Source organism: Lycium barbarum, chromosome 3, assembly GCF_019175385.1.
Source record: "Lycium barbarum isolate Lr01 chromosome 3, ASM1917538v2, whole genome shotgun sequence".
Taxonomy (NCBI): domain Eukaryota; kingdom Viridiplantae; phylum Streptophyta; class Magnoliopsida; order Solanales; family Solanaceae; genus Lycium; species Lycium barbarum.
The window spans coordinates 23,110,508-23,254,686 of NC_083339.1; the positions used below are offsets into that span (position 1 = coordinate 23,110,508).

Below are 144,179 nucleotides of genomic sequence, written 5' to 3' on the forward strand. Positions count from 1 at the left end.
TGTGTAAAATGATTTTTCCCATTTATTATTGTAGAAAACAAAATTTCGACCACATGCAGTCGAAATTATATTTTCCCATTAAAAAATCAACCTGTGTGGTCGAAATCCTAAAAAAAATAAAAAAATAAAAATTGGAAATTTTGACCACACGCGGTTGATTTTTTTCGGACGAAAAGTGAGGTCGAAATTTCCGGATCAAAAATACATGTTTTTTTAGTGGTGTATATTTTGTGTGGTTGTCCCATTACTTTATTAAAAATGGAAAATTAGATGTGCGCAACATTACAGGTGATCATCATCAACTACTGCGGTATACCCAGCCAAAATACTTTTAATTTATCCTCGATTCTTCCTTTCAACTCCCCATCAACCAAAAAATCATCAACTAGGCATGTTTTGGTGAGTTGAACAACTAATCAACTAAGAACAATTAAAATGGGGTTAAAATACTACTATCAAAATATAGCTCAAATATCAGATTTATGTGAAATAAAAACTAAGTTGGCTTCTTACTTGTGTCATTAATCTTGCGGAAAACACGTGTTATTCACATTTTCTTTGGTATTTATTTCAAGTAAAGTAAAGAGAAACGCCTAGCATAATCTACTTCTCTACGCCTAGCCCAACTAGAATGAAAGTTAAAAAGTTGATCAATTTTCTGTTGCAATACACGGATTTCACTTACAAAGGTAGAGTGGAAGAATGGTAAAAAAGATTCCCGCATTTTGGGTTCACGCGAAACCGGTATGACACGTGTTTACACATAAACTCCTATCATTTAACCATATTAAGTATACATTATCTCCTCATTAAATAAATTACCATGACTAATTATTTCAATTTGGTATAAACATAATAAGTATTTATCATAGAAAATTTGGAGGTGAATAGCATTAAAGTGTGAGATTTCGAACAAAGCAACAATCCTTGACAAGTAGACTTCTAATTGTTGTCTAGGGGGTGTCAAATGGGTCTGAATTTGGAATGGTCAAAATGAAGTGAGTTCTTAAATAAGCGAATCAAAAGTTACATGAGCTGAAATGCTCTAAAAACGAGTCACAATCCAATCAGCTTAACTCTTATTAAGTTTTAATTTCTTTGTTTGTTTCTTTCATAATATTTTAAGTACCTAATAAATAATCTTTTTCCTTCACTAGTATTCGTATCGGCGCGATGTAAGGCCGATATCTATAAAAAATATTAAATTATTTGTTTGATATAATAAATATTCCGTCATATCACATGGACATATTTAAAATCAATAAACTTGAAATAATAGATGTGCGTATCCATAATAGTAATAAAAAGATTGTAACATATTAATATTTATATCTTATTTGTAATACTACATAAAATATAATTTCTTTAATATTTTAACTATTTTTTTGCTTAAGTCATTTATTTTATTTTTATAAGTCAATTTCTAATACTTCTACACATGAAAAATAAATTAAATTTGCTAAAGTGATAAACAACTGGATTTTAATTAAGTGTAGGAAAAAACGAAGAGAGTTCAAAAGAGGCTTTGAAAGTCCAAAGTAGAGAGTTTAAGTGATATTCTTTTTTTTCTAAATAGGAAGCTTTTTTTTTTTTTTTAATATTCTAAGCTCCAGTTGATATTAATATAAAACAGAGACCACACTCTTCATTTTTGCCTTCATAATATTAACCTCCTCCCTTATTGTATGGGATGTTATATTTATCTCCTTATATTGACTTTTGACAACTATTTATCATTAGTATAAATAGTATATCGATCACTTTATCTCTTTGATATAATTTAAGTAGATGATATAAATATATTAAAATAATTACATCCGAATAATTTTATGTTTAAACTTCTTTTTGTTGTTCAAAATTCTTCCATTTTTTAAATTTATCATATCTATAAGTATTTTATTTAATTTATTCATTTCAAAGTATTGAAACCTCATATCATCTCCTTTTTATTTATTTTACTTTTTCGTATTTTCGTATTTCGTTTTTTACATTATTCGTTACTTGGTATTATTACATTGTTAATTTGATTTTTAAACTTATTATTTGGCTTAGCATCCTTGTCCACTACTTTTCTTTCAGTGATGCACTGATACCTTCGATTAAAATTGCTTAGTTGGTATAATTTTCATAATAAATTATTTATAATTGTTAAACTATAATCTTTACATCATAAAATATGATCTGTTATGCTCTCTAACACAAAGAACTATGCAATCTAAAGGCAATCATCTGATTACCCAGTTTTAATCTCCTTTTATATAACTTGTCCCCCCCCCCCCCCCCCCACTCCCCACCCCCCACAGGTCACTTTTTTTCATTTTCCTTTGTTCCAAAATTAGAAAATTATCTAGTGGATCACCAACACATTTATGGTAAAAGAACATTAAAATGTTAGTTTGAGGGAAAGAATAGTTTTATTAGGTACTGATAAGTTGGTATTTTACCAACTTATTTCTTCTTTAATTTTAGACTGTTGCTATGTTTTGATTGAGAAAATAGTGCATTTAATGTCGTTTACTTCCATTTTATAGGTTTATATGATTGAGAAGAGCGTCGGAAGAAACCAAGTGAAAATAAAGTCAAAAAGAGGTCAAACTGGACAGTTTTGCAAATCTGAAAACTTGGGGCTTATTTTGTTATTTTTGGACTTGGAAAAAGTTGGGAACTACAAAAGCAAGACATGGGGCAAACATTTATCATCTTTGGTCATTTCAACACAAGTTTTGGAGACTAGGGTTCTTATACCCACACTTGGGGATTGAAGATTTGAAGACTTTGATGAGAACTTCTTACTCTTTTACTCATTTCTTCAATTCTTTGTTATGTATTGAATATCTAAGTGTGTAGTATTTATTTTCTTCACTTGAATCTTGTTTATGAAATTTGATGAAACTCTTGTTTTGCTTATGTATTGAATGATTTTTATTGCTAATGAAGTGAGTTAAGGTTGTTTTAGTTAATCTTGTTCCTTAATATTTCTTAAGAGATTAGCTAACCCTAAGACCCGCCCATTTATTTCGATTTGAGCTCGGAAGAGGAAAATTGAGGTTGGGAAAGATTAATTACCAAGAATTTGAGGCTTTAGACCTCATCTAATAACTTGAGCTAGGAATAGGAAAGTTACTTGAGATTCAATTGGTTGTGCTTGATATCACACTCTAAGGCTTGGAAAAGCTTAGAGTGAAATTCATTGATTTGGTGGAATTTCAATGAGATTTTAGAAACCATTATCTAATTAGCATAAACTCACTTTTAGTTGTAAAATCGTGAAATACATTGGATCGTTACTTGAGCGTAATTTCCTTTGTATCCATACTTATGGCCATTGATCATTTTACCCGCTTTCTAGTTAATTTTATCTTTGTTAGTTGTTAAAACAAAAATCAAATATTGAAAAAGTGTTTGGCTTAGCGTAGTTGGTGATAATTCCTTAATTATTTAAATCGCCTAGTATATTGTTCCCTGTGGAATCGACCCCGACTCATAGTTGGGTAAATTATATTGCATACGACCGTGTACACTTTCTCTTTGAGTAATGAATTTGGACATTATCAGGTACTTAAAATAATTAAAAAAGAATAAAATAAAATCAAAACAGAATTGACAGAGAGTTATGACCCACTTTAACACAACATACATTACCCTCTCAAATTCAATCCAATCCGCCTATTTACACCCCTTACTTAAACTCTTATTCTATATACATAAAAAGAATATTTGTATCTTACTTGAAAGTTGAATCTTAAATTCTTACTCAACCAAAACTAAATTCAAATGTATTGCAAGTTACATCTAGGAGTAGGATGCCGAGAGATCTTCCATTGTCCTTAAACAATATGAGGGGTCTCTCCGTTCTATCTTGGAGCAATTCCCTAGTCCTTACTCCTCTAGAACATACCAAAAAGAAAAAAAAAAGTCCTTTACTACAAAAATTAAAAAATATGTATGAAAAATGTGATAGGAAAATTTACATATTTCTTTTATTTATCACACCTGTCAAAAGGTACTTTACCGATGCCACATAAAGTAAGAGGTTGAAAATATGAACAAAAATAAGAGATAACGAACACAGAAAATTGTGCTTTAAGTGGAACATCAAACCTTCAAACTACATTACCATGATAATTCATTATAGGAAAATGACCAAAAACTGATCATACTGTTGACGTCTCACATATAAATAGTTTGCCTTAACTGTTTTTTTCCTTATCCTTTTCACATTCAAACTTGTTAACAATACACTATTCAAAATCTTTTCTTCACTAAACTTTACCCTACTGCAGCAAATAATTTATCCTTAACATCCAAATTTAATGTGTCTACAAAAAAAAAAAAAAAAAAAAAGAGAATAAAGCAAGAAAAAAGTAAATTTTTTAGTGGAAAAACTATGAGGAGCTTGTTATCATAAATTTTTAGAAAGGTTGCGATGTGCGGATAATAATAAACGCTTCCCTCATAAGATTAAAAGGACAAATTTAGTTAGATAGCAATAGAAAGAGAAGCCTAACATTGATTTATGTGCTAAAATTAAAATCAATGTGCTAAAATTATATATATATAAGTTGGAACTTCATGCCAACTAAAATTTTATTTAAATTCAAATTCAAATATTATCTATTTGTTAGAAAAAACTTTTATATAGGTAAAACAAAAATTCAAATCTTTAAAATATATTATCATGCTAATTCATTATAAGTATTGTTTGCACATAAAAAGAAAATGATTCATCATAAGAAAATGACCAAAAACTAATACCGGTGGGGTCTCACATATAAAGTTCTCCATCTTCAATCCGCCATATCTTTTTCAATTATGTGCTCTCCTCATCCTCTCCACCATAATAGCTTACGGGAGTGCAAGCATTTCAAGTTCAAACCTGTAACAATAAATTATCAATAACTTTTCCTTTACTAAAATTCACCAAATTGCGACAAATAATTTACTCTTAACACTCAGAGTTAACATGTTAATAAAAAAGGAGAATAAAGCAAGCAAATAATAAGATTTTGATTAAAAATAAAAACAATGAAGAGTTTGTTACCATGAAAATTCATAGAAAGTACTCGATGTGCAAATAATATCAAGCTATTCTATCATTGAATCTAAAGAAAGCGAATTTAGTTAGATAACAACAAAAAGAGGAGCAAATGCCTAACGTCTGATATATGTATTACTAAAGGGTATATATATAGAAGGGGTTAAGTGATGGAAATCAGGCATACGCAGCGGAAGCGAATAGCCAGGATCGAACTTGCATGTAATATATACAACATATAATCAAGATATTAATCAAACATAAAATTGATACTTATCTCTTGAAGCGTGACCGCGACCAAGAATCGAATCTTCAACCACGAGCACACACCATCCAGTTGATCGTCATCCTTCAGTTCCACAGTCTTCTGCTGTGTAACCCGAATAATGCCAGAATTTGTGAAATTCGTGTGGGCGAATTTCTATGGAAAAAGAGTAGAAACTTGTAAAACCCTTCACCTTCTTATGGAATAAGACCCTTATTTTATAACTACAGGTTTAGGGTTTTTCCCTTTTCCAAAACCTATTGCGTCTTTATTTTCCACCTAGAAATAATATTTCATATAATTCTTTATTATTCGGGCACAGCAGGGACCATAGAATTTAATTATCGAGGCTTCCTATTATGGAATTAATTCAAGAAATCTGAATTAATCATACCATAATAAATTACGAATTATTCCACTAAAAAATCGTAACTGCACTCCTCAGTTCAATTTCAAAATCATACATTAAAACTTATTTAACTCCCCATGTTAAGATTACAGATACCAATCAATTAAATTAAATTACTGACAATTTAATTCATTGACTAATTGAATCCTTTATATTTCTGCTTAACTTACATCATGTGACGGGTACAAAATCCACCTGCAGGGTTTCACATGAGACTTATAAGCATCCATAAAGGAGTATCATCAATCTCAAAGTCAAGACATGAATTCTATCAACTAATTATTATTTCACAAATGTAATTTGCCATTATCCAATTCACCAGGAATACATAGACCCGCAATTGAGTCGTACCTTTTAGTAAATCAAAATAATGAACAAATCACATTGATCATAATAATTATATCAAGATTAAGAGTATAAGTACATTTAATGAACTAGAGAATTTGTTTTATATATTCAGTACAAAAACACTTATCTCTACTTGGTCCGTTCAATACATACAAAATGTACTAGCACAAGAAGACGAAACTATACCGTTCCCATAATGAAGATACATTATATTAATCTTGAGCTACAATCATACCGATGGCTTTGTCCAATTTCCATCTTAGATTGTGAACATAAATTTTATACTTATAAGAACCGACGATTTAATCTTTCGTGTATAAGCTAAACTCTATACACTAAATCATCTACTATATAAGTAAAGGACACACATACTGGTACATGATCTATTTAATTCTTTATTAAACAATGAATAAATAATTGTTCTATAATAAATACTATATCCAAACACATGGTTAATAGTATATATCCCAACATTAAGAAGTTGGAACTTTGGGTTAACTCAAATTTCGTTTAAATGCAAATTTAAATATAATATTAGTTTTGTTAGGCATAATTTTTTCAAATACAATGTATACTTGAAAAGATAAGATTATAATATATCCTTATCTTATAATTTACATATTTGAGTTGAAAAAAATATTTGGAACCAATGAGATGCTTCAGAATTTTTGATATTTAAAATAAATGAAACAGAATAGTTGTAAAATGGTAGGACTCTTTCACTTGTAAGTTTTATCTAAACCTTAATTTGAACTCCTGAAATGTTTTTACTTTCCATCCTACACGTGTTGTAAATAAAGTATTCATTTTGATTGACAGAAAAGATAAAAAAAATATTCTCCATTTGAAACTGCCGCCGAAGTCTTCGATCTAAATCCAAATTATGCTATAAAGATATTATTATTATTATTATTATTATTATTATTATTATTGATGAATTGTCAAAAGATAATGTCTTAAAAAAAAAGATAAACATCCGATTTGTTGAGATATCATAGTATCTTATCACTTGATTTATTTTATCTCCAAAAGGGAGCTACACCAATTTTTGTACTGAATGTAATTTAAATTATATATTTATAGTTTTATGTTTAATTCTGAATTATTTTTCTCTTTGTTTTAAAAGGAAATTTTATATGTCATTTAACGTTATAGATATTTAAATCCTTCTTAAATCAAATAATCAGCCATTTATATGCAGGCAATTAAAGAAGTATCAAATATTGAGTTAAAATCGTTCTTTAACTGTCATTTTTCATGTTAGTTAGTATCACTCTATCTCAATTTTATGTCAGTTAGTATAAAATTATCACGTATCCTAAATAAGATTTTCTGCTTTAAATTATATAAGTAAAAGCTTTAAACTATTTTAGTTGAACTTTTATCTTCATCATTTGAATTAGTTGATATAAGATAATACAATGTTTATCTTTCTACAAAATTTAACTCTCAATTCAAATTTAAACTCTCTTATTACAAAGCATATCAAATATTGTCTTAAAATTGCCAAGTGACTTATTATTAACTTGCCACTTGACTTAACCACGTTACTTGCACCTCTCCTATTTTATATATATACTAGTATTCGCACCCGCGCAATGCGCGGTTAGTGTGAACTAATCATAGCAAATTATATATATGTAAAGCTATAATTGTTAAGTCTTCAACTCAATTATTCACCTACCGCTTGTCTTTAATTAATGTTTCTAATGATTTCTTATTTAAGTTATAGCTAAAGATTTCCACTTATATTAGAGAAAATAAATGCATCATTATAAAATTTTATATTAATTGAACCTATTAGATCAATTTTGATGATTCAATATAACCTTGTTACTTTTCGAGAAGCTTAATGGATCAAATCTGTAGTGTATTAGTGATTCTATTTTATTTATAATACACATCAAATCCCATCTTTTTACTATTTAAATTGTTCTTTTTACTGAAGTCATTTACAACAACATCAATAACATACTTGTTGTGATCCCAAAAATATTGAATTTTTCCTGGGTGTTGTAAATAATATTTAATAGTGAATGTCCATGTATCATTCAAGTACTTTGGTGATCACCAAAGTAAGTTATCTTTTAGTTAGTGATCACCAAATGTTAGTTATCTTTTAGTTGGTGATCACCAAATGTATTACTAAATTAGTTTTCCTATAAATAGGACCACTCATGTCCTATTGAAGTAACACAGAAGTGAAAGAAATCATATCAATCTTGAAGCCTCTTTCATATATATGTTCTCTTGCATTTTAATTTTTTATTTTATAACACGTTATCAGCTCGAGACTCTGCCATCTTGGACAAAGATTTTGAAAAGATTAAAGCAATTTCCAGGTAAGTATCATGCTTTTATTCTGAGGGTTTGTTGATAAAGTAGTACGAGATCAAAATTTCTTTTCTCTGTTCTTGTTCATGCTATTTCTAATATATATATATATATATACTATGCACTACTCGACATAAAATATAGGTCCTTTGCTCACTGCATAACTTTAATTCGCTAAGATGCATATTGATGTTTACACGAAGTTACTGTAAACATGATGACCAAATTGATTATTTCACTAATACAAGAATTTTGGTTGTGGGGGGTTACCCTTTTTATATGATGAGATTTAGAAAGAGTTTCTTACTTGTTATGCAATGAAAATATCTTAAACTTGTTTGCGAATGACATTTGCCTTTGAGCATCTGCAGAATTCATCACCTCTAAAGGTAATTCAGGTATGCAATATTTTAAGTTATTTAACTCATGCTTTCACATGATAAGGATGGCCTCACAAGGAGTATATATGGCTATCACAAGTCGTTGAATTTATCAGGTCCATGGGAACCTAATTGATTCTGGACCTTTTATGTCTCAAATTTGTTCCTGAAGAATAATAATGTTAAGAGGGATTATAATATTATTTTCACATCCCTTAATGGTTAAATAATAATTTGCAAGAAATATATATAGTCATCAGAAGTGACAATATTTTCTATGCCTCGCTGTGTCTAGACTTATTTATGTCTATAACCACCAGAAGTAGTAATATTTTCTTAAGTCTGTTGTGGCTACAATTGAAGATAGGTATATGAGAAATATTATCTATATCATGTCACAAAATTGCTTCCGAAGAGCAATATGAAAAATTCGAGAGATATTATGACATGATTTTATGGTCCACTTTGAACTGTAATACAGGTTACAAGAAATGTTTGACCAAATGAATTGGTATATTTCATGTCTTGGTAAAACTTAATTTAGTTATGCATAAAATCATCGAGTGGTACTTTATTTAAAAGACTCGAGAGTGAGTCTCGGTGCACTTTGGCCTATTATGCTATTGGTTTAGGGTAAGACAGTGGAGTCAAGTTCCACTGCACCAAAAGGGTAAAACATTGAGTTTGAGTCCCGGTGCACTATGATGATAATATAAAAGGTTGGGTTCAAGTCCCATCGCGTTATGGCTTAAAAACGCCTTTATATGAATAAGACATTGGGTTTAAGTCCCAATGCACGATATTGATGATATGATTATGACTGAGCAAATTAATATGCTCTTGTGAAGCCCATCCCACTGACTTTGCTCCATTCCCTGAAGTGAATGTGGTAGCAGTGTATGATAAGTCTGAAAGATGACAAAATATTTGTTATGGCTATATGAATGAACGTGGGCGTGATAAAGGACAAAATAATAATAGTCATCATTATGATAATTATAAAAGGGAAGAACATTATGGGTTCTCAAAATGGTCCTTCAAAAGGTGAAGGTAATTTTTGCCATCAATGTGGTATGAAAGGTCATTGGGAACGCGATTCCTTGCGACCTAATTTGATAAATTATATAAATCCTCCATCAAAAGAAAGGAATACAAAGTGGAGGCACACTTGACCTTTCAAAGTGATGTCGAGGTGGATCATATAAATATGATAAATATTAAGACATGACAATGAGTTTATATCAAATTTATGAAACACATACATAGTTATAGTCCATTCTTTGAAGAGAATGTGACTCGTGATAAGCATCATGGATACTGGTCCATTGTTGAAAGTGAATGTGGCAAGATATGATAAAAGGTATGGATAAATATGTGCTTATGTATGTATATGCTAATACCACAACTCACCTCTAGTGGAGGTTTGAGAGAAATCGTTATTGTGGAATAAGTAGTCATTGATCATCTTGGCGATTATGATTATTGACAAGAAAAGGTTAAAGAGAAATGAGTCTTGCCTATAATAATTTGATCGGAATGATATAAATTTCTCCTTTAAAGGATATGTTCACCATACGGATGGTGTTATGAAATATGTGGTAGTGCACAACTAATTGGGAGCTCTGGAAGAGCCAATTTATTACTACTTTGGAGGAATTAAATTGATTATCAAGAAAGCATTATACTGTAGTAAGTCTCCAAGAAACTTATTGAGTTTCAAAGGTATTCGCCAAAGTGGCCATTCATATTGAGACTATAAATGATGGAAAGATTTAATATCTTTATATTACTACAGTCATATAGCGGGTAAGAAATATAAATGTGAAATGTTACCCTGCTTCCCTCCTGTTTGTCCTACACAAATATGAGCATGATGATGGAATCACATGCGATGGTAAACTAGAAGTTTATTGAAATAATTATCAGTTGGCATTACCGGTTGGCCATTCCGGTTCTAATGTGATGCAAAAATAATTGAGAATTCACATTATTATATATTGAAGAAATAAAAGTTTCTTCAAGAATTCTCTTGTGCTACTTGTTCTCATGATAAATTGAAAATTATACCAGCTAAAGATGGGATTGAACTCTTCAATAATTCCGGAACATAAAAAGGTGAATATGGGCCCGTTCACCTGCCATGCAGACCGTTTGCTATTATATGATTTTAATAGATGCATCTATGTTATGGTCACATGTGCATTTGGTATCAACTTGCAGTTTGGTTATTGCAAGGTTGTTTGCTCAAATTGTTAAATTAAGAGGATGGTTCCAAACTATGAAATTATATTGATAATGCTGGTTTACATCCAAGTTGGTTTAGCAGAAATTGCATGCCTCTAATTATAGCTAAACAATTGGTTATGAGAACAAACCTCCCAAACAAAGTTTTGGTATGAGATGTATTACTTAATATGTAGCAGCTTGTATGCGTCAAGCCAACTAGGTTCCCCTATTACAATTGGTTCAAGGTCAGGAACTAAATAATTCCCATATAAAAATGTGAATGTGCGGTATATGATTCAATTGCTCCACCATAACGCATAAAAATGGGGGGAGAGGTGATAAGCAACTGGAAAAATAAATTATATATAATGAATTATCACTAGTATGATCCTCGTTTAAAATATAATTCAAGTTAACTACTAGACGCATTTGTTGACCAAAGTGAAAATCATATTCCAGCTGCAAATGCTCCTATTAGAATTAAAATCCTTGAAGGATAGAGTCTATGGCACGCCTGAAGTGTGATAGGCCAATCGGTTCCAAAGGTAAAATCTCCTTGAAGAAGGAGAGGATCAAATGATCAAGATGGCCATAATAATGAGGTAAGTGCTTTAAAAGAGCACCACGACATAACACTTCATGAAATCTTGGAAAAGGTTCAGGTACCTGAAAATGATGAAAAGTGAAGAGATCTCAATAAGTTATGTCGCGTGGGAACCGATATCAAATGACCGTCGACGGCATCTTTGATATAATGTAGCGCTTAACATTATAAATGGTAACGAGGATCTTGAATTCAAATCTGTCTCGAAATGTGGACAGATAGATGATTGGCCAAATGAAAATACGCAATTCAAGTATATTTGATTTCACGTGGTAAATATGAAATATTTTGGATCTATAGTCCAAACATTTGAAAATATAATGTCAGTAGGGTATAAAGAAACTTTTGAGCGAAAAGTGAAATGAATTATTAATCCGTAAGATATAAAATACGGCTCGTGCCTTATGGTATAAAGGTTTTTCGCAAAAGTCCTGACATTATTGTACGGAGATGTGTTCTCCTGTGGTGGATGCAATGAGGTTTCATATAGTCTGGCAGTACATGAAAAACTTGAATGCGTATACTGAAATATTTTCATGTCTAGCTAGACAGTGAAGTTTATATGAAAATTCTTAAAGGATTGAAAAGGCCTTAAAGTGATTCCATTGAGTACCCCCAATGGCTGTAAGATCGCTTAACATAAAGAAAGATCAATTTTGGATCTCACGGAAATGGTTAGAAAGTACCATGTCTTAGTGCAATTGATGCACTAACGTATCCTGCTATTACTATCCATGAGATACTGCTTTTATTGATATGTAGGCAAGATATAGCCTTACTTTTATTCATGGAGACATCAGGATGAATCAAATAATGATATGAATTTATTGATTCTAACCAATATTATCAAGATTTGTTGGTTATGAAATGTAGGACATTCATACGATCTCTATAAAGTTAGATCTCAAACAAATTATGTGAGCATGTGAGGATGTTGCCATGATATGACGTTCTACATGACAGTCAATTATACTTATTCAAGTCTTCCAGGATATCAACAACTTTTAAAGCAAGTCAGGAATGTATCTAGAAGCAAGTCAGGAATGTATCTGGCTGAGATCAATACCTCAGCACATTATGCAATCATGCGATATTTATTTGGAGATGAAGATTCCAATAATATTACACGAAGCTTGCATAGCTCACTTGAAAGAAGGATATATCAAAGGAGACAGGATAAAACGTTTTGTTAGATTTCTTTTTTCAGACACAAACTTCAACAGAAGGTGAAATAAATATTCAATAAATTCGCTCGGTTGATAATATGGAGAATCTCTCTATTGAAACATTCCAACCTCAACATTTGAGAAGCTGAGATACAAAATTGGAATGCGTCGTCTCCGAGACAGCAAGTGAAGTTTTGATCAGGAGGGGTAAAATACGCGCTGCACTCTTTTTCCCTTAACCAAGGTTTTTGTCCCAATTGGGTTTTCCTGGTAAGGTTTTTAATGAGGCATCTATCAAAGCGTATTACTAGATATGTGTACTCTTTTTCCTTCACTAGGACTTTTTCCCACAGAGTTTTTCCTAGTAAGTGTCACGACCCAACCCCGTAGGCCGTGATTAGTGTCCGTGCTGGACACCCAAACCCCAAACCAGTATTTTAGCAGAAAATATCAATATAAAAGTTAGTAAGCGATACTAAATAGTGCAGGGAAACAGATATAGCACGTGGAAGCCGATAAGGCCATCACAGATCATAATAACCCAAAACATACACAGAACCCACACAGATATATCTACAGACCTCTACAAAGCATAACAGAGACATAAGACGGGACAGGGCCCCGTCATACCCCTGAATAGTGTACATATATACAATAGTGACAGGCTGTACCAAAAGATAGGCTCTGGATCAGAGAGCGCTCCAAAATGGCAGAAAAGATATCCTAGACGGACGGATCAGCAAACCTGTCGTCGGTACCTGCGCGACATGAAAACGCAACCCCCGAAGAAAGGGGGTCAGTACGGAATATATACTGAATATGTAAAGCCTGACTTACAGAAACAAAATCGTAACTGGTACAGAACGTACAGAAAGCGAACAGAAAATCCAAGGTATCAAATACATATTTTCAAAACATGCAGAGTGTGTACAGAAACATATGTCATATCAAATCCGGCCCCTGCCAAGGGACTCGGCAGACAGAACGTGGCCACCCTCCCGACGCTGGTGCCACATCACAGAAGAATCAGAATAGGGGCATAACCCCGTAACATAATATGTCATATCAGATGGCCATAACAAATCATATCAGAGCAAGCGTACATGGCACATCATACTCCACAAACCCATGTACGCGTATACCTGCCCCCTCACATCGAGGCACGGCGAACAATGCAGAGGGTCATGCTTGATAACATATCCTAGCCCGGGCTCAGTGTGGGAAACATTGGGGCATCCACGAATGGAGTAGTGAGAGACTAATACAATTACAATATCATAAATGTTTCCATAGACTCGATGAGGCATATCAAGGACAAACCGATCCAATGAAGTCGGAAGGGATCATAGTGAGTGAGTTTCGGATATCATAATGAATTACAGAGTATAACCTTTCTGAAGTCGTTTCGAGTGTCAAACAATTTATCAGACTTAATGGAATATTTAAAACATCGTTTGTTAGGTAATTAGAATGGTAGTCAAAACATTTCTTTCAAAAACCGCTCGAAAGTAAGACTTGAGTACAATAAGGGCAAAACCGGGAATAGTGGGCCCACCTCGGGACAAGCAAGGCGGTGGGCTCAAATTACATATTTTAAGCTTATGGGGGCACCTACAAAGGTTCTACAGACGTTCTATAGCTTTCCAAGTAGTTTAGGGAAAGTTTGCATGATTTTCAAGAATACAAACCAAAAGGGCTCAATCTTACTGAAGGAAAAAACGAGATTTTCAATTGCGGATTCCGATGGGCAGAAAGTCTTTTGAGGCCCGAATCCGATTCTAATACACTTAGGCATGCCAAAAGAAGGATCGGGGTAGCTTTACATACCTTTCAAGCTCCTTACGCCTTTCCAAACTCACTTCCCGTTTCGTCAAAAATCTGCAAATGGTCAAGTTTACCAATTGTGAGTTATAGATTCTACGAATTCAACTTAACTCATATATGTCTACCGAAATTTCGGCAGCACCTCCCCTATACATATAGCATCCCCGAGAATTCAACTCGGCTCAAAACCATCAACAACAACCCAACAACAACAACCACTATAACGCAATATAACTTATTTAGCCATCTTTTCAATACAATGTCATAACCTTCACTTTAACCTTAGCTTTCAAACTAATCTCAATGATTTCACATTCATTATCAATCTAGATCACCACAACATAGTTTAGAAGCATTTCATATCGTTTCCTTAAATTATACACACGATATACATAATATACAACTTTCCGCCAAAGTCATATTTCATCCAAAGCTTCTAATTTTTGGCATACATTTTCATGACATATTTTCATCTTCCAATTCATCAATAATCATCATGACTTGCAACCTAACAACTTCATTTTCGCGATGTCGTAAAATCGTACAAAAACGACATAAGCTTCTACACTCTATTTCAATACGAACTTATATCCTTTTATCTCCATATACATTGCAAGCATCATAATAACACAACTAACACATTAAACAAATTTAATCCATTTCCATTCCACACACTCCAAACCACACGGCCAAACACCACCTTACCAACTTCAACTAAATTCATTCAACTTTCATTTCCAATATGCATTTTACCACAATCACAACTAGAATATAACATAATTTCAACTCACCATAATTATACAACATATATACACACACGGCCATATACTATATCTCCTACCCACTTTGCAAACTTCCATATTTCCATACAATCAATTCATTTCTACATACTACAACATAACCATGACTTCATAACACAATAATAAGGGATGAATTCTTACCTTTTTACCCACTCTTCTTCACTTGAATATATGGTCACTTTGATGAAATAAGTTCTCCTCTCTCCAAACCAACTACACCAAGTTGTAGAGGATACTCAATTTAGTAGAAAAACCACAAGATACAAATTTTTAGAACAAGATTTTTGGTGGTGAATTTTCCACACCAAACCCGAAACCCTCTTCTCTTCTTTCTCTTGTTTTTCTTGTCTTCTAAGTTCTTGAATTGTCTTAGTCTTTATCCATGTATATATTTGTTGATCACATGACTAAGCACATGATCAACTAAGTGGACTTGGGCCAAGACCAAGAGCTTGGCCGGCCACCCCTAGCAACATTGGGCCTCATTTTTTTCATTTCTATTTTTGGCCCAATGACATATAGTCCACGTTTGGTAATTCCCAAAACTAATTTCCAAAATTTCAAAATTGCCCTTAGCCTTATCCCACATTTCCACGACACTATTCTTTCATGCACAACTCCTATGTTCAATAAAAATCAACTATGATCTTATTTCTTACAAGTCAAGATTATTTCCAAATTTTCCAAATGTGCGAAAACACGGGATATAACAGTAAGATTTTAACGGGGCACATTATCTAATAATGGACATTCAAGGGGGAGTGTTGTAAATAATATTTAATAGTGAATGTCCATGTATCATTCAAGTACTTTGGTAATCACCAAAGTAAGTTATCTTTTAGTTAGTGATCACCAAAGTAAGTTATCTTTTAGTTAGTGATCACCAAATGTTAGTTATCTTTTAATTGGTGATCACCAAATATATTACTAAATTAGTTTTCCTATAAATAGGACCACTCATGTCCTATTGAAGTAACACAGAAGTAAAAGAAATCATATCAATCTTCAAGCCTCTTTCATATATATGTTCTCTTGCATTTTAATTTTTTATTTTATAACACTGGGGTCATTTATTTTTCTTCATAAGTCAATTCCTAATAGTCCTACACATTATATAAGATAAGGGTTGTTAGAGTGATGAAAAACAGGTTATGAAAAGAGGAAGCTTTGACATCAAAGTATTAGAGTAACTTTCTTTCACAAATACTGTTTCCAATAATTTATCCGCTCAATCCATATTAATATTATTTGAAAATAAATTTAGTCCATGTCAAATGAAATTAATCATAACATATTTAGTACTGATATATTATTTGTAAATATCACATCAAATTTAGTTTCTTCAATATTTAAACTTTTTTTACTGAGGCCATCTATTATCACTTTATAAGATACTCCCTCCGATCCAAAATAATTAAGCTTTGAGTTTGGGAACATGGATTAAAGAATTCACTAACTTTTAAAAGATAAGAGGGCTTTTGTTACACCTCAGATTTTCGCACGTTAAAGTCACATCATGAGTTAGTCGACGCAATTTCAAAAAGAAATTATCTTGAAGTTAAAAGGAATTGAGCTTATTAATATAAATGGTTACAAGAGTCTATAAATAATATTAGTAAGTGGCGGAATATTTGGAGGGTGAATGAATCAAAGAAGCATGAGTTTCGTCAAAAGTCGGCAAGTTGAGAATACGATGACTTGTACTTTTGGGTGAGATTAGGAGTGCTACACATGTTAAGCAAGTAACATGAAGTATTTGAATTGTATAATAGTCTCTTGTTAAGTTTGGAAGTCAAATGATTTGTAATACGAAAGTCGACAAAGGGCGTCACAAGTTAAGTTTGTAAATTTCACTGAAATTTGGGTCAGATGTCTCGGAGCTTTTCTCTCAATATACTTGGAATTACAGGGTGATACACCTACCAAATCTAAGGTCTACGAGTCTAGTTTCCAGATCATTTTACAGTTCGTTGATACAACATCGAAGTAGAGAGATATTCGTGTTTCCGTCCAGGGACAAACTGTCACGGAAACAGTTTGCTGCTTTAAATTGCCCAAGTATATATAGGCCCTTGGACGATTTTTTCTTCCATTTTCTCACCATCCCCAACCTAGAAAACCCTCAAACCCTCTCCAATTAATCCTCCATTAATCTCAATCCAAACCAAGAGCAAATATATCAACTTTAACATGAAGAACAACATGGCAACTTCAAAATTGTGATTTCTTCACTATTTCACCTTTCGGAGGAAAACCTTGCTTTGAAGTAACTTGGGGTTTGAAGTTATTTTCATGATCTAAGGTATATTTTAACTTTATTTTTATCTTTTTGAACTCCTACAAGTAATTGATCATAGAAATTGGTGAAAACCCCCCATAGAACAAGCTCTTCTATATTCTTATGAAACTTTCATGAACTTAGCTTATTTGTTGGGCTATTTTATATGGTTTTGTTGTGTTGTTTGGAGTTATGGTGATATGGATTGTATCATATTGAAGAGGAGAAGTAGAAAAGTAGAAGTTGGCATCGTTTTGCGAGAAAATTTCGCTACAAAAAGGGCCTAAAATTCATGCCCATGAGTTGCTAAAGCTATGACCTTGGTTTTGATCTTGAATAGTCCGTATTATGTAGGAAATCATTCGTAAGGCATTCAAGGACTCGGGAAGCATATATAACTCCATCGAAGTGGTATGTAGGGCTTTCTATTCTCTTTGTGGCATGACTAGATTTCAAATGACCTTTCATTGAAAAGTTATTCCGCTAACTTGGGTCGATCGCATTCCATGATAATTGAGCTGACACATACTCATCTATGACTTGTAACAAATTATGGTCCACATCTCCTTTTAGCTATCGATTAAAAGACTTTTCGTTCAACTTGTGTCGATTATGTCCCAAAATGGTTAAGCTTACCCATTTCTCATGAATAACTTGTATTGAAGTACCTTTCACATTTTGTATCCCTCTTGTTTATCGAATGAAGAATGATATTAGTTATGGTACTCTTCACATCAAAGTTAAGTTGATTGTACTTCCTTTAATTGAATTAATCCTTATCTTCTTGTCTATTATTCCAAGGTGATGAACCTCTCGTTGGTACACTCGTTCCGATAAAAGTTGTGTCGATCATATTTCATAAGAGTTTGGCTAACTTTGGCTTCGTGAATAATTCATAACAAGATGTTTCCTTGTACTTTTACTTCTTTGGCCTAATGATCAAATAATGATAAACGTAACGACAATAATGAAAATCGGAGGGTAACGACGACAGGTCACTCCGAATCTTTCTATGATGTCTCTTCTGAGGTCAGTCTTCCATTGCACTTGTATATATGTATTTATTTTCATTACCGAGCCACGCTATAGTCGGCCGGGTAGGCACTTATATGTGCACCTAGACATGTTTCTTTCTTTAACGAGCCGTGTTGTAGGCGGCGGGGTTGGCACGTAGCTGTGCATTGACATTGATCAGTTGGGCAGAGATGATGTTATGATGATGAGCTCGCCCCACAGAGGGATTTATTATTGTTATATGATATGATGTGTGCCTCCACAGTGAGGAATGATTTTACGGGCATGCATTTACATTTATGTCATGATTATGGTCGCCCTCAGTGGCCTCATTTAGAGTTTCAGGTTGTCTCTACATCTTTTCTCAAGTTATCTGTATCTCTTATGCTTATGTTATGTTTATGCTTACCTCCTTACATACTCGGTACATCTTTCGTACTGACGCATTTTGTGCGCAGTGATCATGCCCATAGGTACTGTAGACGGATTGGTGTACCTTTTTCAGTAGGATACCGGAGTTCAGCAGGGATGTTCGCACTCCATTCTTCGGAGTTGCTGGTCAGAGTCATTAAATGTGATGCATGCAATATATATATATATATATATATATATATGGGTACGTCGGGGCCATTATCCCGACCAGTTGATGCATATTAGTGCTCTTAGAGGCTTACAGACTATCAGTCAGTGTATAGGTATTATGTTTGGCCTTGCGGGCCTTTTGACTGGTTGTCTTTCTTGGTTGTGGACTTGTCGGTCCTAGTTATGCATATATGTGTTGTTGAGCCTTTTCTGCTTGCAGGTCGTTATGATACACTTCTTACTATTGTTATTCAGCGGCCTCTTCGGCCTATGATTCACATTATAGAGTTTAGATATCACAGTTGGTTCGCTCGGCCCCTTTGGGTGTCGGGTGCCGGCCACACCCTAAGGTTGGGGTGTGACAAACTTGGTATCAAGCAGGTCTGTCCTAAGGATGTCTATAAGCTGTGTCTGGTAGAGTCTTGATTATGGATGTGTAGCGTGCCACATTTATAATCGAGAGGATACAGGGCATTTAGGTTGTTACCTCCTTGAAATCTAGATCGTGCGGTTAGAGCGGAGTCACAAGTATTTAAACTTCTATTTATCACCTTGATTTCCTTTTCAGTAATGCTGATCTGAAAGAAAAGCACGGTTAAGAGAAACTAAACAATGACGCCGGAAAAAGGTATTTGTCGCTTTCCATCCTCTAATGTGAATCCAAGAGCTTCGGAAGTTACCTTGTAGTGAAGTAAAGGGGTAAAGAGTTGAATGGAGGCAGTCAAGGTTTGATCTTTTGTCTATGATTTTCTATGAGCTAGTATGAGTATCTAAAGTATGTCCCCGGTAATAACTTACGAGGCAACGATCAGAATTCTTAAACCCGACTGTTGAAGTTGTTTGTATTGTATTTGGGCTACCTTGACTTGTCGAGATTTGAAAATCCGTATCTGACTGTTGATGAGATTATGTAATATTTTAAGATGTATATAGTTAATACAAGGTGTAAGTTGAAGGAATAGATGATGATGTTGTGTTATAAGCAGGTATTATATGAGAACTTGACAGGTCGAGCTTACTTTTGTTATACAGAGTCATAAGAAATATTGTTAGGTTGTGATTTGGTATTGTGGGAAGATGTTCCAAAGTAAGATCTCATTTCCTCTTTATGTGTGTGATTCAATGATGTCATAAATCTAAGATAAGAGAAACGGATAAATGGTGTGTTTGAACTGATAATTGTATCGTGTGTGTATGTTGAGCGAGATTTGTTATATTGAGTGGCTGCGAATGTGACGTATATGTATTCATGTGTGGGTTCATAGTGTAAAACAAATCTTAAAGGGGAGTTAGAAGGGGTTAATGCCGTAAAACTATGTTAAAGCAGGCTCACCATTCGTCGGCTAGTTGATAGACTTCTTTTTGCTGAGAATAGTATTGCTTCTCTGTTGTGGATTGGAATTATAAGGAATTACCCATGGATGTAGGACATTATGGTAACAATAAGTGAAGGAAGAATGAGAGAAAATGGCCAACGACTCGATAAAAGTGAGTGAAAGAGGAGCGATGCAGAATAAAGCCAATGACTCTATGAATATAAGGTAACGCTATTACCATAATAGGAATTTATAAGTCGGAATAGTTAAATTATTTCGGGAAAGTTTTAGGTTTGTAGGAACATCGGAAGCAAGTTTCGACGAAAGTTCCGTATCGAAGCACAGGCCGACACAACCTGCGACCACCAGGACACCACCTGCGAGACGCAGCCAGAACGTGCGGAGCCGCAGGTGACGTCACAGACTTTGACAGAGAGTAAAGGTCAGTGTTTTAATTTGGGAGCTTATATGACGATCACTTAAGTTATGCTAATGCGCGAGTGAAATTTGTAGATGATGCCTTCAGTAGGAGTGGTGAGGAAAAGAAACAAGACTGGCAGGAGGAGGTGTTATAACAAAAATCTTCGATTAATAGGAATACGAAGGAGACCATGACATGAAGGGATTATAAACATAGAGGAAATGGGTGACGTTAGGGTGTTTGAACAGGATTCCTGGAGTAAATAAAGGACTAAGGCTAATAGAAAATAGAAAGGAAACGGGCTAGATATGATAAATATAATGACAAGAAGCTGGACAAAAAGGATGATAACGGTAAGAATCGAAATAGCAAGGTGGCGAGCTACATAATCCTAATCGGCGGACTTGGAAGCCTGATGAGATGAGGTTAAAAAACAAAATGCCTCTGGAAGAAAGGTGAGCTTTATGGAAGAAAAAAATCAACATTTACAAGGTATCTTGAGAAGAAATTGAAGCATGAAAGATTCTGTAAAACAAATAAGACATCGATAGCTTGTACTCTATATAGACATGAGGGCGAATAGCAACAAAGGAATAAGAAAAAGTGTGACTCATCCAATACAATATCTTGCATGAAAGTTTAAAGTAAAGGAGTGTTTTGATAAGAAGGGATAAAAGCAAAAAGAAAGTGAATGTATCGCAAAGCGAATAATAGTCACCAACGGGTACGAGAGAAAATATATCGGTATATATATGAATATGGGGAGTTCTCGCAGTAAGAGGTTGACTAAGAAGGATAATTAATTGAGGACGAAATGTAAAAAGACATGGATTCTATCTCTACACGAAAAGGTAAAGCAAGAATTTCTTCGATATGTGGGATGTGGTGAAGGAAAGTAAGTTGACACACAAGGAAATTTTTTGAAAGAATAAGACGATAGGAACATAAGTTGTAATAAAGTAAAGTCTTTGGATAATATTGAAGGAACGATGCCCCAATAAGGGGGGAAGCTATCAAAGGAAGTTTAATGTACCTAGTAATTAGGAGATGTCGGGGAAAGTATACGTGAATGAAAAAGGGGACAGTCATCGAAAAGAAGACTAATGTAGAGGGAGTAACGATATTTGCAAGCAAGTTCAGGTTTGAGAAAGCAAATCGAAATTTCAGACAAAGACCAAATAACTAAGACAAATAAAAGGAAATTGAGAAGATACATAGTTGAATTTAATAAACAGAGCACTGGGGAAGTGGAGGCCTGAACGCGATGTAACCATTGTAAGACAGATTCGTTATACAAGCTAAGTATGTCGGTGCAATTAAGTTAAGTCCCGAAGGAAAAGATAAGTAATGTTGCTAATAATAAGATGATACGGACCGGACCAAAGGTATTAGTAGATGAAAGGAACTAGAAGTGAAAATGGATATGACAACAAGATATGAAGAGTATCGACAAGGATTTATCCATTGGCCCGTTATGTGCTGAGGCTAGGGATGAAATATATCACTTAACTGTGCAACGAATCCAATAAATAAGCCCGACAAGTTCTTAGAAAAAGAAACCATTACACTCAGTTTTGGTTGGAGTGTGTAAGTTATAATACCATGTGTTATTTCAGGATTAGGCAACGTTCATCGCGAGTTTAATTCCCTTGAAAAACCGTGAGTGGAACTAGTTTTGGTCTGTTCAAACAACGCTCATGGTTGAAAGATTTTTTCCAAATTAAATTGAAATAAAATGACTCAATCTCATAGGATTCCAGTCCTTATCTTATGATACGCCCAAATTACACTTTTAATATCAGGAGTAAGCGATCGTTGTCAAATATAGAACACAACGAGGTTGGGGTCAAATCTCACAGAGAATACAATGAAGAAATATACTTGTCAAGTGTAACACCCGACTATTAGTCTATATTTCAAGGGAAAGGGGATTATAATAGTAGTTTGGTTGTTGTTTGTTCATTAAAGACTAAGAGTGGTTATAAGTTGTAAACTATTAGTAAATGGGACCAAGGTTGTGGTTCCAATGGAAAGTAATGCGCTTGGGTATCAATTAAACTTATTTATATGCCTAGATGCATTAAACCAAGGGTCACGCGAATCTTACCGAAAGTTTTCCAACCAAATTAGCAAATTTCATCCTAGGATTTTCCAAGCCCTAGAATGCTTTATAAGAGAACACCCATGTAGCCTCAACTAGCTTTCCTGTTCCTAGCTCAAGCTATTCCTAACCTCTACTTTCTTTTCCAAGCAAAGTAATGGTATTAAGGCACAAATAATGTTGTACACCATCACAAGACATTAATGCTTGAAGAGTTAATAGAAAACACCATTAGCATATAAATGAAGTATGAGTATGAAACCCAATCTCATAACTAACACATTTTGTCCCACGACCTTAGCTAAAAATATTAGCTAATAATATTCATTAAAGGTAAAGCAATAAAGTAAAGTGTATTCATAAAGCTTACAAAAGTATTAAATGGAGAAGATGACAAAAGCAAAAGGAATCTCTTAAAAAATTCACCAACCAATAATAAATGAGCTCCACCAAAAATATCAACTAAAAATCTGTGAAATAATGAGTCCAAAACCCTAGAAAATCTATTTATAGAATGTCCAAAACGGGAACAATTTCCAGACAAAAATACCCCTGCGCATCTGGTACGAATCGCACTTGGTGTCGCATGTGCAACCTGCGAGTTGCAGGTTGCACCAAATCTTCGCAGGTACTGCATCTTCAATCAGCTATGGTGCAGCATCTGCGGCATCAGATGCGACTCGCATGTACCACATGCGACTCACATGTGGTGCTCGCATGTGTTGTACCACTGTCTTGCTTTCTTTTTCCATCTCTGTCAATAGATGCTGCAACACCTGCCACTCGCATGCAGTACATGCTATTTGCAGGTGATGTTCTGGTTCATTTCAGCTGGTTTTTACTTCATTTTGCCTCAAGTCGCTTCCAGCACATGTTATTCTACAAATTAACACAAAAACACGAGAAACGACATCAAAAGTACTTGGGGATTTACAAAAGACTAAGCAGTTGGCGTCGAATGTGCCGTAATTTCACGGCACATTATCTTACCAGACTAAGGTGCACAATTCTAGAGGCCCTTCCAAGAACATATATGTGCTCATTCTAAACTTACAAGTAACATAGGTGGTTTGAGTTAATTCGTAGTAAACACCACCATCCGAGTATGTAACTCTTGGCAAGAAGATGGAGTTATGATTTGGTACCTGTCCCTTTCATACTATTGTTGGCTTATGTGCTATGTCTAGCGGCTGGTGATTCCTACCCAGTATCGGAATTGGATTGGATATTTCCTCCATTTTTGAGAAGGGTTTTAATGGCGACCGGACTCCTCTTATCTGGAAGTCTGATGGTTTTTACAGCAAATAGTAATAAGTAATGAAAAAGGGTGAAGGACTAAACATCATCCCCATCTCCTTTAGACATCGTAGCGATATTGACAAGTTTCTCAAAGGAAGTCTATTCGGGTAACCGGCATCTCGACTTTGGAATTTCACTGGAATCACCACCAATGAAAGGCCTATTGAGACTCGCCGAGAAAGGTAGAATTATCTTGCAGTGGGACTGGCTAAGTAGTCGATAAGTTTGATGTGCGTAAGAAATTTAAAGTAGCTTATCCGGTGTTCTGCACATCTAAATATCATAAGTACCCCATTACTACCCCTGATCTTTAAAATCATTATTTACTAGCTACAAAGTTGAAAGGAAGAAAAACAATGTGTTGCCAATAAGACAATGTGAAGGACCCGACATAAGGAGACAAGGAAAGATGTGAAGGCTGGATACCCCCCATTTGTTTCAAACCTCAGATTTATGCCAATACTCGTGTGATAAGATACCTCCTTTCCAATTATATATATTGAACTTTTATATATCTTATTTGATTTTATTGTTGAGACAGATATGGCTAGTATGTTGCAGACTTCAGCAAAGGACAGTTGAGGTGAGTTATGGCTAACCTATTATAATTTTTGTATAAATATATGGTCGTGAGGAGCCAAATTGATATTATTATGTCGTTGAGTGGCCCTGTGTGGCATTGGACAGTTGTTTGGGCTGTTTGACAGGTTTTGGATAGTCCTATTTACAGAGGAAACTCTGCCGAATTTTTTTTAAAATCCCAAGAGTTAGAATATTCTTCAACATTCGAGGACGAATGTTCTTAAGGGGGAAGGATGTTACACCTCAGATTTTCGCACGTTAAAGTCGCATCATGAGTTAGTCGACGCAAGTTCAAAAAGAAATTATCTTGAAGTTAAAAGGGATTGAGCTTAGCAATATAAATGGTTACAAGAGTCTATAAATAATATTAGTAAGTGGTGGAAGATTTGGAGGGTGAATGAATCAAAGAAGCATGAATTTCGTCAAAAGTCGGCAAGTTGAGAATACGATAACTTGTACTTTTGGGTGAGATTAGGAGTGCTCCACATGTTAAGCAAGTAATGACATAAAGTATTTGAATTGTATAATGGTCTCTTGTTAAGTTTGGAAGTCAAACGAGTTGTAATACGAAAGTCGACAAAGGGTGTCGCAAGTTAAGTTTGTAAATTTCACTGAAATTTGAGTCAGATGTCTCGGAGATTTTCTCTCAATATACTTGGAGTTACGGGTGATCCACCTACCAAATCGAAGGTCTACGAGTTTAGTTTCCAGAGCATTTTACCGTTCCTCGATACAATATCGGAGTAGAAAGATATTCACGTTTCCGTCCAGGGACATAAACTGTCACGGGAACAGTTTGCTGCTTTAAATTGCCCAAGTATATATAGGCCCTTGCACGAATTTTTCTTCTATTTTCTCACCATCCCCAACATAGAAAACCCTCAAACCCTCTCCAATTAATCCTCCATCAATCTCAATCCAAACCAAGAGCAAATATATCAACTTTAACATGAAGAACAACATGGAAACTTCAAAATTGTGATTTCTTCACTATTTCACCTTTCAGAGGAAAACCTTGCTTTGAAGTAACTTGGGGTTTGAAGTGATTTTCATGATCTAAGGTATATTTTAACTTTCTTTTTATCTTTTTGAACTTCTACAAGTAATTGATCATAGAAATTGGTGAAAACCCCCATAGAACAAGCTCTTCTATATTCTTATGAAACTTTCATGAACTTAGCTTATTTGTTGGGCTGTTTTATATGGTTTTGTTGTGTTGTTTGGAGTTATGGTGATATGGATGGGATCATATTGAAGAGGAGAAGTAGAAAAGTAGAATTTGGTAGCGTTTTACGAGAAAATTTCGCTACAAAAAGGGCCTATAAATTCATGCCCATGACTTGCTCGATTAAATGTCTAAATGAAGATTTCTATAAGCTATGACCTTGGTTTTGATCTTGAATAGTCCGTATTATGTAGGAAATCATTCGTAAGGCATTCAAGGACTCGGGAAACATATATAACTCCATCGACGAGGTATGTAGGGCTTTCTATTCTCTTTATGGCATGACTAGATTTCAAATGACCTTTCATTGAAAAGTTGTTCGCTAACTTGGGTCGATCGCGTTCCATGATAATTGAGCTGACACATACTCATCTATGACTTGTACCAAATTATGGTCCACATCTCCTTTTGGCTATCGATTAAAAGACTTTCCGTTCAACTTGTGTCGATTATGTCCCAAAATCGTTAAGCTTACCCTTTTCTCATAAATAGCTTGTATTGAAGTACCTTTCACATTTCATATCCCTCTTGTTTATCGAATGAAGAATGATATTAGTTATGGTACTCTTCACATCAAAGTTGAGTTGATTGTACTTCCTTTAATTGAATTAATCCTTATCTTCTTATCTATTGTTCCAAGGTGACGAACCTCTCGTTGGCACACTCTTTCCGATAAAAGTTGTGTCGATCATATTTTATAAGAGTTTGGATAACTTTGGCTTCGTGAATAATTCATAACAAGATGTTTCCTTGTACTTTTACTTCTTTGGCCTAATGATCAAATAATGATAAACGTAGCGACAATAATGAAAATCGGAAGGTAACAACGACAGGTCACTCCGACTCTTTCTATGATGTCTCTTCTGAGGTCAGTCTTGCATTGCACTTGTATATATGTATTTATTTTCATTACCGAGCCGTGCTATAGTCGGCCGGGTAGGCACTTATATGTGCACCTAGACATGTTTCTTTCTTTACCGAGCCGTGTTGTAGGCGGTCGGGTGGGCACGTAGCTGTGCATTGCCACTGATCAGTTGGGCAGAGATGATGCTATGATGATGAGCTCACCCCACAGAGGGATTTATTATTGTTATATGATATGATGTGTGCCTCCACAGTGAGGAATGATTTTACGAGCATGCATTTACATTTATGTCATGATTATGGTCGCCCTCAGTGGCCTCGTTCAGAGTTTCAGGTTGTCTCTACATCTTTTCTCAAGTTATCTGTATCTCTTATGCTTATGTTATTTTATGCTTACCGCCTTACATACTCGGTACATCTTTCGTACTGACGCATTTTGTGCGTTGTGATCATGCCCACAGGTACGGTAGACGGATTGGTGTACCTTTCTTAGTAGGATACCAGAGTTCAGCAGGGATGTTCGCACTCCATTCTTCGGAGTTGCTGGTCAGAGTCATTAAATAGGATGCATGCAATATATATATATATATATATATATAATGAGTATGGCTATGGGTACGTCGGGGCCATTGTCCCGACCAGTTCATGCATATTAGTGCTCTTAGAGGCTTACGGACTATCAGTCAGTGTACAGGTATTATGTTTGGCCTTGCCGGCCTTCTGACTGGTTGTCTTTCTTAGTTGTGGCCTTGTCGGTCCTAGTTATGCATATATGTGTTGTTGGGCCTTTTCTGCTTGCAGGTTGTTATGATATACTTCTTACTATTGTTATTCAACGGCCTCGTCGGCCTATGATTCACGTTATAGAGTTTAGATATCACAGTTGGTTCACTCGGCCCCTTCGGGTGCCGGCCACACCCTAAGGTTGGGGTGTGACAGCTTTTGACTAAGATACTTTTAATTATGATTTTCTTTTCTTTTTTAGGTTGACATAATTATTATGGAGATATGGGAATGTGTCAAGACCAAATTTGAAAAAGAGAATTAAATACTTTCTTAATTTTGTGAAACATCAATTATTTTGGACCAACTTTTAGAGGCTAAAACTTTAATTATTTTTTTGGTTGGGGGGGGGGGGGGTCTTTGGGGGAAGTGTGTGGGGGGGGGGGTTAATTTCTAATATTTTAACACATGAAAAATAAATTTAAGGGTTATTAAAGTGATAAAAAAACGGGTTTTATGATAAAAAATAAACTTTGAAATCTAATTTTTATAATAACTTTCTTATACAAATAATATTTCTGATAGTTTATTTGCTCTATATATTAATATATTTAAAAAGAAAATTAGTCAAACTAATCATAGCGTATTTGTATTTATTTCTCACATCAAAACAAATTATTTCAAACTGTCTTTTAATTTTTGTTGAATCTCTTTATAAGTGAATTTGTAATATCCTGCACATTAAAAGAAAATAACGGTTGCCACATTGATAAAAACTGTTTTTAAGGGAAAGAAATTTTCTTGAGGAATTGCCTAAAACTTATAATTGGAAAATTAGAATTTACATTTATCAAACTCTTACCAAAAAAAAAAAACACATATTTAATAAGTTACACTAATTTTGATAATAATATTGGTCCATTTCTACAAATAAGCTATGCTAAAGTAATTTATCATATATATTTACCAAATAACATATAACTTTTCATCATCGCTTTATTTCTCTCTCCTTGAAAAGTTCAAATGTTTTTGGTTCTTTCCATATAAAAGAATAACAAAACAAAAAATAAAATTATTTAAGCATTGATATAACTCAATCAAATATAAGGAAGTAGCAAACACTCACCTAAAGACCTGGAAACTCGCAGAGCTCCTTCAATATGCGTCCCTAAGTATAGTTGAAACCGTAAGAGAAAATCATCTCTGCAATTTTACTTCCTCGATAAACTTTGTGACTTTTGTTAACAAACTCTAAGCAAGAATTTATATGAAAGCAATACACAAATATCAGAGAAAACTATGGCCAGCCCAGATAGCTGCGATTTTTAATATAAAATACAATCTTGATTCTTTTTCCAACAATTTCTAGCATGTAACTTACAACATGATTTCTTCTAAAAAAAATATCTTGTAGCTACATATATTATGACTAAGAGCCTGTTTGAATTGGCTTATTTTAGGTATTTTTAACCCAAAATAGCTTTTAAGGACTTTTATAGTCTTTGAATAAAATAAAAAAGTTCTTTTAAGCCAAAACAATAAAATTAAGCCAAAAGTCATAAGTTAGGAATCCTAACTTATGACTTTAGGCTTATAAGTCATAAACCAAAAGCCCATCCAATCACGCTCTAAACGATTGTAAGATAAACAAAAGAGGATATATCTGTAAATGTGACAAATACGAAATGTTCAATCTGCTCCTCTCGTAATGTAACCAATAACAATATTTTTTGTTTATAAAACCTTAAATAAGAAAAGCTTTATAGGACAAACATTCGATTCGGATATGCACTACACAAGTATAGTTGAAACCGTAAGAAGAAAATCATCTCCACAATATTACTTTCTCCGTAAACTGTGTGACTTATGTTAACAAACTCTAAGCAAGAATTTGGATGGAAGAGATACACAAACATTAAAGAAAATCATCGCCAGCCCATATGTTGCGATTTTTTATATAAAACTTTCAATTTTGATTTTTTTCCCAACAATTTCTAGTATATAACTTACAACCTTGATTTCCTGTAAAAGAATTTTTGCGGCTATATACTGTGACTAAACGACTGTGAACAAGCAAAAAAAAATATATACTTGTAAATGATTGTCTATATCGCTATTATGTGAACTTGAACTTCCAAGCAAGATCAACTCTAGAAATATGATTGATAAAAAACTATTTTATTATAACTGAAAATTATAATTGGGCCACCATTATGAATTCGATATAACCACTTACAAATTAACACTGGCCATCAAAAGGATTTCAGCATTATACTTCTGATCTTATCGTAAGTTAACGTGAAGAAGAAATTATCAAAGTTGTTAGTTCAAGGAGAAAGATAAATCACATCCATCTTAGGCAGAAAATGCAAGTGGACAATAAAATTTCAACCGCTTCTCTCACAATGTAACTAAGAACAAAATGAATTATAAATGATAAATAAGAAAAAAATTATAGGACAAACATTCAATTATGATATGCATTATCTAATTACTTGCTATGGAATGAACGGTCAGGTTTCTCGCCATCTGGAAGGTCACAAACGAAGGACTGGAACCTTCAAGTTCCAGGATTGGCATTAAAAAATGAAAATATTTGTCAAAGTAGATAACACTGAAAAAGACTCTTTCATTAAAATATAGATTATCGTATTGGTTGAAAAATTAAATATGCAATGAATACATGAGTGCATGGCGAGATTTAAAAAACAACAATATAAGTAAAATAAAAACAAAAGCGAGAAAAGAACATCTAACCTTGTAAATAATACTAGCAATACATGTCCGTGACTAAATATGTCTATTCACTTTAATTAGTCAGTGTTTAAAGTTTGTATTTCTAAAATAACTTTTAAAAACATTCTAATTGTTATTATATATAGCAACATATACAAAATGTATTTATGTACCATGACTTTAGTTATAATTAAAAAATGGAGTTGATGCAATTAAGTCTTTGAGATGGAAAGAGTCGGACTTTTTTCTCATTATCATGATAATTAAAGTTGTTCATCGATGTAAAAGAAAATTAGTAAGAATATGAGGGAAAATTAATATTTTGATTCTAAATTTTTTCTTTTAAATTCTTTATATTTTATATATATACTGACAGGTTGATATCCATTTCAATTAAGTAACTATTCAGATCCAAACATAAGAACCATTGTTGTATATATTGGATTTTTTGAAAGCAAAACTAATAAAATATTTTTATTAAATTAATTAAAAAAATATATTATAATTTTTTATATTAACAATTATAGATAAAACAAATTGTTACAAAGAAATCAAAATTAGAAAGATATATGTTAAATCATAAATCACCAAATTTTAATTCTGAAATGAAAATATAAAGTAATACATTTTGTAAATGCAAAGAAACAATAATCAGAGACTGAAAAGGAGAGTAATAGCCTGTTTGGCCAAGATTATTTTCCCCCCAAACGTACTTATTTTTTCAATAAGTGCTTATTTGAAAAAAAGTGAATTGTTTGGCCAAGCTTTTGGGGGACAATAAGTGCTTCTGGGGAGTAGCAGAAGCAGTTTTTCAGAAGCTAAAAAAATAGCTTTTGTCCAAAAGCACTTTTTTGAAAAGGACTTTTGAGAAAAATACACATAGAAGCACTTTTTAAAAGTTTGGCCAAACACTAATTGCTGCTCAAAAGTGCTTTTTAAATTAATTGACCAAACACAAACTGTTTTTCACCAAAAGTACTTTTTTTGAAAAGTACTTTTAAAAAAAAAAGTAATTTTTAAAATAAGCTGATTTTAGAAGCTTGGCCAAACAGGCTATAAATAAGTAAAGTATTGACAAAGAAGGAAAACGGGGATAAAAGTCACTCCCTCCCTTCATTTTTACTTGTCGACGTTAACATATCAAGAAAAAAAAAGTTCTTCTTCTTATTTTAGCCTTCACATTAATTGCTCATTTTCTGAGGCTATTGAGACTATACACCAATAAATATGGATATTATGATAAAATATATATTTTATTTATTAATTCTCAAAGAACGTGAAAAGTCAAAAGTGAACAAGTTATGTGTAGGAGAATTAAAATAACTTTTGGTACGAATTTGCATTGCTATTGTTCGTCCTCTCTTCACGTTTAAAGTATTGACAAAGAAGGAAAACGGGGATAAAAGTCACTCCCTCTGTTTACTTTTATTTGTTCACGTTAACATATCAAGAGAAAGAAATCAATATGGTAATTATTAATTAGTATGAAACTTCAATTATGTTGATTGTGTATAAAGATAACGACTACGCATATATTATAGGCGCACATATTTGTATACATGTCATCCTTTTTCTTGTATTCCTTTATTTATCATGGGGACCATCAAGCTAGGCAACGCAAGAAGAGTAGGGAGAATCATGCAGAAGGGGCTGGCCGTTAATTTCCATGGAATTAATGATTGAATATTTGTGTGTTTTTATTATTAATTTTACCCTTTAATTACTCATTTTCAAATTATTTTCGAAGGCTATTGAGACTTACACCAATAAATATGAATATTATGGTAGAATATATACTTTCTCTATCCCATATTACTTGTCACTTTCCCTTTTTGCATGCCCCTTAAGAAATCAGAAATAAAAGATGTATTTTACTATCTTACTCTCATCTCTCTCAACTAAATACATTCTAATCAAAATTGACTATTTTCAAGAACATTTATTACTAAGGGTAAGATGGGAAGGATTTAATTAATTTTATCTTGTAATTTTATCTTAGTTTTGTAAATGAACAAGTAATTTGGACATATATTTTTAGTAATGTGGTCAAGTAATATGGGACGGAGAAGATAAGATGTTAAAGGTTTAATTAATTTTATCTTGGTTCTGTAAATGAACAAGTAATTTGGACATCTATTTTTAGTAATGTTGAGTACTTCATTTATGAACAAGTAAAAGTGCACGGAGGAAATAAATATGTGTCGGAGAATTAAAATTGAAGTGCATACTTGTATACATGAGCAGAGAATAAATATTCAGTAAAAAAGTAGTTTAATAATGTGGCCAATTAATATGAGATGGAGAGAGTACTTCATTTATTAATTCTTAAAGAACTTGAAAAGTCAAAAGTCAACAAGTATAAGTGCACGGAAGAAATAAATATGTCGGAGAATTAAATGTGAAGTGCATATGTGTATACATGAGAAGAGATAAACATTCAGTACTATGACATATGACCACGTGGGATAAAAAGGTAGTTGGTTAAAATATACAATTTATATAGCTTGTGGTACAAATTTCTATTGTTGTGTTAGTCCTTTCTTCACACTTACATATATTAGAAATAGAAAAGAAGAAAAATATATAGAATAGAAAAATAGACATATATTTTTAGTAATGTGGCCAAGTAATATGGACGAAGGGAGTACTTCATTTTTATTAATTCTTAAAGAACGTGAAAAGTCAAGTATAGTAATGTGGCCAAGTAATATGGACGAAGGGAAAACTTCATTTTTATTAATTCTTAAAGAACGTGAAAAGTCAAGTATAGTAATGTGGCCAAGTAATATGGGACGAAGAGATTACTTCATTTATTAATTCTTAAAGAACGTGAAAAGTCAAAAGTGAACAAGTAAAAGTGCACGGAGGAAATAAATATGTATCGGGGAATTAAAATTGATGTGCATACATGTATACATGAGAAGAGAATAAATATTCAGCAAAAACGTGAAAAGTCAAAAGTGAACAAGTAAAAGTGCACAGAGGAAATAAATGTGTTGGAGAATTAAAATTGAAGTGCATGCGTGTATACATGAGAAGAGAATAAATATTCAGTACTATGACATATATCCACATGGGATTTATTAATTCTTAAAGAACGCAAAAAGTCAAAAGTGAACAATTAAAAGTGCACGGAGGAAATAAATTTGTGTAGGAGAATTAAAATTGAACTGCATACGTCTATACATGAGAAGAGAATAAATATTCAGCAAGAACGTGAAAAGTCAAAAGTGAACAAGTAAAAGTGCATGGAGGAAATAAATGTGTCGGAGAATTAAAATTGAAGTGCATACGTCTATGCATGAGAAGGGAATAAATATTAAGTACTATTACATATGTCCACGTGGGATAAAATTCTTCTTAGTGAGTCTCCATATTTTTTTCTTTTCGTCTTATTTTTCCCCTTAATTTCTTAATTGTTGTTAAAATTTATTTTATTTTGGTTATGTCCACCTCTTTTTATATTTAGTAAGTTGACAATTCAAATATCCTATATGTCAAGTTTATAATCCCAAGATTCAAATGATATTTTATTATATTATACACATTTTTAATTTAGAACCACGATTTGAAAGTCTATCTTTATTTTTTAAACTCCAAGTCTAGTCAAACATAGACACTTAAATTGAGACAGAGGGAGTACATGCCAAATGAAGGAAATGAAAGGACAATTAAGACACTGCGGACCTATGAGGACTTAAAAAGTAAACACACAAGAGGTAGAATTAATGCTCAACTTCTTAAATGTACGCATGTTAGTCTCTACTTAGAGTACAATTTCAGTTACTTTTTGTACAACCTATTGTTGTTGTGTTCGTCCACCTTGGGCGTTTATATATAAGAAGATAAGAAGAAGAAAAATATAGAATAGAAAAATAGACATATATTTGTAGTAATGTGGCCAAGTAATATGGGACGAAGGGAGTACTTCATTTTTATTAATTCTCAGAGAACGTGAAAAGTCAAGTATAGTAATGTGGCCAAGTAATATGGGACGGAGGGAGTACTTCATTTATTATTTCTTAAATAACGTGAAAAGTCAAAAGTGAACAAGTAAAAGTGCACGGAGGAAATTAAATATATGTCGGAGATTAAAATTGAAGTGCATACATGTATACATGAGAAGAGAATAAATATTCAGCAAGAACGTGAAAAGTCAAAAGTGAACAAGTAAAAGTGCACGAAGGGTGTCGGAGAATTAAAGTTGAAGTGCATACGTGTACATATGAGAAGAGAATAAATATTCAGTACTATGACATATATCCACATGGGATTTATTAATTCTTAAAAAACGTGAAAAGTCGAAAGTGAACAAGTAAAAGTGCACGGAGGAAATATATTTGTGTAGGGGAATTAAAATTGAACTGCATACGTCTATACACGAGAAGAGAATAAATATTCAGCAAGAACGTGAAAAGTCAAAAGTGAACAAGTAAAATTGCACGGAGGAAATAAATGTGTCGGAGAACTAAAATTGAAGGGCATACGTCTATACATGAGAAGGGAATAAATATTAAATACTATGACATATGTCCACGTAGGATAAAAAATAGTTGGGTAAAGTGTACAAGTTATATAGCTTATAATACAAACATTCATTGCGTGTATAGTTTGTAAAGCTTTTGGTACAAGTTGGTGATGCTGTGTTAGTCTATAACGTGAAAAGTCAAAAGTGAATAAGTAAAAGTACACGTAGGAAATAAATATGTGTCGGAGAATTAAAATTGAAGTGCATGCATGATGTGCCGTGAATTTTAGCACATTTTATGCCTTTGTAACTAGACATGTTGCTTGATTTTAAGTGTTTTTACATTGTTTCTTATGTTATTTTTGTGTTTTATAGGGTTGATTAACTAAGGATTGGAAATGAGAAGTAATGCTGAAAAAACGGACAAATTGGAGCTAAGCGACGCTCCGTAACTCATGTTACGGACCGTAACAGGGTCCGTAACTCATGTTACGGTCCGTACCTTTGAACCGTAACAGGGCCTGAATTTCCAGAAAGTTTTCATTGAAACCATCAGTGTTACGGTGGAGTGTTACGGTCCGTAACTCATGTTACGGTCCGTAACATGTCACCGTAACATGAGCTAAATTTCCAGAGAGTTTCAATAAAACCTTCAGTGTTACGGTTTAGTGTTACGGTCCGTAACTCATGTTACGGTCCGTAACCCTTCACCGTAACATCATCCAAAATTCCAGAGAGTTGCCAAGTAATTATCACCACTTACGCTTCAGAAGGACGGACCGTAAAACAGGGTACGGTCCGTCACATGGTGGCCGTAACGTCAAAGTGGTCAAATGACGAAATGAAGGACGGACCGTAACCTGAGTTACGGTCCGTAACAATGCGGCGTAAGGGCATTTTTGTCCAGAAACTTGGCGCGATTTTTGGCTCTATAAACACATAATGTAGGGTTTTAATTCAACATTCAGATTTTATTTTAGAGGCATAAACCCTAGGTTTTTAATCTTGAAGTGGTTGGAGCATTTAAGGCAACAACTTCACTCTCATTCCATCTTGTATTAGTATTGTAAGTGTATTATGTTAATCTTTAAGCTTTTTCTATCAAGAAACATTATGAATAGCTAATTTCAATTCTAAGGTTGTGAATCCCATGATGGGTATTATGTGAATGGGTTTCTATTATTGATATATGCATAATGGTTGTTGTTATTTATTCTATCTTTGAGTTGTAACGTTGGGTAATGATTGCAAGCATTAGCCGAAGCCATTATATTGACTTTTCTTGGGAAAGAGAGTCAATATTGGTAAGATTGAATAACAATGACTCGAGGCGTTAACCCTCGTTTAATAGACTAACTTAGGAATAAGAATAAGTCTAAATTGGCATCATTGGTCGCTCTTCGATTGTAACTCTTTTATATTCGGAAGAATCATAAAGAGAAAATACTGCTTAACTGTTGGGAAACATTAAGAAGTCTTTAAGAGACCAAGTGCATATTCATAGAACAACCATTAGAAGTATATCACTTTGAAACCTGAAGCATAATATCTAATCAAATTGGGGAACACAACCTTAGTCTCTCTCTCTCACATTAATTACATTTTAAGTCAAAGTATTAAATTACATTATTCAACAATCAATTCAAACTATCCGGAATAGGATTAAAGCATCTAAAGACACCCGGTATCGCATACGATTAGTAATCTTTTCTCTCCATATTCCCTGTGGGATTCGACCCCAACCTTGTTGGGTTACTATATTTGACAACGTCCGCTTTACGCCATTAATAGGTGTAATTTGAGCGTATCAAATTTTGGCGCCGCTGCCGGGGAATTACGGTTCAGAAATTACTAATTGTTGTGTACTATTCTTTAAAACTTTTTCTATTCCATCACACCTCGTTTGTTGTTTTAGTGAACCAGGTGAACATGGCTGGAAGACCCCATCGCAATCAAGGGAACCAAGGGGGGATCCAAGTGAACCATCCTGCACCAGAAGAAGAGGAGGATGAGAATGTATTTGCAGAATTCATCGACGAAGCTGATTATGCTTCTGCTGTAGTTCCCCCGAGAACAGGAAATGCTAATTTCAAAATTGATAGTTCTATCTATCAGCTATTGAAACTTGAAGGCTATTTCCGAAATTCTTCGGAGGACTGTCCACTTCGACACCTACAGAATTTCGTGCATGTATGTTCCCAACAATCTCAAGGTGTTGTTCCTGCTGATGCACTGCGACTGCGGATTTTCAAATATTCCTTAGCTGGCCAAGCTAGGGAATGGTATGAGAAGCTCCCGAGCAATACTATTCATACCTGGAATGAGCTGGCCAATATCTTTCTAAAAAAAATGGTTCCCACCCAGCAAAAAGGCTGAGCTTCGGGATAAGATTTTTGGGTTTAAACAACTTCCAGGGGAACAACTATATGCTGCATGGGAGAGGTTCAAATATTATCTAGCTCAATCTCCGAATCATGGATTTCCAGATGCAATTCTCACAGAGAAGTTCTACTAGGGGCTAGATACAATGAATCAAATAGCTGTCAACACTGCAGCTGGGGGATGCTTTATGGACAAAACCTTTGTCAACATCACCCGGTTGCTCGACAAGCTTACTACCCATAATCAAGCCTGGCATTCGACTGATAGCGAATTCCTATCATATGGTAGTCCCTCTGTGGCCGCGGTGGCCAAAGAAAATCATGAGCGAGATCATGCGTTCGCTCAATTGCAAACCACCGTGGATTTATTATCCAAAAGGCTTATGGAGAAAGAGGCCAAATGTGTAAATGTTATCGATGAGATGCCACCTCATGCTCCCGGAATGTATCAAGTTTCTGACGAAACTTATCTTGAGGGGCAGCCACAATATGAGGATGCGAATTATGTCAATAACTCGCAAGGGGGTTATCAACGGCAAAACTACCAAGGTTCCGGTAATCACCCATGGCAAAGGCCTCAACAAAATTACCAAGGACAGAATTATGGAAGAACTGATCAGGGTAATCCCAATCAAGGGAATTACAATGACAATAATTATGGCAACAAGAGCTCTAACCCCTACATTCCACCTAGGGGGCAAGCATCCAATTCCCAGCCATGGAAAGATAATTCAGCTACTAACTCTGCTGGTAACACGTCTAATGATTCTGCAGAACTGAAGAGTATGATGCAGAAAATGCTGATGAATCAAGACAGAACAGAGAGCACAATCAAGGGAATGTCCCAGGTCCAACTATCGCATTCAGCTTCCATTCAGAAGCTTGAAGCGCAATTCAGAGACCTTTCCCGAGAAGTGCATACTCCTCAACGGGGACAATTACCGAGTGATACAGTTCCTAATCCAAAAGGTAGTGGAGTGAACTCTGTGGAGAATGTACTTGCCATTAGCACCAGAAGTGGAAAAATACTTCAGGGTGACAATAAAAAGCCAATTGATCAGGAACCAATTGTTGAAAAAGAAGCGCAGCCTAATGTATTGGATGATATTGTCGAGGAAGAAGCAGGGGAGGAAGTCCCCATTGTAGTTGAAGAAGAGCTGAATCTTAATAAACCAAAGGAACCGGTGGAAAACCAGGAAAAAGGGAAGGCAAAACTTTCCGGTGCTCTTCGCCCTTTGAGCCAATTGTTCAAATCTTCACCACCTTTTCCTCAAAGGCTGGTGAGAAAAACAGAAGATGAGAAGTGCTTGCGATTTTATGATCAACTCAAGCAGTTAACGATGAATTTTCCGTTCATGGATGCTGTCCAAGAAATGCCTGGCTTTGCTAAGTATTTGAAGGACCTTTTAACAAAGAAGAAAAAAACATTGAAACATGACACTGTGGGCATCACTCACCGCGTTAGTGCCATTCTTTCCAAGACCACAGTGCAAAAGAGGGAAGATCCTGGAGCATTCACAATTCCATGCACCATAGGGCAGCAAAATTTTGCTAGGGCTTTATGTGATAACGGGGCTAGCATAAATCTTATGCCCCTGGAAATTTTTATGAGATCAGGGTTAGCAATGCCGAGGCCAACTACCATGAGATTGCAGATGGCTGACAGATCGATAAAAAGGCCAGTGGGGGTAGTTGATGATGTACTGGTTCAAATCGGGAAATTCCTTCTGCCGGCAGATTTCGTGATTCTTGATTGTGCTACTGATCAAGAAATTCCTATTATTCTGGGAAGACCTTTCCTTGCCACGGGGAGAGCTCTTATGGATTCCGAGAAGCACGAAATAAAGTTCCGGGTGAACGATGAGGAGGTGACTTTCCACGCAAGCAGAGGTATGAAATTACCTAGTCCTTATCAAAGTATTTCAGTCATAAATTCTGTTGATGAGGTGGATGATGCTGTGGAATTCAAAATGGAGGAAGAATGTTTGAGTGAAGCACTATCGGCCATCTTGGTAAATTTTGATGCTGACCAAATAGAGGAATATACTGAGACAATAAATGCACTCATCGGTCTGGGGTCTTACTCTTATGAGCCCAAGAAACTATCTCTTGATCTAGAGAAGCGAACAACTCCTCCAGCAAAACCCTCAATTATTGAGCCACCGAAGTTGGATCTCAAGCAACTTCCAGCTCATCTTAAATATGTGTTTCTTGAAACGAATGCCTCCCTCCCAGTTATTGTGTCATCACTTCTGAATGAGGGCCAAATCCAAAGACTCATCGAAGTATTGAGAAAGCATTTAAGAGTTTTGGGATGGACTATTGCAGACATCCGGGGGATTCCTGCCGGAATTTATGAGCACCGAATACAGTTGGAGGAGGAAAGTTCGCCGAGTGTTGAGCATCAGCGAAGATTAAATCCACCGATGCAAGAGGTGGTGAAGAAGGAGATAATTAAGTGGTTAGATGTTGGGGTGGTTTACCCGATAGCCAACAGTCCATGGGTAAGCCCAGTTCAGTGTGTGCCAAAGAAATGGGGCATCACTGTTGTTCCTAACTCTAAAAATGAGTTGATTCTGACAAGGACTGTCACCAGTTGGAGAGTGTGTATGGACTATCGGAAGCTGAATACCGCATCTTGCAAGGACCACTTCCCTATGCCTTTTATTGATCAAATGCTTGATCGGCTAGCCTGAAGATCTTATTACTGTTTCTTGGATGGGTACTCAGGATACAACCAGATCAACATTGCGTTGGAAGACCAAGAAAAGACTACTTTCACTTGTCCCTATGGGACATTCGCTTTCAGTCGGATGCCATTTGGTCTTTGCAATGCACCAGCTACCTTCCAAAGATGCATGATGTCCATATTCTCTGATATGGTTGAAAACTTTCTTGAAGTTTTCATGGATGATTTCTCTGTGGTGGGAGATTCATTCGATGAATGTTTGGGTCATCTTGATCGGGTGCTGCAACGGTGTGAGGAAACCAACCTCGTGCTCAACTGGGAGAAGTGTCATTTTATGGTCAAGGAGGGCATTGTCCTTGGCCATAAGATTTCAGAAAAAGGGATTGAGGTTGATCAAGATAAAATCGATGTGATTTCACAACTCCCTCCGCCCGTTTCAGTAAAAGGAGTTCGGAGTTTCTTGGGGCACGCCGGATTCTATAGAAGGTTTATCAAAGACTTCTCAAAAATTGCAAATCCCATGTGCAAACTCTTAGAAAAAGAATCCAAATTCAATTTTGATGAAAAGTGCATCAAGGCGTTTGACGAGTTGAAGCTGAAATTAACCTCCGCACCGATTGTGGTGTCCCCAGATTGGTCACTCCCTTTGAATTAATGTGTGATGCCAGTGGTCTTGCAATTGGTGCTGTGCTTGGTCAGCGGCTAAACAAAATCCTACACCCAATTTATTATGCCAGCAAAACATTGAATGGAGCCCAGCTGAACTATACAGTAACGGAGCAAGAATTACTTGCTATTGTTTATGCTTTTGAAAAGTTCCGGGCTTATTTGTTGGGTGCCAAGGTAGTGGTTCACACTGACCATGCTGCATTGCGCTATTTGATGGCGAAAAAGGATGCTAAGCCTCGGTTGATAAGATGGGTGTTGTTGCTACAAGAATTTGACTTTGAAGTCAGAGACCGGAAAGGGTCAGAAAATCAAGTAGCTGACCATCTTTCCAGACTGGAAGCACCAGGGAGACCGAGTGATGTGCTAGATATTGATGACACTTTCCCGGATGAAAGAGTTTTGGTCATTTCCAATGATGTGGCACCATGGTATGCCGATATTGCCAATTATTTGGTAACTGGCATCGTTCCTGAAGAGTTGAAGACATATCAAAAGAAGAAGTTCTTGAGAGATTGCCGTCAGTATTGTTGGGATGAGCCTTACTTATTCAGAACGTGTGCTGACAATATGATCCGGAGATGTGTGGCGGAATCTGAGGTGATGGACATTTTGAAAGCGTGCCATGATTCTCCAGTTGGTGGACATCACAGTGGAAATCGAACAGCAGCCAAGGTGCTAGAGTGTGGCTACTACTGGCCAGCCATTTATCGTGATGCAAATATGTTGGCACGCCCTTGTGATAAATGCCAACGCCAGGGCACAATAGGTCGGAGGCATGAAACTCCGATGAACTTTGTTCTTGAGGTGGAGCTATTTGATGTATGGGGAATTGATTTTATGGGGCCCTTCGTGAGCTCCTACGGCCTGAAATACATTCTTGTCGCAGTGGATTATGTCTCCAAATGGGTGGAGGCGGTGGCCTTGCCTAACAATGATGGTAGGAGAGTCAATGCGTTTCTCAAAAAGAACATCTTTACTAGATTTGGCACTCCTAGAGCTATTATTAGCGATGGTGGATCTCATTTCTGCAATAAACCATTTGCTGATCTTCTTGAAAAATATGGCGTGCATCACAGGGTTGCCACTCCATATCATCCTCAGACGAGTGGTCAGGTTGAGGTCTCAAACAGAGAAATAAAAAGCATCTTGGCAAAGACGGTCAATGTGAATCGCACTGACTGGTCTAAAAAGTTGGATGATGCTTTATGGGCATATCGCACGGCATTCAAAACGCCTATAGGGACTTCACCGTATAAGTTGGTATTTGGGAAAGCATGTCATTTGCCTATTGAGCTTGAGCATAAAGCCCTTTGGGCATTGAAAAAGCTGAATATGAATTGGCATGAAGCAACCAAGCTGCGGTTGTTTCAAATCAACGAGATGGATGAATTTAGGAACAATGCCTATGAAAGTGCAACACTGTACAAGGAAAAGATGAAATACTATCATGACTTGAAGATCCTAAAAAGGGATTTTCAGCCAAAAGACTTGGTCTTGTTATACAATTCACGCCTGAAGTTCTTTCCAGGCAAGTTAAAGTCCCGTTGGTCTGGCCCTTTTGAAATTGTGAGTGTATCCCCAAATGGAAGCGTCATTGAGGTGAAATCCGAGGATGGCACTCGGACGTTTAAGGTGAATGCACAAAGAGTGAAGCATTACCATTGGTGTATTGATGATGGTAAGGTCGTGGATAGGTATCGTTTGAAATATGGCTCCTGAACTCGAAAATGAGGTACCACGTCGAGCTGTGACGTTAAACCAAGCGCTGTGTGGGAGGCAACCCACATTTACCGCTTAGTAAGTAGTTTAAAGTTTGTATTGTCCTTATATTCTTTTGTGTTGTTGATGTGCTAATGTGATGGGATTTTGAGAACTGAAGGGACGAAATAACTGCTGAATGATTCAAGGCGAGACGCTCCATGTTACGGTCCGTATCATGAAGCGTAACAGGCAAAAAGAAAAAAAAGAAAAAAATCACTGAAGGATGAGGAAGAGTGTTACGGTACAAGTTACGGTCCGTCGTACGTATTACGGACCGTAACCCTGGGTCGTAACGTTGATACAAAATCTGGGCTTCACTGGAAATTTTCAACATGTTACGCCAGGTGATACGGACCGTAACACGAGTTACGGTCCGTCGATTGGACTGCCAGGTCATTAATGAATAAGTGAAACGGGGTCGTTTGATGGACCGTAACACAAGATACGGTCCGTATCTCAGGATACGGTCCGTAACAGGTAACGTAATTGTCGGAAATGTTTAAATACATTACCGACGGTTCCCATTTCAAATTAAAAGGATTCTTAAAACGTTTTTCAACTCCTTCTCCCTCATAAATCCTCTCTTCTCTTCTTCACATCCTCCTCTCTTCATCTTCCATTCTCCCCCATATTTCTCTAAAAATCTCTTTACTATCTTCTTATCACAATCCCTGTTGGAAGTTTGAGTTTCATCTTTACAATCGCCAACGAGCAGGTATTACATGTCTTTGCTCTTTTCTTTTAGCTATCAATGCGAGTTCTATGATGCTCATGAGTAATTTTGTATAATATGCGTTAAAATTCGTGTTTTGGGCTGTGTTGGTTGAGTTTGAATTTCAATTGATAAGTTATGGGGGATTTGACAATGGTTGGGGTTGGGATTGGTATTGGTGCTGTTTAAAAGATTCTTGGGCACGAGCAATTGCTTCCCGCTGAATTGGAGGGCAAATCCGGTTAAAGGTTTCATTTTTGAAATTACTAAATCGGTTTGCCACCCAACTGTTCGATAAAAGTCCCCAATAAAAACTTTAATAAAACCGGGTGAAGTCTGAGTAACCCGAGGCATGTGAGGGGATATAATATTGTTTTACAACATACCCATGGGACATTAAGTCGAACATCTTGGCCTCGTGCTTAAAACGAGAAAATTTGGCCAAGTCATTTGTTTGCTAATCCGTTGCCCGTCATTATGTGTTACGGAACGTAACGTACGTTACGGACCGTAACATCGCACCGTAACACCGATAATTTCCATGAAAACTTTCTGGAAATTTGGCTGATGTTACGGTGGGATGTTACGGTCCGTATCCTATGTTACGGACCGTAACACCACACCGTAACATCGATGGATTCCATGAAAACCTTCTGGAATTTTGACAGACGTTACGGTGAGGTGTTACGGACCGTAACACGAGTGACGGACCGTAACATCATACCGTAACACCTCTCAAATTTCCAGTAACTTTTCTGAAAATTTTGATCATGTTACGGTGAGACGTTACGAACCGTATCCTACGATACGGACCGTCGACTGTGTTACGGTCCCTTTGCTTAATTGAACCATTTCAGTTACGGATGAAGATACGGCCCGTAACACCATCGACGGTCCGTCGACTGTGTTACGGTACCTGACCTAATTAAAGTCTTTGGCTTAAATTCATAAGGTGTAAAATTTTTACAACTTCTCGTACATCATATCTAACTTTTCCTTCCACAGGTATGGGTAAACCACGACAATCAAAGAAGGCTTCACCTAAGGTCGCGCAAAAAGGAAAAGGTCGTGCTGCAAGCAAGGTAACCTCACGGCTGCGCGACGATGATCTGATCAAGGACGCCAGGCCTAAAAAGAGGCCGGTCGCACCCAGCAAGCCACCCCCACCAGTTGCACCCAGCCAACCAGACCCACAATCAGAAAGTTCCTCCTCGACTGAGGAGTTAAGAGAGTCGAGCTCGTCGAGTTCGTCGAGCCAAAGTGAACCCCAGCGGGCTATCACACCAACACACCGACCTCAACCACCCATTAGACAGCCTACTGCGGAGGAGCGCGAAAAAGAGCGCGAACAGGAAAGAAGGAAACTTGACATTCGGCTGCAAGCTATGACTGAGAAGATCCTCCGGTTTAATGTGGAGGGATCTGAAGATTTGTATAACAAGGGGTGTGAGCGGGTAAAAGGTGAGGGAATGGACCCAAGGCGGAGTATTTTCGAGGAACGGAATGTCATCTTCGATGGAATAGAAGGATATCCCGGCATTAGTGATACTATCCGATTCCACAAGTTGGAGTTTTTGAAAAACCCCGTTGGGTCCTACATATCGGTTTTTGTTAGGGAATTTTACGCTTCATATGGGGCAGCTGTATTCAAAGTAGTGAAGAAAGGGCAGCGAGCAACTCAAGTCCCGGCAATGAATGAGGTTGTATTCCGGACAAAGAAGATAGATGTCTCTCCATCGGCTATAAATAAAACACTATTCGGGGAAGATTATATAGAGCCCACAGCAGCGGAAGAAGGGGAGTTTGCCTACAAAATTGAACAGAAGGATACAATCCCCGTCCGAAAATGGGTAGCTTCTGTTATTGCACGGACAACAGATCCTGAATGGGCCATAGTGCCAAAGTTGACAGCCACCACGCGGATTTGGAAAAACACCCTAACGCCAGAGGCAAAGTTTTGGTGGCAAATTGTTCTGTTCCGAATCCGTCCTACCCAATCAGATAATTATTTGACTCCAGACAAGGCTGTTCTTGTGGCTTCCATAATGTCGCGATATAAGATCAACTTCGGACGACTGATAGCCGAAGACCTCCGAGAGAGAGCCACCCAGCCGGCCACTTCCCTCATTCATCCATGCCTGCTTACGCTACTATGCTTGCGTGCAGAACCAGAACCCCTACCCCATATCGATCACAGTGTGATTGCCAGCCATATTTATGACATCACAAAAGGGAAAGATGAGGTGTTCAGCCAGGATTCGTTGCCCTCTGCATCGGTTTCTGAGGTGCCGGAGGGGCATACGGGGTCAGATGTTATACCCTTGGCTATCATGGGTGAAGAGGGAGCTGCTGCGGATCAGCACACATATTCTGAGGCTCCACCGGCTGATCATGCTACACAGCCTATGCCACCTCCAGCTGCACCTACTTCGGGTGGTCCTACCTCTTCCACTGGAGCAAGCCCAGCACCACCGCAGGCAATACCAGGAGTCCCACCCGAGCTTGCGAGAAAAATGATGTTCAACCGGGACAATTTTGGGACAGTGGTCCTGCAAGCGGATCGCACAGATAGGCAGGTCAAGCAGATCATGACTGAGCTAAAATTATACACAAAAAGGGCTATTGATGCAGCGCTGCGACCGATAAAAGAACAAATGGCTGCGGACCACCTACAAATCCACTCCCGAATAGATGGTATTGAGGGCAGGATGACTGAGCTCACTAGGACACACCCTACATTGGAATTGGGCGCTATTCGGAGTGAGTTGCGGTCTGTCAAGGATGATGTGCAGAAATTGAAGGCCCAGGAAGTGGCTGTGGCGACAGACCAGGTTCCTAAAGTACACACGGAGTTGGTACAGAGCCTATACCAGCTGGTTCAGAGCCTACTAGGGGATGATGACAACGAAGACACGGTTGAGGAACAGCACGACGAAGAGTTGGAGGAGGATATCCCCTCTGTGGACAAAGGGAAGCGAAGCAGAGCATCGCTAGATCTCGAGCCCATTCTCCAAAGTCTTGATCCATATGCTGAGTTGCGCCCACAGAATGAGGAAGAGGAGCGGCGTACTTTGAAAAGAATCCGCCAGGAGTCCCGGTTAAGTTCCGACACCGCAGGAGCTACTTCTAGCTCAGCTCAGCCCATTGAGACGGCTCACCATATTTCTCCCCCACCCACTGCTCCACCCCATGATGCTGCGACAGATCCGAGTGCCTAGTGCGCTCCAGGGAGGCCCTCCATTTTTTAATGCGTTATATTGATGCTTTGAGGGCAATGCATGCTTTTAAGTTGGGGGTGTAGTATTTACTGATTGGTTGTTGGGATTGTTGTTTTAGTATACTGGAGATTGTTTTTAGTATTTTTGTTTTGATGGGTATTTTATCCCAAAATTGTGATAATAAGCATGTGTTTAAGACAATTGTTATTGTTTTGTTTTGTTGGTATTATTTTTATTAGCAAGTATGTGTTAGGACGTTCTTCGGTTGTTCTTTGCTATGTGTTTCTATTCCCGAAGAATGCTATGTGTATGTTAAACCTAGCATGTTTAGGATGTTTAATATAGAAGTAAAGTAATGATGACTTAAGTGGTAGTGGTCCGTGTTTCTAGCATAGATATAAATGGTTTTTACAAGTTCAATGATATCCCTCCGAAAAATAATTTGTGATATACATCAAAAATGAGTTGTTGATATTGACATGTATGGTTCTTTTAATGACATTGCAAAGAAAGGGTGTTTATGCATATGAAATCTTCAAACGGAAATGAAGTCGGAATATTTAAACAATCCTTATACCATTGTGTGGTGAGTTTTTAGCTTCTATTTGCATATGATGCTTGCAATCTAGAACTTGCCCGGTTGGTCGTGCGTGAATTCTAAGGAGAATTTGATTGTGAAGTGATCTTAGGCTTTCTTTGTATTAACCCCCAAGTATCTTAAATGAGCCTGGCCCGTACAGAAAATGATCCCTAGTCTCCCATTTTTGAGCCTATAGACTTTTTCTTCGATTAACCATGAACTAACCTATTTCCCTTTTGTGAATAATCCCATTTGGCACCAAGTCCCTCCTTGACACGGAAGAATGACAAATGAGGCTAAAAGCCTAAGTTGGGGGTGATAAGTCAAGATGCGAAAAATGAGGCCAAAGGCCTGTTGGGGGTGATCACGAATATAAAGGGACATAATTCAGCGTGGATAAAAAAAAAAAAAAAATTAGATATATAGGTATATAAGTTCTAAATAAATCCACGCTAAAGATGGAGGGTCGGAAATGATAGGAAGAATGATGAATGAAGTCAAAAAGAAGTGTCGAGGAGAGTGAGTCACCGATACCCAAATATTCATCCTACCCGTCCCTAAGCCAACGTTACAGGCCCAAAAAGTCCTAATGTGATCACGATCAAATTGTTCAGAGTTGAATGCATGGAAAATAAAGGCAAGCCTATGGTTTGTGCACGCATGGTATGCAAATTTCTTTGTGAGTGTGAGTATTCTTCTGTCTCTTTAGTCTTCTGTCCCATTTATGTCGTAAATGTGTGTTGGGACATACTTTGGTCTATGTGAGGGCATAAGGATTGTAGGTTTCAAAGTAACTGGCTTTCTGGAAGTTGAAATTCATGTGCATAGAGACCCCCGTACTATGATTGTGTCATTAATTGAGGTTGCATAGTTAATTGAAATTTTTCTGAAATGTGCATTTTGTGTCACAAACAGGAGATGGATAAGAGCCTAAATATTTTTCTTGGATCGAAGAGTCCATGCTAACAACACATGCCAAACCCACCGTAGTCATTCTTATTTTGCTAAGATGTCGTGTGTTAGTAGCGAGTATTGTTGTAGTTGCTTGAGGACAAGCAAAAGCTTAAGTTGGGGATGTTGATGTGCCGTGAATTTTAGCACATTTTATGCCTTTGTAACTAGACATGTTGCTTGATTTTAAGTGTTTTTACATTGTTTCTTATGTTATTTTTGTGTTTTATAGGGTTGATTAACTAAGGATTGGAAATGAGAAGTAATGCTGAAAAAACGGACAAATTGGAGCTAAGCGACGCTCCGTAACTCATGTTACGGACCGTAACAGGGTCCGTAACTCATGTTACGGTCCGTACCTTTGAACCGTAACAGGGCCTGAATTTCCAGAAAGTTTTCATTGAAACCATCAGTGTTACGGTGGAGTGTTACGGTCCGTAACTCATGTTACGGTCCGTAACATGTCACCGTAACATGAGCTAAATTTCCAGAGAGTTTCAATAAAACCTTCAGTGTTACGGTTTAGTGTTACGGTCCGTAACCCTTCACCGTAACATCATCCAAAATTCCAGAGAGTTGCCAAGTAATTGTCACCACTTACGCTTCAGAAGGACGGACCGTAACACAGGGTACGGTCCGTCGCATGGTGGCCGTAACGTCAAAGTGGTCAAATGACGAAATGAAGGACGGACCGTAACCTGAGTTACGGTCCGTAACAATGCGGCGTAAGGGCATTTTTGTCCAGAAACTTGGCGCGATTTTTGGCTCTATAAATACATAATGTAGGGTTTTAATTCAACATTCAGATTTTATTTTAGAGGCATAAACCCTAGGTTTTTAATCTTGAAGTGGTTGGAGCATTTAAGGCAACAACTTCACTCTCATTCCATCTTGTATTAGTATTGTAAGTGTATTATGTTAATCTTTAAGCTTTTTCTATCAAGAAACATTATGAGTAGCTAATTTCAATTCTAAGGTTGTGAATCCCATGATGGGTATTATGTGAATGGGTTTCTATTATTGATATATGCATAATGGTTGTTGTTATTTATTCTATCTTTGAGTTGTAACGTTGGGTAATGATTGCAAACATTAGCCGAAGCCATTATATTGACTTTTCTTGGGAAAGAGAGTCAATATTGGTAAGATTGAATAACAATGACTCGAGGCGTTAACCCTCGTTTAATAGACTAACTTAGGAATAAGAATAAGTCTAAATTGGCATCATTGGTCGCTCTTCGATTGTAACTCTTTTATATTCGGAAGAATCATAAAGAGGAAATACTGCTTAACTGTTGGGAAACATTAAGAAGTCTTTAAGAGACCAAGTGCATATTCATAGAACAACCATTAGAAGTATATCACTTTGAAACCTGAAGCATAATATCTAATCAAATTGGGGAACACAACCTTAGTCTCTCTCTCTCACATTAATTACATTTTAAGTCAAAGTATTAAATTACATTATTCAACAATCAATTCAAACTATCCGGAATAGGATTAAAGCATCTAAAGATCGGTATCGCATACGATTAGTAATCTTTTCTCTCCATATTCCCTGTGGGATTCGACCCCAACCTTGTTGGGTTACTATATTTGACAACGTCCGCTTTACGCCATTAATAGGTGTAATTTGAGCGTATCAATGCATGTATACATGAGAAGAGAATAAATATTCAGAAAGAAGGTGAAAAGTCAAAAGTCAACAAGTAAAAGTGCACGGAGGAAATAAATATGTGTCGGAGAATTAAAATTGAAGTGCATATGTATATAGATGAAAAGAGAATAAATATTCAGTACTATGGCGTATATCCATATGGGATTTATAATTCTTAAAGAACGTGAAAAGTCAAAAGTAAACAAGTAAAAGTGCACAGCGGAAATAAATTTGTGTAGGAGAATTAAAATTGAACTGCATACGTCTATACATGAGAAGAGAATAATATTCAGTAAGAACATGAAAAGTCAAAAGTGAACAAGTAAAAGTGTATAGAGGAAATAAATATGTCGGAGAATTAAAGTTTAAGTGCATACGTCTATACATGAGAAGGGAATAAATATTAAGTACTATGACATATGACCACGTGGGATTAAAAAATAGTTGGGTAAAGTGTACAAGTTATATAGATTATGGTACAAGCATTCATTGCGTGTACAATTTGTAAAGCTTTTGGTACAAGTTGGATATGTTGTGTTCGTACCTGCAAGGCACTTATATATATTAGAATGACATTCACCAATTTGTAAAATTTTTAAGAGAATTAAAACAATAGATCACTTTTGAAAAATAGAAATAGGAGATGCAAGTATTATCTTTTAAGAAAATAGGAAAAAATATTCATTATACATCTTTGTCCATTACAAAGATTTCCGGATCGGTACGTATTTCTTCCTCAAGAGCAAAATTTAGAGTACCACACGTTGTCATCTACACAAATGGTTTTTAATAATGATTGTCTGTAGACAAAATTAAACATCAAACAAACATTATTGTTTAGTTTTAGTAAAGTAATAATTAAAAAAATAGTAACAAAAGTTAGCAGTAAAAAGCGCCAACTCGACTAATTAAATTTTTTTAATAAGAAAGTGAATTTCTATTTTACGAATGCATTCATTTTTATAAAAAATCAAACAAACATTTACATTGAAGAATACTACTTACCTGAATTCAGGCCTCGATATAGTAGATACAAAGAATAATTTTGTAACATTCTTTTCTATAACATGTACCTCACACATCTGCATATAGAAAATGAAAATATTAAAATTGAATGAATTTCTAAAAAAGATGAAGAATATGAATAATATAGTAAATATAAAATCCACAAATAGAGTCGGAGGAGGAGGAGAAAGTGTGACATCATATGGCATATGTAGAAGAGGTTAAGAAGTTGGAGCTTCATTCCAACTTTGTTTAAATTCAAACTCAAATATTATATCAATTTGCTAGATAGGATTCCAATCCTTATCTTATCATTTATATATTTGAATTTTGAGAAATATGTGGAACCAATGTGATAAATTCAAATCTTTTATACTAAACGGAGACGGAACAAAAGAGACCGGTTCATTACCCTTCCTTATCCTTGTTTTTAACCTTCCCCTACGTTTTTGTTCTTTTATCTTCTTTGCTTTATTCTTTCTTTTGTTTGTTTAAAAAGCCAATTTTCACAAAAGTCAACAAAATACATAGATATATTAATGAATAGATACAAATACAGATTTGATTGGATAACTTTAAATTTCATTTTAAAACTTTAAATAATTGCAAATTCAGTAAATAAAAGTATGAAATGAAAACTTATTGATAATTATAGAATCTCATCACTTACAATTAAATCTGATCTGGTTAGCTTCAATTTAAATGTTAAACCTTAATATTTTTTTTTTAAAGATTCATATATTAAAGTTTCTTCACATACACTTGCATTATAACCCATAATATTTTAGCTCTATTCAAATCAGTTTAGATAAGCTATAGTTATTTAAGTTTTCTTTGCAGAGTCAGATATGATTTAAAAGAAGCCAATTTATCGTGATCATAATTCTAGGAGAATTTAAAAATGTTATCTTTAAATTTTTTATCTTTTAATTCAAATTTAAAGAAAAATGGAGAATGCAATGCAGTTGTTTGGTTTCGTCAAATATATATATAAAATATCTGATAGGATAAGTATTGGCTATAGTACGAGTTCACTTGGAAACTCTTCAGCCGTGGGTTTCTGGTTCAACACATGGAATAATTTTACTCCAAAAGTCTAATATTTTTAAATTCAAATGCTTAATTTTATCTTCTCAAGATAAACTTAATTTTATATAAAAAGATATTAATGAAGATACGGCGGATAACTTACCACAACTAAAAGATATCATGTTCAAATGTAATGGATATGGATTCTTCTTTATTCTTTAATTTAAAAGATTTTATCTTCCAAATTCAAATTTCAAATCTTCTTAATTTTACTTTAAATTACATGTTATTACAATAAAGAATAATATTGTCTTAAAATTGCCAAGTGGCTTGTTATTAACTTGTCATTTGACATAACCATAGTGCTTGTACCTCTCCTATTTTATATACTGGTATTTGTACCCACGTGATGCGCGGTCAATGTCAAATGAAATTAATCGTAAATTATTACTCAAATCTTATTTACAATATGTATGTACTTCCTTCAATATTTAGATTGATATTTTTGTGGAGACCATTATTTTACCTAGTCAATTTTTAATACTCCTCCTTTATTTTTCTGGTCAAGTAATATTCCTCTTGCATGTAAAGGATAATTAAAGGTTGTTAAAGTGATTCTTTAACAAACTTTTAGGGTAGAAAAAGAAGTTTGAAATCTAACTTTTATAGCTACTTTCTTTCACAACTATTGAATTTAATTTTTACCCGTTCCAATCCATATTCATATTCTCTGAAAAGAATCTATACTAATAGTTAAGGCTTTCCAATTACTCCTAACTTAATTCCTCTTTATAGTAAAAATAATCGTTTTTATCTTTCATTTAAAGAAAAATATAAACTATATACAATTTAGAAAGTTTATATTTCAAATTATATTCCAGATATTAAAAAACAATCAATTCAAAAAATTAACTACACTCATGTTATTTTAGTGTTCATTAATATCGTCCAAAACTTGTCATGTAATTTTTAATAATTCACCGCTTAGCTAAATATCATTTTACGTTATATGTATACATTATTAGATTTCCTCATAGTCAGTCAATATGTTTATCAAATATTTCTTGACATAGAGAAGCAGGAAAAAAAACTATATTCCATAAATAGAAGAGAAGTATCTTTAAGCTAATTGATTAGAGCTTGTAATTAGAGAGAAAGAACCTACATTCTTTCTAACCCATAAATAAAAAAATAAAAACAAATTACTCAGATAAGATAAACTAATTGAGTTTTGTAAATTTATTTATGTGATTGTAAGACATAAATTATGTTGAAGTCCATTATCATATATATTCACCAAAACAACAAACTTGCTCTATCATTACCTTTTTTTTGGAGTTCAAATAATGATGGTCCATTTCCTCAGACAAAAATCAAAGATGAACCATGAATCTGCAATGGGAAAAAAGATAATGGATACAATATTATAATTTTTTTTTAAAAAAATAGATACAATATTATACGTATTCATCATTAAAAGGAAAAATTTTGGTGATACGCAAGAGGTTAATATGTAGTTAATACTTGGATAGGAGTGCAGATAATATAACCAAAACATCCTTAAAGTAAGGTGCATGAATTTAATAAATATAATTGCAATAATTCTTATAAAAAATGAATATGATTTGATTTATTTATGATATACAAAATAAACGTGCTTCAATTCACATCAATTTTTTAGTATCACTAGTATTTATACCCGCGTGATGCGCGGTCAATGTCAAATGGAATTAATCGTAAACTATTACTCAAATCTTATTTACAATATGTATGTACTTCCTTTAATATTTAGACTAATATTTTTGTGGAGACCATTATTTTATCTAGTCAATTTTTAAACTTCTCCTTTATTTTTCTGGTCAAGTAATATTCCTCTTGCATGTAAAGGATAATTAAAGGCTGTGAAGGTGATTCTTTAACAAACTTTTAGGGTAGAAAAAGAAGTTTGAAATCTAACTTTTATAGCTACTTTCTTTCACAACTATTGAATTTAATTTTTACACGTTCCAATTCATATTCATATTCTCTGAAAAGAATCTATACTAATAGTTAAGGCTTTCCAATTACTCCTAACTTAATTCCTCTTTATAGTAAAAATAATCGTTTTTATCTTTCATTTAAAGAAAAATACAAACTACATACAATTTAGAAAGTTTATATTTCAAATTAAATTCCAGATATTAAAAAAAAATCAATTCAAAATTAACTACACGCATGTTATTTTAGTGTTCATTAATATCGTCCAAAATTTGTCATGTAATTTTTAATAATTCACCGCTTAGCTTTGCTAAATATCATTTTACGTTATATGCATACCTTATTAGATTTCCTTATAGTTGGTCAATATGTTTATCATATATTTCTTGACATAGAAAAGCAGGAAAAAGAAAACTATATTCCATAAATAGAAGAGAAGTATCTTTAAGCTAATTGATTAGAGCTTGTAATTAGAGAGAAATGAACCTACATTTTTTCTAACCCTTAAACAAAAAATAAAAATAAATTACTTAGATAAGATAAACTAATTGAGTTTTGTAAATTTATTTATGTGATTGTAAGACATAAATTATGTTGAAGTCTATTATCATATATATTCACCAAAATAACAAACTTTCTCTATCATTACCTTTTTTTTGGAGTTCAAATAATGATGATCTGTTTCCTTAGACAAAAATCAAAGATGAACCATGAACCTGCAGCGAGAAAAATAATAATGGATACAATATTATACGTATTCATCATTTAAAAGAAAAATTTTGGTGATACGCAAGAGGTTAATATGTACTTAATACTTGGATAGGAGCGCAGATAATATAGCAAAACATTTAAGAACATCTCTCGATATCAAATTATCGTGTAAACCATTAAGTTTATAAGAAAAATTGTTTCAATACATACTGTTATCAGTTTAAAAAATCTTTCAATACAAAATCCATAAAACGCCTAGTAAATATGATCAAGTGCACATTCTTCACATCTTTGTATTCAAAGATATAGTATCAGTTATAGTAAGAAAATAAGTTGATTCTAGTAATTATAGTTTGATTTAATAGCCACATAAGTGCACATGCAATCTGATAGTCAAGTACCGTATTCATCACGATATATAATTGTCATTTAACTATCATAATTTCAAATAACGGCTTGAACACATTAATACCATAGTAGAACTATTCAAGGCTGACAATCTTGAACAATAAAAATCATAACAAATTAAATATAAATAAAATGAATCTTGACATTACTTTGATTTTTTTTTTCAACATAAGAATTGCATTTTCTTAGTTCAAGGAAAACTAACATATCCAAGTCTAACATGCCACAAGTCTTATGAATCAGTCAAGTAAACAAAGTGATAATATTTTCATCTTGAAAATTATTAGACACAAATAAACCGTGATTACAATAGCATCGCCTCTACAAACACTATTTTTTGGTTAATGCCTTTATCAAACTCAAATAAAATCTTTACCCAACTTTTCCTAATAATCACAAAAGCTAAATTGGTTCACATATTAGGAACATGCACCACCTCAGTTAATGTCAAATTTTTTTCCAGATATGAGATTAAAGAAGAACATTTCATTCCAAGAACTTGTAGTTCTAGAATCACCAACATAAATCATTCTTCTTCTTCAACTCGATTGCAGAAAACAAAGTTATTTTGTTAGCATAAACATGCTTGACAGCACCACAATCTAACACCTAGTCTTTTACATTAGTCATAAGATTCACTTGAGACATAACCATAACAATTATATCATCCCCTTAGTCAAATTCATTTTTACTTAGCGGGACTATCATTTATCTTAATCTTCTTCCGTATTAAAGTGTATGATGGTTTAATTTATCACATACACTAAACACATTTTTTTAAATAAAACAACATGCCCACATACCTTATTAACATGAGTAATTGAATGAGTAACATCAATTGTACAAGATTACCTCCAATAGCAATGCATCCTGTTGGCCAAAATCAAATGCCCTAAAACTGACAATTATTCCAGGCTTCCAGCCATGCCGCCACAATAATTGCCTCGATAGACAATTAGTTTTCAATCATAAATTACTTCCCTTCCAAACCTTATGAGTGTGCTGGAGTAGTGTCCACAAATATGTTGTCATTTGCATTTGCCTATTAGTTTTGTTGGTTACAGCGTAGAGATATATAAATTGTATTTCTTCAAGTGTTTCCTAAGCGTAAGAGCCTTAACCAAAATGTTGTAATTTGTTTGGACTTGAGCCTTCGGTTTTGTTTCTACCGGTTCATGTATGGCAAACATTTCTTTTGCCACGGGTTGCTCCCCTCGAATCAATTTGATTCCCTCTAGAGTTGGAAATTTTGATAACTTGGTGGAGTGTCGAAGGCACTGTCTTTTCTTCAGAAGGAATATACTCCACGTGATTGTGCCTCGATCATCTTCAAAGTACTTACCGGATGAATGGAAAGAATATTTTCGTTTTCTATGAAGAAGAATTTTGTCATCCTTCAAAACCTCATCACTAGTATTTATGATAAAGCATCAATTTTGTTCACCAAGCACAAGTCATTTCTCATCATTCTTTTAAAAATAGAAGTACCTCATACCAAAATAAAATTTAGAGTAAGAATCACTTATAATAAAACTCGAAATATAGTGATTCGCAACTCGCAAGTGTAAATAATTTCTTCCAATATTTCCACCACATTTTCTCATTCACATGAATAGATACTCTCAAGTCTAGAAAAATCACCAAAAGTCAGATTAATCACATTTTTGTTGACAAGCATTGTACAAAGGAGTAATATTTTATGCTTCTTTCAAGAGACACCAAAGGTGCAACTTCCAAGCATAAATGTGATCCAGCCAACTTATGTTGTTCCACAATTTGAAAGTAAACTCTACTTCATTTTTATGTACTGGACTAATAAATCACTATAAGCATGTCCAATATGCCATTCATAAATTTAGCATGCATTTCAAGATCATCATAAATTTGATCATCTATCTCAACATTTATGAGACATGTTCCCCAAAAATCACAAAAAATAGAAACTCATAAATAAGTGGAGTTAAGAAAGTGGAACCCGATTTTTGTTATCGCAAATATTCCAATCTTTCCCAGCAATGGCGACATAGCAAAAACTTTCCAAATTGCGATGTCTCCTTTGATCATTAGAATCTTACTGGTGCATTATAAGATATTTAAGATCCAAAAGTTCATCAATTTTCTTTTATCATGCTTAAAAGAACAAAAAAAAAAAAAAAAAAAAAAAAATCCAAAAGCTAATTTATATGCAAATGGTCTTCAAATCACTTTCTTAAGGGAAATATGACAATGATTTCCGTTACACGCCTAAATAAATAAAAAATGATGGCAACAGACTTCATTCCAACTGACAATTTTAATTGGCATCAACAGTTGCACCATCTTGAATGGACACAAAATGACAAGCCTTTGAATATATGTTTTCAATTATGTAATTCATGAAATAAAATATAATATTTTTAAATCGATCATCACATAATGAACATCTACCCAATAATTATAAAAACTAATTGTCATTAATTTTAGGGTTGTAAATTAAAGATTGAGTAGAGATAACAAAACCAGATTTTGATCGCAACTTATAACGTTATTGCACGCTGCGATCTTCGCCATGAATCTCTTTTAGTAATTTATGTTATTTTCATTTTTCTTGAAACATTGCATCCTCTTCGACTTTATCGTCAACGTGATTGATTATAGGCCCCGTAACCATTTTCTTCACGATGCTCGTCCAAATCAACATTATCCTTCTCCACTGTAACATTCTGTAATTTCTCCATTCTCTTCCCTTTTTAATAATAACAAGAATCTGTCTGCATATGGTTCAGGGCATCATTATGTGGTAAGGAGATGCCATCTGCATCCTCATCGTTGAAAGTGATTGATGCTTCGTCGGCAGCTCCTCGGTATCTTTTCTCCGGGTTATGGACATCGTTGTCTTTATTTTTTCCTGATTCTGGAAATCAAAGAATGATTAGTAGTGAGTTTTGATAATAGCAAAATAATACACTATTGTCCTTAGCCCCACAGTGGGTGCCAAACTGTTATTATTATTTTTTTTTTGTCCAAAGAGCAAAAAATTGTATGGTTAAGAGTTCCGGGTGAGCACCAAAAACCCGACAACAAACTTGCGGGGGTAATACTTCTTTTCAGCACCAATTAGTTGTCAACGGTGGAAAAATAGCAGCGGAGTGGTCATTTTGAATCTCTACGCTCTGCACTCTTTCTCCTTAGACCAGCTTTGTCTCGAAAAGGGTTTTTCTGGTAAAGGTTTTTAACGAGGCAGCGTTAAGGATGTTACATGACTTTTTCGCAAAAATGGAAAAATCTTCCACTTCCCGGTCACATCTCAGTGAGTAACCGGAAAGTGCGGAGAATATCTGTATACGGTAAAATTCTACATTACACATGGCACGATGTGGTATCGACATGTGGCATATGAGAGCGGTCGAAGATATATTTCGTACTAGAACCCGAAGCAGAGTCTACGAAGAAATTGCCATGGGTCACTAATGAATTCCAGCGTTACGTAACCGGTCCGGATACAAATCTATGGCCGGCTAAGAAATAATTCAAGATGTGACTGTTATAGAAACGTTACAAAAGACCCCAAGATCCCTCCAGCCTTTATTAGGCTTTATTAGCTTTTATTACCTATTAATTACCTTTTAACAGTTCTACCCGGACACAGGCACCAACAGTCAACTGTTATAGATGTTTAAAGGTTTCATCCGGACACAGTTAATGGCTGCATTCAATACCATTTATGGCTCATTAATATTCATTATTGCTCGTCATTATGCCGTGATCATAACGGCTGAGTATTACTGGGGATTTAAAGCCCTCACAGCCTTAGTATAAATAAGGGGAGATATTCCATTTGTATACTGAATTACAAGCTTATCAATAGAACTCGGAGGCCCCCGTAGCAATCTTCATTGAAGGATTTTTCCGGGCTCAGGCTAATCAGGCTCTATTTATTCTCATTGATTAACAATACACTATTTATTTGATTTGATATCTGCTTATCTGCTCAAATTAATATACGTATCCTTAAAACAACTATACAAATTTAATTGTATTTTTTTGGGGTAAACTTTTGTAGCAAGCAATTTTTCTTTCTTTCTATTTTTTATAAAGATTTTTACATTTTTTCTACGAATTTCAATATTGTCAAAGTGGAAATAACTCACAAAATTTATCTATTAATTGAATTATATTGGACCTCAAATATTTGGGGGCCTAAAGGCAAAGGCTTCACTGAACTCCCATTTAAGCCACCGCTGGTTGGATAGCATTTCAGAAAGGACTAAGACGGATCATGAGAATTTAGAAGATATTCGAAAGAGAATTATTCGAAAATGTAAGGGATTGCCACTCAGAGGCGGATCTAGGATTTAAACTCCTAGGGTTTAACCTTTTAAATTTTTTAGCATTGAGCCATTATATTTCTAAAGTTATGGGTTCATATCTACTATTTATTGTAAATTTAGTAAATTTTTACATATAAATTTGTACACCGCATCGAAAATTTGGGGTTCAATTGAAACCCAAATTATAATGCTACATCCGCCTCTGTTGCCACTTTTTGCAAAGACTATGGAAAGTCTCCTGCGTATTAAGTTAAAGAACAAGAGTGGCTGTCACGACCCGACTAGGGGCCGTGACGGGTACCCGGGGCTAACCACCGAGCACCACTCATTCTGCTACTCATCATACTCGTTAAACATTCTTTTATCAAATTCGTACTCAATCATAAGAAAATCATTTTTCATTTGAGAATATAGATACTTGTATAGACATAAGCCTTTCGGCTATCAAAATGATAATATATATACATATATACAGTAGTAATCTTGTGAGACCATATAACCCACAACTGCGTATCTATGAGCCTCTACTAGAGTGCTAGACATCGGGACGGGACAGGACCCCGTCGTGCCCAAAATATACATATATACATAAAAGAATAGCCACGGCACCTCCGGAACAATGGAGTGCTCTCAAGTCAGCTAACAGCCCCTACGAGTCTGGATCAAGCTCACCTCCCTGTCTACCTGTGGGCATGAACACAACGTCCAAAGAAAACGGACGTCAGTACGAACATTGTACTGAGTATGAGAGGCATAAGTAATAATAACATGTCAAGGAGATAAAGGAAGCATCAAATAAAGAGCAACTGTAACTGACTGTCCATCATAAAGAAATAATACATGCTGACTTACTTCATAATCGTCATCATGTCATGTATGCATAAATGTATAAGTTGCCCGTCCATATAGGTACGGTGTGATAATAGTTAACCTGCGTCCAGGCCTCCCGCGTTCGGGGTATAAGCTGCCCACTGCAGTGGTGTGTCTACCCGTGCCATATTGGCACGGTGTAATATCATCAACATATACTCATCATAATGCATGTATAATAACTCAAAGATATCTATAATTTATCGAGGTGACCTATGGTCGTGAACCCCCGATTCCGTTATGGAACATTTATAAGTATTCTGCCTCACCTTGAAGGAAATAGTATATAAGGTGAGTGTATACAATAAATGACATCATTAACTTTATGGTATTCTGCCTCACCTTGAAGGAAATAATATATATAAGGTGAGTGTATACAATAAATGACATCATTAGCGTTATAGGAACATCATATGATAAACTCTAGAATCTTTATACTTAACTCATTATCATCATTTATTGAACTCATTATATATCTCTCATCTCATATGACTATTCATGAATGTAGGCTATTAGTTTTCCGAGATATAGAGGATTGATGGAGAAGGAGGAAAAAATCATACCATCGGATTCATGCCATAGAAAGAAAGGACTAGCCTCACATACCTTTTTCGTTTAACTATTCTATCGCTTGCTTGTTCTCCTTCAATGCCCACGTTTCTACCTTCAAGAGAAGTCGCATGAACATTAGCTAATCGATTACTTAAACGTGCTTACTAAGGCTAAAGAAACTTGGGCAGCATTTCCTTTGTTTATACAACTTTTCCCATATTCTATATCAACTCCCAAACGTTCATAACAACATTTACAATATAATAGACAACAATCATCATTCATCTACATTATCCGCATTTCACAATTCCTCTTCAATTTCTCCATAATTGTGATTATAGCTCGCTATTGCGTTTTCTCATATATAATACTTATCCCATGGTCTAAATGTCATTCACAATATTCTTACAACCACAACATACCAACATTCATAATTCAATCCAAACCTTCACCCAACAATGTCACTATTCACTCATTTATGACCCATTTCCTATATCTTTCTATAATCCAAGTGCTTTTAACTTTCAACAGCTTAAACAACCAAGAATGATCATAAAACTCACCTTAGATGATGGATGAACAACCCTTGAGTGGAACTTCTCTTCTTGCACCAAAAAAACCCTAGTCCACTTCCCTTGGGATTTCTTGACTTAGATGAACTTTGGTAGGTTTCTTACACTTGATTTTGTGGGTTTAATGTAGTTGATCATGGATTTCTCTTGGTTTCTTGTGGATGGAGAGTGGAGAGAATTCTAGAGGTTTCTATGTCCAAAAATGATAAAATAATGAGTTAGGGTCGAATTTGGTCTATTTATAGTGGTCCAGAAAATTCTGGACCGACACAACATGCTGCAAGCTTTGCTAGACGCAAAGCGTGCTTTGCGAGCCGCATGTTGTGTCACAGACCTCGCAACATCACCAAATTTCACTGTCACACTTTGCTGCACAATTGCGTGGCCGCAAAGCGCGCTTTGCTGCTCGCATGTTGCGCCACAAAGTGCGCCATAATGTGACATTTTACCAAACTTCCACCGAAACTTAACTCCGATGATCCGACGAGTCTTAAACCTTCCCGAGGCTTACTAAACATGGTTTTTCTCCATTATATACCCAAGATGGACATATCTATCCCCATGACCTTGAAAAATTTGTCCTACTTCCCAAGGCTAGGACAATTAGCATTCGGCGAAACTCAACGTATGAAAATGAGAGACGTAACAGTGGCAAACTGTTTTAGACAATCAAATATGGGAATTAGAGGAAACGGCAATAGACCTTTTTTCGTCATTTTGTACTTGAGCTACGACGATTTAGCCCCCATCTTGAAGCGTTGTTTCTCAGATTGTGTCATTTTTCCTAAAGATACGGTCATAAATGTAGAGGAAAAAAGGAAAAAAAAGAAGAAGAAAAAGAGGTTGATCAGAATTTGGATGGCACAAGGTTATCTCAGCTAGTTGAAAATAACCAACAGGAAGCAAAAGGACGTGAGTATTGCATGAACTTAGCTATGCGCTCTTTCTTTCACGAGTTGGAGACAAATGACAAAAATTCAAGTGTGATAATATCTTGCAAAGTTCATGTATGTAGTGCAAAAAGACGTGAGTTTAAGTCTTCTTTTGTTCACTTTGTTTAATTTCCTTTTCATTTTGCACCATATCTTTTTCTTCCTTTTTTGTATATTTACTATTTTGTCCTCATGGATGATTGAAGAAAATGAGTCCTATTATTGTTTAACAAGGAAATAAAGAAAATTGAGGGGAAAATAAAGGCGGATTCTGGATTTAAAGATGGTAGGTTCCTACAATAATTTTAGGTTATTATAAAACAATAACTAGGTTGTAAGTTGTTTGCTAGATTCGCCGCTGGGTGCAAATCATTGAAAATATAAAATTATTGGGTGTACAAACAGAGTGCTACATCACAACAACAACATACCCAGTGTATGTGTGAGGCCTTTTGGGGAAAATCGTGGGGGCTGGGCCCAAAGTGGACAATATCACATCATGTTAAGAGAATCTTTGAGTTGTTTTACCTGAAATTTTTTATCAGAGTCAATGATTCGAAGGAACGAGCATGGAAATGGTGGAGTGATGGCGTGAGCCCAACTTAGAGTCTTTGCCCGTCTAGACGTCTTTACTGCTACCTTACTGTAGTTGTAAAGACGAATACGCGCACACAAAACAAAGTAGTGGGCTTTGGTGCCATAAATACTTTATTGATGTGGGTGGCACACAATTAATCTCTAAATTAGCCCATGATTGATGATGGATCATGTAAAACTTAGTTCGATGAGGAGATTGTTGGGTGTAAGAACAAAATCTCATATTAGTAGCTAAAAGAGAAAATAGCCAAATGAGCCCAACTTAGAGTCTTTGCCCGTCTAGACGTCTTTACTGCTACCTTACTGTAGTTTTAAAGACGAATACGCACACACAAAAAAAAGTAGTGGGCTTTGGTGCCATAAATACTTTAGGCAAACTTACTCAAATGACTACCTTATTATAGCTTCCTACCATTTGTAGCTATCCTTTTAAATATTACCATTTGTAGCTACATTTTAGCAAAATAGTGTATGTTTTCGCGTGTATTTATTGCCAACAAATACATAAGAACATGGTAAAAAAAACAGGATCCTTAATTTTAGCCTTTAACGGTGGAGCTATTAAATTAGATATTAATATATTTTTTTTGATGTATTTTAGTGATTTTTTTTTTTTTTTTTTTTGCTTTGATGTATTTCAGTGATTTTTTTTTTTTTGCCATAATGTATTTTCGTGTCTTTTTTTTTATATGTAATTCAGTGATTTTTTTTTTTTTGCCATAATGTATTTTACTGATTTTTTTTTTTTATGTATTTCAATGGCTTTTTTTGATGTATTTCAAATACACTGTGTACATTCCAACTACATATGAAGCCAAATATATTCAAATTTTCGTGTATTTGAATGAATTTCAACAAATACATTCAGATACAAATACAAAAATTAACAAAATACACTAAGAAATACACTCAAAAAATACAAAGACAAATACATTAAAAAACAGTGTATTTGTGAGATGTAGATTTTTTAATGTATTTGTATTTGGCTTTTAACAAATACACACGGTCAGATCTGAGACACTACCACCACCAAAAACCCTAATCTCTCCACCACCATCAAAATCTTAATCTAAGACACCACCACCACGTAAAACCCAAATATGAGACACCACCACCACCAAAAAACCCTAACCTTTCCACGACCAACAAATTGACCCAAGAAAAACGCAATTGCCTTGAAGAGTTTCCTGAGAATGCTAGAAAGTAAAAATATTGTTAGGAACTTGACTTATTCATGAAATTAATGTGGAGAAGGGAAAGTTCTTTTCAAAATATGTCACATGTGGATGACAATTGACAAATAAATCATCCGTACCAAATCTAAGATTACGAGTCAGTTACTAGTAACTACCAAATCTGAGATTTCCTAGTTGTGGTATTTAAGTTTGGACCTTCTAGGGTGAGCACAGAGGGAGAGGGAGAAGAGAGAGAGAGGGGCAGCGGAGAGAGGGGGGTGAGCACGGAGGGAGAGGGAGAATAGAAGAGGGGCGGCGCGGCCATGGTGGTGGTGGTTGAGAGAAGGGGAGGGGGAGTTTTTAGGGTTTTGAGAAATGAAAAATTTGAAATGGGTAGTGATTGGAAAAAAAAAAAAGATATATGTGTTTGGGTATGTATTTTTGATATAGCTACCATTTGTAATTTAGAAAGTTAATTAGCTACTAAATATATTTAAATAAAAGGGTAGTTAATATTAATAATTAGGTCTTAAAAGAAGTTACAATGAGTAAAAATTTCAATACTTTATTGATGTGGGTGGCACACAATTAATCTCTAAATTAGCCCATGATTGATGATGGATCATATAAAACTTAGTTCGATGAGGAGATTGTTGGGTGTAAGAACAAAATCTCATATTAGTAGCTAAAAGAGAAAATAGCCAAATGAGCCCTCAACGTTTGATCAAAATTCTAATTACACACCAAATCTTTGCGGGTCCTATGACCCCCCTTGTCATTTTAAAAGTAGAATATATTGCTCCCTAAATGCTGAGGTGACATGAGGTGGCAAAGAAAGTGTATTTCACTCTCTTTGAGAGAGTGAAGGCGAAAGACAAGTATAAAACTAATTAATTATACACATGTCATTTTTTAATTCACACCTATACAATTTTTTGATTAAATTTCTTTAATCCATTAATTTAAACTGAAATATTTTTTCTTACATTTCATCATCTTCCTCATCGCCATAGATAGACATTGGACCGATGCCCTCTGATTCTTTCTTCTGTGATGTCATAGCTATTATGTGAATAATTCAATTAGGGTTTTTAGTTGATGAATGATAATTCCATTAGTTGTTAAAGGACCAGAAATCCAATCATATCTTAAGAAATCTGGTTAGAACTGGTTGCTTCTTACTAGTTTCAGTAGGCCATGGCCGGCAAACGGAGGGGAGGGGAAGAGGGTGAGAACAGAGGTGAGAGAAGTGGGAATAGGGCAGTGGCTGATTGGGAGATGGAGTTCGCCGGAGCTCCGGCATGGTAGCTCGTCAGCGGTGGCAATGAAGAAGGGAGGAGCTGAAATTATTAAGAAAGCCAAATGAGAGAGGAAAATGTAATATGTATATATATATATATATATTAAAAGAAGATAAGGAAAAGAATAAGAAAAATATTTTAATTTTTTTTTAATCAAATGTACAGGTGTCAGGCGTGTGCACGTCACTCTATAATACATAGCTGGAACTCCCGCAAAGGTTTGATGAGTAGTTGGGATTTCGATCAAACGTTTGAAGCTCATTTGGCCATTATTTTCTCATAGCTAAAAAGAAGAAGAAAATCTATTTATAAAGTACTGTTGAATATTCTTAACGGTGTGAGATGTTTTTGAGAGAATTATACGAGTTTGTCCCGAAACGGATAATATCACATCATATTAAGAGTATCTTTGAGTTATTATAACCCAACAAAAATAAGATATAAATCACAAAAAGAGAGCATATATATTAAGAATGCAAAATGCCAAGAACTTTCGTTGTTATCTAATAACATCTACACATACATTATTTCCTAACAATCTTTCCGAAATCAATAATAGATGTTGATTGATTGCACCTTTAACTACAAAGTTATAATTACCAAGTACCAACAAATTTTCGGTGAGTTAATGCTATGATTAATCAATCCCCAACGACCGATCATAATCTCACTAACAGTGCAAATTTGTTAGTACAAAAATATTATCCTCAACGAAGTAAAAGCTCCTGTACAATTGACAGTTCTATTCTCTACTTACTTTGATCAAACCTATAAATTCAAAGGTAATGAGGATCATCATAATTTGATCATTTTTACGTTAAAAAAAAAAAAAAAAAAAAGAGTAGCTTGTTATATGGTCTAAATGTAGTGTTTTTGAGTGTGCATGTTCTTTTTTAAGTGGTAAAAACTTGGCATCAAGATATAGTATTATCTTCTCTAAACTTTATCATTCACGTTGAGATTAATTGTGACAAGAATGCTCCAAAATTGATGATCCAAAATATCACGCCTGGATAAGTATTCTTTGAGTAAATTAACTTTTAGTAATATTTGATTCCCTAAAACGAAAAGTTCTCTAGATATAAAGCTAAGAATATTGATACGACACGACATAACTTCAGACATAAAAGGTATTCCTTGAGTAAATTATTTGTTCATCTTTGTTTCCCTAAATCGAATACTTTTTATATAAGGCTAAAAGGTATGGTGACAGAATTTGTCTCTTGAGATAATTAGATAAATTATTCCTTTGAATAAATTACTTTCATTATTTGATTCGATCTCTAAAAGGAATAATTTTTCATATAAAGCTAAAATGTATGATGATATAACATTATAACTGGCGAAATTCCGAAGGTTGCGTAAGACCCCTTCAACCTTGCTCACGTATTAGCTTGTGTGTACTGTCATTTACCTACCTAGCTTCTTGTACTATTTTTCCTGGCAAATCCTTGAGTAAATTATTTTCAAATCTTTGATTCCCTAAATGAAATTCTTTTTTATAAAATAAATAATGTTTTGCACTGAATGATGAAGAGAAAACTGCATCATCTAAAGATACAAGTTACTTTCGCAACAAATTTAATTTATGTTATCTTTATATTACTTACTTTCTTGGTAAAATTTTATACTATTACTTGTTACAATTAACAGTTGACTTTCTCACTTTTTATTACTCGCAACCATCATAACACGCAACTTCCATACCCTTATCCAACTCTTCGTACTATAATTGTGTTTCCAGTCTTTGTGTCATAGAAAATAATCTTATCTGTAAAAACTTTTGTACATATTATATCGACATTAAATGTAATTCAACGAACAAATGGAGAAAGAAGGTAAAATAAGTTATCTGTACATATTATATCGACATTAAATGTAATTCAACGAACAAATGGAGAGACATTAAATGTAATTCAACGAACAAATGGAGAAAGAAGGAAAAATAAGTTATCTGTACATACTATATCGACATTAAATGTAATTCAACGAACAAATGGAGAAAGAAGGAAAAATAAGCACATTATCTCTATCCGGGTCCCCACTGTATATATGCTGCACGTTGATGAGAAAGTGAAGGGACCAAAAAAAAAAAAAAAAAGGAAGAAAAGCAAGAATCATTATAAATTGTTGGCCTAGTGTTGTTGGAGTACAGGAAAGCGAGGACCAGGGGCGGAGCCACTATTGGTCATATGAACACCCTTCTTCGGAAAAAATTATTGGATGCCTATATTAAATATAGAACTTTGTGGATATATATTAGTAATGAACAACCTTGACATAGAAAAGAAGGATAGCCCAGCGGGTAAGGGTGTGCAAACTCTCGCTGAGGACGCGAGTTTGAATCCCGGCTGTGTGTTTTCTTCATGCGCTATTTTTTTTTCCTCACACATCTCCTGTCCTAAAATATGAACACCCTTGATGAAAATCCTGGCTCCGCCCTTGGCGAGGACTCAAAGATTGTATTTGAGTCTTGGAGGATTAATAAAGTGTCGATTATAAAAGACATTTGTATGGAGGAAAATATTTTTTAATCTTATGTTTGGTTTTTGAAAAATATTTTCTAAGAAAATAAGTTCTTTAAAAATGAGAAAATACTTTCTAGTAGAAGTATGGAAAACGAGTTTCATGAGTATTCTACACTAACTGTCTCCTCCCCACCCTCCATATCCCCTATCCCAACCATCCACACACCCTTAACTCTGCCCCCACTTCATACTGTTTGAATAGATTATATGCAAATGTTTTGAGACATGTTTTCTGCGTACTTATCAAACACTAAAAAATAAATAAGAAAATCACTTATTTTCCTGAAAAATATTTTCGAAGAATTTTTTTTTTCGTGAAAAACATTTTCCTTCCTACCAAACACACCCTTAAGGTTTTAAGTATTCAAGAAATAACGTAGCAACTATCAAATGAGGCAATTGTTGGACATTTTAACATATCACATAAATGCGGAAAATTAGGAAAAAGGTAAAGACGGGAAAGAAATGGGAAACAAAATGAGATAAAAGATAAAAGTAATTAGTGATCATTGAGAAATGTCACATAACATTCACTATAAAAAACTTTTCATAGATATTTAGGTACTTTCTCCATCTCATTTTAAGTATCTTTTAGCCCAAAAACATATTTTAAAATAGGGTTTTGCTAACCTAAAGTTGTAGGTTAGCAGCCTACCCATTTTTTGTTTTATACCCTTACTTATACATTACCAACACACTAAGGGCTTGTTTGGAAAGCCACCCAGGTAATTGGAATTGGATGTAATTAGGTGTAATTACAAAGTTTGACTTGTTTGTTTGACCAAATAATTACACAGTTAGGTGGAAATTGAGTGTAATTGAGAGGGTGAAATTACACTCTCTAATTCTCGTGGGGGGGGGGGGGGGGGGGGGATTGAGAATTGGGTGTAATTATACCCTGTAATTGCACGGTTACTTTTTCATTTCTTTCTTTTTTGTTTATTTTAATATCTTTTTAGTTTTAATTTATTTTTTATTTCTATGATTTTAATTTCTTTGGATTTTTAATTTATTTTTTATTTTTACTTTTTAATTATTTTTATTTTTTAAAATGTATTTTTCATTTCCTTTCTTCTCCTTCCCAACCTTTACTTCTTGTGGTTCCATGTAATTGCTCGTATTTTTTTATTTTATTTTATTCATTTAGCATAACCTTGTTATTATTCTAATTTTTGAAACTACACCTCTTAATATTGGAAAGAATAAACCCAATCAATTTCATCATTAATAAGCCTAGATAGAAAATCCATCAAAACCCACTTCTAATCTTCCATTACTAAGGGACTAACAAGGAAAGAGGAATTCTAAGATGATTAGAAACAGTGAAATAGCAAGAGGGTTCGGAGAACTTATCACCAAGAATCTTCACCAATAATCCCCAAGAATAGTTCCCAAGAGCTCAAATTTTGGAATGGTATTAAATGATAGACTAAGGGCTTTTAACACTTCATTTAATGAATTTACTGCCCGTCACCCGCTTCCGCGAGACTAAGATCGCTCCAGCGCTGCCATGACCGCTATAGCGGCCATGCCCAATTGGCAAGGACCGCTTCAGCGGCAGCTTCAACGGTATCGCTGCCGCGGTGCTGGTGCCGCCAAAGCGGGCACCAGACATCTCCAAGTTTTCACACTTCAACTCGAATTTCCGACTCATTATCGAAGCCATCTGCTCGCAAACCACATACACAGACACACATAAAAATACGCTTCGAACGCGCTCGTGACCTCGGAATTCCCAACGGAGGTCTTTTGACCAAGTCAACCCCCGATAGCTCAATTCCAACTTCCCAACCCAAGTCCCAAAATGCATCCGAGTGCATTGGGAACAGAACCAGACATACACATAAGTTCTAAACGACCATTCAGACCTCTCGGAATCGACGGATTTCCAAAAAAGATCCGTTTATCCAAAAGTCAACTTTGAGTCAACTCTTTTTCGCTTAAAGCCCATATTTCACAAAAAGTCGCCCGAATCAAGTCAGACACCTCGGGAAGCGTGTCAACGGTCCCCTTGGGTCAAAAGTGAGCTAACCAAGCTGGGAAAGGGGCAAAAATGTCGGAAAGGCTATAACGACCAAACGGGTCATTACAGCTGAGTTTGTGAAAAACGTTAAGAATCTCTCCAAACACGGCCTTGCGTCTCTAGTTGAACAACACTTTCTTCAATGCATTGAGGTTTGCTCAACACTACACCGCCATATCAATAATTCAGTTCCCGGCTTAAAAATCCCCCGATTGAAATTAACGAAAAAGAAATCATTTCAGGAAAATTTCAATCTGAGGGAAATGGAAGGAGATAATCCAGATATGGACCGACCCATTGCTAAATTAAAGAAATCTTCAACTGGTGTAACCAAATATGGGGTAACTTGGTTATGGGTTAATTAAGTTGGGTATGAGACCCTACGTGGATTTGAGGTGGCTTTTGTTTTGTGTTATGGAGTTCAAGTCAAACTTTCATCCATGTAAGGGTAAATTTATCAAGTATCCTAACGGGAAGGATAAATTTGATCCCAAACTTTGACGGGGCGCAAATTTAAACTATAAACCATACTTGGAGAGTAAATTTGACCTTTTTACTGAAAATCAATACAAAATTAATTACTTTTTTCACTTTTACATTTTCTATTAATGGGGTGAAAAATAATTAATAATACTCCCTCCGTTCCAAAAAGATTGTCTTAATTTGTCTTGGGACGGAGGTTAAAAATAAAAAAACTTTTAAAATTTGTGATTCAAAACAAGACTTAGATATTTGTGTGGCTGTAAATCGTTTAATAAAGTTAAATTATTTCTAAATATAAAAGTGTGCCAATCTTTTTGGGATAAACTAATACGAAAAGTAAGACAATCTTTTTGAGACGGATGGAGTACTCATTTTTCAATAATAGCACTTCCAATAAGAAACAAGAAACAAATAAAGACAATTTGATAGATTACACCTGTAATTTATGTTTTCTTAATGGATTCGTTGAAGGAGAAAGAGAAATTTGTCGGAAGTAACAGAGAAAGCGGTTAGGAATAAAAGTACATAATAATGAAACGTAACCTGTTGGACCAAGATCAATTATGCTATTATTTGACTTGTAAGACAAGAGATCGGGTAGGCTATTATTTTTTATATCTATTGACTTGGTAATTTCCAGAAATATCGATTTATTTTCTTTTCTGTTTTGGAAACAAACACAACCAATCAAGAAAATTAACAACCATGGCTGAAGCGCTTGTCTCCATTGTCCTTGAACAATTGGGCACTTTCATTGTGGACCAAGTTAAGGGACAAGTAGAGGAACTAAGAATGGCTATTGGGATCAAGAAAGAAATACAAAGTCTATCTTTGAAGTTGAAAATGATAAAAGAAGCATTGGATGATGCAGAGAGAAAAAAGGTCAAAGACAAGAATGTTAAACATTGGCTAGAAATTCTTGAAGATTTTTCCTATGACACAGACAATGTCTTAGATGAATGGCGCACAAGAATTCTCCAGCAAGAAATTGAAAGAAATGAGGCTGCTCCTGCTTCAATTCCTAGGAAGAAGGTAAGTTGCTTTATTCTGCCTTCTTGTTTTACTTTCAAGAAACTTGAGGTCAATCGCGATATTGTTCGTAAAATAAAGGAATTGGATGTGAAGTTAGAAGAGATTGTAAGGGAAAAAGATCAGTTCTATTTTGTAGTTACTACAAATGGTGGTGTTGTTTCTGATCAAGGTGTGTTTAAGAGAGTTATGACTACAGGTATTGTGGATGAATCTTCAGTACATGGTAGAGATTCTGATAAAGATGTTATAATAAGAAAGTTGCTTGAGAGTAATGATCAAGAAAATGGCCCCCTTGTTATTTCTGTCGTGGGTACAGGTGGGATTGGAAAAACAACACTTGCACAACTAGCCTATGGTGATGAGAAATTGAAAGGTCATTTTGATGAAAGGATTTGGATTTGTGTATCGGACCCTTTCGATGAAGTCAAAATTGCAAAAGCTATTCTTGAAGCTCTAACTAAAAGCTCTCCGAATCTGTCTCAACTTCATATGTTGTTGGAAAGAATTCAAGAATGCATCTCTAAGAAAATGTTCTTTCTTGTGCTAGATGATGTATGGTCCGAAGATTATTCTAAATGGGAACCGTTGAAGAATTCCCTTAAGAACGGAGCTCGTGGAAGTAGAATACTGGTTACATCCCGAAGTGAGAGGGTTGTGGGAATGATGGGAAGTTCTTACATGCATCGGCTGGGACAAATATCAAATTCAGATTGCTTGTCATTGTTTAGTCGGATCGCATTTTCGGGAAGGACTAACGAGGATCGTGAGAATTTAGAAGATATCGGGGAGAGAATTGTTCGAAAGTGCAAAGGATTGCCACTTGCTGCAAAGACTATGGGAAGTCTCCTACGTTTTAAGGTTACGGAACAAGAGTGGCAAACTGTTTTAGACAATCAAATATGGGAGTTGGAGGAAGTGACAATAGACCTTTTTCCTCATTTGTACTTGAGCTACGACGATTTGCCCCCCATCTTGAAGCGATGTTTCTCATATTGTGCTATTTTCCCTAAAGATACTGTCATAAATGTAGACAGGTTGATCAGAATTTGGATGGCACAAGGTTATCTCAGCACAGTTGAAAACAACCAACAGGAAGCAAAAGGACGCGAGTATTTCATGAACTTAGCTATGCGCTCTTTCTTTCACGAGTTGAAGACAGATGATAAAAATGCAAGTGTTATAATATCTTGCAAAATGCATGATGTAGTGCATGATTTTGCTCAGTTTCTTTCAAGAAATGACTGCTATAGCATCACGGGGACCGAAGAAACTGAAAACAAAGAAAAGGTTCTTAGAGTTTATCATTTATGTTGGGACAGAACTGATAGTACAGTAACTCCTATTTCCGTCTGTGATATTGGAAAGATCCGGAGTCTCTTTGCTGAACACTTGCTCGCGAAAGATCTTACTCGAGATCTGTCCAAAGGTCTTAAATGCTTAAGAGTTCTAAATTTACATGGCTGTGGAATGCAAGAACTCCCGGAAGAAGTCGGAAATCTATGTCATTTAAGGTACATTGATTTAAGCAGAAGTAAAGTGGAGAACTTGCCTGAATCCATTAGCTGTTTGTGTAATTTGCAAACCTTAGATCTGTATGGATGCAAGAACCTCTCAAGACTTCCTAAACAGATTGGAAAACTGATAAACTTGAGACACCTCATTACAACTGACACGCCCAAGTTGGAATTTTTTCCTCAAGGAATTGGCAAACTAGCTCAACTTAGGACTTTAGGTGATTTTATAGTTGGGAAAGGTTCGAGCAAGTTGGGATATATCGGAAAATTGAACCAGCTTCAAGGGTATGTCTCGATCCATGTGATAGACAATTTGAATGATGCAGAAGATGTAATTGAAGCACAGAAGGCTGCATTAAGAAACAAGCAGTACATTAAAGAACTTCGTTTGAATTTCTACTGGAAAAGTGAGGTAAGTATGGATGTGATGGAAGCTCTAATTCCACCTCCAAACCTTAGATTCTTGACAATCAATGGATACAGAGGTACTCGATTTCCAACATGGATACCATTGTCTCTTAATAATCTTAGAGTTCTGACACTAAGTGAGTGTTTTAATTGCACCTTTTTGCCACCTTTAGGTAAGTTACCATTTCTTGAAATTCTTTGGATAAGGCTTATGGATGAGCTGAAACATGTGGGAAATGAATTCTTGGGCTTACCAGGAACCATTGAAGCATTTCCAAAGTTGAAGAAATTGAGATTTTCATGTTGTTCAGAGTGGGAAGAATGGACAGACTTGAAACAAGAAGTTGGTATTTCAGTAATGCCTAGTCTTAAGGAGTTAGAATTAAATTACTGTGAAAAGCTTAAGAGCCTCCCATATTGTCTCCTGCAAAAAGTGTCTTCATTAGAGTCTCTAAAGATCAAGATGTGTCCTTGTCTTGAACTTCATTGGAATGAGATCTCTCATATTCAGAAAATAGAAACTGATAATGGGATGTGAGGAATGTGGAATTCTTTTGTAGGATAATTTTTAGAAAGGGGAATGAAATCATGTCCGTATCTGGAGTATGGACTTGTACCTATGTACATTAAGCATACTATTATCTTTTTGTAATCCACATGTATCTCAAGCAACAAAAATAACCTTATATTGTTCAAAGTAAATAAGTGCGTCTCAGAAATCAATCAGTTGGTTCCATTGGAATGGTTGATGCAAGTACTTTGAAAAATGAACACTATAGAAGTTGCCCTCAACTCTGTGATGAAACATAAGTAATCAAAGAACATATATTTGACCTTGATATCAGCAACGAATTGTCTTTGTAAGAACATTTTGATCTTGATATTTCTAGAATTTTTTGGTTATTTTCTCTCTTTTAATTTGTAATGGTACCGAGAATTACATGTTAAGCTGCAAGTGGACAAACATTGCACTGGTGACTAGTTTCATTAGAATCAGCCACCTCTGGCCCACATCAACTGAAAAGAAGCCAGTTTCTTTTCAGTTATTCTGGCTCTCTTTCTGCTGGAGTATTATAGCAAGTTGAAGTTGTAATAAATGATTAGGCCAAAACTATAGTCTTTATTCTGCAAAATTGATTAGCAGCTATTTATCAACTTGAATGGGGCACATTTTGTTGACTGGCTCTCTTCTGTGTCATAACAGCTTTTCAGTTTCAAAGGTTGGAGCAAAGCACTATACTGCACCGTTAACATTCTCGATATCGTCTTTTGTCAAATGCATCTTGCCTTTGTCTCGTCTAGGTTTTCTTTGTGTTTGATCTGGTTGGCCTCGCTGCAAAATAAACAAGATTTTACCAAGATCACAATCACTAGAATCAATGCCATTGTCCAAGCAAAGGCTTTTTTATGGAAGAGATTCACATATGAAGTACTACCTCTGTCCCAATTTATGTGAAGGTATTTAGCTGGGCACGGAGTTTAAGAGAAAAGGAAAGACTTTTGAAACCTATGATATAAAACAAGTCATAGATATTTATGTGCCTATAAATCATCTCATTAAGCTGTAAGTTTAAAGTTAAATTGTTACTAAATATAGAAAGATGTCATATTTTTTTGGACGGACTAAAAAGGAAAAAATATTAAATAAATTTGGATGGAGGGAGCAATTAATATTATTGTGGTAACTGTGTTGACATATATTGGTGTCTAATATGGTACCTAGCCTGCCTGTGACAGGGTTAAGGGATAAGCGTTCGGATGCCAGTCATCCATATACCACTAACCCCCCCAACCCCCCCCCCCCCCCCCCCCCCCCCAAAAAAAAAAAAAAAAAAAAACCCATACAGTTCGGGTCGTGGATTACTGTTTAAGAAACAATTGTAATATTTCGTACCTTCCTTAGAACAAATGCCAAATAAAGGTAGGCTACCTCCCATTCATCTGGTGATAGAGTACCTGTTATCACCAAAATATGTCAATAACACAAGTTTTGGGTAGGCATATGAAACAAGCTTCAAATATCAAAACAAAACTTGGATGAAAGAGCACAGCACTAATATTCAGCATCCAAGATAACTAAAACTTACTTTGGTCTTGGTTCCCATCACCTAATGCACCGAGCCTCCTCATAAGCTCAACGAACTCTGGTTTCTTCATGTATTCTTCCACAAATACGTGGTTATTCTTCACAAAAACAAGCTCGAAGTCATACTGCATCAAAAAATTAAATATAAATATAACGCTATCAGAACAAAGGAGAAGGGAAGAAACAACTGCATTATATTCTTGAATGCTAATTATTACGCCTTCCTCAGTGGCAGTCCTTCAAATATCAGTACTTAGGCCTCGTATACCATACACAAATTCTCTGACTAACTAGAAGGATTTTGTGCAATGTGTAATTTATCCCTCATTTAGTCCCATAACAAACATTAGAGAGCTCTATCAATCGAGAAAAATGCCTTCTACTCAACATAAAAGAGAACCTACCGTGGTGGGATATAAAGTCAAAAAAGGGCACATTATATGTTGCTCAGACTCTTCAAAAATGTCGACGGGTACGTGTTGGATCCTCCAAAACTAGTGCATTTTTTGAGGATCTGACACGGGTGCTGCAACATTTTTAGAAAGTCCGAGCAACATGCATATGCACCTACAATTTCTCGTATTCATTAAAAAGGATATATAAAGTTAAAAAAACGAATGACCTGTAGTGCAGAATATATCCAACAATTTAAGTGGAAGGCACACACACTAATACCTCTTCTGCCATTGCCTTGAAGACATGGAAAGGAACAATCCACTCGGGACAGTCAACAGCATCCTACAATCCAAACCTTAACTATTTATTTGTTGATAAGCAGAGAAATCATAAATATTCACACATATATGCAATCAAAGGATTTTAAATATCAGGACCGTAACTTGGTTTTCAGAATTTAATAGGAGGATGATAACATCCCAAGCATAGAATGCATAATCTTTAGTAAGTCGTGTTAAGACGGGAATTCTCCACCTGTTGATATATGTACATAAACCATTGTCTGATCAAAAATTAATAAATGAGTTTTGAGCCCAAAAGTAGTGTTTGGTCTCATTAATAGCACATGCAAATCCATAAAATAAAAAAATAAAAGAAATAAAAAGTAAGTACAGTTATATAGTCTGCTAATCATGGAGGCTAAATAAAGAAGACAAATAAAAATCCTTCAATGTGCATGATTCTAAATGCGTAAAGCAAAAACTGAAAACCATACATGTTATAAACTAGCTATAGAACAAATAAATAAAAAGCATAAAATTGATTCAAATGGAAGCTTATATTTGTACTTTGCAACTAAAATCGACAAAGGAACACATACACACTAAAATCATTAGCAATAAGCTTGAAGGACGCAGCTAGGATAGATATATAGGAAGGCATAAAGGTGTACACACCTCCAGATGGAACTTGTATTTGATTCCAAAAGGATTTGAAGATTTAAATTTCTGCAACAATGGAAGATCTTAAAATACGAATACTTACAGTAGAAAAAAACAGAAATTAGAAAATCATTAAAAAACGATAACACAATTTACCTTCTCTGAAAATTCTTCATCAAACTTTATCCAATAAACACTATTACCAAAGGCTAGCCCCTCAGCTGCAGTTCCAAAGACGAACAGGAACTGTATGTCAACAGATCTTGTATAAAAAGCGACTACATAACACATTTAAAAAATTTGCAACGAGATGGTTTGGTTATTTCCTACGTAGACCTCCAAATGCACCATGCTTGTAAGGATGATACTATGATGATTAAAGGTACTAAAAAGGAACGATGTAGACCTAAATTTACATGGAGGAAAATTGTCTCAAATGACCTACAATCTCAAAAAGGGTGCATGCTTAACAAAGAAATGAATACAATAGAAGCAAAGGACCTATATATACCACAGGTTAGGATTAAAGTTTTGTTGCAGATGTTATACTTGCATTAGGTCTAATGTTTGGTAGAAGTCTTTTTGTCTAGTTGGATAGTCATGGAACGGTAGGAAAAAGAGTTAGATTTAGATAACTTCCAGTTCTGAAGGAATCCAACGTGCCTTATAAACATTTATTTGTCAAAACTGGAAGGACATAGGCCCAAATAGAGGAAATAAAGGATTACATAGCCAACCCAACTAATTTAAATTTGATGCGTAGTTGAACAATTGATTGAATCAGGGAACAATCAAAGCATTTATGCACCACCAACTCCCAAATAAAAAAGAAGAAAAAAAAATGGACAATTTTTCTAGTTGCACTTCAGCTCCTAGGCCTTTTAACTGAAAAGCTAGAGATGAGAGTAAAGATATATCACAAACACATAACATTTGTAGATTCAACAGGGTAGAATAGAGCAAAAGTTAAACCTTCTCTATACTTCTTGACAATGACATTGGCATCTGGCATTGTTCCAATAAATATTCCTCCAGGTCGGAGTAAAGCTGACACATTGGCCAGCGCACGACGTGCACGTGCCTCAGTAGACCACGAATAATGCATAGCAAACTGCAAATTTCAAGTTGTCTTGGCTTAGAATCCGTAAAAGGCCATTCAAGACATGCATAATCTCAGCATAAAGGGATGTCGCATCTCCAGCTACTAGGCAGAGGCAATGTACAACCATCTTTCCTCAACCTCTACTTCACTAAAGTTTTTTCCTTTTCACATTTAGAAAGAAGTGGGTTACACTCCTCATTCACTGAGCTTATGAGCTAGTTTGGAAAAACATCTGACCACACTAATGAATTTTCAAGTCTCATTTGCAAAATAGCAAGTAAAGAGGACAAAGGAAACATTTAACACAGCCAGGAACCAAAATATGAAACCTTGAGAAGAGATATTTATGAGGGCATCAAAATATCCAAACACTTCACATTTGCTCGTAGCAAGAGAAGTAGTTTTATAAAGTAATTCAACCATACAAGCATGTACCTCTATTGGCTAAGGTATATCAGAAGAATAGTTCAATTAAGCCATAAAGTAACTACTCCTAGTTGGTACCAAAAATTTCTAGAGGAAAAAATGATAAAATGTTCATTGAGAACAAAGTTTTAAACTGTTTTTTTTACCAAACTCACCAAAGAACAATGTTAGCTATATTATAGGAAATGCAGGAGACTGATATACCTGACAGCTACAAACATCAAAAGGTGCATCATCTGCTAAAACCCTATCCAATCGAACCTGAAATTCACCAAACAAAGATATCAGTAGAGTCACTCCCCTCCGTGCTTCAATAAAAACACGAAGCAGTGTGGAATATCAGTGGTTTTAAGCAAATATTGATCATCACTAATGACATGACATCTAAGGTCGTCATATTGTTAGTGCTATGATTTTAATGATGACAAAACTATTTTTATGTAGGTACAATACTCAAAGGAACCCAAAGATGCCGGCAAGCCCATTGGACATACCAGCCCATTGGACATGTAAAGCCCAGTCGGCTACATGAAGGGAAACCACAAAGTACAAGGAAAATAAGCCCATGCTTATTTATGGGAGCAAGTACCAGATCAAGCCAAGGTTTCAATCAAGTAAGATTAGAAGATCTTACGCTATGACAAAGGAAAGGGAATCAGTTAAGGAAGGAAGAGATCAATCAGTATCAATCAAGAAGAATTCAAGTTTAACCAAATCAGGATCAACAAGGAAACAAGTACCAAGGTTGAGCCATTCCAACAAGGCAAATATTGACCGTGTGAAGAACAAGGAAAGAAGTCTCATAGCAATAAAAGCTCTTGCTTTATTCTTGGAAATTAGGATCCTCAATATTCCTAATTTTCAAGGATCAATTCTCTTGGGTTGCTTTCTCTGTTGCAAGAGCCAAACGGCTACAAATTGAAGGATATAAATACAAGATTCCAAAGACGAAGAAAAATATACTTTCGTCTCAACTTCTCAAAGCTCTCTGCTCTACTTTTCATAAGCATTGTAATTCTGAGTGTTTTATAGTGTAAACAGAAAAAGAGAGAGATATAGTATAGTTGGTGAGGCATTGTATCAAAAGAAAAAGAGTGTTTGAGTATAGACGTAGGGACTCCATTCAAACAAACCATTGTACCAAACTTACTTTTAAAGAGCTGCAGAGATCACCCTTGTAACCCAAGGGGACTGGACGTAGGATTCACATTGAATCTGAACCAGTATAAATATCGTGTCATTTAATTTTTGCAAGTTAATTTCTGCATTACTTTAAAGTCGACTAGCTTGTCTAGATAGTCGACTGTCCAAGCGAAAAATTACAATTCATCCCCCCTCTTGCACTTTCACGTATGTCTAGGAAATGATTCATCATACATTCCTAATCTATACGACAAGAAAGAAAGCAATAAACAGATATGAATTTTCAGTTCCATCTGAAAGAACGAGAAAACTTGATCATGTAGTCAGCTGATTTACCTCATAACAATCTCCACAGAAAAGTCTGGCAGGAAATGAGAACTTTTTGCGGCGCTGATGGTGATCTGCCTCACCATTGTAACGAGTTCTGCAGTCTTCTATCTTTACATAATTCAAGAACAATATCAAAAGTCAGGCTAGCACTCAAACACAATGGAAAATAAAATCGTAGACCTCAAAAACTAGAATTTAACATAGATATATAGAGGAATATAATTACTTTACTTGGTCAAAAGAAATATAAAGGAATATAACCTTCTATGAGATGGATTTTCATTCCCATAAATAAACGAAATGAAACCTAGCATGTAAATCTACTAAATGGAGGACTCAATTAAGAAATGTCAGCATCTCCTATGCCTGAATCATTTAGGACTGATGTCAACAGGTTAGAATTTAATAAAGTTTTTGTGACCCTCGCTTTAAAGTTAATAATCCAGATTAACCTCCAATTAAAAGGCAAAAACCCAAAATTTGGTCAACATTTCACAAGTTAGAGTAGCAACCCAATAATGCTTCCATATTCATGTTTTATTACTCAATAAAAAAAACATATACATGAAATTAGTTCTGCCAGAGACAGAAGATCAACCCTTGTATTCAGTTAAACAAATATCACAGGGCAATAATTCATTAGTCCACGGATAGCTTGCTAAAGGCAGTGTACCACATGCTCAAGGCCATTTTCATTTTAAATTATCTATGCAGATGCATGCACACACATGTTCAATTAGAACCTGAACACAACAACATACCCAGTGAATTCCCACAACGTGGGGTCTCGGGAGGGTAAAGTGTACACAGACCTTACCTCTACCTCAGAAGGTAGAGAGGCTATTTCCGAAAGACCCTCGGCTCAAGAGAAAGTTTGACAAAAAGAGGTTAGATATGCACAATTAGGTCAAAGCTGTATTAAATGAAATTACGAGAGCGAAAAAAGCCATGATAAAGCAGCCTGAAAAAAGATGCAGTAGCTACAACAGAAAAATAGGTAAAAGGCAGTAACTACAGTCAATATACAAATGAATACACTACTCGCAGTGCAAGCAATAACCGCATGTACCAAAAGTCGAAGGGCAAGAAACTATACAAGTAATACTACGCCTTCTACTATGGACCTACTAAGTAGGGCAACGCACGACTGCCACTATCCTAATCTGTGTCCTCCATAGCCTCCTATCTAAGGTCATGTCCTCGGTAAGTTGTACCTTCGCCATGTCCTGTCTAATCACCTCTCCTCAATACTTTTTCGGCCTACCTCTACCTCTCGTCCTCTCCTAAAATCGTCCATAGCCAACCTCTCACACCTCTGCACTGGGGCATCCGTGCATTTCCTCTGCACATGACGAAACCATCTCAGACTCGTTTCCCGCATCTTATCATCCACCGAGGCCCCTCCCACTTTGTCTCAGATATCTTTATTTCTAATCCTATCTCTCCTAGTATGCCCGCACATCCATCGCAACATCCTCATTTTCGCAACTTTAAGCTTCTGAACGTGAGAGTTCTTAACTGGCCAACACTCTGTCCCATATAACCACCGCTCTGTAGAACTTGCCTTTAAGTTTTGGAGGCACCTTCTTGTCAAACAAGACTCCGGATGCTAGCGTCCAGTTCATCCACCTTGGCCCAATACGATGTGTGACATCATCATCAATCTCACCATTCCCTTGGATAATAAACCCAAGATACTTGAAATTTCCTCTCTTTTGGATGGCTTGGGTACCAAGCCTCACTTCTACGCCAGCCTCATGTGTTGCGTCACTGCACTTGCACTCCAAATACTCCGTCTTGGTCCTACTCAACCTGAAACCTTTAGACTCCAGGGTTTCTCGCCAACCTCCAGCTTAGCGTTAACTTCGCTGCGAGTCTCATCAATCAGAACTATGTCATCCGCGAATAACATACACTATGGCACCTCACCTTGGATTTGCCGCATCAATCCATCCATCACCAAGACGAATAGAAAAGCTCCGAGAGCTAACCCCTGGTGCAACCCCATCGTAACTGGGAAGGGCTCCACCATACATGTCATTGATCGCCTAGTGTACGTCACCGGTACACCTCTAGCCTCCAAGCATTTCCATAGAACCTCACTTAGGACTTTGTCGTATGCCTTCCTTCCAGATCGATGAATACCATATGAAGATCCCTTCTCCTTATACTACTCCACCAATCTCCATTCAAGATAGATGGATTCTGTAGTCGAGCGCCCCGGCATGAATCCAAACTGGTTCTCAGAAATAGACACGTCTCTCCGCACCCTCATCTCCACCAACCTTTCCCAAACTCTCATAGTATGGCTTAGCAACTTGATACCCCTGTAGTTGTTGCAACTCTGAATGTCGCCCTTGTTCTTGTACAAAAGAACCATTGTACTCCACCTCCATTCTTCGGGCATTTTCGCAGTCTTAAAAATGACATTGAACAACTTCATCAGCCACTCCACACCTGCCCTGCTTGCACTCTTCCAAAATTGCACCGGGATCTCGCCTGGTCGCTCTTCTCTTTCACATCCTTCAAACGGCACCCTTAACCTCCTCAACCTTTATCCTCCTACAATACCCAAAATTGCAACATCTCGTCGAGTGCTCCAAAATCTCCCAACATAATGTCTCTGTTCCCTTCTTCGTTCAAGAGTCTATGAAAGTACGATTGCCATCTCTATCTACTAAGAGCGTCCTCTACCAGTACTTTGCCGTCCTCGCCCTTGATGCACTTCACTTGATTCAGGTCACGTGCCCTTCTCTCCATTGTCTTAGCTAGCCTGTACAGCTTCTTATCCCCGCCTTTGTCCCCTAGCTCAACATACAAACGTTCAAAAACTGTCGTTTTTGCCACCAAAATTGCTAACTTTGCCTCCCTCCTCGCCATCTTATACTTTTCCCTATTCGTCCACTTCTCCTCCTCATCCTTGCTGTCTATCAACTTCGCATACGCTACCTTCTTCGCTTCCACCTTCCCTTAGACTTCTCCATTCCACCACCAGTCCCTTCGATGCCTACCACGGCTACCTCTCGCGACCCCAGCACCTCTAGCTGCTTCCCTAATGCAACTAGCCGTCCTATCCCACATATTGTTCGCATCCCCACTACTCTCCCATGCCCCCATAGCCATCAACTTCTCCCCCATTTCCTGGGCACTGGTCATAGTCAAACTCCCCCATCTAATCCTTGGTTGGACATGTGCAACCCTCTTCTTCCTCGTCCTCTTGATCTCCAAATCCATCACCAAGAGCTTATGTTGAGTCGTCATATACTCACTCAGAATAACCTTACAGCCCTTACAAAGACTTTTATCATCTTTCCTACGAAGCAAAAAGTCTATTTGAGTCTTAGCCACCGAACTACAGAAGGTTACCAAGTGCTCCTCCTTTGGAAAACTCGAATTGGCTACCACCAACCCAAAAGACTTCGTGACATCGACCCTCCTCCATTCATGTCTCCTAAGCCAAAGCCTCCATGCACATCGTCATAACCCTCGGAATTGACCCGATATACCCATTGTGCCCGATATACTTGGACACAAGTAACTGATTTTCCATTTCAATCCTGCTGGTCAATTCTTCTAGTCAACCACTAGTTATTTAAATTTGATCAGCTACTATTGTAGATTATGATAGCAAAAATTACAGGATAACATTCTGATCAGATGCATGGCACCCTCACGAGTTTCGACCGTTGCGGTTGGTCCTAAGGGTTGGCCCCAGCCTAATTTCTCAGTCCCCCACACCTCCCCCCCCCCCCCCCCCCCCCCTAACACACACACACACAAAAAAAAAAAGATGCATTTCACCCTCACCCCAAGCAAGCTGTCTAACATAACCCCCCCCCCCCCCCCCCTTTTTTCGATGATAAGGTAAGGTAGTAATTTGTCAACGATAATTTAAAGCACAAAATAAAGATCCCCTATGTTTTTGCCACTTCTTGTCGACAAACTTGAGTTCTTACAACATTGTTCAAGCAAAGAATGTTCCAAAATTGGATTAGATTGAACGCATGATGTTGAGCACAGTGGAGGAACCATAGCATAGTTGGCCTAATGCGAGTTCTATGGAAGGGAACACATGAGAGCTTTTGAAGGAGATTTTTTTTTTTTTTGATGACATGGGATCCTACAGCCGCTACCCTTTGGGTGCGCACAGGGCTATGTTTCTCAAACTCTTCAAAAATATCAGCAAGTGCGTGTCGGATACTCGAAAAGTAGTGTATTTGGAAGTATCCGACACGGGTGCAGCATCTAAAGTGAAGAGTCCACGCAACTTAAGCACAGGGTAAACCCAGCTCCTGTGCAATAGCTCACAAACCACACTAGAGAGATAGCCCGCACTAGGCAAGCCCCGTGCGACAAGCTCGACCCAGAAGACAAATCCCATGTTGTCGTAGGCAGGGAGTTTCGAACCTGAGACCTCCATTATGAAAGCCTCATGCTCAACCAACTGAGCCACCCTTGCTTGATTTTATTAAGTGGCAAAATAATCTCTTGTTCTGGTTTCTTTTTGGTGTACCCATGACGATGAGGTTTCTTTGTGTATAAATGAATAAAATGATTGTGTTTCTTTCATAGAGAATCATATTTTGGTGTAGGTTCTCTATCTTTTGGCATACAGCTTGTATACAGGGTTTCCCCCATCATTAATAACATTATTTACCTCACAAAAGAAAAGAATATTTCAAAAGTTTACCCAAATCAGAGAGTTATTCCTATATAGCAGACCAACTGCATATAAGTAATTTTACGGAAAAAAAAGGGAGACTTTTTGGTATTTAAGCAATTAGGCTGCACACTTAAAGCTCAGGAAATGTTGGATCTTAAAAGAAGTGATATGCAGAGTGCTACTGATGACAAACAGAAACATAAACCTATATAACGAAGTGAAATCTGACTGAATACATATCAATTTAGTGGCACCAAATCATTACGGAACCAATGAAGACAGCCCCTTTCTCCTTTATTTCTCTTTCTTCAACTGCTTTATGAATTGAAGATACACTGGTGACTAGGTGGGATGCAAAGTCCCACCTCATGGCTTAGAATATCCTCATTATACTTCACTGCTAATAGCACAGTAACCTTCAGAAGTTCAGTGAATAATATTTAATCATGTTGAACTGCAAAACATCTAAGTAATGGTAAAGAGCAGCTTTCCACATGTATAAGTCATCAAATAACAGCTGGCATATCTTCTAAAAAAGTCATATAATACATTAAACAACGTGTAAATAGCTTGCTGAAAGGGAGCTCTGGCAAGCGCAGAAAAACCAAAAAAGTAATCATCCAGCAGGAACTCACTGAACCATCAGCAATATCAATACCGACATAATATCCAATCTTTGCTTTATCCCATTTAATGAGATCACCACCCTGGTTTAAAAGAAAGTGAAAATAAGATGCATGACTACTTGGTAATTACCACCTAGAAATTTTGACAGGTCATTGCTGCCAGACAATTGGGGTGTACAATACGGAAAAAGTACCTTCCCACAAGCAAGATCAAGAACTGCATCCCCTCTTTTGGCATAAAGTTGGATCAAGACACTCTTGATCTAAAACACCAGAAAATGTCATTAGCAATGAAACTATGTAGAATAACTCCGCCTACGGAATGAACAAGACATACCCAATTGTTAAGTTTCTTTAAATGGATGATAGGACTTGCTTCGCGCTCTTCAAGAGTTTGGTTGGTCCTCGCACTGTAATGATCAGCCACCTTCCTGGCAAAGATTTTTGTACTCTCATCTTCCAGAAAATTAGTGTCGCCTGACACCAGTTCAAACTTTTAAATCAAAACCAACTTCTGGTTTCTTTTATCCAAAAGGGTTACAACTTCCTAAGAGTTTTAGCATCACAAGTTCAAATATTTAGGGCATAATACATCGCCCCCTAGCAGTTAAACAACTACCCTGCATAGTAAATAAAATTCAGACATTACAACAATTGTAGCAAAACACTTTAGCAGCTAAAATAACAGTATCCTTCTTATTACTAATGAAACATGAACAAATATGATACTTGTATCCATGTCTATACAGCGACAGATAATATAAATCAAATCGGTTTCTGTTCAAGAAAAAAATGAGAAAATACTATGCTATAAATTCTCTAACTTTATGGGTACTAACACAACAATGAACAAATATGTTGTATCCATATCTATACAAAGAAATGTCAATAATCAAGTGAGCTTTGTCTAAAATGAAATTATGAGAAAATTACCTTCTGGGTTATGCTTATACAAAAGTAAAGTTTCTAACTTTATGGGTACGAAACAAATAAACAACATGTTGTATCCATCTGTCCTAAGGGCGCGTTTGTCCATGGATAATTTTCACTTTTTTTCCGGATTGTATTCCGGAATCATGTTTGGACATAGCATTGTTACAATTTTTTGGAATTCATCTTGATTCCGTAATTCGAAAAACTCCAAATATTTGTTCACATTTTTCACTCCAAATCACTCACAAGAATTCAACATTTTTTCCAAGTTGTATCCATGTCCAAACACAACTCCAATTTCCCAGTACCACTTTTCAATTTTTTTCCAAATACTACTTTTCTTTTTCTTTTTTTAAAATTTTTAAATTCACATTTTTTATGTCCAAATGCCCACTAAGATAGGTAAATCAAGTGGGGTTGTTTGAAAACAAAAATAGGAGAAAAATTACCTTCTGGGTTGAGCTAAAAATAAAAGTAAAGTCTCTAATTTTATTAATATTAATGCAACAAAGAATCAACATACTGTATCCACATAATACCAAGAAAATATGAGAAAACTACCTTCTGAGTTATGCTTATATACAAAGTTAAAGTTTCTAAATTTATGGTTACTAATGCAACAAACAAATGAATAAATTGTACTCCATCATATGGGATTGAGCAAAAATAACATTTAAGTCTATAATTTTATTAATATTAATGCAACAATGAACCAATATGTAGTATCCATATAATACCAAGAAAAGGAGGATAGAATACCTTGTGGGTTGGGCTTAAATTTGGATTGAGGAGGTCCAAAAGAACTTGAAGATGAAGATTCTGAGTAACTTCTCTTCATTATTTAAAATCAACAACGCTATTAATTATCACAAATTTGAAAAATAATTGAAACAAAATGTATCAATTAACCAATCTATGAACAGAAAGAACAGGTTGGAATTATTTGATTTGTAACACACAATTTTTAGTTCATTGGTCTTAACCCTTTTTTGGGTTTGTTTTCAACTTTTTTCATATATAGAGTGGTATCATATAATACAAGGTCATAGAAGACGGTGGTGGCAGAAAAAAGAAGCAAAATTCACATAATAATGATACTTTTAGTCCCTAAGCTTTGTGTTTTACTTCAATTAAGTTGATAATGTAAATCCACTCACATAAAGTACTACTCCCTCCGTCTCAATTTATTTGATACTTTTCATTTTTCAAAAATCAAACGAGTTATTCTTTGATCATAATTTTTTCATATATCTTTTAAATATTTTAAATTATTAATGATGGTGACTTATAGTACTTTTTACGTCGTTTCCAAATATGTAAATTTTATTTCGAAAAATTTAAAGATTCTATGTTCAAATACACGGTCAAAATTAAGAAATTTGACTCTCAAAAAGTGAAAAGTGTCAAACAAATTAGGACAGAGGGAGTATTATTTTACAATACTACGTCACAGGGCTAAATTGTTATTGGACTTGCATTATATTGACAGGTAGTGCAGCAAAGGTATTCATGTTAACCAATATTTTTTAGCTTAACTATTTAATTCAGTTTGATTTGTTACAAGATATGGATACTAATACATGAATTTTATTATTGTGGCATTAATTTTATGATCCATTTGAACTCTAATAGAGTTTATGAAGAAAAAAAAATGTGCTCGACCACAAAATTGCTATACTTTATGTCTTGTTGAAACTTAACTCACATATGTAAACAATCACAAAGCGGGAATATTTTAAAGGCTAAAGGGTGAGTTTCATTGCACTTTGGCCTATTATTCCATTGGTTGACGGTAAGACGGTGGATTCAAATCTCATCGCACCAAAAGGGTAAGACATTAAGTTAAAGTGCTGATGCAACATGATGATATGATGTTGGGTTCGACTCCCAGCAAATTATGGTTTCACACGCCTTTATATTGATAAGGGTTGGGTTTCACTCCTGGTACACCATAATAATGATAGAATGATGACTAAAGTAAAGTAATGTACTTTTCATAAATATTGTGAAGCTCGTTCCACTTAATCTGCTCCACTCACTGATGTGAATGTGGTAGCAGTACAAAATAAGTTTGATTGAAGACAAGTGGTTGAATGTATGAATATGGACGTGGAGGGACAAAATAACAATAATCATCATTGTGGTAATTATAAAAGGAAAGTATTATGGGTCCTCAAAATGGTCCTTCAAAACGTTGAAGGTAATTTTTGCCATTAATGTGGTATGAAAGATCATTGAGCGCGTGATTTTTGTATGACCTAATTTAACAAATTTTATAAATCCTCCATCAAAAGAAAGGAATACAGAGTGGAGCTGCACTTTACCTTTCAAAATGATATTGAGGTGAATCATATAAATATGATAAATGTCAAGGCATGACAATGAGTTTATAAGGAAAATTTATGAAGCACATACAGATGGTTATAGTCAATTCCTTGAACGGAATATGACTTGTGATAAGCATTGTGAATGCTCGACCGTTCTTGAAAGTGGATGTGTCAAGATGTGATAACAATTATGTATAAAGACCTGCTCATATATGGTTGAATAAATACCACAACTCACATCTACATCATGTTTGAGAGAAATAAAGAAATATTTTGGCATAAACGGTCATTGTTCATGTACTTTTAGTACGTCATAAATATTGTGTTATGTCTTATCATGAATTACCGTAGGGTAAAAGCAAGAAATAAGTCTTGCTGATAAAGGTTTTGGCCATGGCCATAATGACAAGAATTTTATCCCTAAAAGGAGATGTTCGCTATACGGATGGTGTTATGAAATATATGGTAGTACATAATTAGTTGAGAGTTCCGGAAGAGCTAATTTATTACTATCAGGAGAAATGAAATTATCATAGTATTGGTGTTATAGTAAATCTCAAAAGAAGCTTATTAAGTTTCAAAGTCATTAGCAAAAATAAATGTATTGAGACTATAAATTATGAGAAGATTTAATATCTTTATATTACTAAAACTATAGCGGGTAAAGAATATGTATGTGAAATGTTTCCCCCCTTCTCTTCTGAATTTGTATCACATAAATATAAGCATGATGGAATCACATGCTACAGAAAATCATAGTGTACTCTTTTTATCAGTAGACATGACCGGTTTGCCCATCCCGATTCCTATAAGATGCGCAAAATAATTGAGAATTCATATTGGCATACATTGAAGAAATAAAAGATTCTTCAAGAATTCTCTTGTGCTGCTTTTTCTCATGATAAATTGATTAGTAGACTAGTTAATTACTTGGAGTGATTTCCCTAAATTCTTGAGTGTATGGAAGGTGAATATGAGCTGGTTCACCTGCCATGTGGATCGATTATATATTGAATAATTTAGTAGATGCATCTATGAGACGATCACAACTGCATTTGTTATCAGATCGCAATTTGAAATTGCGAGGTTACTTATTCAAATAATTTGAAGAAGATTATAACTTTCAAAGTATGAAATCAAGAATTGTCTTGATAATGTTGGTTTACGTCCAAGTTGGTTTAGCATAATTATTTATAGGGAAATTTACTTGGTGTAGCTATCCCTAAGACTTATTTATGGATGGTAACTACCCTTTCTAATATTTAAGTTTAGTAGTTATATTATTCAAATTTTACAATTCATAACTACCCCACTTTTTACTAATTAACTGTGCTGCCCCCATATCCCTACAATCCTACATACACGCTACATGTTTATCTCTCTTCCTAAATTAACTCCCCAATTCTCTCAATTATCTCCCATTATTCAAATCAGTTTCTATCACATCTTCAATTATCATATCTGTTTTTCACTCTCCCATATCTCCTCATTATTCAAATCAGTTTCTATCACATCTTCAATTCTCATATCCGTTTTTCATTTCTCATATCAGTTTCTTGTTATGAAGATTTGAGAAACTAACATTTTTTTTAAGTGGGTACATGACTAATATTGAGAGTGTTGATGAAATTAGTGAAGGGAAAAAGAAAAAATATGAAGGTCATAGAGAAACAATGTTGTTCATGGATTTCTGTTTCGGATGACCAAGGAAATAGAGATGTCGAATAAGAGAAAATGGAGAGCTGAAACATGTTTTATTCCAAAATTAATAGTTCCTTAGGTGGTGTAGCATCATCTAGGAGCAAGAGAATAAGTTGTTAGTATAGAAACACCATTGATGAGAGTTGTGGAGTTTCATGCCCACCAAATGTTTGATAAAATGTTTTAGTATATTTTAGTATATTTCTGTGTATTTCTGTGTATTAACAAACAATATATTTAATTTTTAGTATATTTCAGTGTATTACTTCGCTGTATTTCAATGTATTATCTTTTTTTGGCGTAAATATAGTGAATGTTCCAAATATATAGCCTATTTTTGCTCCACTTTGTTTTCACGATTTTGCATCTCGCTGTATTTCAATGTATTTCTGCATTTTGTATTTCTAATTGATGAAACAATTCTGATATATTTCATTATATTCCATTGTATGTACGCATACTACAACTTTATATTTCTTAAACAATCAACCGTATTTTATTGTATTCCAGTGTATATTTTTTTTATCTTTGGAAGTTTTTAGATCTTTAGTGGTTTTTGAATTCAAAAAGTTTTGATTGTGATAAAAGTTGAGAGAGATTCGTGAGCTGTTATCGACGAACAACCATTATGCGTGATTCATGGGAAGTTTTAAATTGAATCCCAGATTTTTTTAAAAAAATTGTTCCATAAATAGGGCCTGATTTTACTCTCTAGTGATTTGCGTTTCTTGTATTTCACTGTATTTCATTATATTCCATTGTATATATGCATACTACAACTTTTGAATGGAGTGATTTTGTTGAGTTTTTTTTAATTCAAAAACTTTTAAATGGAGTGATTTTGATTGACAGACGTGAGCTGTTATGGAACCTCATAAGGTTTGCGTGAATCATGGAAGCATTAATACAAATTACCATTTAATTTGGAAAAAATTTTATTGCCTTAAATAGAGCCGTTCTTTACTCAACAGCGTCGCTATATTTCTCTGTATTTCGAAAACGCGAAATTTACTGAAAATACAGTCAAAAGCAGTTACGAATTGTAATTTTTCAACTTGTAGCTATAAATTGTTAGAAGCTATTTAAAGGTAGCTATTTGTGTAAGTTTCACTTATTTATAAATGACTCCAATTAATAGCTTCATTATTATTTATGAGAACAAAGCTCCCAATTACGGTGTGAGATATGTTATTTAACATGTAGCAGTACTTGTACGCATCAAGCCAACAAGTTATAATAAATATCCCCTCAAAACTGGTACAGGGTCAGCAATTAGGTATTTTCCATCTAGAAATAATTGGATGTGCGATATATGATTAACTACTTCACCCCATCACAGGGAGATGGATCCCCAAATTAGAGTGGAGATACATGTTAGTTTTTCTAACATTAGGGGGAGAGATGATATGTAGCTGGAAAAAGAATAAATGAAACAAATTATCATGAGCACATCTAGATCCTCATACAAGAAAATATGAACTTATAGTTCAAGAAACTATTTGCAAATCTATTGCCAGAAAAATTTGTTGACCCAAAGGTATATTCCAGTTGCAAATGCTCCAATTAAAACTTAAGTTCTTGAAGGACAGAGTCTACACTACACCTGAAGCGTGGTAGACCAAATGGTTCCAAAGATAGATTTTTTTTTTGAAAAAGATAGGACTATGATCAAGATAGTCATAATACGGAGGCAGGTGCTCCAGAAGAACACCACGACATAACACTTTACAAGACCTCATCAGGAGAGGCTCAGGTACCTAAAAATAATGAGATAAAGAATTCTCTATAAGTTATATCTTTATTTGGAAATGATGGAACCGATGTTACAGTTCGCATTTCGCGGGCGGTGTTAGCGCTCGGAAAGCTACTTCGAACTTATTGGTGCTCTTTCGGACTTGTTTTGAAAAAGAATCGCCACCTAAATTTTAGGAAATTAGGAAAACTGGATTGAAGACTTTATTCAAATATAGTGAAAAATCCTTCGTAATCCAAAGTTCTAGGTAAGGGTTCTGGTGATCCCCTAGGGAAGTGTAGGCACCCTAGTATTAAGGATCCGTACTTTACGGTTGACCTTCGAACTCCTCTGTGTGAATTATGCATGGATTGTTTATTTTGTGTTTATTTTCCCACATTTATGAAAGACTGTCATTTGGCATATCATTTGGTTTCTGAAAATAATTTGAATATATTCCCTTTATATGTAGGGTATTTTAAATTTTGGATTTATGATATCTGGATAAAAAATAAACTCCCTTTTATATGTAATGATAGCATTTTTGCTCAAATAATGGTTTTGGTTTTGTAAGAATATATAAAAGTATACATATGTCTTTTTATGCTCATGCATAGTCCATAGACCTTTGTTTCGGGTCAAATCGTACAATACTCCGAAACATCCCGTTCTAGAACCTTTAGAAATGTGAAATCATTTGTCTATAATCAAACTTGTATTATGAAAAGATTATTTGTTATTATCGCGTTTTATAATCGTTATATTTAATTCGGGTTTTTGAAAATCATTTGGGGACCTAATGTTATACCCCATTTTAAATGGGTTAAATTAGGAGTACAACATATTGGTGATTCCTATTTGTTTATTTTAAGGAGTCGCTACCTAATTAATTTAATGGTGAATTAGGACACCTAATTTATTAACTAAGGTAAAACCTAACTAAACCTCTGTTAATGGTCTGCTTAATTAGCGTGATTCTAGGTAAGGGTTCTAATTATCCTAAAGGGAAGGGGTTAGGCATCCTCTAGGATCCGTTAACTACGGTTATCCAGCCAAACTTAGGTTAATTAATTAAGGCTAAATATAGTGTTTAATTTTAAAAATGGCTTACAAATATTGCCAAAGTTTTTTAAAAGAAAATAATGTTAGTTAAAATAAGATTTACAGAATATAATAATTTGTATCAAAGAAGAACTTTAAAGGCTATTTTAAAATAAGACTTATAAAGGTTGTTAAGGTTTTGAAGAAAGAATATAATGATGCTATTTAAATAATACTTATAAATATTGCCAAGACTTTAAAAATGCTATTTAGAGTAAGGTTTGTACCAAATATAATAATCTTGCATAAAAGGAAACTTCAAATGCCATTTAAAATAAAACTTATAAATGTTATTAGGGCTTTAAATAAAATGCTATTTAGAATGAGATTTGTAGAAAATATGATAATTTGCATAAAAGGAAACTTTGAATGCCATTTAAAATAACACTTATAAAAATATAATAATTTGCATATAAATAATAGTTTTTTAAGAGAAGACTTAGCAAATTGAACTTTGAATAAAATTATGTTACATGAATATGGCTATGTAGAAAAATCTAGACTTATTTTTTATGAATGTGATGCAAAAGGAAGTGAGTTTTCTTTCTCCTTTAATTAACTTATTTAACTATACTAAAAAAACGCGTGATTAAGTCAAACTTGCGATACTTAAATTCATATTTTACATATCCACGGTATTTCAAATCTTTGAAATGATAAAGAAACAAAAGTAATTCTCTAATTCAAAACATGTATTCTCATTATAGAAAATCAATTATTCTAGTAAAAGTAAATATTATAGATATTGTAAATAATTTTTAACACAAAAACAAACGAATGAAATCTATGGGACTAACTGTGAGTTTCTCCCTTAAATTAACTACCCATTATACTAAGGCTAACCCCTTAATTTCGCTAAGGTTCATTCTAGCTAAGGAAATAAACAAAGTAAAGTATTAGTTGCACAAGTATAAATCGGATGCATAAAATGAAATAAAGGAGCAACTGATATTAAATGGACCCAGCCCATTTTAGGACTGCTGATCTGCTGCTATTGGGCTTTTAGCCCAATAATTTCTTTACATAGGCTGCTGCGGCTATTCTGTCTGTTGGGCTTGGCCCAGAATTTATTTTCTAGTTTTTTTTTTTTGGCTGCGGACAGGGGTTGGACAGAGAATGACTCGGGAAGATTTTGTTGGGCTTTTAGCCCAACACCGAATGGGGGAGAGGGACGAGTCCCTTGGACTCGTATGCGAGGTTCATGTAAAAAAAAAATGAAAGAAAAAGATTAGTATACGATCAATAAGGTTAAACATGTAAAAATACAAATTCAAACAACTCCGTAGATCATATATATATATACTATGTATATTTAAGTATAATTCATGTATACACAAATCATCCACCACACACTTATGACATATAAACAGGCAATACTCAAACATAGGCAGAATCAAATAGTGTAGCATTCATTGTTCTTAGATGTGTATAGAATTTGGACATATGCAAAGGCTGGTATACACATAATATTCCGGGTATACATGGTGTACCTGAAAGGTATACACTAATATACGACCCTTGTATACACTTAGTGTGTGTTGAGGTCTATATACCCCGTATGCCCGTATGCCTCGAAGTGTGTCATACCACAAATGAAAACTAGATGAGGAATAGAAGGAGACAAGCCAACATGGGCAGATTTCAAAAATGCAAACAAAAGGAAAGGAAATTCATGGGCATCTTATGTATTTCAAACCAAAACCAACACACCAATCTACACATGCTTGAAAACTTGTGGACTGAGCATGATCTGATGAACAGGCGCATAATCTAAGAGAACAAAAACATATTCCTAAACAGACAGTTTCAGACCTATGTATGCAGATTACCAAAGGGCCAAGGTACTTCTTATTCCTAAATGAAAACATGTTCAAGCCATTACCAAATTCTTCGTTCATTTAGGACTTCCAACAAAATATTCAACCACCACAGTTACATTTTTTATCAGAAGGAAGGACAAGGGAACTAAAAATAGGTATGTGCATTTCAGTCATACAGAGGCATGAACATTCAGTATATTCACATGAACTACATATGAACACAAACATGCTAATAAGACTAAAATCATCTGAACTGAATTAAGGCATGAATAGACAGATTCTGCTAACTACCAGCCTGGAAACTAAACCACATTAAACATGAATGTCTAAGCATTTTAACTACTAAAACGAAACTAAGCTAACTAAAACAGGAATATGCGTAAGGCTACTAAGCTAAGCTAAGCTAAACTGAACATAAGCCAACTGAGATAACAATCGTGAATGAATACATAAACACTTACTGAGCTATCAGACTCAAATTAATTGACTAAAGAAAAGTTGTTCACATGCTTAAGCAAACTAAACCAAATTATCATACGTAAACATACTTAACCATACAACAGATCAACACAGAAACCTGCAAACCGACTTATCTATCAAACGAAATTAGCTTAACTAAACTAACATATTCTGATCCCAGAATGACAACCAAAATAACACAGAGCAACAGCGAATGGAAAGTTAAAAAAAAATAGAGAATTACCTTCTTCGGGTGCAGCGAAGTGGGTCCTCGAATCTTCGATCTATCTCGAAACGCCACCAAATCGGAGTTTGTATAGATTTGAATCAATATCCAAGTCAAAAGGAGACAAACAACAAAAAAGGGAAATTTAGATTTTCGACTCGATACTAGAACAATATTGCAACTGCTAACAGAAGTAGTATTTTAGGGAATTCTATGGCGGCTAAAAACAGAGAACTTAGTTTTTTACGGAATTTTCCAGGTGACCAAAAAAGACCTCCTTTTCACTTCCGAAAACGAGTATTTATAGGGATTTCTAGGGTTTGAAAAGCTGAAAATTGGGCGGGATTTTGGTTCAAATGCTCCACCCCCAAATCAAACCTTTGTATTTCAAATCCTGGTCAGAAAAAGAAAGAAGTGGACAAATACCATTAAATTTCCGTACCCAAAAATAAAGAAGCTAATCAAAAAAAGATTTCAAGTTTCGCAAAGGGATGAAATCCATTAAAAACTTTCAGAATGCAAGCAGAAAAAAAGAAGAAAACAACAAAAAAATGACCTGCTTCACGGTTGAATCTGGCTGGGGGGGGGGGGGGGGGTACAAATTTTAATTGCCCTTCCCTATATGGCCATGCACGGCCTGGGAAGGTGAAAGGGGACTGTCACTTTGCTGTTTCTGGTCGAGGAGCGTGGAGGAAGGAAAGAGAAGAGGGAGGAGAGAGAGGAAGAAGGGGGTGCGGCGCCTGATGGTGGATGGAAATGAAAACCTAGCATTTCATTTTCATTGAAACGAGTCGGGTCGGGTAGGCCGGGTCGTGGGCTGGATTTTAATGATTTCTTATGGGCTGGTCCGAAAATAGTATGGGTTAATTGGGTCAGATTGGTGAATTAAAAGAATGGGCCGATGAAAGAAATAATTTAGGCTTCTAATTTTAAATAAAAGACCTATGCTACCGTGTGCCAAAATATTATCTAATATAAAATTACGTATTTATTAGTGCTCAGATAAAAAATAGAAATTATATTACACCGTAATAGTCGTGTGATAACACCAGTAAATAAACGCTAATATCTAATTGCGCAAAAAATAAATGCGATGCATGTGCATAAGATGGTAAGAAATGCTGAAATAGTTATAACGCGAATTATAATAGTACTGGTAACAAAATAATAATAATAATAATAATAATAATAATAATAATAATAATAATAATAGTAATGATCATAATAATTGCTAGTGACTGCAATAGGGTAGTGAAACGCGGATATTAATAAAAGCTGATAATTGTAGTAAAATATAACTAATTTACTTAAATTGCCAAAATATTAGGAATGTAAATATATATTCGGAGGAGAGGCGGGACAAAATTGGGTGTCAACACCTAAAGTCTACTAAACGGCATAAGCACTGTTGTCCTAAGATTGCTAATTCCAACCATAATCGATTTCAATAATAAGGTGTTGTTTACAATTACATTCAAATACAACATTTTGAAAATAGAGTGACATGATTAAAGAGAAGGGATAGGCTAGGGGCGTACCAAGCCCCTAGTAAATTATTTTACCCATGGTTGGGCCTTCAATGCAATCACATACGTAATATTATCTTTCCTTTCATATTTGTAGACTGTCTTATTGAAAGAAGTGATCTGTCGGCCCTTGGCCCAACATGTTAGCTACGACCCCAGCCTAAGTGGCCCATGCAGTGGTGGAGGAAGGGAGGGAAAAAAAAAGAAATCGGTTAGAAAATATTTACTGTACTTATCACACATATACATGTATATGACATATATATACGACAAGGTTGATGCATATACATAGTTATTTCCGGGAATTAGGCCTGGAAGCCCACCACTTCAACCTAGCAGGCCAACCCGAGACCCTATTTTCCCCCTTTTGTTTTTACTCTAAGTACGAACATGGACTTCCACATTAATCTTGAAATGGGCCAGGCCCAACTACCTACTACATCTGGATTCTTGACCAAGTATTGAAGCCTAATGAAATTCTATCCCTTTGATATTGATATACACCCCATATGTGGCTAATATATTTACCAGCTGGCATACACAATATACTAGCTGATATACCATATATACATACAAATCTTGTTAACACCACCTTTGTTACCAAAACTTACGAATATCCCTCTTTATATCTCCTCTTAAACTTAGACTAATTCTAAACTTGTTTTAGATATCCAAACTTCATGACATGATACAACAACATGATACATATTCCAAATTTTAAACCAACTCTTCAAAACTCTTTTTAATCCCATTTTTTATCAAAGCTATAAATGTCATAAGCAACAAGTGAATTAACTTGAAAAAAGACACTAACAGGCTTGTCTTGAACCAGAACTAGGCATTAGGAAAGGTGAAACAAAACAGATTTATTCTTAGCATCCCTGGATTTAATGAATGGGAAGAGAAAGATCAAGAGTGTGGATGTCACAAATTTCACCCCACAGGCATATGAGGTGTGCCATGGTAACCTGTTATTTGGAAGAAAACATTGTGAACCAAGTGAAACTTGGTTCTTGTCCTTCTTCTCTTAAGGTGCCTTTAAAAAGGCTATTCCTATTGCCCAGTGGTCTACAACTTATTTACCCATACACATGACTCTTCTCGCCCTTTCATTGAACCAACCCAAATAGCATAAAATGAAAAGACAATTCACATTTACAACATATCCACATCAGACTCCTCTAGGACAGATTATTTTAATCCCACTTAAATCCATTTTAGCCCTTAAATGAGTAATAAATCAGTATTTAGAATATCAGTTTCAACATACAACATGATATGCGCCAATTTATTAACAGAATCATTCAACCCTCTAGCCAGATTTGGATAGGACCAACAAGCAACATATTTTCCTCTCAAAGAAGAGTAAATAATCACTATCAATTTCATCTTTATCTACTGATCAACACATACTTAAACATCTGAGCATAACTTTCACAAAATGACATAAACAACTTATGTAACAAGACAAATTTGGATAGACCTCTCATTACAACTTCAACCATATGTTTCAAGTTATCCTAGGATGAACAAAAATTCATGCTGGGATGGGGAGGAAATAGGGAGACCAAATACAAGTGGAACAAGTTGCAATTTCATGCAAGCTATGAGCTTAGCTCTTCCATACTATAGATAGATCACTTAAGAAATTAGTAGGATAAGGCAGGTTAACCTCTTCCCTTTTATCTTTCATACTTTAAGACTCAAATGATTAGCTTTAAAATAGAAAGGCATCAACACAAACCAATCATATAAACACCTTATGAGAGCCTGCTATCATATTCTTGAAGTGACTTAGGAATTCTAGCATCCTATAATCATGAGTCAGGCCCAAACAGGGTTTGAAGGACCTCTATAGCTTACTACACCATTTAACAAAGCCATTTGATTCATCTTCAAAAATCAGTAATCAAATACCAACTCAAAACCTTCCAACTTCTAGTTTTAATCATGCCTAAGATCCTTAAACTAATGTGTTTCATCTAGTTAAATTAATTAGACCTTAAGATGCATTTAAGCAAGTCACAACAAATCTATTTGAACTCAACCATCAAGTCTTATAATAAAACATAGTGATCTAAGTGATTAATCAGTGATTAACAATATCATTAGAGACTGTTTAGCTACAAAGGACACTTAACCATAAGACAACATTTACACATAATAACATGTCAGCACAAATATGATACTAAGTTGAGCAACAAACACCAAACAAACACTTAAACTTAAACTAAACATAGGCTTTAAATAAAATAAAAATAGAAGAAGCAATAAATTGATAAAAAAAAATATCTTTTTGAGGTGCAACCTGGTTCAAGAATGAATCTGGTAGCTCCTAGTGCTTCCTTACTCAAACTCAGCAACCAAAGAATAAAACAAAGTTAAAATTTGAAACTAAGGAACTCAACCCTAAGGCTAAGTTAAGATTTTTGAATTAAGAAGCCCCAAATTTCAAGTGTAAGAACTCAAAGTAGGATTTTTCTCATGTGTTCGTGTTTGTATATGTGAGGATTTGGGTTCTATTTATAGAACCCTAAAATTTATCCAAATCCTAATTCTATCGATGTGGGATTTGTAAAATTTCAGGAGAGTCAATACTAGAAACAAGATCATACAGCTAAAAAAGACTCTTACTAACAATGGATGGTTCGATTTGAACCTCCTTGAGTCGATCCGAACAGTGTTAAGATCATAAAAGAAAATCAGTCTTTGACCGTGGTTTTTTTTTTTTGCAGAAAAAGTGAAAGAGAGAGAGAGAGAGAGAGAGAGAGGTAGTACCATTTCGGGGTGGATTCGTGGTAGGAAATGGGTAAGAACGAGGCAAGCAATTAATGCATTGCCAAAATGGGTTGTACCAACCCTGGAGGAGACTGCACCATCTGATTCGTTGCCATTTTTGGAAACGTGACGCAAGACAGAGAAGATCGCGAGGCGGCGGTAGCTTGGGTTTTCAAAACCCTAGCCTTTGTTCGCGAAATAGGCAAAAGGCTGAAGGTTCAGCCGCATTTTGCTTATATCTTAAAGGGGCGTGGGCCGGGTTAGTACCTTTTGGGTTGGACCCGACTGATTTAAAATTAGTACCTAATTTTATGCATATACACTTCATGTGTATCACCTACGTATACGCGTATATATGCACGGTATATACACGATATTTATTTATTTTTTTAGAAAAATTCAAATGCTATAATCATAAAATAGAAGTGCGGTCATTTAGCCCAAATTGCTTTAATTAAATCTAAACTAAACTCTATGAAAATAATTAAACTCTAATTTAGATGCTTAAATTAATAAAATTTGAAATGCACTTATCATTTTTACTTAATTAATTCAAGTCCCTTGACGTTGTCGGAGTAGAATATCTATTGACTAGTTTCAATCGCTTTAAATAAATGACTCTTAATTGTTTTTTTTTTTTTTTAGAAAATAAATACTCTTGTATTTTCATGAAAATATCCGAAAATTGTAAAGATGACATGCAGTTGGTGTTGCCAGTGTTTTGTCAAATGCAATAGCAAAATGTCACTGGAACTATTTTTGATTTATAAAATGCATGTTCTACTCCGTCTGTAGTTCAAGGACTCCGAATAATTAAATAAAATTATCGGAGGTAAAAAAATTAGGTGTCAACAACTGCCCCTTCGTTACGAGGGGATGGCAAAGCTATATGCGGGCAACGAAATTTGACTAACCCTGATATTTCACCGACCAAACTAAAGTGCTTTTCTTTTTTGTGAAACTTTTCAAAGTGGCGGCCAGACCCTGGTTTCTGGGTTTCCTACATATCTCGGGCTATACGAGAATTCAGGCGACTTGTAGTTTGACTCAATTAAGACTTTGAGTGATTTGAAAGAAAGTCCTGAGATCCGTCAGTGTTGTGACTGAGATTTCTCTAGATGGTTGTTAGAATGTGAACGACTCTCTGGTCTTGAGCCCGCCTACATATCCCTGGTTTCTGGGAATCAGTTCATATGTAGTTCGATTTACTGGGGAAGTGTATATCCTTATGTGGAAATACCTTAGGATTTCCTAGTGTGTATTCGACCGGTCGCGATTTTTAGTAAAGAAATCAAATAACAGACAAAATTATGGTTGAGTCTGAGATCGGATGGCTTTCAAATCCTGGTTAGAAAGCTTGACTCTCATTGTCACCTTATCTTGACCAGTTGTGTAAGAAAAAGTTCTACGTTTGCTTCGCAATTGTCCGGATCTAGTCCAGCGAGCCGACTCTTTTCTGGCGGTTGTGTACCTATTTTTCAAATTTTGACAGCATTGCGGATATTCCTCGTGGTGTAAGCACGATTCTTCGATAAATAGCCTTTGTGACTGTTGCTTGTTTGTGTAGATGGCCTTTATGGAGGTATTTTGTTTGAATGGAATGGCCCTTGTGGCAGTATTTCTTTGAATGAAATGGCCCTCGCGGGTGTTCGTATGAATGGCCCTCGCGGCTATTTGTATGAATGGACCTCACGGCTTTTTGTATGAATGGCTCTCACGGCAGTTTATAGGAACGACCCTTGTGGTAGTTTGATGAATGGCCCTTGCGGCATGCAGATGACAGCTAGGGCCCTTTTGGCCGGATGATCTTTCTTTCGTCCGTTGTATTGGTTATGACCCTCGTGGTCAGATATGCCCTTTGTCCTTTGCTATGACCCTCGTCGTCAAATACTTTGTTGTTCATTTGTTTTGTTGACCCTAGTGGTTTGATATGTCTTTGCCATTCATTCCTTGTGACACTTTTGGTCAGATATGTCTTTGTGTTCATTGGGTGACCCTCATGGTCTACTTGTATCTTTATGTGCACCCTATATTCTTATGACCCTTGTGGTCAGTCTTTTGGGCATCCACTCATTATGTGACCCTTGTGGTCAAATACGTCTTTATTACTCATTACCATGACCCTTGTGGTCAGCTGTGCTCTTTCTATTCGTTCTGTTTTGACCTTTTTGGCCATTGATGTCTGGTTGAGTTTACCTCTCGCTGTTCGTCGTGGGTAGACCGGTTGATGACGTATCTGCCTTTCTGTTTAATTTTCGAGAAGCCTACATCTATAGAAAAGTAGTTAGTTTCCTAAGAGGCTGATTAGTGTCGTTGTCCTCCCATCTGTCGTCTTCTCTTGGCTGCTTCTCCGGATTCATTCCTCTTGAACTCGGTATTTCGAGAGATGATTTTTTAGAGTGTACTTATGCTAATTTTGTTTAAAAAATCTATAGGTAAAGTTATAAAATACGTGTCGTTTTCTTTGATTTTTTTTTTGTGGTTTAAATATCATGACATGCATCTTTGAACGAGGTCTTTTAGCCTTCTAGGGGGTCTTGTTGCTGTATTCCTGGTGGAATATTTGAGATCTTTCTTAAAAATTCTGCCCCAGTTTCAGGTCTTGATTTGATTGACTCTTGCATTGTCTTGTTGTGCAGAAATTTTGAGGTTCCCTTAAAATTTCTGCCCCAGTGTATGATCTGGGGTTTTCCTCTTCTTTGTTGATTGCTTTCGACGGGAATTTTTGAGGTCTCTTCAAAAATTCTGCCCCAGTATTAGGTTGACGTTGACTGACTCTTGCATCGATCCTTATATTCTGATCTTGTTGATTCCTTCTGACTTCGTGTCTCGGAGGTTTCTTAAGGTTTTCTTGGGTTTTTCTTTTGTGACGACTGAGCTCAAAAGCGCATATGTATCCTGTCGCAGCACGAATCAGGTCGAACGTAGTTTGAAATAAAGTAGTTGAGTTTTGGTTTCTACTAATAATGCGATCGGGTCCGATATGGACTGCCTACTTATCTCACTGTGTGGAAGTCTGGTCATTGCGTAGTTCATTACATAGATGATTGTTTTTCCCTATTCTATTACAAAAGTACGATTACAAGCAAAAGATACAAGTACAGGGAAATAATAATGCGATTACAAGCAAATGGAATCCTAAATGTAGTATCTCTTGAGTGCGTCTGCATTGATAGCTTTGGGCCATTTTTATCCATCCATCTCGACTAGGACCACAGCTCCTTCTGAAAGTACTTTCCTGACCATGTATGGTCCTTGCCAGTTTGGCGCAAACTTTCCTTTGTATTCTTCTTAGTGGAGGAAGACTCATTTGAGTACGTGTTGTTCAATTTGAAAAAGTCAAGCTCTGACTCGCTTGTTGAAAGCTCGAGGAATTCTTTGTCTGTATAGTTGTCCGTGGCATACTGCTACCATTCTCTTTTCGTCGATCATACTTTCCTGACCATGTATGGTTCTAACCCATTTTGCATCGTTCAATTTTGCTTCCTGAATGATCCTTAGTGAAGGAATCTCTACTTCTGCGGGGATGACCGCTTCCGTACAGGGTTGCTCTGGTAGACGTCCGGGTTGTCGTTCTGTACCCCAACAAAACATAAGGCAGCTGCTCGTTCCAATTTTTGTAGTTATCGATCATCTTCCGTAAGATTCTCTTGATGTTCATATTAGCAGCCTTTGCGGTTCCATTCATCTGTGACCGGTAGGCGGTAGAGTTCCTGTGAGTTATCTTGAATTATTCACAGATGTCTTTCATCAGATGGCTGTTCAGATTGGCTCCATTGTCCGTAATGATGGACTCAGGCACGCCGAAGCGGCAAATGAGATTGTTCTTGATGAAGTCAGCCACGACTTTGTTGGTTATTGACTTGTGCGAAGTTTTTCCACCCATTTGGTGGAGTAGTCGATGGCGACTACAATGAAGCGATGTCCATTGGATACTGGCGGCTCAATGGGTCCGATGACGTCCATCCTCCATGCCACGAATGGCCAAGGTGAGCTCATTGCATGCAATTCTGTTGGAGGAACCTTGATCAGGTCTCCATGTATCTGGCATTAATGGCATTTTTGTACAAATTTGCAGAAGTCATGTTCTATGGTCATCCAATAGTATCCTGTCCTCAAAATCTTTTTGGCCAAGATGAATCCATTCATTTGAGGTCCGCATGCTCCCGCGTGTACCTCTTTCCTCAATTTTGTGGCCTCTTCGGCGTCCACACATCTGAGTAACCCGAGGTCAGGTGTTCTCTTGTATAACACTTCTTCGTTTAAGAAGAATCCACTGGCTAGTCTCCTGATAATTTTCTTCTAATTTACTGAGCTTTTTGGAGGATACTCTCCTTTCTCCAGGTATGCCTTGATGTCAGCGTACCATGATTTGCTATCTGGCTTGGCCTCGACGTGGGCGCGGTGAGCCTAGTTTTCTTTTAGAGTGATCTTCAGCGGATGAATGGGGTACTCTCTGGGTGCTGAATCATGGAGGCTATTGTAGCCAGCGCGTCAGCGAACTCGTTCTGAGCCCTTGGAGCATGTCTGGAGTTGATGCTTTTGAATCTCCCACACAGTATGTCTAAAGTTGATGCTTTTGAATCTCCCACACAGTCTCTGTACCAGATTCACATATGGCAGTATTTTGTCATTCTTAGTCACCCAATTTCCTTTCACCTGATTTATAAGCAATTCAGAATCTCCGATTACCAGCAACTCTTGTATGTTCATGTCCAATGCCATTCTGAGACCGAGAATACATGCTTCATATTAGGCCATGTTGTTGGTACACCTGAATTTGAGTTTTGCGGCCACCGGGTAGTGTTGTCCTGTTTCTGATATTAGCCCTGCTCCGATGCTGGAACCTTTATAGATGACTGCTCCATCAAAGAACAGTCTCCATCATGAGTAGGGCTTGATCACCTCTTCCTCCATAGCGATTACCTCCTCGTCTGGGAAGAAAGTCCGTAATGGTTTGAGTTTATCGTCAACGGGACTTTCTGTAAGCAAGTCAGCCAATGCCTATCCTTTAACTGCCTTCTGTGCTACGTCCACGATGTTGAATTTGCTTAGTAGCATCTGCCATTTGGCCAACTTTTCAACGGGCATCAACTGCCGAAAGATATACCTTAATGGATCCATTCTGGATTTAAGGTGAGTGGTGAACACTGATAGGTAATGCCTTAGCTTTTGGACGATCCACGTCAGGGCGCAACATGTTTTCTCTATGAGTGTGTACCTTGACTCGCAGGATGTGAACTTCTTGCTCAGCTAATAAATGGCATGTTCCTTTTTGCCTTCTTCGTCATGTTGGGCCAGCATACATCCAAAAGCATTCTCTGATACTGACAGGTATAGCAGCAGTGGACTCCCTAGCCTGGGTGGCACTGAGACGGGAGGATTGGAAAGGTATATCTTGATTTTATCAAATGCCTCTTGGCATTCCTCCTTCCACTTTGTGGGAGTGTCTTTCTTGGGAAATTTGAGGATTGGTTCCACAATCACAGTTGACTAGGCTATGAACCGCCCGATGTAGTTCAGCCTTCCCAAGAAGCTCATGACTTCTTTCTTGGTTTTGGGAGGTGGCAGTTCCTGAATTGCCTTGATTTTTGTAGGGTCTAATTCAATGCCTCGGCGACTGACTATGAACCCTAATAGTTTGCCCGCTGGCACTCCAAATGTGCATTTTGCCGGGTTTAGTTCAGATTAAACTTGCGCAGTCTGTCGAAGAACTAACGTAGGTGTGTGGTATGCTCTGAACTTTCTTTCGACTTTATGATGATGTCGTCCACATAGACCTCGTTCTCTCGATGAATCATATTATGGAACAGGGTAGTCATCGCTCTCATGTATGTGGCGCTGGCGTTTTTTAGGCCAAATGGCATCACCTTGTAAGGGTAGACTCCCCAAGGGGTGATCAAAGCTCTCTTTTCAGCAAGCTCTCTTTTCAGCGTCTTCTTCCTCATGAGTATCTGATGGTACCCGGTGAAACAATCTACAAATGACTGCAGCTTGTGCTTGGCACAGTTGTCGATGAGAATGTGGATGTTCAGATGGGGAAAGTTATCTTTTGGACTGGCTCGATTGAGGTCCCAATAATCCACACATATTCGGATTTTTCCATCCTTCTTGGGTACTGGCACTATGTTGGCCAACCAAGTAGGGTAGGACGTTACCTTCATCCCAGATTCGATCTGTTTTTCCACTTCGTCCTTGATTCGGATACTCATGTCTAGTTTAAATGTCCGGGTCTTTTGCTTGACTGGAGCAAAACCTTTTTTGATGGGCAATATGTGGGCCACTATTTCAGTGCTCACTCCTGGCATGTCGACGTATGACCAGGCGAAGACATCCGCATACTCTTTTAATAGAGCTATGAGCTTTTCTTTTTGTGGTGCTTCCAAATGCGCGCTAATTCTGTCACGACCTATTTCGGCTACGTTGCGCGGGCGCCTATCGTTCCCACCTCGGTTGGCGAACCCTTAACTCAACATTCACAAATAATAAAAAAAATAACGGAAGAAGTAAAATAGCAAAAGGCTCATAATTATAATATAAATAAGAAAATGCAAAAATAAATGAAATCCGCCCTAGTATCTGATCTGGTCATACAAGAGCATCTGACTAAATCTACAAGTCTGGAATATCAATAATACATCAAGTCCGAATATGTCTCGGAATAGGAAATAAGACATAAATAAGAAGAATCTTCAAGGTGGCTGACGTCTCGTGCTCACCCTGTAGACTCTAAGCAACTCTTAAGGCGAATATCAGCCACGAGAAACAGAAGTAGCCAACCTGGAATTCTGCATTCATAAAATAATGCAGTAAGTGCAGGTCAGTACAAAACCGCCGTACTAGTAGGTATCATAGGCCGACTAAGTATAGCTAACATAATTCAGACAATAAAGTAAATAGGCAGATAAATCAACAAGTATAAGCCGAACATAATTAGAACCAAGTACACGTCATCGCCTAAGTAGAGCATCTAATCCCAAATGTGTCAAGTCTCAATATGTCCGATCCGAAACCAACATCACAAGTAAAACACCAAATCATCTCAATATAAGCCATGATGTAATACAATGCAATAATGTATGAATGCAATGCAATGCCATGCAAATGCCGTGTACACATGTACTCCGGACGGAAATATCGACGTCTCGGTAACACAACCCAAGGTGACTCGCGAAGTCTAAGTGCCACTCGTCTCGGATCACTCGTCTCAGATCTTTGCCTAACAGACAGACACGACCCCGGATCTTTGCCCACGGGAGGTTCTCACCGGCACCACCATGGTGGACTCGCGGAGTCCATGCACTCACTCAATCCACGATTCCGGAATGAACATCAGATATCAGACTCTCACATTCACTCAAGTAAAAACTAAGCCTAGCTCATCACAGTGTTTCATCAAGTATCATCAAGGTATCAACAGTGTATCATGATGGATGAGAATGCGTGCAATGCATGTGTCAACATCAATAATCTGATCAATATCACAAGTACCAACATGGGTACGCCAACAACATATCAATGTCACAAGTACTAACATGGGTATGCCAATAATATATCAGTGTCACAGTACCAACATAGGCACGCTAACAATATCAAAGAAAGACTACACAAGTCATATAGAACTCTATCCTCGTATCAACATCAACCCGTAAGATGCTACAATATCACAATCAAGATGGAACAACAGATTCCAGTATCTACTAACAACACGTGGCATTAAGCCAACATAATAGAACAATCAAGTCATAACACAATGGGGTGGCTAGCCCAAATCACGCAACAGGGCCCAACCTAAGACAATATCTAACCCAACTTCATACCCAAAGGTTTACATGCTTTCTCCGACAATATAATCTAAATATATGCTTCGCTATACGAAGCCTCACAAATGGTAAGCCATAACCTACCTGGAAGGCCGAACAAAAATATCACCAACAATTACACCGTAGCCCTTCCTTTCCTTGAGCCTCAAGATCAAGAAAGTCTAATCATATTCGAAATCTAGATTAGAAATCATGAAGATCGATGCCTATATTGCTATCATTCAAATTGAGTCAAACCCAACCCTAGAATTTAGAAAAATGGGATCCACAAGGGAAGACGAGAAATTCGGGGGTAAATTATCCAATTAAACACTAGGTGATCAAAACCCATCAACTAATTGCTAAATTAACTCAAGGATTCATCCAATCTCGAAATTCAAGCAAACCCCCCAATTTTGGGTATAAACCCTAACTCTTAAATTCAAGAATTCATCACTAATAATGTAAGGTATATGATTAACAATCTTAGATACATCATATCTAGAATAAACCCAAACAATTTCATCATTTAAAGCAACCTAGGAAGTCTAACCAATTTTATGAACTTCTCACGAAGGACCCATTAAACCTTCTTCATGAAAAACCCAATTTCCTACTTTAGAAATCATGGATTAAAGCTTAAACCAAGGGAATGATTCAAAGGGAAATACTTAGATTATGGTTTAGACCTTACCCCATGGAAGAAACTTAAAGAACATCCTTGAATTCTCCCAAACCCAAACTTTCAAGATAAGAAAAACTCCAACAACATTAATAGCCAAAAAGCCCAGCTGTTCTGCCTCGTTTCTTATGCCAAACGATCCCGAAACTCACTTTTTATTCCTCTAATGGATTCCTTATGAAATTCCAGTTACGTTAGGCTTTTTAATCACTCCATTTTCCCTTATAATGAAGGAGATATGTTGGTTTCAACATTTGGAATAGTGCAGATTTTTAAATACGAATTCAGTGGCAATTTCGTAATTAATCTGAAAAATCTGGCAACCCAATTCTTAGTAAAATGACCATAAATCCCTCATACGATGTCGAAACTTGATGATTTCAGTTGCTATGGTTCCAAAATTACGACACTGATATAATGGTTCAGTCGAAACACGAATCAAAGGCCGTTTGCTCAATATGGTACTCTTTATGCTCAAACCAACGTCGAAACCGAAAACAATCACCATACAACCCAAACTTATCCAACACTCGTTGGAGTCTAACCAAACTTTGTGGACATGTCCAAAATCATCATGCAAACCTATTGAAACTTTCAAAACATCAGCACGGGATCATCTTGACCCAATGTTGACCTCAACTCCAATTCTAAGTTAACTAGTTTTTCAACCAATGACTCAAATCACACTCGAACCCTTCAGGAACCAAACCAATGACACCACCAAGTCATAAATCATCCTGCGGACCTAATGGAACTGTCAGAATTCGATTACGGGAATATTTACCCAAAAGTCAACTTTGAGTCAAACAGTTTTCGCTTTAAGACCAAATTTTCTAAAAGTCATTCAAAAACCCAAAACAAGGCCTAGGGAACTGTGCCACAGATCCCCGCGGATCAAATAGTACTAACGAGGCTCGAGGAAGAGTCAACGGGGGCAAAAATGGTAAAAACGCAATAACGACCAAACGAATCATTACAAATTCGTGTTTCTTTGACATTCTCTTCATCACTGAGGTTGATTACCTCGGCCTAATCCATATTTTGTCTTTTCTTGTCTTCTAATTCTTTTACCAGGACTTCTGGCATCATCGTCTTATTATCGTATTCTTCGTACTCTTGTATGTTTTTCTTCTCGTTCGTTTTGCGACATGTCATGACATTTTCGGTTGTTTTATTATTGTTATTACTAAAAACGCGAGGCAAAGTAAAGTTAGATTTTATTATTGTTCATTATGCGTGGTTATAAAGAACGTTTTATCGTTGTAGTAAAAATGTTTTTGCGTAAATCGAGGCTTTCATTAATTTGAAAGTAATGGATTACAAACTGTGGTCCTGATCATGAACAACATCGGACCATTCCCCTTTTTTAACATTACGAGGTAATTTTGAAAAGGTCGATCATTCGGGCCTAGGCCGATGTCACTATTTTAGCAAAATGATTTAAAAGAAACCCATCCCTCTACTGAGGAGACAAGAGGGGAGTGGATGTCCAGTTGTCCAGGCGCTCTCCTGGCCTCAGGCTGCGTATGGTGGGTATCTCCCTGCATTCTTCGATGATTGTGCAGCATTCTTCCTCTCGAAACAGCAGTTCCTAGCCCTTGTCAGCTTTATCATCTCTCTGTGTTGGCATCCGTTTGGGAAATGACTGGTATAACTCCAAAATAGGTTGAGGAAAATTTTCCATCCTTGGTTCCCTTCTGGTGGCTTTTGTGAGCTTGTCCTTGCTAGGGGTATACCCCAGGCCGAAGTAGTAGTTTTCTTTCGGGATTGGTAGAGCATTTCTTATGCCCTCCAAATCTTTTCCCATGCCTCTCCTTGTCTCAAAACCATTTATCAGTATTGTGGAGGCGATCATTTTGTAGACCGCGGGCATTGGCTTGTTAACCCTTTTCTCAACGTGGGTTGCCCAGACGTATTACACCACATGGAAGTCTGATTTGTTAGGATTTCCTTCGATCACTGGTATGTTGTTGTGAGGGTACTTTTGTGTATCGTTTTCAACAGTGATCACAATTTCTCGGCGTTGCCACTCAAACTTCATTGCTTGGTGTAGTGTTGATGGTACGGTGTCAGTAGAGTGTATCCATGGTCTTCCCACGAGCAAGTTATAATTAGCGGTGATTTCCATAACTTGAAACTCTGCTGTGAAGGAGGCAGGTCCTATTTGGATATGCAGGTGTATCTCTCCTAAAGAATCACTTTGGGACCCATCAAATGCCCTGACGTTTGTCCAGCTTTTGCTGATTTTGCCAACATCATAGCCAAGTTGTGTCAGTGTGGTTAAAGGATAGATATTGAGCCCCGCCTCATTATCCACGAGTACTCTTTCTATCACTTTGTCACGACATTCTAGAGTGTTGTAGAGGGCCCTGTTATGGGTGATTCCTTCCACCGGCAATTCTTCTTTGGAGAAGCATATTTTGTGTTCTTTGATGACATGAGCTACTAGCCCAGCCAGATCTTCGCGACTTGTAATTGCTGGCATATGTGCGTCATCCAATACTTTCATGAGAGCTTGCCTATGTGGCAGTGAGCTGACTAGCAATGGCAACACCGATATTCATGATGGTGTTTTATTCAGATGCTCAGCGATTGAATAATCGTTTGGCTGCATACGCTGCCAGAAGTTTTCTGCTTCTCCTTTAGTTATTGCCCTTCGCTGGGTGTTTTCCTTTCTTTCGGCGTTTTGAGCCAGCTTTTCAGGAGTGTAACATCTTCCTGAGCGGGTCATACCTTGGACCATGGCTGCTTGCACTGCGATTCATTCTTTGGGATCGGCCACTGTCTGTTGTGCCACCTGAGCCACTATCGGTGCTGGGACTAAGGTACTGAAAATTGGTATGACTTTGGGAACTTCTGGTGCCGGAATCGGGATTTTGAAATTAGGACACTCCTACAGCGTGAGGGAAGCCACTGTTTGTTCAATGGACTTGACTGTTCTGGGAACTAATGCCCTGCAGGCTACCCAGTCTTCTTCCTTCTCAATCATATGGACTCCGTTGCTTCCGTGTTTGGGCAACGGGTTTGTGTTTACACTAGGAGCCGCAGTTTCCAGGATGATCTCTCCCTTTTCAATCATATCTAGGATTCTATGCTTGAGATTTATGCAATCTTCTGTGTTGTGCCCATTGCCTCCTGACTGATAGGCACAAGTTAGATCGGCTCTGAAAAACCTATTCACGGGCTGAGCCGGCTTTGGGGGAACTTTCTTAATAAAGCCTGCAGCGTGCAGCCTTTCAAAGAGTCGGGCCCTAGGCTCAAGCAGTGTTGTGAATTCTCTTGCTGGCTTTCTCTAGAAAGCTGGACGTGGAGCATTGTATGCTGATAGTGGTGGTTGATTTTTGTAGTTCAAAGGTGAATGGATTTGTGGTGGGTTGTTTTGTGGTGGTCGGTAAGCATGGGCTGCTGTTTGGTAATTTTACTGTGGTGGTTGATAAGTTTGTTATGGTGGTGGTTGGTAAGTAGAAGCGGGTACTCAGACACTCGATGGAGCCACGTAAGCTTGTACCATAGTGGTGAAGCTTGGTTGTGCGTAGAATATAGGTGTAGGGCTATAAGGAGAAGTCGAGTAATTGACAGAAGGTTGAGTTTAGTGAGAATACTGTGGTTCTTCTCGCCTTTTGAGATTTAGGCTTGGAGTGTGGGATATGCTTGCCATATCCTCTTTCTTTTTACGGAAGACTCCCGCAGCAGCTTGACCAAATGTCTTATTGAAAACGCTGATGATTTTTCCATACTTGAGACCATCTTTTATGGCCTCTCTCGTCTTGACCAATTCGGCGAACGGCCTTCCGACCATGGATAATATTCTATCATAGAAATCTGGTTCCTGTGATCAGATGAATAAGGAGACCAGTTCCCCTTCACACTTTGGTGGCTGCACACGAGCTGCTTTAGCCCTTCACCGGTCGACAAATTCTCTGTAGTTCTCAGTCGACTTTCGTTTGACCTTCTCAGGGTAGTATCGATCAGGCACAGTTTTGACATTGAATCAAAACCTTTCTATGAAGGTTTCTACCATATCCTCCCAAGTAAGCCATTGGCGCATGTCCTAGGTAACGAACTATTCGGCGGCTTCGCCGGTTAGTCGTAGTAGGAATGAGGTATGCTTTGGGGTTCCCAGTCCCGTTGAACATCTCGGATTTGGGGATCTTGAATCCTTCTGGCAGGTCCAAGTTCGGGTGCATGCATAGATCATTGTACCTCAACCCCGTGGACTTTCTTGTGACTTTGTTGGACCTCGCCAGTAATTCTTCCATTTTTCTTTCCATATACTTGTCATGCTTTCCATGTTCGGTCCTTCAGGCCTTCTTCATTTCCTTATAATGGTCCAATTCCTTGTGGCCGGGAGGGGATTCATTTGGAGCATTGGGAGCATTGAAGGACTTTGTTTGGTGGGCGGGGTGGTTGAGTGGAACTGAATGACGTGGTTTGTCTAGTTAGCAGAGCCGAAACATGTGGCTGACCTGCCGGATTGATGAACACCGGCTGGGGGGCTTGATACGAGGGAACTGAATGAGTGGTTCCCGAAATTTGGATATATGTTATTGGTGGTGGAGTGCGATAAGAAGTACCGACGTGATGCCGGTCAGCTGGATTCAATAGAGGTGGGATAGTCCTTTGTGGGTAGATGGGGAAGTGTTCAGGCATTGGAGAGCTGAGTGAAGGGAAGGGAGGAGGAGGCCTCCTTCCTTCAGTGGGAACACCCTTGTTAGCGTTGGCCGGTTCATTCTTAACAATCTTGTCTTGGAGGGCCGTGATGGCGCTTAGCAATGTTGCGATCACGTCCTCCTGAGGCGATGCCTCCTGGGGGTCCGGGTATCTCTTTCGCGAAGAACGTGCTCATTCCTTCCTTCATTGGTGTACTAGTCATTTTTTTTCTTTGTCGTCATTCGAGAGTGATGCTAACGCTGCTTTTAATCTAGTGAATTATGCCAGCTTGTGGTACTAAACTAATTGGCCTCATTCTATAAGATAAGAATAACTCAACGGTTGACAAAGTTAGCTATCTGATGTTAAATATAAATGCATAATATCACTTATTTGTATTTAAAAGCACACGTAGCACATAAAGTCATGTATTAAAGCCCGAATACTGATTGATTCTTTGTTCTAAAAGTTCGGAAGAAGGATATGCATTCTTTCCTAAATATCCTTTAGGCTAAACCTAAACTAATGATATCCCCAGACCAGGCCCGATAAGGGCTTCCCGTGCATCCCTTTAATAGGGACATCACGCCGGCCCAGTTCCTTACATATTTATAGGGAGGGGGGAAACTTTTTTGTGCAAAAGCGGGGGAACAACTAATATCTACCCAAAAATATAGTTCGGCGAGTCGCTGTCCTTAAGAACTCGCTCTCTCATGTTGTCTTTCTTTCTTCTTAGCACTATGGTGGGAGGATGACCAAGATCTCCCCAACTCTGATCGTATGCTCGAGCTCGAGCTTAAAATCATAGCATTCCTCGATATCGTGTCCCATAGCTCTTGTATGGAATAAACACACCTTGTTTCTGTTAGGCCCCATTGGTAGAGGCTCGTGGACAGGTTCCACAGGCTTGATTTTTCCCAAGACAGCCAGGGTCGAGAAGATACGATAGTACGTCTCCCAAAGACTGTGAAGTCGTACCGCTAGATTTGAATTTCAGCGGTGACTCCTTCTTCCGGGATAGTAGGGTCATGGACTAGTAGGGTATGTGGCCCCCATAGAGTCCCAATGATTCTATCGTCTATCAGACTGACAATTTTTTTTCTCAAACCTAAACAATCATTCCGATTGTGACCTGCTTGATTGCGGTGGAAAGGGCATCTCTTATAAGCATAAACCAACTCGGGGGCTGGTAGTTTGGCTCGCATGGTGTAAGGGATTCCAACAACTTACATCTTCCTGAACACGTCTTTGCAACTGACGGGTCGATGGGCCACTTTAAAAGGGGAGGATCGAGCTTTGAAAGCTATTCCCCACCAGGCAGGTGAATGAGGGTCCACTCTTCCAAAGTTTTCTGATGCCATGGTGGATGTAGCTGGCACCGGTTCTAGTGAAGGTGCATGAAAATCGAATCCTTTGTCAGTAGGTGCATAGTAGTCAGATTCATCGTCCACATCACGCCCTTCCACCTGGAACTCAGGGAATATTCCAAAAGGCTCTAGGTCTCCCTCAACCACTATGTCCAAAGGTTCAGACTCTTCCTATTCCATATCCTGACGTTCATCTTCCTCTAGTTATTCTTCTTCAGCATCTTGCGGCTCGGGGGCTTCTTCCTGAGGCTCCAACTCTTCTTGTGGATCTGACTCCATCATCCATGGGTAAGACTCAACTCCTTAGTTCTTGTTATGGTTCGCATTTTGCGGGCAGGGTTAGCGCTCAGAAAGCTGCTTCGAACTTGTTGGTGCTCTTTCAGACTTTGTTTTAAAAGAGTCGCTACCTAATTTTTAGGAAATTAGGAAAACCAGTTTTGAAGGGTTTATTCATACGCCGTGAAAAATCCTTCTTAAGTCAAAGTTCTAGGTAAGGGTTCTGGTGATCCCCTAGGGAAGGTGTTAGGCACCCTAGTATTAAGGATTCGTACTATACGGTTGACCTTCGAATTCCAATGTATGAGCATTTGCATGAGCTGTTTATTTACTGTTTATTCCTGCGTTTATAAAGTCTGTCATTTGCATATCATTTTTTGGAAATGAATTGAATATATCCCCTTTATATATAGGGTATTTAAGTTCGGATTTATAATATCCGGATATAAATAGTTTCCTTTTATATATAAGGATAGTATTGATTGTAAAAGATATGAATAGTTGCTTATATTTAAGTGCGAAATATAAATACGTTTCGTTCGTTCTTGACTCATATGTGGCTCAGGTCAATCCGTTTAATACATTTTAGAACATCCTATCTAAGACTTTTATATTTCCGAATGATCTACACGGGTTTTAACCTCTCTCTCTCTATATATAAGGTTTTGCTTTTATTGTGAATATACATCAAAAATGATCATTTTCTTTGTCCTTGAATTTAAGCTTAAGACCCAATACTTGTAATAAAAGAGGTTGCATTTTCCTTGTGGGCTCGGCCCAAATTTTCATAATTATTTCTCATTTTTGAAAATTAATTAAGTGCAGTCCAAGAAGATTTGTTGGTTTTTTCAGCTGGGCCTCAGCCCCAAAGTTCTTGCTTTCTCACTACTGGGCTCGGCCCAAATCCTTTAATTTATTGCTTGTTTAGATTCAGAAAACAAAACTGAGTTTAACTTACAAAAGAAGATGCATTCTTTGATTTCAAAATTCGGTTTGGTTTTTACTCAAGAAAAATATAGCCATGTCCATAATAGTGTAATCCTCATTTTTAGCTTGCACCGAAACGGGTTCATTTGTTGACCATTTTTACTTTAAAATTATTAATATTAAGCTCGGGTTTTAAAAATCATTTTTTTGGGGACCCAAAGTCGAACTAAACGGCATAAGCACCGTTGTCCTAAGACGACTAGTTCAAGCAGTAAAGAATTCCAATAATATATATGAGTTTTACAACTTTTACAAATACAGAATACAACTAATTTACACATAAAAGACAGTGCAAATAAATAAATAAAGAGAAAGGGAAGGCTAAGGGCGTACCAAGCCCCTAATTGTCCATTTTCACCCATGGCTGGGCCTTCTATGTGTACAATATTTGCTTCCCTTTCTTATTCTTCTTCGGACTCGATTGGTATTGAAAAAATTCACCTGTTGGGCCTTTTGGCTGTTACACCCCGTATCTTCGAAGAGCACTTATCAAATTTGAAACATAAGTACGTTGAGTTAGGGTTAAGTAAAACCACTTTGGAATATAAGGAGCAAGCATTATTAAGTATATTTAATAAGTGAAGGATGTGTATAAGATATACCGGAAGGTTTTATATGGAAATGAGTGGAAGAAATGAAGTAGTACGACTTCGGAGAAAGGATGGGTAATGTTTGGTGTGAAAATTTTGGTCCAACTTGGGGGACGCATATATCTTATCATATGAAGTGTTTTAAGGTGAAACAAAAGCCTAAGATGACGTTAGTTGAGTCTAGTTTCGAACGCAACAAACCGCTCATCGATAGGACATCTGAGTAGAGAATTATGGACGTTACAAGTTCAGCTGACAGAGCAGAAACGCATGCTACAGTACTGCTACAGCAACCGACTTGCTACAACACTGCTACAGTAAAATGCTACAGTGACCCCCGAATTTGACCCTTATAAAAAGGGTAAGAACCCCCTTTTTTCACTAGATTTGCCCAAAAATTTCCAGAAAATTAAAGAGAGAGATAGGGGGGATCACAAAGTGAGCAATTTTCAAGCGAGGAGTATTAATCGAAGCTCGGATAAACGCATGGATGTGATTCTAGTATGGTTCTGTGATGGATTCAAGGTAGATATTGAAGATATCTCTGTCTTACCAAGAATAAGGTATGGATCTCCTATTATTAATGTTAATTTAGGCTTATTTACGGAGATAAAGCCGTTAAATAATTGTGCAGTAAGTTGGTTAGTTATGGAAGTTGGAAAACAACGTGTGGGCTATTTTATGGCACATATTGGTGTTGGAAATGATGTTATTGATGTTGGTATTTTTGTTGTTGTTGGTTGTTGGATTGTGATTTTGGGCTAGGCATATAAACAGGGGAGGTGCTGCCCGATTTTCAGCAGGATATAAAATAGCTTGACTTGAAAGCTTGGCACAAATATACTATGATGAGTCTAATGATAGTGTGAATCCTCTTAAATGTAGACTCACGAATTCGGACGAATAAGTGTGAATAATTGGAGGCTGAATAGGTATGTTAAGGCTCGTCCCTTTCTTTCAAAGGCATGATTCTGATGTTAAGACTTCATAAATGTTTCCATATCTTCCTTGTTTTCAAAAGTTAGATGTTTCAGACTCCAAGACATAATTCCTTTCCTAATAATTCATAAATGTTTTCCAAAAAGTTCATATTTTCTAAATCAGAGGTTTATGGCTCCGTGAGCTCTTATGATAACAACGATGAACCTGCTTTCACAATCATAATGACGATGTCAAAGATGAGAATATTTTCCTACCTTGATTATGATGATGATGATTCCGGGTTTAAAGGTTCCAAGTTTACGATTTCAATGACGATATAAGAATGTTGAGCTATTTCTTGACTTCTCAATTTTATTCATGGATGATGACTATTTTTAAAGATTCCAAAGTATATGAATTGATGACTTATGAGATTCATGATCGTATTCTATGTTCTCTCTTAATGGCATTCTTCATTGATAGTTTCACCTTATAATAATTGTTCCTTCAAGGTGAGACATGACGATCATGATTATTCCATAATATAATCGGAGGTTACCGACCTTACGTCACTCCAATAGATACATGACGTTCTTTGGGCTCTCCTGCATGCTGCTTATATGATACATGAATATGATATATGTACATGATACATGAACATGATACATGTATATGAATGTGGGAAAGAGGGCCAGAGCGCTATAGACGCGTATCCACCTGATCAGTTGGTATTATATGACATGATATCATCCCGGACGTGGGACATATGTGGCTAAATGGATCGGAGCCGACGCCTCGGTAATATGATATGTTCTATTTTCTATATACATGAACAAGAAATGTTTTTCAAAGAAAGCATTACTATGGATATATATATATATATATATATATATATATATATATATATATATATATATATATATATATGTGTGTGTGTGTGTGTGTGTGTGTGTGTGTGTGTGTGTGTGTTTATGTGTGTGTGTGTGGATCGAGCTGCACGTTCCGCAGCACTAAGCATGCAGGGTACCCGCCTAAAAGGCACTTATATGCAGGTTACTTTTTTATCTTACGATATGCTCTATATTTCCTTTGTGTTATTATTCACGCTATGTATCCCTCATATGTTATTATTCATGCTTTACATACTCGGTACATTGCTTGTACTGACGTCCCTTCTTGTGGACGCTGCGTCCATGCCCGCAGGATTAGGTAGCCAGTCGGACGATTCACAGCAGTAGGACCTCTCCTCAGCGGCAGTCGGTACGCTCCATTGATCCGGAGCTACACCTCTTTTTGGTATGCTATTCGGTTATGTACATATATGGGTATGGCACTTGTCCTGTCATTTCTACAGTTTGTACTCCATAGAGGTCTGTAGACAGTGATATGTCCCCGATGGCCAGCGGGGGATTCGGTATAGCAGCTCAGGTTCGTTTGCGTAGTCGTGATGTTATGCAGCCTCGTCGGCGCTCATTTTTGTTGTACAGTATATATGTAGCGGCCAAATCGGCTTGCGCTGTTACTCTCAGTGCTTATGTTTATAAGTATGCGTTGGCCGTGAGTTCCCGGTACGGTGTCTCTTATGTTGGTTGTTCGGGAGACAGTATAGCATAGTTACAGATTGTATATGGGCCCAGGATAGTCAGTGAGAAGTAAATGCAAGCACAGGAGTTCTTGACCAGTAGTGGTCGGGCACTTGTTACGATCCATCGGTTTGGGTCGTGAAAAAAGTGGTATCAGAGCAGTTCGTCCTAAGGATTGTCTACAGACCGTTTCCGGTAGAGTCCTGTTTATGGGTGTGAAGCCGGCCACACTTATAAACAGGAGGCTGCAGGGCATTTTGGAACCATTGACCTTTCATTCTATCTTAGATCGTGCGATAGAGCCAGAGTCTAGGGATGCTTGCTTCTGACCTCTTTTCCTGTAGGTAGGCGCAGACCGACGAGAGATGAAGAGATCAGCTTCAGATAGTGGGGGTGCTAAGAAGGCCCCTAGAGTATCTCCAGGACCCTAGGCTCCAGGACCGAGCAGATGGAGCCTCAGTTATCCTATTGAGACTGATCCCTCGGAGGACCCAGCGACGATCCCTCCAGAGTTCTTGACTCCCAGGGAGGAGGACCCCTCAGAGGACAGCTATGATACAGATCCGTCCAAGTATTCGTCGGGGACACCGGAGAAGGAGATTCCCGAGGCCGTGCCAGCTGCTTCTATGGCAGAGCACTGATGTGTCGTGAAATTACGCGATATTCGATGCTAATTCCTTAAGTTTTTGTGACTCTTTAAGCACTTTTGTTGTTACTTTATGTGTATTTTTGTTGTTTTATAGGAAAAGATGCTCGGAGAGCATAAAAGATCAAAATGGATCAAAATGGAAGAAAATAGAGCAAAACAAGCCAAGATAGCTGAAATGAACCAGAGCACCACCTGCGAATCGAAGGTACTGCATGCGAGTCGTAGGTGGTGCAGCATCTGTTGACAAAGAATGGCCAAATAAAATAAGACAATGATGCAACACATGCGACACCACATGCGACTCGCATGTGGAACCCGCGAGTCGCATCCTGTGTCGCAGATACTGCATCTCGGCTGATTTATGAGATATTGGTGCTCTATCCAGTTTTATGTGATTTAGAAGTGATCGGAAGAAACCAAGTGAAATGAAAGCCAAAAAGAGGCCAAACTGGACATTTTTGCAAAACTGTCAAAACTGAAACTTTGGGGTTTATTTTGTCACTGTTTGGACTTGGAAAAGTTGGGAAACATAAAAGGAAGACTTGGGGGGAAAACAGATCATCTTTGGCCATTTTGCAAGCTTGGAGGCTAGGGTTTCACCTACACCATTGGAGGAGAAGATTGGAGCACTTTAATGAGATAATTCTTAAACCTTTCTTCAATTCCTTGTTTTGTATTGAATATGTAAGTGTGTAGTATTTCATTTCTATACTTGACCCTTGTTTATGGAAGTATACATTGTTAAAGTTTGGATTGAAACTCTTGTTTTGCTTATGTATTGAATGATTTTTATTGCTATTGAAGTGGGTCTTTGTTGATTTAATTAATCTCGTTCTTGAATGTTTCCAAAGGGAGTAGCTAACCCTAGGACTCACCCATTTACTTAGATTGAGCTTGGAAGAGGAAATCTAGGTTGGGAAAGATTAGTTAACAAGGATTTGGGTCATTAAACCCATCTAATAACTTGAGCTCGGAAGAGGATAGTTACTTGAGGTTAAATTGATTATGCCTAGTATCACACTCTAAGGCTTGGAAAAGCTTAGAGTGAAATTCATTGATTTGGTTGGAAGACTTTCAATGAGATTTTAGAAATCATTATCTATTATCATAAACCCGCTCTTAGTTGTAAAATCGTAAAATACGTTGGATCGTTACTTGAGTGTAATCTCCTATTATCCATGCTTGTGGCCATTGATCATTTTACTTTCTTTCTAGGTTAGTTTACATTTCCGCATTAGTTATAATTTTCTCCAAAAACCCAAAATATTATCTATCGTTTGGCTTTAGCTTAGTTGGTGAAAGTTCCTTATTTTCTTAATCGCCTGGTATATTGTTCCCTGTGGGATCGACCCCGAATCATAGTTGGGTAAAATATATTGCATACGACCGTGTACACTTTCTCTTTGAGGAGTGAATTTGGACCTTATCAAAAATGACGCCGTTGCCAGGGAACAATTTGGCGTATTTGAGTTAGTTTGGGATTTAAGCTTGCTTGCTTTGGTCCAAACTTGTGAATATTTGTGTTGTTGTTTCGTTGCTTTATTTGATTTTTTTTATATATACAAAAAATGGCATCATTTAATGAAAATTGGTCGGATGGTAGTTGTTCATACTTTGATGACCGTTGTCTTTACTGTGGAGGACCACACTCATGGCAAAATTGCTTGAATTCTTCAGGGGGCGGATTGTGCGCACAATCCCAAACCTATGAGTGGAGTATTTGTGATAGGTGTGGTGGTCAAAATGATCATTGGGATAATTGTGCTTATTTGTCCTTTCCTTCCCCGAACCCCCACTATGACTATTCTAGTTTTGATTTTGATGATGGTAGGGATATGGAAATGGAAGAAGCCTCAAATGCTCAAAATGAGAGGATAATGCTCATGTTGGAGACCATCTTTGAAAAAGTTGAAAAACAGGACTTAGCGGTTAAGGACTTGAGGCAACCACTTGATGACTTGAGGCAAGCAATTAATTGCAATGACAAAGCTATTCACACCTTGGAGGATCAAAGGAAATCATTGGTTCATGCTCATAATGCTCAACAACTTGAGGGTGTTGAAAGTAGGCAAGAAAGTGACCGAAACATGAATGTCTCCAAGGGTGGATTTTTACAAGCTTTGAATGACCCTCAACTTGAAGAAAGCCTTGACAAAGTGGAAGTGGTGAGCCAAGATTGGCTTATGACTCAAGCTCAAAAACTTGGAGCCTATGGAGATCATCATGAAGGCATTTCAAGGATGATGGAATTTTTTTTAAATATCCATGTTGAGCAAAGTCAAGAGTTGAAGGAACTTGAAATTGCTATCCGTGACTTGAATGCTGAATTGAATGCAAAAGTTGAGGTATGCAATACCCAACATCAAATAGTCATGGATAGTAGTTTTAAGTTAGTTTCCAATGAAAGAGTGGTCAACATTGATTTTCAAGAGCTAATGATGAATTGCCAACCGACCAATCCAAAAATAATGCAAGATGCCGAGATTGAAGAAATGGTACTAGAGTTGCATAAAAAAGTTCATGAAATGGTTTTTGAAGACTCTAGTTCATTTTTGGGTGAGGATGCCAAAAATGAAGCGAATTTGAAAATGGAGCGCCTTAGACCACATTCCAACCATTTTTTAACATTATGCTTGGTTAGTGAAATGGAAGTTGAACTAACCGAGCCTATGGAGAATTTTGGAGATGAAGAAGAAAGCGTTTTCATTTTGAAGTTTGCTATAACAAGAAGACAAAATGACATGTCTCACTTAAGGGCCAAGAAGTGCAAAATGTGATACCCAAAAGTTGGCCTCCTTGGTTTTCTACCACCGCCCCATGAGCGTCATCATGATTTTGATTCAAAGTTGGGGCGCAAATTCATATCTTCCAAATGGAAGGAAAAGTGGTAAAGGTAACTGTCGTACCGCGACGTTAAATCAAGCGCTTGGTGGGAGGTAACCCATCGTTTTAAAAGTTTTAAATCATTTTTGAAATTTTATTTTTTATAATAGTTTAGTTTATGGTTTTTGACTAATCTGCAAAGTTTCAGAATTTTTGGAGTTGTTTTGAGCATGTCGGATATCCGGACAGCCCCTAAAACCAGTAAAAGCTGCGATTTTTTTTTCTGGTGTCATAACCTGCGATTCGCAGGTCATACGTGCGAATCGCAGGTCGGGTCGCACATTGTGTAAAAAAAAAAAATCGCGTGACATCACCTGCGACTCGCGGGTCATACCTGCGAATCGCAGGTGGTGACCGAGAGTAAAAAAAAAAAAAATTTCCTTTCTATTTTTATGTTTTGTTTAGATTATGTGCAGCGCGGACACTGCAATGTTTATAGTTGGGGGTGGCACGTGGTAGCACACTATATTTTGAAACTTGCTCAAAATTTTTGAAAATTTTGTTCTTTTGACATGTTGTGGATTAGTCACTCTTATTATTTTATTTTCTTTGAGGAAAAATATGAAAACTCTTGGCTTGTTTGGTACTAATAGAGTTAGTCTCTTGCATGTGAAATTGAAATGCGAATACCCCTCCAAATTGTTTTGTGGAAGTTATAAAGCAAGGTGTATAGGAAATAATGATCTTTGTGATAACTTTTTGGCTTATTTGGTGACTCTTTACCTACTAGTTGTGTTTACTTTGGATTATGAGACATTGCACTAGTTGTTCTTGCTTGGGAAGTGAAATTGATCCATCTTGACTAGTTCATATGCCATGTGTGTGAGTGTTTGTTGAATAATTCTTGTGTTTACTTTTATCATCTAGAACTTGCCCGGTTAGTCGTTCAATGCTAATTTTGATTATGTTGGTTGGAGAGATGACCTTGGGCTATCTTTGTGATTTTTGAAAAAGCCTCTTTAGCCTTTCTAGCCTACCATTGCATAAATAATATCACTAGTAACCCCATTTGAGCTTATGACCTTTTCTTTGATTGCCTCATTACAAGCCTTTACCCTGTTCGATGAAAAGTCTCTCTTTTGAACCTTTCCCTCCTTGAACATGAACTTGTAAATTTGAGGCCAAAAGCCTAAATTGAGGGTGTTAGTGTTGGTTGAGAGTGGTGAAGGTTGGTGTTGTGGAAAAGTCAAAAGAAAGGAAGAAAAATTGAAAAAAATACAAAAAGGTTGCAAACGTTTTGTGCAAAAAAAAAAAAAAGAAGTTTGAATAGTTGGGGAAACTAGTATGCAAAGGAAGGAGCGATGTTTTGAAATGAAGAGGAAAGTTTGTGTAGTGTTCAAGGAGGGCGTAGTCACTTGTATCTCAAATACTTATCCTAACCTTCCCTAAGCCTACATTACGAGCTTAACAAGTCCCTATGTGATCTCCAACTGAATGTTCTTGAGTTAGTGATGATTGAAAATAAGGGCAAGCTTATGGTGTGATAATTGTAAGCACTAGAATTTCTTTGTTGAGTGTGAGTGACTTTGTGTATTTGTCCCTTGCGTTATTGTTGTGAATATAGTGATTTTGGGACTTTCTTTCTTGTGAGGGCATATGGATTACGATAGAGTGGTGATGTTCAAAAATTCCAAGTTGAGTCAATTGAGCATATCTAGTAAACTAGTGGTTTTGAGTCACTTATTGAGACTTGAGTGTTGTTGCTTGATAGTTTTAAATCTCTATTGCATTCTTGAAATTGTATTTTGAAATGAGGGAGTTATTTGGTTGAAGCTTCACATGCTTGTAGCCTAATTGTTGGTACCAACCAAAGTCATGTTTTTGTGCTTAAGGTGGTTCCTCATTGAGATTTTTGTTTTGATTTGCTTGAGGACAAGCAAAGACTTTAAGTTGGGGGTGTTGATGAGTCGTGAAATTACGCGATATTCGATGCTAATTCCTTAAGTTTTTTTGACTCTTTAAGCACTTTTGTTGTTACTTTATGTGTATTTTTGTTGTTTTGTAGGAAAAGATGCCCGGAGAGTATAAAAGAGCAAAATGGATCAAAATGGACCAAAATGGAACAAAATAGAGCAAAACAAACCAAGGTAGCTGAAATGAACCAGAGCACCACCTTCGAATCGCAGGTACTGCATGCGAGTCGCAGGTGGTGCAACATCTGTTGACAGAGAATGGCCAAATAAAATAAGACAATGATGCAACACATGCGACACCACATGCGACTCGCATGTGGAACCCGCGAGTCGCATCCTGTGTCGCAGATGCTGCACCTCGGCTGATTTATGAGATATTGGTGCTCTATCCAGTTTTATGTGATTTAGAAGTGATCGGAAGAAACCAAGTGAAATGAAAGCCAAAAAGAGGCCAAACTGGACATTTTTGCAAAACTGTCAAAACTGAAACTTTGGGGTTTATTTTGTCACTGTTTGGACTTGGAAAAATTAGGAAACATAAAAGGAAGACTTGGGGGGAAAACAGATCATCTTTGGCCATTTTGCAAGCTTGGAGGCTAGGGTTTCACCTACACCATTGGAGGAGAAGATTGGAGCACTTTAATGAGATAATTCTTAAACCTTTCTTCAATTCCTTGTTTTGTATTGAATATTTAAGTGTTTAGTATTTCATTTCTATACTTGACCCTTGTTTATGGAAGTATACATTGTTAAAGTTTGGATTGAAACTCTTGTTTTGCTTATGTATTGAATGATTTTTATTGCTATTGAAGTGGGTCTTTGTTGATTTAATTAATATCGTTCTTGAATGTTTCCAAAGGGAGTAGCTAACCCTAGGACTCACCCATTTACTTAGATTGATCTTGGAAGAGGAAATCTAGGTTGGGAAAGATTAGTTAACAAGGATTTGGGTCATTAAACCCATCTAATAACTTGAGCTCGGAAGAGGATAGTTACTTGAGGTTAAATTGATTGTGCCTAGTATCACACTCTAAGGCTTGGAAAAGCTTAGAGTGAAATTCATTGATTTGGTTGGAAGACTTTCAATGAGATTTTAGAAATCATTATCTATTATCATAAACCCGCTCTTAGTTGTAAAATCGTAAAATACGTTGGATCGTTACTTGAGTGTAATCTCCTATTATCCATTCTTGTGGCCATTGATCATTTTACTTTCTTTCTAGGTTAGTTTACATTTCCGCATTAGTTATAATTTTCTCCAGAAACCCAAAATATTATCTATCGTTTGACTTTAGCTTAGTTGGTGAAAGTTCCTTATTTTCTTAATCGCCTGGTATATTGTTCCCTGGGGGATCGACCCCGAATCATAGTTGGGTAAATATATTGCATACGACCGTGTACACTTTCTCTTTGAGGAGTGAATTTGGACCTTATCAAAAATGACGCCGTTGCCAGGGAACAATTTGGCGTATTTGAGTTAGTTTGGGATTTAAGCTTGCTTGCTTTGGTCCAAACTTGTGAATATTTGTGTTGTTGTTTCGTTGCTTTATTTGATTTTTTTTTATATAAAAAAAATGGCATCATATAATGAAAATTGGTCGGATGGTAGTTGTTCATACTTTGATGACCCTTGTCATTACTGTGGTGGACCACACTCATGGCAAAATTGTTTGAATTCTCCAGGAGGCGTATTGTGCGCACAATCCCAAACCTATGAGTGGAGTATTTGTGATAGGTGTGGTGGTCAAAATGATCATTGGGATAATTGTGCTTATTTTTCCTTTCCTTCCCCGAACCCCCACTATGACTATTCTAGTTTTGATTTTGATGATGGTAGGGATATGGAAATGGAAGAAGCCTCAAATGCTCAAAATGAGAGGATAATGCTCATGTTGGAGATCATCTTTGAAAAAGTTGAAAAACAGGACTTAGCGGTTAAGGACTTGAGGCAACCACTTGATGACTTGAGGCAAGCAATTAATTGCAATGACAAAGCTATTCACACCTTGGAAGATCAAAGGAAATCATTGGTTCATGCTCATAATGCTCAACAACTTGAGGGTGTTGAAAGTAGGCAAGAAAGTGACCGAAACATGAATGTCTCCAAGGGTGGATTTTTACAAGCTTTGAATGACCCTCAACTTGAAGAAAGCCTTGACAAAGTGGAAGTTGTGAGCCAAGATTAGCTTATGACTCAAGCTCAAAAACTTGGAGCCTATGGAGATCATCGTGAAGGCATTTCAAGGATGATGGAATTTTTTTTAAATATCCATGTTGACCAAAGTCAAGAGTTAAAGGAACTTGAAATTGCTATCCGTGACTTGAATGCTGAATTGAATGCAAAAGTTGAGGTATGCAATACCCAACATCAAATAGTCATGGATAGTAGTTTTAAGTTAGTTTCCAATGAAAGAGTGGTCAACATTGATTTTCAAGAGCTAATGATGAATTGCCAACCGACCAATCCAAAAATAATGCAAGATGCCGAGATTGAAGAAATGGTACTAGAGTTGCATAAAAAAGTTCATGAAATGGGTTTTGAAGACTCTAGTTCATTTTTGGGTGAGGATGTCAAAAATGAAGCGAATTTGAAAATGGAGCGCCTTAGACCACATTCCAACCATTTTTCAACATTATGCTTGGTTAGTGAAATGGAAGTTGAACTAACCGAGCCTATGAAGAATTTTGCAGATGAAGAAGAAAGCGTTTTCATTTTGAAGTTTGCTATACCAAGAAGACAAAATGACATGTCTCACTTAAGGGCCAAGAAGTGCAAAATGCGATACCCAAAAGTTGGCCTCCTTGGTTTTCTACCACCGCCCCATGAGCGTCATCATGATTTTGATTCAAAGTTGGGGCGCAAATTCATATCTTCCAAATGGAAGGAAAAGTGGTAAAGGTAATCGTCGTGCCGCGACGTTAAATCAAGCGCTTGGTGGGAGGTAACCCATCGTTTTAAAAGTTTTAAATCATTTTTGAAATTTTATTTTTTTAGAATAGTTTAGTTTATGGTTTTTGACTAATCTGCAAAGTTTCAGAATTTTTGGAGTTGTTTTGAGCATGTCGGATATCCGGACAGCCCCCAAAACCAGTAAAAGCTGCGAATTGTTTTTTTCTGGTGTCATAACCTGCGATTCGCAGGTCATACGTGCGAATCGCAGGTCGGGTCGCACATTGTGTAAAAAAAAAAAATCGTGTGACATCACCTGCGACTCGCGGGTCATACCTGCGAATCGCAGGTGGTGACCGAGAGTAAAAAAAAAAATTTTTTTTTTCCTTTCTATTTTTATGTTTTGTTTAGATTATGTGCAGCGATGACACTGCAATGTTTATAGTTGGGGGTGGCACGTGGTAGCACATTATATTTTGAAACTTGCTCAAAATTTTTGAAAATTTTGTTCTTTTGACATGTTGTGGATTAGTCACTCTTATTATTTTATTTTCTTTGAGGAAAAATATGAAAACTCTTGGCTTGTTTGGTACTAATAGAGTTAGTCTCTTGCATGTGAAATTGAAATGCGAATACCCCTCCAAATTATTTTGTGGAAGTTATAAAGCAAGGTGCATAGGAAATAATGATCTTTGTGATAACCTTTTGGCTTATTTGGTGACTCTTTACCTACTAGTTGTGTTTACTTTGGATTATGAGACATTGCACTAGTTGTTCTTGCTTGGGAAGTGAAATTGATCCATCTTGACTAGTTCATATGCCATGTGTGTGAGTGTTTGTTGAATAATTCTTGTGTTTACTTTTATCATCTAGAACTTGCCCGGTTAGTTGTTCAATGCTAATTTTGATTATGTTGGTTGGAGAGATGACCTTGGGCTATCTTTGTGATTTTTGAAAAAGCCTCTTTAGCCTTTCTAGCCTACCATTGCATAAATAATATCACTAGTAACCCCATTTGAGCTTATGACCTTTTCTTTGATTGCCTCATTACAAGCCTTTACCCTGTTCGATGAAAAGTCTCTCTTTTGAACCTTTCCCTCCTTGAACATGAACTTGTAAATTTGAGGCCAAAAGCCTAAATTGAGGGTGTTAGTGTTGGTTGAGAGTGGTGAAGGTTGGTGTTGTGGAAAAGTCAAAAGAAAGGAAGAAAAATTGAAAAAAATACAAAAAGGTTGCAAACTTTTTGTGCAAAAAAAAAAAAAAAGAAGTTTGAATAGTTGGGGAAACTAGTATGCAAAGGAAGGAGCGATGTTTTGAAATGAAGAGGAAAGTTTGTGTAGTGTTCAAGGAGGGCATAGTCACTTGTATCTCAAATACTTATCCTAACCTTCCCTAAGCCTACATTACGAGCTTAACAAGTCCCTATGTGATCTCCAACTGAATGTTCTTGAGTTAGTGATGATTGAAAATAAGGGCAAGCTCATGGTGTGATAATTGTAAGCACTAGAATTTCTTTGTTGAGTGTGAGTGACTTTGTGTATTTGTCCCTTGCGTTATTGTTGTGAATATAGTGATTTTGGGACTTTCTTTCTTGTGAGGGCATATGGATTACGATAGAGTGGTGATGTTCAAAAATTCCAAGTTGAGTCAATTGAGCATATCTAGTAAACTAGTGGTTTTGAGTCACTTATTGAGACTTGAGTGTTGTTGCTTGATAGTTTTAAATCTCTATTGCATTCTTGAAATTGTATTTTGAAATGGGGGAGTTATTTGGTTGAAGCTTCATATGCTTGTAGCCTAATTGTTGGTACCAACCAAAGTCATGTTTTTGTGCTTAAGGTGGTTCCTCATTGAGATTTTTGTTTTGATTTGCTTGAGGACAAGCAAAGACTTTAAGTTGGGGGTGTTGAGGAGTCGTGAAATTACGCGATATTCGATGCTAATTCCTTAAGTTGTTTTGACTCTTTAAGCACTTTTGTTGTTACTTTATGTGTATTTTTGTTGTTTTGTAGGAAAAGATGCCCGGAGAGCATAAAAGAGAAAAATGGACCAAAATGGAACAAAATAGAGCAAAACAGACCAAGATAGCTGAAATGAACCAGAGCACCACCTTCGAATCGCAGGTAATACATGCGTGTCGCAGGTGGTGCAACATCTGTTGACAGAGAATGGCCAAATAAAATAAGACAATGATGCAACACATGCGACTCGCATGTGGAACCCGCGAGTCGCATCCTGTGTCGCAAATGCTGTACCTCGGCTGATTTATGAGATATTGGTGCTCTATCCAGTTTTATGTGATTTAGAAGTGATCGGAAGAAACCAAGTGAAATGAAAGCCAAAAAGAGGCCAAACTGGACATTTTTGCAAAACTGTCAAAACTGAAACTTTGGGGTTTATTTTGTCACTGTTTGGACTTGGAAAAATTGGGAAACATAAAAGGATGACTTGGGGGGAAAACAGATCATCTTTGGCCATTTTGCAAGCTTGGAGGCTAGGGTTTCACCTACACCATTGGAGGAGAAGATTGGAGCACTTTAATGAGATAATTCTTAAACCTTTCTTCAATTCCTTGTTTTGTATTGAATATTTAAGTGTGTAGTATTTCATTTCTATACTTGACCCTTGTTTATGGAAGTATACATTGTTAAAGTTTGGATTGAAACTCTTGTTTTGCTTATGTATTGAATGATTTTTATTGCTATTGAAGTGGGTCTTTGTTGATTTAATTAATCTCGTTCTTGAATGTTTCCAAAGGGAGTAGCTAACCCTAGGACTCACCCATTTACTTAGATTGAGCTTGGAAGAGGAAATCTAGGTTGGGAAAGATTAGTTAACAAGGATTTGGGTCATTAAACCCATCTAATAACTTGAGCTCGGAAGAGGATAGTTACTTGAGGTTAAATTGATTGTGCCTAGTATCACACTCTAAGGCTTGGAAAAGCTTAGACTGAAATTCATTGATTTGGTTGGAAGACTTTCAATGAGATTTTAGAAATCATTATCTATTATCATAAACCCGCTCTTAGTTGTAAAATCGTAAAATACGTTGGATCGTTACTTGAGTGTAATCTCCTATTATCCATGCTTGTGGCCATTGATCATTTTACTTTCTTTCTAAGTTAGTTTACATTTCCGCATTAGTTATAATTTTCTCCAAAAACCCAAAATATTATCTATCGTTTGGCTTTAGCTTAGTTGGTGAAAGTTTCTTATTTTCTTAATCGCCTGGTATATTGTTCCCTGTGGGATCGACCCCGAATCATAGTTGGGTAAATATATTGCATATGACCGTGTACACTTTCTCTTTGAGGAGTGAATTTGGACCTTATCAAAAATGACGCCGTTGCCACGGAACAATTCGGTGTATTTGAGTTAGTTTGGGATTTAAGCTTGCTTGATTTGGTCCAAACTTGTGAATATTTGTGTTGTTGTTTCGTTGCTTTATTTGATTTTTTTTATATATAAAAAAAAATGGCATCATATAATGAAAATTGGTCGGATAGTAGTTGTTCATACTTTGATGACCCTTGTCATTACTGTGGAGGACCACACTCATGGCAAAATTGCTTGAATTCTCCAGGGGGCGGATTGTGCGCACAATCCCAAACCTATGAGTGGAGTATTTGTGATAGGTGTGGTGGTCAAAATGATCATTGGGATAATTGTGCTTATTTGTCCTTTCCTTCCCCGAACCCCCACTATGACTATTCTAGTTTTGATTTTGATAATGGTAGGGATATGGAAATGGAAGAAGCCTCAAATGCTCAAAATGAGAGGATAATGCTCATGTTGGAGACCATCTTTGAAAAAGTTGAAAAACAGGACTTAGCGGTTAAGGACTTGAGGCAACCACTTGATGACTTGAGGCAAGCAATTAATTGCAATGACAAAGCTATTCACACCTTGGAGGATCAAAGGAAATCATTGGTTCATGCTCATAATGCTCAACAACTTGAGGGTGTTAAAAGTAGGCAAGAAAGTGACCGAAACATGAATGTCTCCAAGGGTGGATTTCTACAAGCTTTGAATGACCCTCAACTTGAAGAAAGCCTTGACAAAGTGGAAGTTGTGAGCCAAGATTGGCTTATGACTCAAGCTCAAAAACTTGGAGCCTATGGAGATCATCGTGAAGGCATTTCAAGGATGATGGAAATTTTTTTAAATATCCATGTTGACCAAAGTCAAGAGTTAAAGGAACTTGAAATTGCTATCCGTGACTTGAATGCTGAATTGAATGCAAAAGTTGAGGTATGCAATACCCAACATCAAATAGTCATGGATAGTAGTTTTAAGTTAGTTTCCAATGAAAGAGTGGTCAACATTGATTTTCAAGAGCTAATGATGAATTGCCAACCGACCAATCCAAAAATAATGCAAGATGCCGAGATTGAAGAAATGGTACTAGAGTTGCATAAAAAAGTTCATGAAATGGGTTTTGAAGACTCTAGTTCATTTTTGGGTGAGGATGTCAAAAATGAAGCGAATTTGAAAATGGAGCACCTTAGACCACATTCCAACCATTTTTCAACATTATGCTTGGTTAGTGAAATGGAAGTTGAACTAACCGAGCCTATGGAGAATTTTAGAGATGAAGAAGAAAGCGTTTTCATTTTGAAGTTTGCTATACCAAGAAGACAAAATGACATGTCTCACTTAAGGGCCAAGAAGTGCAAAATGCGATACCCAAAAGTTGGCCTCCTTGGTTTTCTACCACCGTCCCATGAGCGTCATCATGATTTTGATTAAAAGTTGAGGCGCAAATTCATATCTTCCAAATGGAAGGAAAAGTGATAAAGGTAACCGTCGTGCCGCGACGTTAAATCAAACGCTTGGTGGGAGGTAACCCATCGTTTGAAAAGTTTTAAATCATTTTTGAAATTTTATTTTTTAGAATAGTTTAGTTTATGGTTTTTGACTAATCTGCAAAGTTTCAGAATTTTTGGAGTTGTTTTGAGCATGTCGGATATCCGGACAGACCCCAAAACCAGCAAAAGTTGCGATTTTTTTTTCTGGTGTCATAACCTGCGATTCGCAGGTCATACCTGCGAATCGCAGGTCGGGTCGCACATTGTGTAAAAAAAAAAATCGCGTGACATCACCTGCGACTCGCGGGTCATACCTGCGAATCGCAGGTGGTGACCGAGAGTAAAATTTTTTTTTTCCTTTCTATTTTTATGTTTTGTTTAGATTATGTGCAGCGAAGACACTGCAATGTTTATAGTTGGGGGTGGCACGTGGTAGCACATTATATTTTGAAACTTGCTCAAAATTTTTGAAAATTTTGTTCTTTTGACATGTTGTGGATTAGTCACTCTTATTATTTTATTTTCTTTGAGGAAAAATATGAAAACTCTTGGCTTGTTTGGTACTAATAGAGTTAGTCTCTTGCATGTGAAATTGAAATGCGAATACCTCTCCAAATTATTTTGTGGAAGTTATAAAGCAAGGTGCATAGGAAATAATGATCTTTGTGATAACTTTTTGGCTTATTTGGTGACTCTTTACCTACTAGTTGTGTTTACTTTGGATTATGAGACATTGCACTAGTTGTTCTTGCTTGGGAAGTGAAATTGATCCATCTTGACTAGTTCATATGCCATGTGTGTGAGTGTTTGTTGAATAATTCTTGTGTTTACTTTTATCATCTAGAACTTGACCGGTTAGTCGTTCAATGCTAATTTTGATTATGTTGGTTGGAGAGATGACCTTGGGCTATCTTTGTGATTTTTGAAAAAGCCTCTTTAGCCTTTCTAGCCTACCATTGCATAAATAATATCACTAGTAACCCATTTGAGCTTATGACCTTTTCTTTGATTGCCTCATTACAAGCCTTTACCCTGTTCGATGAAAAGTCTCTCTTTTGAACCTTTCCCTCCTTGAACATGAACTTGTAAATTTGAGGCCAAAAGCCTAAATTGAGGGTGTTAGTGTTGGTTGAGAGTGGTGAAGGTTGGTGTTGTGGAAAAGTCAAAAGAAAGGAAGAAAAATTGAAAAAAAATACAAAAAGGTTGCAAACTTTTTGTGCAAAAAAAAAAAAAAAAAGAAGTTTGAATAGTTGGGGAAACTAGTATGCAAAGGAAGGAGCGATGTTTTGAAATGAAGAGGAAAGTTTGTGTAGTGTTCAAGGAGGGCGTAGTCACTTGTATCTCAAATACTTATCCTAACCTTCCCTAAGCCTACATTACGAGCTTAACAAGTCCCTATGTGATCTCCAACTGAATGTTCTTGAGTTAGTGATGATTGAAAATAAGGGCAAGCTCATGGTGTGATAATTGTAAGCACTAGAATTGCTTTGTTGAGTGTGAGTGACTTTGTGTATTTGTCCCTTGCGTTATTGTTGTGAATATAGTGATTTTGGGACTATCTTTCTTGTGAGGGCATATGGATTACGATAGAGTGGTGATGTTCAAAAATTCCAAGTTGAGTCAATTGAGCATATCTAGTAAACTAGTGGTTTTGAGTCACTTAATGAGACTTGAGTGTTGTTGCTTGATAGTTTTAAATCTCTATTGCATTCTTGAAATTGTATTTTGAAATGAGGGAGTTATTTGGTTGAAGTTTCACATGCTTGTAGCCTAATTGTTGGTACCAACCAAAGTCATGTTTTTGTGCTTAAGGTGGTTCCTCATTGAGATTTTTGTTTTGATTTGCTTGAGGACAAGCAAAGACTTTAAGTTGGGGGTGTTGATGAGTCGTGAAATTACGCGATATTCGATGCTAATTCGTTAAGTTTTTGTGACTCTTTAATCACTTTTGTTGTTACTTTATGTGTATTTTTGTTGTTTTGTAGGAAAAGATGCCCGGAGAGCATAAAAGAGCAAAATGGACCAAAATGAAACAAAATAGAGCAAAACAAACAAAGATAGCTGAAATGAACCAGAGCACCACCTTCGAATCGCAGGTACTGCATGCGAGTCGCAGGTGGTGCAACATCTGTTGACAGAGAATGGCCAAATAAAATAAGACAATGATGCAACACATGAGACACCACATGCGACTCGCATGTGGAACCCGCGAGTCGCATCCTGTGTCGCAGATGCTGCACCTCGGCTGATTTATGAGATATTGGTGCTCTATCCAGTTTTATGTGATTTAGAAGTGATCGGAAGAAACCAAGTGAAATGAAAGCCAAAAAGAGGCCAAACTGGACATTTTTGCAAAACTGTCAAAACTGAAACTTTGGGGTTTATTTTGTCACTGTTTGGACTTGGAAAATTTGGGAAACATAAAAGGAAGACTTGGGGGGAAAACAGATCATCTTTGGCCATTTTGCAAGCTTGGAGGCTAGGGTTTCACCTACACCATTGGAGGAGAAGATTGGAGCACTTTAATGAGATAATTCTTAAACCTTTCTTCAATTCCTTGTTTTGTATTGAATATTTAAGTGTGTAGTATTTCATTTCTATACTTGACCCTTGTTTATGGAAGTATACATTGTTGAAGTTTGGATTGAAACTCTTGTTTTGCTTATGTATTGAATGATTTTTATTGCTATTGAAGTGGGTCTTTGTTGATTTAATTAATCTCGTTCTTGAATGTTTCCAAAGGGAGTAGATAACCCTAGGACTCTCCCATTTACTTAGATTGAGCTTGGAAGAGGAAATCTAGGTTGGGAAAGATTAGTTAACAAGGATTTGGGTCATTAAACCGATCTAATAACTTGAGCTCGGAAGAGGATAGTTACTTGAGGTTAAATTGATTGTGCCTAGTATCACACTCTAAGGCTTGGAAAAGCTTAGAGTGAAATTCATTGATTTGGTTGGAAGACTTTCAATGAGATTTTAGAAATCATTATCTATTATCATAAACCCGCTCTTAGTTGTAAAATCGTAAAATACGTTGGATCGTTACTTGAGTGTAATCTCCTATTATCCATGCTTGTGGCCATTGATCATTTTACTTTCTTTCTAGGTTAGTTTACATTTCCGCATTAGTTATAATTTTCTCCAAAAACCCAAAATATTATCTATCGTTTGGCTTTAGCTTAGTTGGTGAAAGTTCCTTATTTTCTTAATCGCCTGGTATATTGTTCCCTGTGGGATCGACCCCGAATCATAGTTGGGTAAATATATTGCATACGACCGTGTACACTTTCTCTTTGAGGAGTGAATTCGGACCTTATCAAAAATGACGCCGTTGCCAGGGAACAATTTGGCGTATTTGAGTTAGTTTGGGATTTAAGCTTGCTTGCTTTGGTCCAAACTTGTGAATATTTGTGTTGTTGTTTCGTTGCTTTATTTGATTTTTTTTATATATAAAAAAAAAATGGCATCATATAATGAAAATTGGTCGGATGGTAGTTGTTCATACTTTGATGACCCTTGTCATTACTGTGGAGGACCACACTCATGGCAAAATTGCTTGAATTCTCCAGGGAGCGGATTGCGCGCACAATCCCAAACCTATGAGTGGAGTATTTGTGATAGGTGTGGTGGTCAAAATGATCATTGGGATAATTGTGCTTATTTGTACTTTCCTTCCCCGAACCCCCACTATGACTATTCTAGTTTTGATTTTGATGATGGTAGGGATATGGAAATGGAAGAAGCCTCAAATGCTCAAAATGAGAGGATAATACTCATGTTGGAGACCATCTTTGAAAAAGTTGAAAAACAGGACTTAGCGGTTAAGGACTTGAGGCAACCACTTGATGACTTGAGGCAAGCAATTAATTGCAATGACAAAGCTATTCACACCTTGGAGGATCAAAGGAAATCATTGGTTCATGCTCATAATGCTCAACAACTTGAGGGTGTTGAAAGTAGGCAAGAAAGTGACCGAAACATGAATGTCTCCAAGGGTGGATTTTTACAAGCTTTGAATGACCCTCAACTTGAAGAAAGCCTTGACAAAGTGGAAGTTGTGAGCCAAGATTGGCTTATGACTCAAGCTCAAAAACTTGGAGCCTATGGAGATCATCGTGAAGGCATTTCAAGGATGATGGAATTTTTTTTAAATATCCATGTTGACCAATGTCAAGAGTTGAAGGAACTTGAAATTGCTATCCGTGACTTGAATGCTGAATTGAATGCAAAAGTTGAGGTATGCAATACCCAACATCAAATAGTCATGGATAGTAGTTTTAAGTTAGTTTCCAATGAAAGAGTGGTCAACATTGATTTTCAAGAGCTAATGATGAATTGCCAACCGACCAATCCAAAAATAATGCAAGATGCCGAGATTGAAGAAATGGTACTAGAGTTGCATAAAAAAGTTCATGAAATGGGTTTTGAAGACTCTAGTTCATTTTTGGGTGAGGATGTCAAAAATGAAGCGAATTTGAAAATGGAGCGCCTTAGACCACATTCCAACCATTTTTCAACATTATGCTTGGTTAGTGAAATGGAAGTTGAACTAACCGAGCCTATGGAGAATTTTAGAGATGAAGAAGAAAGCGTTTTCATTTTGAAGTTTGCTATACCAAGAAGACAAAATGACATGTCTCACTTAAGGGCCAAGAAGTGCAAAATGCGATACCCAAAAGTTGGCCTCCTTGGTATTCTACCACCGTCCCATGAGCGTCATCATGATTTTGATTAAAAGTTGAGGCGCAAATTCATATCTTCCAAATGGAAGGAAAAGTGATAAAGGTAACCGTCGTGCCGCGACGTTAAATCAAACGCTTGGTGGGAGGTAACCCATCGTTTGAAAAGTTTTAAATCATTTTTGAAATTTTATTTTTTAGAATAGTTTAGTTTATGGTTTTTGACTAATCTGCAAAGTTTCAGAATTTTTGGAGTTGTTTTGAGCATGTCGGATATCCGGACAGACCCCAAAACCAGCAAAAGTTGCAATTTTTTTTTTTGGTGTCATAACCTGCGATTCGCAGGTCATACCTGCGAATCGCAGGTCGGGTCGCACATTGTGTAAAAAAAAATATCGCGTGACATCACCTGCGACTCGCGGGTCATACCTGCGAATCGCAGGTGGTGACCGAGAGTAATTTTTTTTTTTTTTTTCCTTTCTATTTTTATGTTTTGTTTAGATTATGTGCAGCGAAGACACTGCAATGTTTATAGTTGGGGGTGGCACGTGGTAGCACATTATATTTTGAAACTTGCTCAAAATTTTTGAAAATTTTGTTCTTTTGACATGTTGCGGATTAGTCACTCTTATTATTTTATTTTCTTTGAGGAAAAATATGAAAACTCTTGGCTTGTTTGGTACTAATAGAGTTAGTCTCTTGCATGTGAAATTGAAATGCGAATACCTCTCCAAATTATTTTGTGGAAGTTATAAAGCAAGGTGCATAGGAAATAATGATCTTTGTGATAACTTTTTGGCTTATTTGGTGACTCTTTACCTACTAGTTGTGTTTACTTTGGATTATGAGACATTGCACTAGTTGTTCTTGCTTGGGAAGTGAAATTGATCCATCTTGACTAGTTCATATGCCATGTGTGTGAGTGTTTGTTGAATTATTCTTGTGTTTACTTTTATCATCTAGAACTTGCCCGGTTAGTCGTTCAATGCTAATTTTGATTATGTTGGTTGGAGAGATGACCTTGGGCTATCTTTGTGATTTTTGAAAAAGCCTCTTTAGCCTTTCTAGCCTACCATTGCATAAATAATATCACTAGTAACCCCATTTGAGCTTATGACCTTTTCTTTGATTGCCTCATTACAAGCCTTTACCCTGTTCGATGAAAAGTCTCTCTTTTGAACCTTTCCCTCCTTGAACATGAACTTGTAAATTTGAGGCCAAAAGCCTAAATTGAGGGTGTTAGTGTTGGTTGAGAGTGGTGAAGGTTGGTGTTGTGGAAAAGTCAAAAGAAAGGAAGAAAAATTGAAAAAAAATACAAAAAGGTTGCAAACTTTTTGTGCAAAAAAAAAAAAAAAAAAGAAGTTTGAATAGTTGGGGAAACTAGTATGCAAAGGAAGGAGCGATGTTTTGAAATGAAGAGGAAAGTTTGTGTAGTGTTCAAGGAGGGCGTAGTCACTTGTATCTCAAATACTTATCCTAACCTTCCCTAAGCCTACATTACGAGCTTAACAAGTCCCTATGTGATCTCCAACTGAATGTTCTTGAGTTAGTGATGATTGAAAATAAGGGCAAGCTCATGGTGTGATAATTGTAAGCACTAGAATTGCTTTGTTGAGTGTGAGTGACTTTGTGTATTTGTCCCTTGCGTTATTGTTGTGAATATAGTGATTTTGGGACTATCTTTCTTGTGAGGGCATATGGATTACGATAGAGTGGTGATGTTCAAAAATTCCAAGTTGAGTCAATTGAGCATATCTAGTAAACTAGTGGTTTTGAGTCACTTAATGAGACTTGAGTGTTGTTGCTTGATAGTTTTAAATCTCTATTGCATTCTTGAAATTGTATTTTGAAATGAGGGAGTTATTTGGTTGAAGTTTCACATGCTTGTAGCCTAATTGTTGGTACCAACCAAAGTCATGTTTTTGTGCTTAAGGTGGTTCCTCATTGAGATTTTTGTTTTGATTTGCTTGAGGACAAGCAAAGACTTTAAGTTGGGGGTGTTGATGAGTCGTGAAATTACGCGATATTCGATGCTAATTCGTTAAGTTTTTGTGACTCTTTAATCACTTTTGTTGTTACTTTATGTGTATTTTTGTTGTTTTGTAGGAAAAGATGCCCGGAGAGCATAAAAGAGCAAAATGGACCAAAATGGAACAAAATAGAGCAAAACAAACAAAGATAGCTGAAATGAACCAGAGCACCACCTTCGAATCGCAGGTACTGCATGCGAGTCGCAGGTGGTGCAACATCTGTTGACAGAGAATGGCCAAATAAAATAAGACAATGATGCAACACATGAGACACCACATGCGACTCGCATGTGGAACCCGCGAGTCGCATCCTGTGTCGCAGATGCTGCACCTCGGCTGATTTATGAGATATTGGTGCTCTATCCAGTTTTATGTGATTTAGAAGTGATCGGAAGAAACCAAGTGAAATGAAAGCCAAAAAGAGGCCAAACTGGACATTTTTGCAAAACTGTCAAAACTGAAACTTTGGGGTTTATTTTGTCACTGTTTGGACTTGGAAAATTTGGGAAACATAAAAGGAAGACTTGGGGGGAAAACAGATCATCTTTGGCCATTTTGCAAGCTTGGAGGCTAGGGTTTCACCTACACCATTGGAGGAGAAGATTGGAGCACTTTAATGAGATAATTCTTAAACCTTTCTTCGATTCCTTGTTTTGTATTGAATATTTAAGTGTGTAGTATTTCATTTCTATACTTGACCCTTGTTTATGGAAGTATACATTGTTGAAGTTTGGATTGAAACTCTTGTTTTGCTTATGTATTGAATGATTTTTATTGCTATTGAAGTGGGTCTTTGTTGATTTAATTAATCTCGTTCTTGAATGTTTCCAAAGGGAGTAGATAACCCTAGGACTCTCCCATTTACTTAGATTGAGCTTGGAAGAGGAAATCTAGGTTGGGAAAGATTAGTTAACAAGGATTTGGGTCATTAAACCCATCTAATAACTTGAGCTCGGAAGAGGATAGTTACTTGAGGTTAAATTGATTGTGCCTAGTATCACACTCTAAGGCTTGGAAAAGCTTAGAGTGAAATTCATTGATTTGGTTGGAAGACTTTCAATGAGATTTTAGAAATCATTATCTATTATCATAAACCCGCTCTTAGTTGTAAAATCGTAAAATACGTTGGATCGTTACTTGAGTGTAATCTCCTATTATCCATGCTTGTGGCCATTGATCATTTTACTTTCTTTCTAGGTTAGTTTACATTTCCGCATTAGTTATAATTTTCTCCAAAAACCCAAAATATTATCTATCGTTTGGCTTTAGCTTAGTTGGTGAAAGTTCCTTATTTTCTTAATCGCCTGGTATATTGTTCCCTGTGGGATCGACCCCGAATCATAGTTGGGTAAATATATTGCATACGACCGTGTACACTTTCTCTTTGAGGAGTGAATTCGGACCTTATCAAAAATGACGCCGTTGCCAGGGAACAATTTGGCGTATTTGAGTTAGTTTGGGATTTAAGCTTGCTTGCTTTGGTCCAAACTTGTGAATATTTGTGTTGTTGTTTCGTTGCTTTATTTGATTTTTTTTATATATAAAAAAAAAATGGCATCATATAATGAAAATTGGTCGGATGGTAGTTGTTCATACTTTGATGACCCTTGTCATTACTGTGGAGGACCACACTCATGGCAAAATTGCTTGAATTCTCCAGGGAGCGGATTGCGCGCACAATCCCAAACCTATGAGTGGAGTATTTGTGATAGGTGTGGTGGTCAAAATGATCATTGGGATAATTGTGCTTATTTGTACTTTCCTTCCCCGAACCCCCACTATGACTATTCTAGTTTTGATTTTGATGATGGTAGGGATATGGAAATGGAAGAAGCCTCAAATGCTCAAAATGAGAGGATAATACTCATGTTGGAGACCATCTTTGAAAAAGTTGAAAAACAGGACTTAGCGGTTAAGGACTTGAGGCAACCACTTGATGACTTGAGGCAAGCAATTAATTGCAATGACAAAGCTATTCACACCTTGGAGGATCAAAGGAAATCATTGGTTCATGCTCATAATGCTCAACAACTTGAGGGTGTTGAAAGTAGGCAAGAAAGTGACCGAAACATGAATGTCTCCAAGGGTGGATTTTTACAAGCTTTGAATGACCCTCAACTTGAAGAAAGCCTTGACAAAGTGGAAGTTGTGAGCCAAGATTGGCTTATGACTCAAGCTCAAAAACTTGGAGCCTATGGAGATCATCGTGAAGGCATTTCAAGGATGATGGAATTTTTTTTAAATATCCATGTTGACCAATGTCAAGAGTTGAAGGAACTTGAAATTGCTATCCGTGACTTGAATGCTGAATTGAATGCAAAAGTTGAGGTATGCAATACCCAACATCAAATAGTCATGGATAGTAGTTTTAAGTTAGTTTCCAATGAAAGAGTGGTCAACATTGATTTTCAAGAGCTAATGATGAATTGCCAACCGACCAATCCAAAAATAATGCAAGATGCCGAGATTGAAGAAATGGTACTAGAGTTGCATAAAAAAGTTCATGAAATGGGTTTTGAAGACTCTAGTTCATTTTTGGGTGAGGATGTCAAAAATGAAGCGAATTTGAAAATGGAGCGCCTTAGACCACATTCCAACCATTTTTCAACATTATGCTTGGTTAGTGAAATGGAAGTTGAACTAACCGAGCCTATGGAGAATTTTAGAGATGAAGAAGAAAGCGTTTTCATTTTGAAGTTTGCTATACCAAGAAGACAAAATGACATGTCTCACTTAAGGGCCAAGAAGTGCAAAATGCGATACCCAAAAGTTGGCCTCCTTGGTATTCTACCACCGTCCCATGAGCGTCATCATGATTTTGATTAAAAGTTGAGGCGCAAATTCATATCTTCCAAATGGAAGGAAAAGTGATAAAGGTAACCGTCGTGCCGCGACGTTAAATCAAACGCTTGGTGGGAGGTAACCCATCGTTTGAAAAGTTTTAAATCATTTTTGAAATTTTATTTTTTAGAATAGTTTAGTTTATGGTTTTTGACTAATCTGCAAAGTTTCAGAATTTTTGGAGTTGTTTTGAGCATGTCGGATATCCGGACAGACCCCAAAACCAGCAAAAGTTGCGATTTTTTTTTCTGGTGTCATAACCTGCGATTCGCAGGTCATACCTGCGAATCGCAGGTCGGGTCGCACATTGTGTAAAAAAAAAAATCGCGTGACATCACCTGCGACTCGCGGGTCAAACCTGCGAATCGCAGGTGGTGACCGAGAGTAAAATTTTTTTTTTTTTCCTTTCTATTTTTATGTTTTGTTTAGATTATGTGCAGCGAAGACACTGCAATGTTTATAGTTGGGGGTGGCACGTGGTAGCACATTATATTTTGAAACTTGCTCAAAATTTTTGAAAATTTTGTTCTTTTGACATGTTGTGGATTAGTCACTCTTATTATTTTATTTTCTTTGAGGAAAAATATGAAAACTCTTGGCTTGTTTGGTACTAATAGAGTTAGTCTCTTGCATGTGAAATTGAAATGCGAATACCTCTCCAAATTATTTTGTGGAAGTTATAAAGCAAGGTGCATAGGAAATAATGATCTTTGTGATAACTTTTTGGCTTATTTGGTGACTCTTTACCTACTAGTTGTGTTTACTTTGGATTATGAGACATTGCACTAGTTGTTCTTGCTTGGGAAGTGAAATTGATCCATCTTGACTAGTTCATATGCCATGTGTGTGAGTGTTTGTTGAATAATTCTTGTGTTTACTTTTATCATCTAGAACTTGCCCGGTTAGTCGTTCAATGCTAATTTTGATTATGTTGGTTGGAGAGATGACCTTGGGCTATCTTTGTGATTTTTGAAAAAGCCTCTTTAGCCTTTCTAGCCTACCATTGCATAAATAATATCACTAGTAACCCCATTTGAGCTTATGACCTTTTCTTTGATTGCCTCATTACAAGCCTTTACCCTGTTCGATGAAAAGTCTCTCTTTTGAACCTTTCCCTCCTTGAACATGAACTTGTAAATTTGAGGCCAAAAGCCTAAATTGAGGGTGTTAGTGTTGGTTGAGAGTGGTGAAGGTTGGTGTTGTGGAAAAGTCAAAAGAAAGGAAGAAAATTTGAAAAAAAATACAAAAAGGTTGCAAACTTTTTGTGCAAAAAAAAAAAAAAAAAAGAAGTTTGAATAGTTGGGGAAACTAGTATGCAAAGGAAGGAGCGATGTTTTGAAATGAAGAGGAAAGTTTGTGTAGTGTTCAAGGAGGGTGTAGTCACTTGTATCTCAAATACTTATCCTAACCTTCCCTAAGCCTACATTACGAGCTTAACAAGTCCCTATGTGATCTCCAACTGAATGTTCTTGAGTTAGTGATGATTGAAAATAAGGGCAAGCTCATGGTGTGATAATTGTAAGCACTAGAATTGCTTTGTTGAGTGTGAGTGACTTTGTGTATTTGTCCCTTGCGTTATTGTTGTGAATATAGTGATTTTGGGACTATCTTTCTTGTGAGGGCATATGGATTACGATAGAGTGGTGATGTTCAAAAATTCCAAGTTGAGTCAATTGAGCATATCTAGTAAACTAGTGGTTTTGAGTCACTTAATGAGACTTGAGTGTTGTTGCTTGATAGTTTTAAATCTCTATTGCATTCTTGAAATTGTATTTTGAAATGAGGGAGTTATTTGGTTGAAGTTTCACATGCTTGTAGCCTAATTGTTGGTACCAACCAAAGTCATGTTTTTGTGCTTAAGGTGGTTCCTCATTGAGATTTTTGTTTTGATTTGCTTGAGGACAAGCAAAGACTTTAAGTTGGGGGTGTTGATGAGTCGTGAAATTACGCGATATTCGATGCTAATTCGTTAAGTTTTTGTGACTCTTTAATCACTTTTGTTGTTACTTTATGTGTATTTTTGTTGTTTTGTAGGAAAAGATGCCCGGAGAGCATAAAAGAGCAAAATGGACCAAAATGGAACAAAATAGAGCAAAACAAACAAAGATAGCTGAAATGAACCAGAGCACCACCTTCGAATCGCAGGTACTGCATGCGAGTCGCAGGTGGTGCAACATCTGTTGACAGAGAATGGCCAAATAAAATAAGACAATGATGCAACACATGCGACTCGCATGTGGAACCCGCGAGTCGCATCCTGTGTCGCAGATGCTGTACCTCGGCTGATTTATGAGATATTGGTGCTCTATCCAGTTTTATGTGATTTAGAAGTGATCGGATGAAACCAAGTGAAATGAAAGCCAAAAAGAGGCCAAACTGGACATTTTTGCAAAACTGTCAAAACTGAAACTTTGGGGTTTATTTTGTCACTGTTTGGACTTGGAAAAATTGGGAAACATAAAAGGATGACTTGGGGGGAAAACAGATCATCTTTGGCCATTTTGCAAGCTTGGAGGCTAGGGTTTCACCTACACCATTGGAGGAGAAGATTGGAGCACTTTAATGAGATAATTCTTAAACGTTTCTTTAATTCCTTGTTTTGTATTGAATATTTAAGTGTGTAGTATTTCATTTCTATACTTGACCCTTGTTTATGGAAGTATACATTGTTAAAGTTTGGATTGAAACTCTTGTTTTGCTTATGTATTGAATGATTTTTATTGCTATTGAAGTGGGTCTTTGTTGATTTAATTAATCTCGTTCTTGAATGTTTCCAAAGGGAGTAGCTAACCCTAGGACTCACCCATTTACTTAGATTGAGCTTGGAAGAGGAAATCTAGGTTGGGAAAGATTAGTTAACAAGGATTTGGGTCATTAAACCCATCTAATAACTTGAGCTCGGAAGAGGATAGTTACTTGAGGTTAAATTGATTGTGCCTAGTATCACACTCTAAGGCTTGGAAAAGCTTAGACTGAAATTCATTGATTTGGTTGGAAGACTTTCAATGAGATTTTAGAAATCATTATCTATTATCATAAACCCGCTCTTAGTTGTAAAATCGTAAAATACGTTGGATCGTTACTTGAGTGTAATCTCCTATTATCCATGCTTGTGGCCATTGATCATTTTACTTTCTTTCTAAGTTAGTTTACATTTCCGCATTAGTTATAATTTTCTCCAAAAACCCAAAATAATATCTATCGTTTGGCTTTAGCTTAGTTGGTGAAAGTTTCTTATTTTCTTAATCGCCTGGTATATTGTTCCCT

General features: G+C 36.5%; 2 protein-coding genes, 1 long non-coding RNA gene and 1 other non-coding gene across 5 annotated transcripts; 1 reads left to right on the forward strand and 3 right to left on the reverse strand.

The window, feature by feature from the left end:
* Window positions 1-37,374: 37,374 nt before the first annotated feature.
* On the reverse strand, window positions 37,375-37,481 carry LOC132634423 (small nucleolar RNA R71). Its single transcript, XR_009580149.1, has one exon. It is a non-coding gene; the product is annotated as a small nucleolar RNA R71 (small nucleolar RNA).
* A 25,921-nt stretch (window positions 37,482-63,402) lies between these two features.
* LOC132630774 (uncharacterized) lies at window positions 63,403-65,269 on the reverse strand. Its single transcript, XR_009578683.1, has 2 exons — window positions 64,743-65,269; window positions 63,403-63,777 (listed from the first exon to the last, which is right to left on the reverse strand). It is a non-coding gene; the product is annotated as an uncharacterized LOC132630774 (long non-coding RNA).
* A 5,527-nt stretch (window positions 65,270-70,796) lies between these two features.
* Window positions 70,797-73,583, forward strand: LOC132630518 (putative disease resistance protein RGA3). The gene has a single exon (XM_060346094.1). It carries the CDS (start codon window positions 70,797-70,799, stop codon window positions 73,581-73,583), a length of 2,787 nt encoding a protein of 928 aa, XP_060202077.1.
* A 264-nt stretch (window positions 73,584-73,847) lies between these two features.
* Window positions 73,848-86,773, reverse strand: LOC132630775 (mRNA cap guanine-N7 methyltransferase 1-like). Of its 2 annotated transcripts, XM_060346364.1 has the most exons (13): window positions 86,451-86,772; window positions 85,096-85,235; window positions 84,953-85,021; window positions 84,768-84,839; window positions 79,476-79,577; window positions 78,201-78,257; window positions 77,441-77,579; window positions 76,625-76,689; window positions 76,484-76,534; window positions 75,807-75,869; window positions 75,133-75,256; window positions 74,940-75,001; window positions 73,848-74,378 (listed from the first exon to the last, which is right to left on the reverse strand). In XM_060346364.1, exons 1-13 carry the CDS (start codon window positions 86,527-86,529, stop codon window positions 74,280-74,282), a joined length of 1,122 nt encoding a protein of 373 aa, XP_060202347.1. In that variant the 5' UTR covers window positions 86,530-86,772; the 3' UTR covers window positions 73,848-74,279. The 2 variants fall into 2 exon arrangements, with proteins under 2 accessions (XP_060202347.1, XP_060202348.1); XM_060346365.1 differs by lacking the exon at window positions 84,768-84,839 and having other exon boundaries at window positions 86,451-86,773.
* Window positions 86,774-144,179: the final 57,406 nt, after the last annotated feature.

Bases quoted from the DNA above. Each gene is read 5' to 3' on its own strand.
- LOC132630518 (XM_060346094.1), top strand. From the start codon at position 70,797: ATGGCTGAAGCGCTTGTCTCCATTGTCCTTGAACAATTGGGCACTTTC.
- LOC132630775 (XM_060346364.1), bottom strand. From the start codon at position 86,529: ATGAAGAGAAGTTACTCAGAATCTTCATCTTCAAGTTCTTTTGGACCT. The intron at 85,022-85,095 runs GTATGTCTTGTT...CTGGTGTTTTAG, and splicing joins TAAAGAAACTTAACAATTGG to ATCAAGAGTGTCTTGATCCA. The intron at 75,002-75,132 runs GTAAGTTTTAGT...TGGTGATAACAG, and splicing joins TGATGGGAACCAAGACCAAA to GTACTCTATCACCAGATGAA.